Below are 143,046 nucleotides of genomic sequence, written 5' to 3'. Positions count from 1 at the left end.
TGGGCCATTCCCTGTCTGTGGACCCCACTAGCAGCTGCAGTGTAGAAATACTGCCTCTTGGCCCTGTCTCAGACAAGAAAGCCAGAATCTGAACTCTTCATCCTACGGAAACTGAACTCAGACACAGCAAAATTTGGGAGATGGGGCTCTGGCTCTGCTGTGTGAACCCCTACACTGGGTGTGGATGCCCAGCCAAGAGGTAAAGCTACTCAGGCTTTTCTGGAAGTTCCATGGTGCAGCTCCACCCTATTACTATATACTTCATCCTCAAGCACGGCATCTCACTTAACATCATAATACCTGGTACCCAGGGTGGCTTTCCTATGATAACTGCTCAGTGAATGTACTGTGAGCAAATAAGGCTACTCATGAGGATGCAAAGGTAAATCAGGAGTCAGTCTTTTTACTGAAATATCCCTATAAAAGGAATGTTTTTTTCTTCCGTCCTGAAAATCAGAAATACCAGGTTGTTTTGGAATGCCCCTATAATAACTCATACTTACATGCTCATAGGAACTCTCTTTCTAATAGACTCAAAGTGGAAATAACCCAGTGGTACTTCAGAGGGTGAGTGGTTAAACATGAAGGTCACATTTGTGCTTGGGAATACCTACCACTCAGCCTTACAGAGGAGTGAAGCAGAAGTGACATTGATCAAATTGCATTGTACTTACAGACGGATTTGTTTAATTGAAACTCAATTGTACAACTACTTAAAGATAATTAAATTCTTTTCAAAAAGAATGAACTACTGTGCCGACTTGCACAACTGCTTGGCAAGACCGCAAGACAACTATGCAGAGTGGATGAAGCCAGCCTTCACCGGATGCTGATCCCTCCCCAGGGAGAGCTGCACAGAATTGATGGATAGGTGGGCATGGCCGTGGGAGACCAGCTGATGGGGTCGCTCTGCATCTTGAACTGGTTTTCCCCACCCTTCCCCTCTCTTCATGTCCATGGGTCCACAGTTATACTTGGGTGAAATGTGTGTGTGTGTGTGTGTGTGTGTGTGTGTGTGTGTGTGTGTGTGTGTGGCTGGAGGAAATAAATGGGCATTCCATAAATAGCTCAAGCTATTCCAAAGGGCAGACCACAGAGGCCGGGCTGGGAGGCTGTGTCTCCAGGGGCTAGGCAGGAAAAAGAGCAGTAGGACTGTGGACTGCCAGACAGGAAGGAGCCCCACGCCCACCCCAGCAGCTCCTGTGGAATCCCAATGGCCAAAGGGTCCAGCTGCCCAAGGCAGACTGGAAACCTGGGGATTATGAAAAATAAGGCTGCTTTACTTGCGATAAAAATGCTTACCAACAAGACATAAGTACCGCCAACATCTGGTCCGGTCCTACCAGCCCTTCTCCTATCATCATGGACAGAGCTGGATGGGGACCACCAGCCAGAGGTCCCACAGGGCACAAGCCAGCTACTCTCCGGAATGAAGACAGCCTGTAATCCTAGCTGCTCAAGAGGCTGAGATCCTGGGATCACAGTTCAAAGCCAGTTGGGGCAGGAAATTCCAGGAGACACTTATCTCCAACTCACAAGCAAAAAAGCCAGAACTGAGATGTGGCTCAAGTGGTAGAACAACAGATTTGAGTTGAAGGGCCAAGTGATAGTACTCAGGTCTGAGGTTAAGTTTTAGTACCAGCACACACACATGTTCGTACACACACTCCAGAGACCTGGAGAGAGTGCATGTGTGTGCCACAGCAGGGAATGGGTTGTTAGGGATGAAGACTGGGCCATTATTATTATTATTATTATTATTATTATTATTATTATTACAGTTCTTCAAGATGCTCAGGGAAATTTTAAATTAATCTTTAACTTTTGCCCTTTGGGAAGCTCATGCACAAGCTGAAATAGTGCAAGCAGTACATCCTTATAAACTAGTTTTCGGCGCTCCCCCCCTCCAACCCCGGTCACTAGGTATGACGCAGACCCCAGACCTGACCAGAGTGGACATTTTGGGGTGCGAGCAATGATCCATCTCAGAGCCCTGCTGTATTGGGAAGGAGGAAGATGGTTTTCAGATGGAAGAAACTATCTAGTTCAGGTCAATCTTTTAAACTAGGAAGGAAGAAATCAGCTGCCAGGTCGTTTGGGGGCTTTAGCATTTCTCAAGAAAAAGAAAACAGGCAACTTTTAACATGTGTCCGTGTCCATTTAAATGGGAGAACACCATGGTTTTGTTTTATTTTGTGTGTTGGAGGGGTGAGGGGGTGTATTTGTGCATGTATAGTGAGGCTTTAACTCAGCCTCATATGTTTGCTTAGCTTTTCCACTCAAGACTGACACTCTACCACGTGAGCCACACCTCCACTTCTGGCTTTTGTTGATTAATTGGAGATAAGAGTCTCTGATATGTCTGCCCTGGGTGACTTTGAACCATGGTCCTCAGATCTCAGCCTCCTAAATGGCTAGGATTATAGATAGGAGCCACCAGCACCTGGCCACCTTGGTTTTGTTTCAATGATTAGCATTCTTGATGCTTAGACAGGAAGGGCTAGGGCCTGCAGAGGAGCGCTGCAGTGTACGACATGCTTCCCGAACTTAACTGCTTTTCCTGAGGAAAAAATAAACAGTGCATTCAAGTGGGAGACAATGGGGAAAGGCTGTGTGATAGCAGTCCACCCGGACCCTGCAGAGACCCAGGCAGCTGAAATTCATCTGTGTGCTGAGTAGAAATTCTTGGGGTTCTAGTCCAGAACACTAAGCCAGGCTGTCTCCCCCTGGCCCAAAGGTCTCTGGAGACGTCTGTAAGATTGCTTCTGTCACTGGGACTTGCCCATGGTTCCCAGGGGTGATTGTCTCGTGAATGACAACATCATTTGGGAGTTTGGGGGTCACATGAAAGGCAACAGCTGGTCTCCTGCACGTGACTCTAAGGTGAGAAGCCAGCGAGGGTTTCCGGCACCCAGCACTCCAACTTGCCATTAAGACAAGGGCAGACACCTCACACAGAGGGGGGCATTCAAGGGGGAAAGTCCCATTCATGTGAGACCCAGGGGCATGCTGGAAAACTGGTGTGATGGCCCAGCACAAGCCCATTCAGAAAAGAGATTGCCAGACATGTCTTTTGAGAGTAGATTGTTCCTTCAGATGGAAGAGAGCCAGGAAGGTAAAGGCAGTTCACACGAAGTGTTACTTATCAGAAGATGACAAAGTTTAGCCCATAGGACCAGGATCCAATCTTGGAGGATCTGCCCGAACTCCTAGGAAAAGAAGACTTGGAGCCAAGACAGAAAGCAGTGTCCTCATCCCAAAGCAGTCAAGCCATAAGGGGTCCAGCAGTGGCTGGCTGTCTGCATCTCCCTGGAGCAGTCCTCGGCTATGCTTGCCCTGGGACCTCCCCCACCCCATCACCCCAGGAAACATCCACAGGAGTCAGCAGACTGGACCGGCAGGGCATTCAGCCCTGGAGAAGCAGCCAGGTATGTGGAAGAGGAACAGACACACATGCGACACCTCCAGTCTCCCAGAAATACGGAGAGGGACAGGCAAAAGGCCATCAGAAAATGGAAAGGGACAAGAAAGGACACATTATGCGTGGAAATGGCACAAGTCCAAGTCTTGAAGGCCCAGGTAAACTCGGAACACAGAAACATCCAAATATTCCCCCTAAAGAAGATCATTTGTAGAGTGTTATGCCTTCATTCACTAAAATTGTAAGTTCTTTCATGCCAGGAATCTTTATTTATCTCCTTCGTTTAATGCTCTGCCTCAGTGACTAGGAAAGTATCTGGTATCCAGAAACGTCAATATGTTCTGTCTGAAGGAATTTCCCACACTGCATCCCTGCATAGATCTTCATGTCCACAGCTGTCTGCTTCCTGTAGCAGCCGATGGCTTCTTGGAATAGGACCACTTTTTTGTTGGGGGGGGCAGCTCAAACTCAAAAATGGATGGAGGAGGAGATAGGATGGGTTCTCTGAACAGCCCAACTCCCTGAGAATCCTGAAGGCAACAGATTGGGCTACCAAAGAAAAAACTTGAACCACAAATATGGTCATTTTGCAAAAGTGGGAGCTGATGAAAATATCCATGTAACCTTTTCCTTCAGGTAACAGGAGGAAAAATCTCAGTGACAAGAAGACAGTCCCCGTGGGAAAGGATTAATACAAGCATAGCTTATGGATCGATGGAGAAGTTAAGGCAGGGCATCCCTAGTTTATTATGCAGAGGTGGAAGGCAGGGCCACAAACACAGGAGCCCCAGGCTCCTCCAGCCAGCCCGTCAGCACCCAGCCAGCTCTGACATCTCATGAATATTCATGGACCTAGGCTCAGCAGATTCTGAATAATCCTACAGCTGAACTTGGCCCCCACACCTCCCAGGACAAAAAGCCAGGTTGAATTGAGGTGCAGCCCTTTGAGGTTTTCCAAAACGTTGACTCTGATTTCATTATTATTTTACCTTTCCCTCTCCAAACTCAAAGGTCTGGATTTATACTGAGCTATTCCTGACTGTACCCAGAGGCAAGGCCACAGTGTCCTTGTGGGGGACACATCCTAAGCCACCCAGGTGATCTTCTGCCTCACATCCATATAGATGTCAGTACCTTGCTAAACCCAATTCTCCAGAGTAAGAAAACAGCACTAGAGTTGGAGGGTCACAGGGCAGAGGCTCACTGTGGCCCAGGCTGGAGCTTTTGCCTGTGAATGTAACTGATTTGGGTCTCTCAGCAGGTTTCTCCAGCAGTTCAGCATCCCCGGTGAGGGGAGGTTAACACCACCTCAGCCTCTTATCCTTGTCCCCTTCACGGACCCACGGGAACTGCCCCCTGGTCTTCAAGTGGGGACAGACTGGGATAGAAGGGACTCCATCGAATCATTGAGCTACAGCCCACACCCATCATCCACGGCAGTTCTATTCTCTGCAACTGCCGTGAGCCCTGAATCAGCTAATCCTGTGCCGGGCTCCTCCTAGGGTTCAGAATTAGGCTCTCCCGAGCTCCAGGTCACAGTTTTTGTCCACAAGGACTACAGCTTTGATGTCTGTGTTGTCTAAAGACCCCTTGTGGAATGCATGTTTCTTAAAAAAGTAGTTATATGTGTGTCTTCTTTATAATGAAACAGCATTGAAGGTTGCATGGTTTTCTGACTCTGGGTAATATGACTCAACTTCTTTGGCTTTCATTCTCCTGTCATTTTTTTCGATGACTCTCTCATTAATCATTATTCTAATTATTAGTCACCATCCCACAAATCTACATGTCCAGCCATTTTCTGTCTTTTTCATAGCTCATCCCGATTTTAGGTGGTAGGTATATGAGCATGTTTCATGGCAGCTTTGTTTACAGCTTGGGAAATTTTCTTCTTTCTGTGTTTCATACTGTTAGTTCATTCACAGTGGACTCACAGATCCTGGTACCATGTCAGTCACATCTGAAGGAAATTTTCTCTGTGTCTTTCTCTGTGTGTCTCTCTCTGTCTCTGACTCTGTTTCTATCTCTGTCTGTCTGTCTGTCTGTCTGTCTCTCTCTCTTTCTCTCTCTCTGTCTCTCTCTCTCTCTTTCTCTCTCTCCCCCCTCGCTCTCTCTCTCTCTCTTTCTCTCTCTCTCTCTCTCACACACACACACACACACACACACACACACACACACACACACGGTCTCTCCTTAATGGACAACAGAGCTTCTATCACTTAAGACCATCAGGCAGATCTTCAACTCAGCACTCAGGAGCCACTTTAACTAGGGAAACAACTGACAAAAAAGCTCAGAAATTCCAGAAAACACATAGCACTCAAAAGACCACAAAAAGGACACTCACTCACTGAAAATTTGGGAAGTCATAAAAAGAAGGCAGAACATGACCTTGTTTGACCTGAGCCGGACACAAGCATGCTGGGAAATTAAATAGCTCGCTACTCTGCACACATTCATGGATAACCATGAAAGCCCAGGTTATAAGGAAATTTTAGTGAAGAGGCATATTTGTAAATGGAGAGTCCATGAACAAAGAGAGTCAAGTCTATCTGCTGGAGAGCTGAATTATCCAGGATTGCCAGCCATTGGAATTGTTTGTGTGTTGCCTCTTCAATGTGGCAGTCTCAGTGTAATTAGATCTATTATTTCTGATGTTCCTCTAATAAAACTGATACAGCTGTATGTGTGCTCACATCTGGAAGTCATCTCTGTAACTAAATAAACGGCATTTCTATGCATTCATTATCCAAATATTTGAAGAACTGGGAGAAATCTGAGCTTGATGTAGCAGGAAAAGCTTACCAAAAAGGAAAAACTTGTACAAGGTTTTCTCAGCATCTTTTAAGTTGTGTTCCTTCCAGCATGAGAAACATAACATAAAAATATAATTGGATCAGAATGCATGAAAGGTAAAAGGTTTTGAAAATTATTATTCTTTATTGGTCCCTTGAAAATTATCAAAAGAACATAGTAAGACAAAAAAATCACCCAATCGTTCTCCTTGGCTACCCAGATCCACAGTCTGTCCAATTAGCAATCCTCTGTCACCCCTATTCTATTAAGGGAAGTACCAAGTCATCTATTATCCAGTTAGGACACTTTTTAGAAGGAAATGGGATACTCTTAATTACGCTGGGACAACAAACCTAGACCAAGCCAGGGAAATGGGATGCCTAACTTACAGTGGCATTCTTGTAAATGCAAGCTACAGGACATCTGTAAGGCTGGTTTGGTCGTAATGAATTGTATCTTTCCAATTATGACACAAATTGCTTCCAACGGGGCAGGAGCTGACCTCTGTAAAGGGACATTGAGCAGCCCTTAATTGGTTCACAGATCCCTGCAAACTATCTAGGAGATCTGTCCACCAAAGCACCTCACTTTGTAAGAAATTAATGATGTGTTCACAGTGATGAAGGAATGCATAGGCCCAGGTGCCGGAGCCTTTTGGAAGGTACTCGTGCTGACGCTTATTTGAATTTATTGTACTTGATTCTTTTTCCTAACTTAACTTCATCTTACTTTTTTTTATAATTGTTAGTCTTGTGTGACAGGATTTCTAAAGAATAGCTTGAAATTTGTCTCCTCATTGAAGATGTAACTGCTCTTACCAAGGGTAGCGAGGCTCTGTTCCTGCTCTTTCTGACTTGCCTCCCGTAGAGCCAAGCCAAGGAAGCACTGACAAAGATGGAGACGGTCTTGCAGTGGAGGCTGCTCACTCATGGCTTTAGTGTATGTCAGAGATTGTTGATTGCTTCTCTTCAGGCAGACATAGCCCAAATCCTCTTGTCTCGACAGTCAAATGAAGATGCCACTATCATCTCAGTACTGCTTGACATCTTTATGGAGCCTTGGATTTGATCCAGAATCCCTTGAAGTTGTCTGAGACATGTTCTCTGTTAGTGTGTGGATGTGTGTGCGTGTGCAGGTGCATGTGTGTGTGTGTGTGTGTGTGTGTGTGTGTGTGTGTGTGTGTGTATCTCAGACAAATGGTTTGTGGTCATTCCTCAAATCCTCAGAGGGACCACCAGAGACTCAGAAAAGGTCAGGACAGACACATCTGGGTAAGGAAGACTGCTTTCTTCTGTACCATTGCCCAAAAGACAGAGGTGGGGGCTAGGAAGGTGGTTCAGTGGTAGAGTGCTTGCCTTGCATGCCTGAGGCCCTGGGTTTGATTCCTCAGCACCACATAAGCAAAAAGAAAAAAGCCGGAAGTGGCGCTGTGGCTCAAGTGGTAGAGCACTAGCCTTGAGCTGAAGAGCTGAGGGACAGAGCCCAGGACCAGAGTTCAGGCCCCATGACCGAATCCCCCCCCGCAAAAAAAGACAGAGGTGTCCTCTGGATGGAAACTTCTGCACTGGAGATCTACACATAAACAAGAGCTGATGGCTCTCGTCTGTGCGGCTGGGAGTGGAGTTTAGTCAGCATCCATCTTGATTTAGGCTGTTCAGCCACACCCCAAGGCATGCCTCTCCCTCTGCCTCCCAACTCAAATGGTGAGATTCAGGGAACGGGAACTTCCTCCAGGTGACCTTTCATTAGTTCGCTATATCTCTGATTCCAGAAAGGGCAGTTCTCTCTGTCCAAACGCTCCTGATGTATTGGTGATACATTAAATCAACTTAATCTCTTCCTTGTTCTAGTAAACAGGAGGCCAGGCCTTCAATCTCTGCTTGGGTAGAGAACCTTCGGTGGAGGGAGGACAAATTGGACGTTCTACAGAAGTGAGATCAAAATGGAAATGCCAGTCGGTATGCTGTGGCGTTCTGCTGTGGCTCTAAGTTTCCTATGGCCTTAGGCATAATCAATCTTTTCTTCTTTTCTTTTTTGGTGCCAATACTGGAATTTGAACTCAAGGTACCACATTCTTGCTCAGCTTTTTTACTCAAGCTTGCACTCCACTTGAGCCACACTGCCACTTCTAGCTTTTTTTTTTTTAATCCTGGTTCATTATTGATAAGAATCTCTGCCTTCAGACCTCAATCCTCAGATCTCCTGGGTAGTTAGCATTGCAGGCACGAGCACTAGTGCCTGACTATAGTCAGTCTTCATGGGAGAAGCTGAGTCTGTTCATTAGATCAGGTGATGAGCAAGTTTAGGAACTGTGCTCGTCTTGGAAGAACTATACTAGAGGTTGGCAGTGGTACTGTCTTCAGGCATTGAGTCCCATGAATGATTCCACACTCGGAGAACCTGCAAGCTTTCCTGCAATTCTCCTCACAGATCATTACACAAGTAAGTCACGAGTTTGAGGGAGGAATCAGCATCTTCCTGACTCTGTGTACGGAAGTGGCGTGAGATGTCAGCCCCAACTTGTCAGTCTAAGAGCCAGAGATAAGGCCGTGGTTGAATGCTGACCTATGATCTGCATCATAGCTCCTATTTCTAATGAATACAGCCTCTCTCATGACTTCCACCCCGGCCTGGGCCTTGGACTCTGTCAACAGCTCTGTGTCCTCTATCCAATCCAAAGAGTCTGTGCTAACACCACAGGACCTTCACCTCTGTAGGCGGCGTGTAAAGGAGAGGTTACAGCCTCCCTGAGTCCTGCCCTCGGAGTCCTTTCAGATCTGCAAGGGTTTGTCCCAATTTCCATCAATAACTTTGCCTTTGCAAAACTTACCTAGCTTTGTTTAAAAATGATAAATAATAATAATAATACAACCAAAGCAAAGTTTGTGAGTTGGGGGTGGGGGAGAGGAGACTGCTGTTCAAATCCCTTTGAAATTTTGTTTTGTTTTGTTTTTTGTCAGTCGTGGGACTTGAACTCTGGGCCTGGGTGCTGTCCCTCAGTTCTTCAGCTCAAGGCTAATGTTCTACCACTTGAGCCACAGCCCACTTCTGGTTTTCTGGTGGTTTATTGAAGCTAGAAGTCTCACAGTATTTCTTGCCTGAGCTGGCTTTCAACCGTGATCCTCAGATCTCAGCCTCTTGACTAGCTAGGATTACAGGCATGAGCCACTGATGCCTGGCCCTTTGAAACTTTTAAGTCCAGGCCAGCAATAGCAAGCTCTCTCTCTCTCTCTCTCTCTCTCTCTCTCTCTCTCTCTCTCTCTCTCTCTCTCTCTCTCTCTCTCTCTCTCTCTCTCCTCTCTCTCTCTCTCTCTCCCTCTCCCCCCCTTTTCTCCATCCCCCCTGCTTCAGGAGCACAGTTACTATCTGAAGGCATGACTGTGTTTGTAGGTTCTTTCTAATTGTAAGATGGGGTACAATGTATGGAAGAGTCTAGGTTACAGCTTCTCTTTATTTTCTCTTTACACCAACTGTCTTCTTGCTGTGCTGAGGGCAGACAGATATCCATCCCCATTGCCTGCTGTATCTTTTCTAGATGGCCACAGACTCCATCTCCACAGTCTCTCCAGGCTCCTCTAGTCCCCCTGTGGTTGCTCCTTTGTGGCAGCCATTCCTGTGTCCTTCAGTGAGGTAGAACCAACTCCTGCCTCTCTTTCAACTTCAAAATGTTTCACAATCAATTTCCCCATAAACTTCACAATGGCCAGTGCTAAAGTACAGAAGAGCCAGGCACTAGTGGCTCACACCTGTAATCCTTGCTACTTAGGAGACTGAGATCTGAAGATCAATGTTTGAAGTGAGCCAGGGCAGGAAAGTCCTTGAGACTCTTGAATCCAATTAGCCAACAAAAAAGCTGGAAGTGTAGCTGTAACTCCAGTGGTAGAGCAGAGCGCCAGTTGGGGGGGAAGGGTGTGGAGACACCTCCGTGGCCAGAGCAGAGCTTCCGCCTGGCTGCATACCATTCTTAGCCCTGTGATTTTTCTATTCTTGGTTGTCACATTAAAGGTACATCTCAGAAAGTACAAAAAACCCACCAGACTTATTATTTCTGCCTTATAAGTAATACTATTTTACAAATAAAAAACTTTCTCCTCCAAGTCAGAATCACCAGACAAAGTCAGGGAAGAGTGAAGAGGAAGATGCTCCATGCACCGCATCTCGCCTGACCCCATTTAATTCTTACAACAGGCCCAGGAGTCGATGTGATTAATTTGAACAAGGACACACCTTTCCCAAGACCATCCCAACTCGTGGAGTCAAGATGTGACACACGGATGGCTCCTGATAATGGGACCCTTGAGCGAGAGAGAGCACAGAGGCATCCCGTAGGGACAGGTCACCCCGAAGGGATAGGTCACCCCGAGCAGAAGCCCAGCTTCTGGCTGAATGAGGAAGAAACAGCCTTGATTAGAGCCTGGAGTCAGAGAAAGCATCTATGAAGCAATTGACAAAGGTTGTCTTTGGAAATAAATAATCCAACCTCGGACCTTAAGGCACAGGATGGCTGAGAGTCCATCCCTTAGGACAGCCTGATGAAGTCTGGGCAGCAGACATCAGGACTTCCAGATCCCAGGAGAGCAGGAGAGGCAACAGAGCGGTGTCTGGTCCAAGCTGGAGGAGAAGACCTGTGTCATCCTGGGAATGTCTTGAGCCTTGTCCTGGGTGTAGTGAGGGCATATGGGATCTGGGGATAGGACATGGCCAAAATTCTCCTTGGAAGGACCAGAGAAAGGGGACGGGGCTCAGAGCAGAGGCAAGACTCAAGGAGCAATTGTGGCATTCAGAAAATCAGAACACTAGCCCAGAGGTGGGCCGGCCCTGTGGGGGTAGTGGGTGCCCAGCTTCTGGGCTTGGAATAGCAGGCGGAGGAGAGGATGTGGCCAGGCGCCATCGCCCCAGATGCTTCCAGCCTGGGAATAGAGAGCCGAAGCCTTCAGGGGCTGTGCCTGGTCCAGCACAGCCAAAAGGCTCTGGGGAATTAGGGACCAACAAACATCTTCAGGACCCCTGCGGGAAGGCACCTTTTAGACACGTGCCAACCAGATGAGAAACGTCGAGTAGAAATCTCCTGTAAGCAGAAAATACCAGGAGTTTGAGAAGGTCCATTGGTGGTTTATGTTTAGGAACCTTGTGCCTCCCTGGCTGTCTTCTGACTAGAAGCCTAGCAAGTGGGCGGAGAAAGTGGCTGCTTCTGGTGGCCCCAGCCCCTAGCATGGCCTCAAATCCCAGCAGGCATTGCAAGCCAGAGTAGAGTCCTGATGCATCCAATAAAGGTGTTGAAGTTAAGTGGAGGGGGTGGTGGGTGTTGGGGTCAGCAAAGGTGCTGTGTCTGTGTATAGGCAGTCTGTCTAGAAAGGGTGGAGAGGAGAAAGGGCCAAAAGATGGGGAGAACAGGTAAGCCGGCTGCAGTAGCCCTGTTGAGCTTGTACCTTTTTGGGGAAAGAATCAGAAGCAAGGGGAGCCGAGCAGGATGCCCTCTCCGCTCCCCAATTAAGGATGGCATCTGCTGAATCATGAGGTCTTAGCCTCCCTCCAAGCAAAAGTACAGATGCGGCCCAGCAACTCCTGGGAGCTTAGGAGAGGCCCGGGGCCCTTCAGAGAGGACATCTGGACAGGATGCAGAAGCAGCTTGTCCACATCAGTCCTGGCACTAGCACTGGGGCCACCAGGCTTCTGGAATGCCAGGGAAGGAAAGACAAACCACTGCTGAGATGCTTTAAAGGAAAATGATGATGATCTCGTCACCCCCTTTCTCTCTGATGTCTGATCCTCAGATGTTATTTTCTCCACTACTACATTTTTTTCTTCCTGGTGTTGACCTTTCTTGTCCTTGCTCTAAAATTGTTATTTGTAAGAGATGCTTTGAAATCTGCATACACGAAGAAATAGAATTAAAGAGCCTTTTTCAGTGCCTCTGGTTTGCAGCAGCTTTCTTGCCCTACTTGTGTTCATGTTTGAAATCCCCTGACCTGCATCTTGTAGGCAAGTCTTCTGTTTTGCACTTGCATCCTCTCCAAATTCTGAGGTGGAGTCTCCTTTGTTTCTGGGTCTTGACTCTGCTGGAAAGTATGAAGTCAGGCTCAGCTATGGCTCCGAGGGGTTATCTGATTCGACTTGGTTTTTTATGTGGTTTGTGCTCTACACAATTTTAGAAGCTCCTTTCTTCTCTTTTTCCTGAAATATATATTGCAGTGCTATGTTTATGTTGAGCTCTTGCAACTTGTTTTAATGAACTTTTTCAGAACAATGATTCCAATTGTTTCTTCAGCTCAAGAATGGTTCTCTTTGGATCCATGCTGTTTCTTATATATTCTAAACTTTCTGACCTACGTGAGTCTCCTTGCATGGTCATTCCTGTCCCTTCTTTTCCTCGCGTCATTTTCGCTGTGTCTGTTTTTACTTACATTGAATTTCACTTGGAAGTGCAGGGGAATTTCTCACACCAAGACTCTCCATAACCACTACATTTTCTCACAGCTCCCCATCCCTTCCTTGGGGCTCCCCTTGCCATTTCCAAGCCCCATCCTGCTACCCAGTCCCCATCCCCACCCTCATCTGATCTCAGTGCTGTTGGGTTGTCTGTTCACAGGTGCAATGCCTTCCAGAATGTGAAAAAAAAAGCCATATAGAAGACTTGCCACTCATTCCTCAGCCCCTGTTGAGCTCAATTCCATTGGAACACATTTACTTTTGTTACTTTCAACGTTGGCTGGCTTGCTCACTAGTGATTTTCTCTAGAACACTCTTTACAAAGCTCTCCTTTGTCTCTGTTTGTTCCTGTGAATGGCACTTCCTGATGGTTTATTACCTAGAATAAAACTGGATTCTCATCCATATGATATGATCTCTCACAGGATCATTTGGGCTCGGTGAACTTTAGCCAGGTCAGGTACCTGGCCTCATGGAGTAGCCGGTGGGGAGCCTGACCCCACAGCTGGACCAACCAGAAACATGTCCTGTGTTTCTTCTCACACTAGCAACTAACACAAGAGCACGATGTCAAACAGATCTTGATTTATCAAAAAAAAATCATTCCTTTTACATGAAAAACATTGACAAGCCCGACGCCAGGCTCATGCCTGTAATTCTAGCTACTTGGGAGTCTGAGATCCGAGGATCATGGTTCAAAACCAGCCCAGACAGGGAAAGCCCATGAGACTTTTATCTCCAATTAACTATCTTTTTTTTTTTTTTTTAAAGCCAGAAGAGGAACTGTGGGCTCACATGGTAGAAGGCTAGCCTCGAGCACAAAGGCTCAAGGACAGCACCCAGGCCCTGAGTTCAAGCCCTGGGACTAGCACACACACCCAAAACTGACAGGTAAGTGCTTTCGGAATTTATTATGTATAACATGATGTTTAATGTCTATATACATTGTGAGGTGACTAAATTTAGCTATCATATGCACGATCTCACATAGCTAGCATTTTTGTGGTGAGACTTACATCGACTCTCATAGTATTTTTCAAGAATATAATATGTGATTAGCCAGGCATGATGGCACAGGTCTGTGATCCCAGTACTCAGGAGGTAAGAAGGTGTGGAGTTCCAGGCTAGCTTGGGCTGTAGAGTGAGACCCTCTTTCAAAAAGTACATATAAACTGAGCACTGTGGCTCACGCCTGTAATCCTAGCTACTCAGGAGACTGAGATCTGAGGATTGCAGTTCAAAGCCAGCCTGGGTAGGAAAGGCTATGAGACTCTTATCTCCAATAAACCACTCAGAAAAACAGAAGTGGGGGCTGGGAAGGTGGCTCCATGGTAGAGTGCTTGCCTTGCATGTGTAAGGCGCTGGGTTCAATTCCTCAGCACCACATAAGCAGAAACGGGCCAGAAGTGGTGCTGTGTGCAATGCATCTCTTGAACTCATTTCTGTTGTCTAACTGAAGTGGTGTATCCTCTATTATCTCCCTAATCCCCCCCCCAACCACCTGAATGAATACATAGTAACTACTAATTTACTGTCTGCTTCTGTGAGATCAATGTTTATAGATTTCACAAATAAATGAGATCAGGCGGTCCTTGTCTTTCTGTGCCCGGCGTATTTCATTTAATCTACTGTCCTGCAGCTTCATCTGTGCTGTCACGCATGATAAGATAATATTGCTTACAGCTGAGTATCACTCCATTGTGTATACATGCCGTATGTTCTTCATGGATGCATTCACTGGTGAATGAGACAATGGCTGAGGCAGGCAATAGCTGAATTCATACTTCGGCTATGTGACTAGCACTGCAATGAAGAAGGGGAGTTAGATCTCTTCTGCCTGCTTATTTCTTCTTTGTGGGTACATGACATCAGTAGTGGGATTGCTACATCACATGGTAGTTCCAACAACAATCCAAAAAAAATACTTGGACTTTCACAGGAACTGGGGGTTCACCTCTGTAATCCTAGCTACTCAGGAGGCTGAGATCAGAGAATCCATATTCAAAGCCAGTCCAGGCAGAAAATGCCCAAGAAAACTCCCAAGACTGCTATCTCTGATGAATCAGCAAAAAGCTAGGAGTAGAGCTATGGCTCAAGTGGTAGAACACCAGCCTTGAGCACAAAAGCTAAATGAGAGAAAGAGGTCCTGAGTTCTAGCCCTAGTACCAGAACACACACACACACACACACACACACACACACACACACACACACACACACACACACACACACACACACACACACCATGAGCTAATAAATAACCTACCATAAAGAGAAAATAACCACACACACTACTTGGTCACTGGTCCTTTTTACTTAATGATGCACTTGATGCGCCTTTTTTCTTCTCACTTCAGAGCAGGCCGTTCTTTGTCATAGACATGCATCAGTCCATGAGAAGGCTCTAGATCTCCCAGCCAGCCAATTATGTCTAAAAGCCATTTATATTATTTCAGGGATGGTTGTTGGGTGGCTGAGTTTAAGTTTGGCTTGTGGTATGATTTCATAGACTCAGTATTTCAATAGTCCCCTAAATCTTATCTAATGCTATTTTAGAAATGTCTCTGACACGCTTATTTATGTAAATAAGTGTTTTTTGGGGGGGAGGGAGGAATGTCGTTCACCAAAGTTACCACAGAAAGCTGGAGTCAAGAAGGGGGTTGTGTGGCAGCCACAAGCTAAAACAGTTCATGGGCTTCTGACTATCTGGTTTTACAATGAAATGCAATGTTTTCCTAATTTTGATTAAAATTTCCAAATAAGTATGATTGCAATAACATCTTCATAATGACAGTCTTTTTCTTCTCTAGGGCTACGTGTCCAAAGAATCTAGAAGTTAGATTTCAGGGATGCATAATATGTTCTCAGAAGTACTGTGCTAAAAAACAAACAAATAAGTAAAGCACAGAGCCTCCTGGCAGTCCTCTGGGCTGGGGAATTCCAGAGGCTGAATCTTCCCCAGGTAGTTCCAGCAGCAAATGAAGGTGAAGGACCATGTCTAGGCCAGGAAGTTCACTTGTGCTGCTGGCTGGCCTCAGCATCTGCTAGGAAAGACACAGGTGCTATCAGCGCTGGGCCCTGTGTGGTGCAGCAGCGTTCTTGCCCAGTTGCATTTCAAATCCAAAAGCCTAGAGATGAGCGCCTGCAGATGTTCAGAGGCATAGCTGGTAGAGGTGGCAGAACGGCCATATGACTAAGAAGTCCTGCTCAGACCTGGTGCTAACAGAGCTCCTGCCTGTTCTTTATGGAGCCTCTCTGTTCCACTGTCCCACAGTAATTCAGTTGCAAGATGCAGAGAAGCCACATTTGGAAGGTCGAATCAGTAGTCTTTGTTAGAAAGCCGGTGACTGCGCGTGGACACACGTCCCAAAAACACTTGCAGCTTCAAATACTGTTAGGAAACTGAGCCACGAGGATAGGAGAGTAAAGAAAGCAGAAAAACAGTGGCAACACACCAGACCACCTCGGCTGGAGAGCCATGGCGACGTGAGGAGAGGCAGGAATCACGAGGCATGGTGCAAAATGGCGGCCGAGGTGGTGGGGCCTAAATAGGGTCATGCTTAGGGAGCAGGGTCACAGGGAGCTAGAGAGTTTAGAGTCTCAGGACTTCACGGTCCAGGTCTGTCAGGTCAGGGACCTGTTGTTCAAGTCTCCAGCCCTGCCTCTAGGAATTCAGGCATGCCTATCACCTGGGGGTGCGGTTTCACCTCTAAGAGATATTTGTTTGGAAAGTCCCTCCTCCACCAGATGCCAAGAAGGTGGTGAGGATAAGATGATGTTCCTTAGATCCAGTGTCCATATTTCACCACCCTCTTCTGTTCCTGGTTTTGTCCTTCAACAGTCTTTGCTCAGCATCCCAACATGGTTTCTTTGACCTCTGTGACCTCATCCAGAGAAAAATTAATTGCAGAGCTCTGCATCACCTGGGTCACTCCTGAGCCAACCCCTCCACCATGTAGCTATCATCTCTGGATGGAGTATGACCAGCAGATGCCAGAACCAATCATTCTGGCAAGAGGAGGAACAGGATAATTGTAATTGGCTGAGACCAATCAAGACACACCCTTGAAAGCCAAAGACGAGCCAACGCCAACCAAGTGTAAGCTGCTGGACCAAGAGAGGTCTTCAGGAGGTGTACAGAGGGCAACAATTCTGTCCGCCATGTCAATATTTCCCACAAGCAGAAAGGGGAATAAAAGGCAATATGTACCGAGTATGTGTCAGACACAGAGTGAGGGACTTTTCTTATTTCATTTAATCCTCACAACAGTCCTTTGAGGTAGATGTTGCTGTTCTCATTTCACGATAAGAAAGCTTGAGCTCAGATAGTTTGAGACATTCACCTAAGGTCACAGAGCTTATCTGACGGACTGCATATGCTGCTTGGCACAGCTTGTCAATGTCCCTAACGTTCAGCATAAAAAAGTACACTTTGATCCCACTCCCCCTGCCTTTCTGTTGTTATTGAAGTAAGGAGGTCAGGTCTGGCTGGTGCCATATTGGTCACAGGGTGGATGGTAGGGTCTGACATCTTTTCTTCAAGCTGGGGGAAGGGACCTCTCCTCCCCTCCCCCCCCGTACCCCCACACACACATGGAATGCTGGGATCCCTGGAGGCAGGGGCAGGCACTTAGCTGATAGGTTACTGAATCTGTCAGCCCAGTGCCTGGGACTGGGAATTTCCTGTGGATCTGCTCCCTGCTCAGACCCTATTTGGGCCAGGGCCAGCACAGGCGCCATTACACAATGCCACCTGTGTCTCCGTGACGGTGTTCTGTGTCCTCTCTCCTGGCTCATCTCCAGTCATCATGATATCCCAATTCAGCATTGGTTCGTTGATATTGTTTTTGTTCCTTCTTTCCTCTCTGGCCTGTTTCTTAACCATGTTACGTGTATTATTGGGGGCTGCAGGCCTTTGTAACAACGGGCTACTTGCAGACTGATAACTGTGTAATAAAGACTCCACTATTCTATTTTCCAAAATGTGGCTTCTGAGATAATTTACCTTACAACATTATCATGTAGGAGTCATGTGTAATTTTTGGAATATCTACATGTATGATTCAGTCTAAAATCAAAAGGAAAACTAAAGACTTGTTTTTTCCCCCAGTTAATCGTTGCCTAACTGTTGGAGTATTTGGTTTGTGTTATCAGATTCTGGCCCCAAACCAGATCACAAGAATGACTCACAGCTGATGTAATGCTTCTTAGTGGAGCCATTATATGGTACCCAGGTGCACTGAGTTTCTTGATATGAAATCGCAGCTCTGCTCTTGTCCCAGATGAGCAATTATGATGCTATGAACTAGGCACTTAAATGCAGTTCAAAGAGCTGAGAACAGGTAATGAAAACCCAAGGAAAGCAATATTTGGGAGGTCAAAGAAGTCACTCAATCTCCTCCTGGCTGGCCATGTGGCAATGACCAGAGCCAATCTATGTGGAGTCTGATGAAAACAAAACAAAACAAAAAACCTAAGAGTGCAAGTGTTCTCTTTTTCCAAAAGAAAACAGTAGTTGGCCACGACAGTGTAGCCTCTGAGATGATAAGTCTTCTAGAACATCTGTCCTGTCCCAGGGGACTTTATGGCAGGGGAAACCCATACTCCCACATTCTCTGTTACTAGCATTTGGGAGTCAGCCAATGGTTCCTGATTGCAATTCGGGTTGGAGAGATAGTGAGGGCATGTGGGGGCAGGAGGGTGGAGGTAGGAGCCTGGGCTGAAGCAGAAACATTCACGCTAAGGGGGAGGCTCTGGCTGCCCAGCTAGAGGAGCGTTCAGTATGCCAGCCAGAGAGGGAAGCTCCCTCCCAGTTCTTTCTGCTCAGGTCAAGAAGTACTAAAATTAGAACCTGCTGCCTATGGAAAAGAAGGGGCATTCTCCCAGACACTTAAATATTTAAATAGCAAGTAAGCAAGGCTAGACAGAAAAAAGATGTCCTAAAACTGCATTAGGACCCAGTTTTCTTCCAAGAGATGGCAAATTCTATTGTAGAAATAATTCATTGCTCTGAACATCAGCTGAAAAGCTTAAAGGTCTTCAATTTTCTTTTGCCTTTACCCCAAAACAATTACTTTCTAATGAACACACAACCTAGGATGCGAAAAAGGGAAGATGTTCCAAATTTATTTTCTCAGCACTATTTGAAATCGACATTCTTGTAGATTGGGGTAGAAAGTTTGTTTCACATACATGATGGCTCCGTTCCATGCCCAGCATTACTAGAAAACAAAAAGACCTTCTGAAACTCAACAGGCTGATCTTGTTGAACATAACAAAGCAAAAAAAACAAAAAAAGAAAACAGCAATGTGCAAAAGAAATATGAAGGGGGCTGCCAAACAGTCTTGCTGTAATAATTTGTCTTTCCTTCTCATGAAGTTGACCAGGCTTGTGGAGAGACAGCCATATTTTCTATCATGTGCCCCAGGATCACAGGCTGATTAGAACAGAGATTAGAACTCTCCTAGACTTATCCAGGAATTTTGGGGTGCTACTCCCTGCAGGGGACCCCATAAAAATGAAAACACATGTCCTCTTGCTCAAAAAAGAATCTGTGCATGTAGCTCAGCATTAGAACATTTGTCAAGCATGCATAAGTCCCTGGGTTGGATCCCAATACACACACACACACACACACACACACACACACACACACACACACACACACACACAGGCTAGCACTGTAAAAAGGGAAAAAATACCTTTGGCTAGAATAATTTCATTTTTCTATATTTTAATGGCAAATATATGATTAGTAAAAAGTGAATAATAGTTTTAAAAAGTTAAACCTTCCTTTTATTAAAAATAATCCTAGGACTGGGACGATGGCTCAGTGGTAGAGTGTTTGCCTTGCATGCATGAGGCCCTGGGTTGGATTCCTTAGCACCACATAAGTGGAAAAAGCCAGAAGTGACACTGTGTCTCAAGTGGTAGAGTGCTAGCCTTGAGCTGAAGAGCTGTGGAACAGCACCAAGGCCCAGAGTTCAGGCCCCACGGCCAACAACAACAACAAAAAATAATCATCCTAATGTCATATGTGTTTTATCTCCAGGGTTAAGAGCTCATGTTTTGTCTGTAGACATTAATTGTGTTAAGGATCCAAGTTGACCTCGTAATAATTATTCAGTTTATCATTTAAATTAGATGTTTGCTTATTTAATATTCAATAAGTAGCAGGTGTACTTGAGCTCAAAATCTCAACTCATTTTAAATGAAATGAAGGTAAAAATTTCCCCTTCTCCCTTGGTGGTAAATTCTCCTGACTGAGCATCACATTCTCCAGGTGGAGAGTCATGGTTGTGAATCTGGAAGTGCATTCTTAAAGGCTTAAACTGAATCTGTAGTTTGTTAAATTGTAGCTCCCCAGATATATGTCCATGTCTAACATCTGGTACCTACTCACATGACCTCGTTGGGAAAGAGAGGTTTTTTTTTCTTTTTTGGCCAGTCCTGGGGCTTGAACTCAGGCCCAGGGCATTGTCCCTGAGCCTTTCTGTACTCAAAGTTATCACTCTACCACTTGAGCGACAGCGCCACTTCCAGCTTTTTCTGTTGATGTGGTACTAAGGAATGGAACCCAGGGCATCATGTATGCTAGGCAAGCACTCTACCACTGAGCCACATTTCCAGCCCTGGGAAAGAGACTTTTTATAGCTCTAACTGGGGGCCTCAAGATGAGATCATTAGGACAGGATCTATTTACCAAAACAGCTGTCTCTTTCAAAGAAAAGAGAAAGGCAGAGGGAGAGCAGAGTCACAGAAAGAGGGTCCTATGGAGACATGCAGCAAATAGAGATGCTGCCATAAGCCAAGGAAAGCCGGAAACAACTGCAGCCCACAAGACATGGAGGGTTCTTCAGGGAGCACGCTGCTCATACCTCAGGTCTGGACTCCTGACCTACAGGATTGCGAAGGAATCAAATCCAGGTTTGTGTGTGTGCTTGTGGGTTTTTAAGACATCATTCACTGTTCAGTCCTAGGAAACTAAGCATCTAAGTGATGTGAAGATGTTTTTGTGAGAAGGGTTCACCTCTTATTGAAGTTGTATCCTAAGAGAAGTGTTACAGTCCTCAAGAAGGTGACAGAATCTTGTGGGAGCAGTAAACTTGGTGACTGTCACAGTCCTTTCTAGTTTCTCGCCCACCATTGGGTGCCTGAAACCGCAGCTTCCTGAGCATGTCGCTGAAAAGATGCGCACCTGTCACAATTCTAAGTGTCACCTCAGACAAGATTACGACACCTGCCTCTGCACAGGAACTATGAGATCATCCTTACTGCCAGAGCGATAACCACACACTGCGACGTAAACTTAACCACTTCACAGAGTTTTTTTTATTACTAATAATTGCACATCTTTTTTGGCAGGAGGGGGGGCGGGGGGGCGGTGGTGGTCATGGGGCCTAAACTCTGGGCCTGGGCTCTGACCTTCAGCTCTTCAGCTCAAGGCTAGTGCTCTACCAGTTGAGCCAAAGTACCACTTCCAGCTGTTTCTGCTTATGTGGTGCTGAGGGATCCAATCCAGGGCCTCATGCTTGCAAGGCAAGCACTCTACCACTGAGCCACTTCCCAGCCCCTTGATTGTATATCTCTATGCATCATAGTATAATAATTTCATCCACATACAGAATGTGTGATAACCAAATCAGGATATTTAACATTTCCATCTCCTTATACATTTTCATTTTTTATGAACAGGTTATAATTGTACACATTTATGGGCCAACAGTTTTGATGTGTTACTCATCTTCCTAGTGCATGCGCGTGCACACACACACACACACACACACACACACACACACACACATACACACACATAAAAAACCTTGAATAGTTTTTAAACCATAGAAAAATTGGATGAAAAATATTTTCTACCCTTTGATAATGCTCAGGCTTAATTATATGTTTCTTAAATTACAGCTTCAGGGAACTTCAAAACACATAATTTAGCTGCTTCTAGCGGATGAAGTACGCTATTGGAACAAACAAGATCAGGGCTATTATACTCCGTTCATCTTACCCAGGAGGTAGTGATAGTAATTCATACTTTCAGGGAGAGGGAGTGAGAATTTGCCCGAAGTGTCCAATTTTAATTTCTGCGTTTTCCAATTTGTAACATTGAGGTTAAGCTCATTGAGTTAAGGCTGAAAATAAATGTGTGTTGCTTAGAGCCAAAAGCAGAAAGTCATGAGCGGCTAGAATAATCACAGGCATTAACCCTTTTGTCTCCTGATGGTGGGGTCAGGGGAGACGAGGAGCAAGGGTGGAGCCCTGGGAGTCATGAGAAGCCTGGAGAGTGGAAAGGGAAGGGTTTGGGGGAAGGCAGCCCTATGGAAACAGGAATAAAAGCCTTTCTCCATGTTAACAGTAAGAGATGTGCTCTGCTATACACAGGTCCAGTGTAATTCATGTAAACAATACATCTTGCCAAACACCTTCACCCACACATCCTATCTGGCTCTATGACAACAATCTGAACGAATGTCACCTGGTTACATTGAAGACACCCCACACACACCAGGGTGACCTAATAATAAATTGGCATGTGCACTCATGGAGCCTGTATTTCGAGATTTCAAATCAGCCCCCTTTTCACTGGATAATGGCCACTTTTAAAATGAGTTTCAACGGCCCCAGCCCGAGTTCCTGCTGTGAGAAATCCAAGGAAACCATTCCGGAGCAGAAGAACCAAACAGGAAAGCCAGGACTGCCAAAGCCATACAAGTTGTCCTAGGACAAGTTCTTAAACAGTTAAGACTCCATTGTGGAAGAAGACCTGAGAGAATCACACGCACCTGTTCACCTGCAAAGAATAGACTAGGAGACACAAAGTAGAGTGAAACTGGGACTTCAGTGGCCATCTTGCAAGATCAGGTCTGGTGGGCAAAGACACCTAGAGAGGTGTGCCAAACAGTTTATTCCCCAATTTGAAAGACCTCCTCTCACTTTTATTGAGTACTTTTAACAAAGGCATCCTGGGGTTGGTTGAATTTTGGAAGGGAGACTTGTCTCCCTCACCTCTGCCCTGTGCTTTCCTGTGTGAGGGGAAAGGCTCTTTCCATATGTGTTTTCCGACACATACTCATCTTACTGGGGTTCACTCATCCCCCTGCAAGTTGACTCCCTTCTGATGTCCCTTTTGCCTATTCTATCTAGATAACTTCCAAGTGCCGGGACTTTACAACTGTCACATTGCTCAGTAAGCAGCTAAGTCATTGTGGAAGCAGCTTGTCACTTAGGGTCAGATACCTTGTCTTGAAAATGGACCACCCTTGACTTTACGTTCCATAGATCTCAAATGATGCCTCGGTGGGCACAAGGCAAGTGTCTACCTCCCCTCTGAGTGACTTACCTGGTCACTAAAGCACTAAAGACAACATGCTACTCAATAAGTAGCAGAATGGGGTGACTCGAAATCTCAGCCAAGCCAGGCACCAGTGGCTCACGTCTGTCATTCCAGCTACTCAGGAGGCTGAGATCTGAGGATCATGGTTCAAAGCCAGCCCAGGCAGGAAAGTCTGTCAGACTCTTATCTCCAATAAACCACCAGAAAACTGGGAGTAGCACTGTGGCTCAAGCAGTAGAGTGCTTACCTTGAGCTGAAGCTCTCAGGGACATCACCCAGGCCCAGAGTTCAAGCCCCATGACCGCCAAAAAAAAATCTCAACCAAAAAGACTCAGAGAGCTAGGCACCACCATCTCACACCTGTAAGCCTGGCTACTGGAGCGGCTGAGAGGATTGAGGATCAAGTGGTATGGTCTAGGGGCAGGGCGGCTCCTTTTCTCTGCCCTTTAAGGAAGAAAAAGGCGGAGTGAGTGTATTTGAAGGTGAAAGGAGAGTTGTGAATGTAAGTAGGAAGGATGATCCTGCTCTGGAGGTGGGTGAGACCCTAATCACCCTAGGAGGGAAAGTCCCAGGCTGCTTTGTTCCCAGTGGATTTCTGGTCCTTAGTCTCCTCCCTCTTTTGATGTGTCTTGGTTTGGCTTGTTAGGCAGTGGTCAGTTGCTGACCGATTGGGTGTCAGTCTTTGTCTGGTCGGAACACTCCCATCCAGGGTGGAAGCCGGAGGACTTGTCTTCTGCTCTGGCATCTGGTCTAAGCACACTAACCAAGACCTGAGCCGGTCGCCCCAGGGCAGAAAGAAAGGTGATTTGTGTCTGCTCTAGTGTTCCCATCACCTGGGCTTTTGTTCAGCTGCCTCCCATCCCTAACTGCCTGCCTGGGGTCAAACACCTGTCCCTCACAAGGATCAGGCAGAGGAGCTCATGAGAATCCATCTCAAACAGCTAGCTGAGCACGGTGATGATGTGTGCCTGGCGTCCTAGCAATAGAAGGGAGCCCAAAACAGGAGGACCTTGGTCCAGGCATGCACCAACAAGACCTTATCTCAAAAAATAACCAGGGCAACAGAAAGGCCAGAGGTGTGGCTCCGTGGTAGAGCATCTCCCTAGCAAGTGCAAGCCCCTGCGTTCACACCTGTGATCAAACAAACATCCCTAATACACTGTTTTACAGGATAGAACTGAGAAATACACTTCCTTTCATTTGGAACAAACACCCACAAGCACTGTTTGCCTCTCTGGGGGAAGAGGGAGCAGCGTGGGCTGGGAGAATCGCTGCTCTGTCCCGGGCTGCCCCATGGTCTCCGCCGACATCTCCCAAAGCGAAGTCTAAGATAAACCACGGTTCTAGGGTTCTAGGATCAAAGGAGAAGCTCCCGGGCGATGGCTGAGATGTCTCTCCCTTTCTCAGACTCTCAGGCAGAGGAAATGAAAAGTGTCTTCCTCTGACGCTCCAACAGCCCCAGCCGCTGTCAGGACCCAGGCCAGTGAGGGCTGAGGATGCAATTCTGCAGTTCTTACTGCTGTATTAGCATAGTTTATTCCTGGCTTCGGGCTGAATAATGGCTTCTGCTTGTGAGCAATAGGAACTCAACGTAAGTTATTAGCCAGGCTGCGCTCAGTTTGGGACTCAGGTGAATCTTGCCCCAGCTTTTGCTCCAGTTGCTGATGGTTGAGGTGGGAAGTCTGGCCCTGGCTACAGGCACTTCCCAGTAGCAAGGAAGACTTTGTCTAGGGTGGGTTAAATGGCAGATAGAGAAGCTGACCCTGACTAAATCTATCAAAATACACCCAGGCTGCTGTGGACTGGAAGGAGCTTCCTAGCCATGTCTCCTGACCTCCATGCAGCAGGCCAAGAGATGTAATGGTGACCCGTAGCTAGGAATGCAGTGATTTTTTTGGGTACCAATCATATTTGATCACTGAAGATCTACCTTGTGTTACATAGCACGTGGCCCTGTCTGAAAAAGCTAGATGACTTATGTACATGCTTTTAAAACTTGCAAGAGCTGGGGATGTGGCCCAGTGGTAGAATGTTTGCCTACCATTCACAAGACTCTGGCTGAGTCACACACACACACACACACACACACACACACACACACACACACACACACACACACACACTCACCCCTAATGAGAAAGTTAAGGAAGTCATCAGTCTTCAAATTAGCCTGGAAGAGTCAATGATAGAAAGAAATGGAAGCCAGGATTTGCTTCAAAATAATTGGGCAGGGGTAGGGAGGAAGACTTAGGTGGGATGGGTATGATGGATTATTCTTGGTTTGAGGCACTTACAAGTTCCTTAAACCCTAAAGTTGTGTAGACTTTTAAGACCAACTTTGAATAAAAGGTGCTTTGCTGAAGCAGATTGAATCAACTAAGACAACGGATGTACTGTAAAAAATTTCAGAATCAACATGGAGTCACTTGTATTAAGCCCTCATGAAAATCAATAGATTGATAAATAAATAAGGCCAGAAGGCGCTGCAGTAGGAGATGGCTTCCATGTGAGACTGGCAAGACCTGTGACAAGCACACACGCACAACCTTGCACAAAAATACTTCTGAGAGGGCGTCTGCCCAGAGATTGACAGTCCAGTCTTGGTCTGAAGCCAAGGCTTATTGTTTCTAAACAATGAGGAGAACGCTTCTCCTGTTACCTTTTAAAACTCTTCTCCCTCTGCCTTCTAGAATACATCTATAATTCACTACAGCTCTCCTATCCACATGAGAGTGCTCATCCAGGAGCAAATCCATTATCTTCAGAGATCTGTTTGCTCTTGAGTGTGGCAGTAGTTTGTGTGTAGATGCTGAGCATGGAGACCCACAGAGGTGAGTGGGAGTTGGGGAATGCCTCACGGGCGAGAACCTCTCCCCCATGCAGTCAGGAGAGCCAGGGCTGCGTCCTGAGGGCTCCCAAGGTGGCAGGCGTGGAAGCTGAACTTGATGGCAGAAGAGGTCCGTGGCACGGGCAGACCCGCAGTGAGGGTAGAGTGAAGTGGCAGAGGCCAGTCGCGAATGTCAGCCTGTGAGCTCAGGGGACCAGCTGAGGACACAGAAAGGGGGGCTGGAAAGGATAAGGCCAGGTCTGGGTAAGTAGGCCTCCCTTATAGATTATGGGCACCAGAGGCAGACGCACAGATGCCAATTCAGCAGGACCGGAAGTGTGGTGAGAGGCCCAACCTACACCTGGAAGACAGAGAAGGTCAAGGTTCACAACCCAGAGTGTCCCAGTAAATAACCCTGGGCCAGGCAAACAGCAATGTCAGGCACTACTTTGTCGGTCAGCCATTCCTCAGCCGACTCCCCTAAGCAGCCCAGCGGACAGGGACCTCGTCTGAAGCCCTAATTTGGAGAGGCTGGTTTGGTGGGCTTGCGATACACAACGCCTGTGAAACATTTCCTAAGAGGGGCTTTGTTCACCCACAGGCTGGGCCACCAAGGTGAAGGGCTTCTGTCAAGGTAAGGTGACACCCGCTCCGTCTGGCGGAAGTGCCACGGACTGCAAGGCTCACGTGGCACGGGTCTGTGGTCTCATGGCTCCAGAGGCTGTGGGTCAGAAGCCACAGACCTGGCCACGTTTGTGCACTGGGCTCACGGGTGGCTGGCGTCTCCCTGGATCCTCGATGCCTTGCCTTTGGGGTCTCTTCTCAGAAGAACGCAGGTCATCTCAGCATAAGGCCCTCTCTGACCTCCTCACCTTAGCTTAGCCATCTGGGTCAGGACTCTGGCTCCAAACACATTTGAACTGCTTGGGGCTGAGATGTTGTTGTCTGCATCTGGTAGGATTCAGTCCACCTGTAGCTGCACCTCCATAGTCATGGACCGATGGGCCAGAAGTTAGCTTCATGCCTCTGCCCTGCACACCGGAGCCTCAGAGGGTCTATCCACCCCAGATCTCCTCTGCTCCCCACCAGCTCGGTGACACCCACGGGGGACACTCTGGTCCAGTGTGTAACATTTATTCTCCACTGTCCACCTCCACTAGACCACAATGGACAGGAGGAGGCTCTGAAACATGAGTCTCGTTGAGAGAATTTTGACATCCTTTAATTTCCTGAAAGCCAAATAACAATTTCATCTCACTTTGATCTAGGCACAGGATGGGATGAATTTGGCATTTCCTTCTCATAGCAGCCAACAGGAAGAGTGTGTGTGTGTGTGCGTGGGGGGGGGGGGTCTTCTATCCTCTCTGCATCTGAAGGTGACTTTCACATCTGGCTGGGGACCTGGCTGTTAAAGGTCAGTCAGCCGGGCAGCAGGGGTCAGCCAGTGACCTTGCCCTGCCTATCTCAGCGCTGTGACTTGGAGGCAAGTCCAGTGGCTCTGTTGCCCAGGGGCGTCTCTGGTTGTACTGGAACTGGGAATTCTTAGGGAAATGCCACGGCAGGTCGGACTTCTCCTGCCAACATCTTCAGGTCTTTTTCATCCATCTGGTTTCAAAAGCCCTGGCTAGAGTGACAAACAGGACTGTTGGGAACAGAGACACCTGGTGTGGACATTCCGGTGGTCTCCTTAGGATGAGAACACAGGTGGGCGCCACAGCAGCCCTGGGAAATGGGAGAGGGTACTGAAGCTCTAGAACCAGGGATGACCTTGGCCTGTGAAGGACCTGGTGACTCTGCCCTTCTGGTGGCATGTGCACATGCTTGAGAGAGAGAGAGAGAGAGAGAGAGAGAGAGACAGAGACAGAGACAGAGACAGAGACAGAGACAGAGACAGAGACAGAGAGACAGAAGAGACAGAGAGACAGAGAGAGAGAGGCAGAGCTGAGCTGGGTAAAATACACGATCTAGAGACTGTGCAAGTGACCTGTGCCCAGTGACCCCAGAATAGATGGAGAGGGAGAGCACAAAAGGGGCCTGGGCATCCCTGGGTGAGCCCCCACAAAGCAGATCACACAGGGAGCTGACACAAAGCCCCATATCTGTGCCCACCATGGTCAGCTTCAGCCACTGACCGCCAGTGTGGTGGGGGAGGGGAGGCCCTGAGCATCCTGTCAGGCACGGTCACTCTGTATCTTCCTCAGTAAGAGCCCTCTGCATGTTCCAGATACATTCAGCCCACTTTGGGAGAGAGGCGTACAAACATCATATTCCAAAGAGAGTAATTACCTAGGAATTTTTTTTTTTTTTAGAAACAACAAAAGTGACCAGGCATCAATAGCTGCTGACTATAATCTTAGCTTCTCAGGACATGGCAGTTCAAGGCCAGCTGGGAGAAAAAAAAACAGTTTGTGAGACAAGACCCCACCCCCACCCCATCTCAACAGAAAAAGCTGGGCAGGTGACATGTGTTTGCCTGTTATCCCAGCTATGAGGTGATGTTTAAATAAGACCACAGTCCAGGCTGCAGAGCAAAAAGGGGTAAGGATGTGGCTCAAATGGTAGCACCACCTACCTATCAAACATGAAACCCTGAGTTCAGTACCCCCAAAAAACAAACAAAAAATTATTCAAAATGGTGTCACAAAAACTGAGTTTTTCCACAGTAGTGACTCCATTAGGGGATTCTAATTTGGGTGGGGGTGGCAATCTCTTATTGCCAGTCTGTGGCCCACAGAAGTGGAGCTATGGTTCAAACATAGTTTGGTCCCCAGGATAGTGGCACCAAAGATGGTTGGATGAGTAAAGGTGGGGCGCGGGGGAGTCTAGGGGGGAGGGAAGGGTTTGGATCATGATTCGCTGGTGAAGGGGCTCTTGCTGGTCTCATGAAGTAGGTTGGTTCTCAAAAGCGTGGGTTGTTATAAAAAAGAAAAAGGAAAAGGAAAGCTTCCTTGCTCCGCTATTTCTCTCCTATTCTCCTTCTTTGTGGTACTATTTGCCAGGAGACTCTAGCCTGACCTGAGGCCAGTTCTCTGCTCCACATCTGAGTTAAATAGACCTCTTTCCTTTGCAAAATAATTTATCTCCTGTATTTTGTTGCAATAACACAAAACAGACTAAGACAAGTGGATGTGCAGACAGTCTACAAAACCATTTGCTGAGGAAATGTTGTTTTAAAGAGAATTATTTTTCAAGTAGCCCCTTCTCTTCTCCAGAGCACAATAAATAGAAATTACCAGCTTTCTCGTGGAAATCACCTTTGCATTGAATATATTTGGGTGCTGAGGGAAAATTTTCACCAGAGGGAAAATTACCTTATTTTTCATGTCTTTCCCAACCAGGACAAGAACGTTCAAAACAAATTTTCTTTTAGTAGCTGCCATAAGAATCCATAAAATATATTGGCATCATCCTAACAGAAATAAGTTTGTTTTGAAGGGTAAAAAATATGAGCCAGAAAGAATAATTCTTATTGCTTAAGAAATAAGCAGCTATGTGCCCCAGCCGACGGACGTCATGGGTGCATCCTCAGAGCTGTGTCTTAGGACTTGCGTTCTGAGCAAGCATGGTCCGGCAGGTGCAGTGTCCCGTGGGCAAGTGAACTGCAGGATTAAAGGCAGGCACAGCTGACTCCCATCCAGGCAGGGCATGAAAACAAGGAGAGGAGACATGATCTTCAGATCTTCATCAATCACTTGTGGATCTGTCTCTAGTGGATGACATTTCTTTCCAGAGAGTGTGGATGGCTACAGTGAGACCATCTTTGGTTAACGATGGCTTGGCTTACAATTTTTAGAGTTTATGATTACACAGGAGCGATGGGTATTCCATGGAAACCTGACTGTGAGTTTTGAGTTTTTGCTTTTCCCCTAGGGGAGCCACATTCAGTACATTCTCTCTGATGATGCTTGTCTTCATTATGAACCAAGGCCCTCTGGAGCCCCAAGACCTCAGTAGGAAGCCGCCATCTCCCTACTAAGTAGCGTGCTGCCAAGACCTGATGTGCCATAAGGCGGATTCGCCCATCAGCATAGGTTTTATTTATTTTTATTATTTTAAGTAGTTGTACCAAGGAGTTGCACTCAACATGAACATGGTGCATCTTGATCATTGGCATCCCTGTCAACATTCTTACTTATTCCTCCCAACCAATCCTTCCCTCACGTTTCTTAATTTTGTAGGCTATGCAATTAAATTCTTGACTGTATTCTTTCTCTGTTTCCCCTCTCCACTGTCTGCCCTCTCCTCTTGACTCTACTCCACCCCTTTCAAGTACTTGCTTCCTGATGTTTATTTTGCTGGACTTTGACTTTGCCTTTCCATGGAATTACACACATTTCTGTTAATACATTTGTAGATACTTGCATACCGCCAAATACAGAGACTTATAAGTTTATAAGCTACTTTTAGCTTCCACATATGAGGGAACCTGCAACCTTTGCCTCTCTGAGTCTGATTTCCTGTGTTTTGACCCCTTCCAAAGTCAGGGAAAAGTGTGTTTATGCATAATCATATGGATAAATACATCCAAATGGATGTATTTCCCTCATTGTTCCATCAAATCTATTCTAGTCCTCTAGTTTGATAATTAATTCCTTACTTGTTCCGTGCTGGCTCGTGCTACTTGTAGAATATTTCTCATTCTCCTTCCAAAAAGTCCAAGTGAGAGCCTGGATTGTAGCCAGTAGTGAGGAGAAGAGGTGGTAGAGAGAAAGCAGAGCCTAGAAAGAACACAAATCCTGCTGGGTCCTGTGGTCCAGGAATTCCAGACATTCTGCCTGTCCTCCCACCCTGCCTCCTCTTTTCTTTCTCCCACTTTCAAAATCACAGCTCCTTTTCCTTCTTTACTTGTGCTTTAAGTCGATGAATGTTAATCTGATCTCAAGTACAAAGCAAAGCCTTTGCTAAATGAAATTTCACTGTAACTTCTGGTTTCCCATGATGGGCAGAGGCCCAGGAACAGAGATGGCACACCAGGGTGCCCTGCACCCCAAAAGTCCTGCACCCCAAAAGTCATGCTCCCCAGCGGTCCTTGTGCCAGTGTGCCGTCCATGGTCAGTAAAGTCTCAGGGTTTGAGATCAGGAAGTGGCTAATCATTAACCAGGACTAGTATTTGGAGTTTCCCTAAGTCAAATCACTTGAGCAGAACCCAGAACAGTGATCACAGAGAGGAGAGCTGGCATTTGCACCCAGGAAACGCAGGCACTGACGGAGGGCTCTAAACACTGCCAAGAGGAAACCTGGGCATTGCACATCTTCCAATACTGACTAGCCCTTCTGCTTGACCGCCTCCGACATGCTGAGGAGATGCCCACTAGACAGTGATTATTTTTCATTGTTCTAGTAAGTGGTATTATCACAGCATTATAATTTTATGAGTTATCCCCATATGACAAATGTGGAAAGCCTAAAACCCTGCCGGAGTTCACTTCAGTATATGATTCTGTGATATAGTAAGAAATATATTTTTGGTCTTGTCCCCAGTACCTGACACTAAGCTCCTGAAATTCTTGGGATCTCCTGAGTGGTAGAGGTGACAGTGCTTTCTGCCATTCAAATGAGCTGATGAGTTGCCTCTTAGTGTCACCTAGGTAGTGTCCCTATACTTATTAGTCTGGTCTTCTCTCAGTCCTGAGAAGACAGCCCCTGGAAGTGGGGGTGGCTGGCACCTTTAGTCCCATACCTAACTTCAGGGAATGAGACAATGTCTGGACATGGCGCCAGTCACCTACCACCAGGGACTGAATCTTTTCTTCTATGTGAACAGAACATCTGCAAACCCTAAGTCCCAGGGTTCGGAGGTGTTTGGAGAGCCCAGACAATGCACTTGGAGGAAGGCAGGGAGCTCTCTCCCCTTCCCACATCTCATCTCCTGCATTGGGCCATTCTTGAGTTTCATCCTTTATTTTAAAAACAAACAAACTGTGTGCTGGAGACTCACACCTATAATCCTAGCTGCTCATCAGTTTGAAGTTGAGGATCAGGACTCAAAGCCAGCCTGAGAGGAAAGTCCATGAAACTATCTTCAACTAACTACCAAAAAGCCAGAAGTGGGGCTGTGGCTTAAGTAGTAGAGCACTAGCCTTGAACAAAAGCACTCAGAGACAGCGCCTAGGACCTGAGTACAAGCCCCGGGACTGGCACAAAAAAACAAACAAACAAGCCAAGTGCTAATGGTTCATGCCTGTAATCCTAGCTACTCAGGAGGCTGATACTTAGAAGACTGCATCTTGGAATCAGTCTGCATAGAAATGTCTGTGAGGCTCTATCTCTAAAATTCAATAAAGAAGTTAGGCTAGAGGCATGACTCAAATGGCAGAAAGCCAGCCTCGAAGCTCTGAATTCAAGCCTTATATACATACATACATACATACATACATACACACATACATAAAGCATTTTCCTGAGCTCTGTGGGCCAAACTAGCAAGTCCTCAGACCTAAGGAGGGCTCTTGGCCATTCCCAGTCTTTAACTGGTCAGTCAGAATTATTGAAGTCCCAGGATTTGTGACCCACTGATTCCGGAAAAGGTAGCAATCTAGGGAATGAACAGTTAACCTGCAAGTGATCTGCCTAACTGCAAGGAAACCTATCAGAACAGAATTAAACTGTAAGACACCATGCAGACATAAGAGACTTGGTTTGTGTGGGTAAATCAGCACCCATATTTGGTGTCAGAGGTGTTGTACATAACAAATGGTTCAGAGAGGGGAAGGAGCGAAGGAAGCTGGGTGGGGTGTGCTGGGGTGGGGCGTGCTGATGGCTTTTCTCCACGATGCACTTGGGTCATGTATATTTCTCCCAGAAAACACCCTCCTAGAGAAGGAGATGATGTCCATATCCACTCCATTCCACATCCATGCCCAGCCTTCCCTGCATCTCCTAGGAATCCAGCAAATAAGTGCTGCTGCTGCTGCTGCATGCACAGCCCCACACTTGGTACAGGTTGCGTGAGTGACCTGCAAGGAGAAGGTGAAAGGAATTCACATCTTTGCTTCAGTATCTCAAAGGTGCCACAAGGCCAGGCAGGTAACCGCAGCTCATGCTGATGAGGAGGCTGAGAACTGGAAGATCCAGATTTGTGGCCTGCTCAGGCAGACATCCACCAAACCACTAGAGCCAGAAGGGGCCAGCAACAGATCCTCCCTTGTGAACTTGCAAGGAGTGCCAACCCTTCAATCTTGGTTGTTTCTGTTTTTGCTTTGATAACTTCAGTGTCAGCTGCATCATTTCTCCTCTCATGACAGTTTGCATTAAGGTACAGGCTGAGGGGAATGTCACTGTGCATCCAGCATCCAGCAGATAGCATCTTCCTGCCCACTGTCTCCCTGTCTTCCATCTCCAGCAATGCTGACCTCCAAGGATCCCCAGCATGTTTGCTCTTGATATTTTCAGGCAAAAGGACGTCTCCTGAGACTGTTGAGATTATCTTGTGCAGAGAAAACATTCGGTTACTGGACAGTATTATTCCCGTGTGCCGTACACTGCAGAGTCATTCTTGGAATCACCACAAGCCTTGTCAGTCTGGACTGGGGTGGGTGCTCTGACTCAGGGTCTGCAGCTTATTCACACTGTCTCTGCTGGCCCTGCCTGTAATGTAGAGGTTCAGATCTTTTTGGAGAGGACATTCCCTAAAATCCATGCTCTTGTGTCTAAACCATCAAGTGCAGAGAACACTGTACCAACCAGTGTTGTGCTCTGTGACAGCAATGCCACCAAGGGAAGACCTGGGCAGGACTCACTGAGTTCCCCAGGAGGCTTGGCATGGAAGGAAGCCCAGGAGAGGCTCCCTGGTCAGACTCTGGGAAGTGTTTCTAAACAGTCTCCAAAGAAGTTTGCTGCCTGCAGGGCTGGGACTCATCAGTGTGTGGAAATCTATTTTCATCATCTCCAATGTCTGGGAGAGGAAGTTGGGCAGATTTCATAAGATTTTCATAGCAATGAGCTCCTTGTCTCTGACTCAAGACATATCCATTGGGTTGATGGATCTTGATAAACTTCAGACTTGGGATCCAGCATCTGCCACCACCTCCTGCAAACCTATCCTCCTCAGCTCCCACAGACACAGTGGGGCTCAGTCACTGCTGTGCAACGCCCTGGACCTTCCATCCTGCACTAACTCCCTCCTAGACAGAACCTCTCTGACCCTTGAGTTACAGGATGGATTCCCTCCCTAATGCTTTCCAGACACCTTCCTTCAGCACCCTGGTCCTAGCAGGACTATTTCCTGGCAACACAGTAACCTCCACCTTCTCAGGCGTGTTTTGCTCATAGAACTTCTGGTTACTCAGCCCGGCCCTAGTTTTCTTCTCATCTGAATTTCTCTCCCCTGGATCCTGCACCTTGGAAGCCCAGCCCGCTGTCGCCAGCCTTCCCAACATGGCGAGAGCCCAAAAGTTCTAACCCACAGAACTTCAGTCTTACTTGGAAACAGCCAGAGCTAATGTAATTTGTGAAGATGCAGCATACTGCTCTGGCATAGTATAGTGGTTTCTACCTGTAGTTCCAGTATTTGGGAGGCCAAGGCAGGAGAAGCAAGAGCTCAAAGCCTGGGCTACACAGCAACAATAGCCTGTCTCAGGAAAGTAGACATGAACACACTGCTGTTTCTTAGCACTGAGATAGCTCCCGTCCCAAAATGATTGGTGTCCTTATACAAAGGACAGCATGTAGGCTCAGGAACTCAAAGCTTGATCCTATCCATGGAACTCCAGTGTACCAGAGCAACTATAAAACAAGCAGGAAAGAATGATAATTATGCAAAACTGTATTTTCATAACCTCCAAAGTAAGAAAAATATTTATGGTTGTGGTGCTGTCCCTGAGCTTTTCTGCTCAAGACTAGAACTCTATCACTTTGAGTCATACCTCTACTTCCAGGTTTCTGATGGTTAATTGAAGATAAGAGTCTCATGAACTTTCCTGCCTGGCTGGTTTCAAACCACAATCCTCAGATCTCAGCCTCCTGAGTAGGTGGAATTACAGTCATGAGTCACCGATGGCCAGCAAAATAATAATGCAAAATAATACCATGGTAGGGAGAGGAACTATAACAAGACTTGCTCTCTTTCTCCCCAAATTCCCTAGCAGTTCTGTTCTTGTTTTCACAAAGAGAAGAACTATCTCTATCTATCTGGCTAACCATTCTAAAATATAATCTGGGAACTAGATTCTGAAAATTCTCAGGAATATGTAAATACGATTTTGGAAAAATAAGATAGTACAGTGATTTATCTACTCTAAAGAATATAAGAAAGCAAAATGAAACGATGTCTAGCAAACACACATATACGCACACAAATCTAGACAAAGAACCAAAAAGGGACAATGAGTGAGTGCTCAAAGAAACCAACAGAAAGAACGCACACATGTGTTGCAGCTCAATGCAGCACATGAGGGGGAATTTCAGATTAAGGCGGAAATGTGTTAGCACAGTCATATTTGGACATTGTGAATCATGTTTGTACAAGTGCTGAGAGTTTGGGAGACAGAACTATGTCTTCACTGATCATAGTTGAGTGGCAATGGATTCCAGATGGATCAAGAATTCCAATATATAGGACAAAGCCATAAAAGCAATAGGAAAAAAATGCAAGTGAGAGTTTACAATAATCATACCAAGCTGGAGCAGGCATTTCTTTTTTTTTTTTTTTTTTTTTTAAATTGTATTTTATTTTATTTGAGAACATACTGTACAGGGGGGCTACAATTACATGGGCAGGATAATGCATACATTTCTTACCAAGCATTGCAGCCTCCTCCTTTGTTTACCCTTCACTTCCCTTCCCAGCCTCCCCCCTTCCCCCACCCAATTTTACCCCCCTCCCCCCACCCTGGAGCAGGCATTTCTGATGGGACCTTGAAGACAGTCTGTCAGCCACATAGTTTGACGGAGAGTGGGGGAGGGGAGACCCCAGCAAAGCCAAAGCAGACACAAATGGTAGCCTATGCAGTGTAAGTATAAATGTCTAAAAGACATCAGGCACTGGTGTGGCTCTGTAATCTCAGCTACTCAAATACTGAAATCTAAGGATCATGGTTCAAAGCCACCTCAGGCAGACAAATCTGAGACTCTTATCTCCAACTCACCAGCAAAAAGTCAGAAGTGAAGGTATGGCTCAAGTGATAGAGTGCTAGCCTTGAGCACAAAAGCTAACAGACAGAGCCCATGACCAGCACACACACACACACACACACACACACACACACACACACACACACACACACACACACACACACACACACACACACACACACACACACACAATTTTTAACTCATTACTCAAGTTGGAAGATGTGAACTTAAACAGGTTGCATCCTTCTATATTGAGCAGGGGACTGCTGAGAAGACAATATTTGGGAAAGCCATAAAACAAATATGCACATAAGTAACGGAATATTTCTTATTATTGGTATTGTCATTAATTATTGTACTGGGGCTTGAACTTGGGGCCTCATACTTGCTTAGCTGCAGTCTTCCACTTGAGCTCTCCTTCTAGCCCTGCTTTTTGCTGGAGATGAAATCTCATAGCCCTTTCTGCCTGGGCTGAATTTGAACCAAGATCACCCACATTTCAACCTCCTGAGTGGTTAGGGTTACAGGCATGATCCACCAATGCCTGGCCACCATGTTTTATTTCACAAGTGAAATAAAAAGTTTCTTACCTTCACTTCAGCAAAAATTACTATTTGCCTTTTTCAATCTAATTATATTCCATTGATAATAACCTATAGGATCTAAAAGTATATTTGAATTGCATTCCAATTGTGTAAAATTTGGATTATTTTTTCAAAAATGCAAATTGAATAAGTTAAGAGAAAAATACCTAAAATAATTTTATGAGTTTTCCAAACATTTTTCCCTAAAATATCCAAGATGATTCATCAAAATTAAAAAGCAAAATTTTAATGAATTTTAAGGATGATGCAGTGGTAATATTGCCACTAACTGTGCCGTGACAGAGACTTCAAGGCCAGCCTACATGGCATAGCTAAACCTCACGAACAAATATACAGCCTGGTGCTAAGATCTGAGGATTGCAGGTTGAAGCCAGTCTTGGCAGGATAGTTCATGAAACTCTTATTTCCAATTAGCCACCAGAAACCCAGAAGTGGTGCTATGGCTCATAGCGGTAGAGCACTAACTTTGAGTGAAAAAGCTCAGGGACAGCACTCAGGCCCAGAGTTCAAGACCTATGACCAAATCCACTCCCCCCCACCAAAAAAACAAAACAAAACAAAACAAAAAAAAAAACAAGCCAAGTGCCAATGGCTAGCACCTGTAATCCTAGCGACTCAAGAGGCTGAGATCTGAGGGTCATGGTTTGAAACCAGCCTGGGCAGGAAAGTCCACAAGACTCTTTAGTCAATTAACCACAATAAAAGCTATAAGTGGAGCTGAAGTAGAGAGTTAGCCTTGAACAAAAAAGCTCAGGGATAACACTCAGGCCCTGAGTTCAAGCCCCAAGACTGGTACAAAAATGAATAAATAAAATAAAATAAAACAAGCATACAAATTTTTTTATTTCTTTCTTTCAAGGTGAAATTTAATCTTGTGCTCACTCATTAAACCATGATGAGCACTATTTACAAACCCTGCATTTAGTCTTTATTGGCAACACAGGAAATGTATCCCACAATGCTTGGATGGATATAAAACAGAATGTTAAAAGTGGTATCACTCCCTGTAGATGGCGTGTATATGCATGCACAAAGTACTGTATGCACAGAATAGTTTTCATCTGTATAGAGAGAATAATACTTACATAGGGAATACTATGTACATAGAGATCATTTTAATCTTTACAGAGAGATGTATAGGGTATACACATATAGAAAGATAGCAAGAAAACCCATGAATGATTCAGTGTTGTGACACATTCCATGTGTGATAGTGGATGTCATACTAATCTGGAAGGATCTCCAGATCCAAGAATCTGAACACTAATAGAAGGAGGAGGAAGATGGCTACTACACTCAGAGCTTCTAACCCCTCAGGGCTCCTCATTAAGGGCAGTGTCCTACACACTTCAGCAACAAACCACCTCGTGCTAACAGGACAAGCCACCACCCCTCCCCAGTCCCCTGTCCCTAGGCCTTCAAGAGCCTGAGCCAAGAGGGAGAGATTTGCTCTGGGAACCTGAATGGCCTTGGTCAAAACTGAGGTTATTTAGGGTGCAGGCTCCAGTGTACTGATGCTACACACACCCCAGTCCCAAAGAAGATGTTGACTTGTCTAACATTCAAAACCCACTTTTTTTGCCAGTCCTGGGGCTTGAACTCAGGGCCTGGGCACTGTTCCTGAGCTTCTTTTGTACTCAAGGCTAGCATTGTATCACTTGAACCACAATGACACTTCCAGCTTTTTTCTGCTTATGTGGTATTGAGGAATCGAACCCAGGGCTTTGTGCATGCTAGGCAAGCATTCTACCACCAAGCCATATTCCCAGCCCGTCAAAACCCACTTTTTAATAAAACAAATAACAAAACAAAAATGTTATCAAATAAAATGAAAAAGAGGACTGCAAATAGATGTGTGCAGTATGTATGACAAACTAAAAATGTAAACTATAGGATCATTACCATATTTTTTAAAACAAAATGAAGAACATTACTAATCTGGATGGTAGTTCACACCTGTAATCCCTGGACTCAGTATGGGAAGTCTAGAGCCCTGGGAACACTGTGGCTGGCTGCAGGAAATCTGACTGTTGTGCATCAAGTATGGATGATTTCAGTGGAAAGCCCTGTTTGTGGGGTTGTTTATCCTATGTCTAAGTAAAGACACAGGATTCTAATTGCCTGCTGCAGTAATCTTGTCAAAAGACAGGAGGAATCCCTGTATGTATTTATCTTCATGTTTCTTGAGTTTTTGTTATCTACATCTTGTAATGAGCCCCTTGTTTATTTTCCCATCACCCCCTTAAGATATCCTGGGATGATCTGAGCCAATAAAAGCAGAGGAAGAGGGAGATAGCTTCAATTAAATCACATCTGGGGGTTAAACCATTCCTTGCCCGGTGGTAATAACTGGAATAATAATTATCAAATACAAATATTCTGAAATATCATTGCATAGGCATCTTTTCTTCTGTCACCCAGAATCTGTTGGTTTAAACTGGCAACTTAGGAGGTGGTTGCTCTGAATTCAAGACCTGTTAGGCTACAGAGTAAGATCCTCTCTCAAAACAAAAGAAGGGAGGGAGGAAGCAAAGGAGGGAGGAAGGAAGGAAGGAAGGAAGGAAGGAAGGAAGGAAGGAAGGAAGGAAGGAAGGAAGGAAGGAAGGAAAGAGGGAGGGAGGGAGGGAGGGAGGGAGGAAGAGAAGTTCTCCTAAAGGAAAATCTGTAAAGATAATAACACCAAACAATTCAGAAAAGGTAAAACATACACATGCCCATTGAAAAAATACTAATTCAAACTTATTATTAGCCCTGGCCTTCCAGATAAAAGGAGCTGTGGTAGACAGCAGGAGCACTAAAGTCCAGCAGTATCAAGTTGAAAGGAGACACAGCTTCTGGAAGGTACAGGAAGGAAGCCTACAGGAGGGGCTGAGGAGAGGAGCTTCAGTGGAGAGCCACATGCACCAAGGTCACCTTCAGGAAGCAGGTGAGTGATCACTACCCATCTCCCTGACCAGAGACCCTAGCAAGAAGGGACACTCTTGTTCAACTTCAGGGCAGGAGTTGGAAGCAAAGAGAGGCTTCCCTTCCTCGGGGCGGGCAGGTGCATCACAGATCTGCCTACTGTATCTCTGAGGACTCAGGATGCACCAGCCTGCCTGGGAGACACCTGTGAAACCTGACAGTCTCCATCTCATTTCTGTCTCTGAATGGATCATCTCCTCTGCTTTGCCAAATGCAGATTCAATCATCAGTCATAAAGGTATCTTAACCACATCCACTCCTCGGCACAGAAATTAAAAGTGCCAGTGCTGGTTTAGATTGATTTAACACTACATTGCAGACATCATTTCTTCCTTTTGTTGCCCCTGTACCAGAGATTGAACTCACTCTCCCTTGGCTTTTTCACTCAAGGCTGGCAGTCTATCACTTGAGTCACACCTCTAACTCTAGCTTTCTGCTGGTTAATTGGATTTAAGAGTCTCTCAGATTTGTCTGCCTGAGTTGGCTTCAAGCCATAATCCTCAGATCTCAGCTCCCTGAGTAACTAGTACAGGTGCAAACCGGCAACACCTGGCTTGTTTTTCCTTTTGAAAAGTACGTGGCTGCAATTTTTCTCTTACCATTATTGTTTCATGAGCAATAAATGTGGAAGTAGAATCTCAGTACAAATAGTCAGTGAGCCTAAAAAGAATTTACTTTTTATTTGCCATTAACTGTGCCGAGCACCTTTGCATTTGAGAAAAGGCTTTATGAATCATCATTACAAGGAAATATTTCAAAACTCCAAGCTTTGGAAACTGCCTCATGTGTCATCCTGTCGCCAAAGTGCAGTCTTTCCCAGGTTCCAGGGCTCTCCTCAGATTCCAAAATCTGAGCATGCTCAAGTCCCTCATATTAAATGGCATCATATACGCACATCATTCGGAGTACTTAAATCATCCATGCTATGTGAATGGATGTTACACTGTGTTGTTTAGGAAATGATAGCAGGAATATAAAGTGTCTGAACATGCTCAGTAGAGACACAGGCTTTTTTTCCCTGAGTATCTTTGTTTGGTTTTGTGCCAGTTCTAGGGCTTGAACTCTAGGCCTGGGCTCTGACCTTTAGCTTATCTCAAAGGTAGCATTCTACCACTTGAGCTACAGCTCCACTTCCTGAGTCTTGCTGGCTAAATTGAGATGGGAGTCTCATGGACTTTCCTGCCTAGGATGGCTTTGAATCTCAATCCTCACATCTCAGCCTCCTGAGCAGCTAGGATTACAGGTGTGAGCTATCAGTGAGTTCCCAGCTTCCTGAGTCTCTTTGATCTGTAAGATAGTTTAGATCCCTGAGGATAGGGAATCTGTGGACTTGAAGAACCAACTGCACGCCTGAAATGAGAGACAGTCGGGTAAGATAGAATGCTTTGGAAGTCACTGTCATAACCACCATCTCACTGGTATATCAGGCTCAAGTAGGTGGCACTAATTTTATCTTAGATTTAACCAAGCCGAAATAATTACAATGTTTTTGTTTTGAAGACTATGTTCCATGTACCTAATGGATTATTGCCTCTGCTTTCCCACCCACAGATGACTGTCTTCTTCACCAAGATCTTTCCAAACGTGTTAGACTTTGCCACCATGAAGGGTGGTCTTGGAGCAGAATTCTGGAGGCAAGGTCTTTTTTTTTTTTTTTTTTTTGGTCGGTCGTGGGGCTTGAACTCTGGGCCTGGGCGCTGTCCCTCAGCTCTTCAGCTCAAGGCGAGCGCCCTACCACTTGAGCTACAGCGCCACTTCCTGGAGCAGAATTCTGGACTGCATCTGTAACTGGGATTGCACCTGACAATGCTAAGTCTCAAAGAGTGCAAATGTATTCCCTTAAGTCTGGTAGAACGGAACCCCAGGGGTCTTGTAGGTCACCCAGGAGCAAGGTTGTTTCCACATCTCTTTTGGCCACGGTAAGCCATACAGATACCAAGACTATAGGAAGGCCAGCTTTTACCTCTCTATTGTTCTTTCTTAATGATGCATCCCAAGACGTTATTACTAATATTGGGTTGTTGTTATTATCTATGTCCTGTTCTGGTCTGCTATGGATACAGACTAATGAAAAGTGTTGATACTGTCTCTCTAGCCAAATTATTAGAGTATACTAGACAAATCTATAAATTTGTATAACTGTATACTTGTAATAACTTCATACATTTTAGTTTTAAAAGAATCTAGAAATGCTGCTTCACCTCAGGTCACAGTGCTGGCATTTTGGGGGGGCTGTTCTCAAGGAAGCAGTGGTAATTCACACCACACCCAGGATTTTGGTGTTCTAAATGAGCCAAAGAGCGCTGACCCCTCCACAGTGGGTCTTAGTGATATGTGTGAGAAACCCCCAATGTGCTCTCGTGTTCACAGCCCTGCAGCGGGCTTGTGGCAGGAGAGGCTGGCTGTGTGGGGCAGAAGCACTAGGTCTTGACACTGCTCTCTGCACGGGGCCAAAGCAGATGCTGGGCAGACTCTCCGAGATGCTCAACCTGGTAGGAACCTCTGTGCTCCCGGGAGACACAGGGACATCCAGAAGATCCAAGACCAGACTGTGAGAGGGAGACTGGCCAGCACTCACAAAGAGGAGTGAGGGGAGCACAGAGATTAGTCACACTGGGGTCTCCAGGGTGAGACAGCAGCCAGGCAAGGCAGGGTGTGAATGATGTGATGGAGTGGGATGGATGCTGGACCCACGACCAAACAAGGACCAAGGCCACAGGCAGGACAGAGTTAGTCGAGTCTACATTGGGCATGACGATTAGAGGCTCAGACAGAAGGAAGGGTTCGTGTACAATGAACCACTGGTCAGAGTTTGCCTAGAGACAAAGAAGAAACCTTGGGATATCTCTCAGGGATGGTCTAGACAAATTTGAGTTTCTACCCAGAAAGGAAATGAAGGGAAGGAACGTTCATGACCCCAACTAAATGCAGAGGAAGGACAGGTCGCACTAACCGAAAAGTGAAAACGAACGCAATTACCATTGGTCTAAAGTCATTCCACCACTGGCCAGGACTCAGCACAACTGTTTGCCAGCGGTCAGTCAACTGGAAAGAGAAGCCATTGTAACCCTTGGTCTGTGTATCTCCAAAGCCATGTTGTATACCTAAAATCTTGCACAACAAAAGAACAATAAATAATGATAGCACTTTGTTCATTTTAAAGAGCTATTCAATGTAGTCATGAGCCTGTGGCTCACATCTGTAATCCTAGCTAATCAGAAGGCTGAGATCTGGAAGATCATGGTTCAAGGACAGCCAGGTTAGAAAAGTTTGTGAGACTCTACCTCTAATTATCTAGTGAAAAAATCTGGACTTGAGGTAGGATTCAGGTGATAGAGCAGCAGCTCTGAGTTCAAACCCCAGTACTATTATTTTTATTTTTTATTTTTTTTTATTTTTTTCTTTTTGTTATTTTTATTTTTTTAAAAAAATGAGGTAAAGAGTTCAGGTAAAGACTTCAGTGGAAGTAAAACCGAGCACAAGAATGCTCTTTCATAGAAATCTCGTTTCTCCTGTGGTCACCACCTGCTGTATCCGCTGGCAAGCCTTCCTCCCACATTTCTCCTCCAGTGTCTCCTCACTAAAACCACACACAGATTCTGTTCCCTACAGGGATCCTGAACTAATATCTGAACTCTGAGAAACAAAGCTCAGACTCCAGCTGAGACTGGGTTTCCCCCCTCCCCCGCCCCGCCTTCCCCAAGCTAAACTTTGCAGTCTTGGTCAACATCTCCTTCCTGAGCCTTCCTTTTGCATGAAAGGATGGGACCATGGGCAATCTCAGCAGTGGGGCCTCAGTAGCTGTCCTCCTGATCAAGGTCTGGGTGAGCAGGTGGAGAAAGATTCCTGGGTCACGTCAGTCCCAAAGGAAGCTGGCTCCTTGTCCCGGAGCTCAGCTCCTCCTTGCCATAAAGACCCTGAAGCTGGAACAGCCTGCATCCTGCCTGAGCACTCCGCAGGTCTCGGCCTCCCTGGGAGGGAGCTAAGGAGGACGAGGAGTTCAGATGCCAGCCTGTGCCTGCTCCTACAGTGACTAGCTCACCCTGACTTATCTGAGACAGTCCCAAGAAAACAACTGCGACAGAAAACAAACCAATCAAACCAAGATGTGGCTTATTCTACCATGTCCTGTTCCTTGGCATTCTTCCTCTGCCTTTGAGATCTCTGGGCAGATGGTGACAACCTTTTTTACCTCTTCTCTCAGACACATCCGTGCATTCTGAGAAGATGTTTCTTTCCTGGAACAGCCTCATTCCTCCATCCAGAATGTGTATTGGGGTTAAGGATATAGCTCTACGGTAGAGCATATTTTAGCATGTGTGAAATCCTAGGTTGATTTCCAGAACCCAGAATAAAAATCAGTACAGACGTCCCTAAATGTCATATCTATTCCCATACCTATGTCTAACAGGGCACCAAAGCTTCTCGCGGCTGGCGGCATCAGTAACCTCATTGTTTTATTTATTTTGTTTTGTTTTATGCTGATACTGAGGCTTGAATTTAGGGCCTGAACACTCTCCCTTAGCTTTTTTTGCTCAAGGATGGTGCTCTACCACTTGAGCCAGCACTTCAGTTCAGGCTCTTTGGTGGTTAATTGAAGATAAGAGTCTCATAGGCTTTCCTCTCTGGGCTGGCTTTGAACTTGGATCCTTAGCCTCCTGAGTAGCCAGGATTACAAGTGTGAGTCACTAGTGCCCGGTTCACAATAACCTAACTATAACTCCTCTTGGCTTGATGGCTTGTTGGGTGTAGCCAAAATGACTTACATTCCCAATGCCCAGCCTAAAACAAAGGTCTATGGAAAAGAGCAATTCCTTTGCAAACATGAGCCATTGAAAATTCAGATCTCTGCTTGAACAAGAAAACCTTAAGCCCTTTATTCAAGACATGCTTGTTCAGTTCTGCACTTCATCTGGATGTTGCAAAATATTACCTCCCTAGACAGGCCATCCACAATTTACTCCTTGAAGAGACACCTGCTCTTACTCTTCATTACATCCTCATCTTCATTTGTCCCACAGGTTCACTATTCTATATATCTATCTATTCTAATTTATATATCTGATATGTATCTGTTCCACTAATGTATAATCTATTAGGAAAGGACTGCAATGGTTAGTTTTATGTGTTAATTTGCCTGAGCTAAGGGTGCTCAGATAGTGGGTGGTTAAACCTTATTTCTGGATGTGTTTGTGAGGGTGTTTCTGGAAGAGACTGGAATTAGCAGACTGGGTAAAGACCTGTCCACACTCACGTGGGAGTAATCTACTTCGTGGTGGGCCTAACACAGACAAAAGATGGGGGAATGGGTTCCTTCTGTCTGTTCCTCTCTCTCTGTCTTTCTGTTGTATCTCTGTCTCTGTCTATCTGTCATTGTCCTGTGCGCTTCTTTAACATGAAGCAGACTCACAATCTTTTTGTCTTTTTGTATCGAACAGCTTTCAGATTTTAGGTTTTCATCAGATATTTTATCTGATATTTTCTTCAATTTAGACCCTCTTTTTAATATATTTTCCTCAATGCATATCTTCTTATTATAGGATACATACATTGATTTTGTACATACATACACACATACATACATGCATCTACATTTTTGAAGCACACAGCATTTTTCGGGATTCTAGGAGAAAACACTCCTGATTATTTTACTTTCTGTGACTCCTAAGCTTCCAGTTACTATGGAGATATGCCTCTGCCAGCCATGCCTGACTTGTTCTGAGATCCATTATAATTACACTGTGACATTTGATTTCAAATCCTTGATAAGCAGCTGAGTGAATGGCTTATCATTTTGACAATGTATTTTACGGTGAAACCCAAAGGCCTGGGCATTTGGATTGCACACCTCACGCATTTGGGAACATTAAGGGTTCAGAAAGTGGAGGGGGGAGGGGGCTCAGCGCTCTGCAGAGCTTGTCCGGAGCTGTCTCCAGCTCAGGGCCTCCAGGGGAGAAGCAGTGTTCTTCTTCGGTCTACTTTAAAGGGAAGATTCCTGGAAAGACCAGAGGGAGCCATACTTAAAACTTGCACCTAAAAATAATCTGGAATCTCAAAGCCTATTTCCAGAATAGCAAGTCTCCAGTGTACACGGTTGTATATTTGCCCTATTTTAGGAAACAGAATTTGAAGATTCACAAGCATTTTTGTCATTTGCTCCTGATTCACTTTCCTCATCTTTAGAAAATGTGCTGCTCTACAGCACTTTGTTCCTGCCTGAGGAATTGGAGAAAGGTAAATCCACAAGGGCCTGTGGGCCCCAGGCCCCATCAGGGGTCTCCCTCGATTTCAGGCTCATCTGCCAGGATGGAGCTGGGCTTACTGAGGGATGCGCTTAGCACATGGTCAGAGGCCACTGGCAGTCTGGAGAGACCATCCTGACACGAGGTCATCTGCTGTTCCCTGCAGATCCCAGGGGAAACTCGGAGTTTTCCATCTGTGCCCATGGCTGGCAGCTGCCTGGGATGCCTACTGAACGGCCTTCATTTCAACAACACACTTGACCATGGAATGCTACGACTCCCTGTGTTCAGAGACAACTACACAGTTTTGCCCTGTCTTGGGGTCAAAGCCATCAAGGAACCACATAAAGGAGGCCAGCACCCTGCTGGGCTCAGTCCTACTTGTCTGGGAGTCTTGGACCACTAATGAGTGCATCCAGGTTCTTCTACAACATCCCCAAAGTGATGCAAGCCAAAAGCAATGGTAGGAGCATCCACAGTAACTTCCACGGAGCAGGTGGAGTCCTGCAGCAGCGCTCCACATACAAGCCAAACCTTCTGGAATCCAGCGGCTATGTGGAGGGGGAGGGACGCCTAGATAAAGGGTAATGACAATATTTAATGTTGATCAAGCGTATTCCTTGCTCTGCCTCCATGGTGACATCTGTTCTAGGAAGGATTCTTGTCCCCCTCAAAATTACCCCGCACCTTAGAAAGTAGCTGTATTTGGGGACAAGGCCTTGAAAGAGATCACTAAATTCAAATGATGCTAAGACTGATAAGAAGTGGCTCTCTTCATAAGAGGTAGCCATCAGGAAAAGGGACTGAGAGACGGCCATGTGGAAATACGGTAAGAGAAGCCATCTAAACCAATGCCTAGAACTGCCAATACCTGGAAGTCAGACTCTTGACTCCCAAGCCATGGTAACTGCTGTTGGGCAGGCCACCCAGCAGGGACCTTTTCTTGGCAGCTGGAATGAATGAACTACAGTAATGGGTAATCACCCAATGAAGTGATTTAAACCTAAGGGGAATCCCCCAATGATTCCATTTTCCAGAAGAGATGGCTGATGCCGGACATCACACTGCTGGCAAAGCAGATGAGGAGGGACCCCTACTCAGCGTCCTGCCAGAACATTTAGGCACTGCACTGCACTACGTACAATCCGAGTGCCTGAAACTGACTCCAGGTGATTTGAACACTTATAGGAGAACACTGAGTAGCTTACAGATCCACTGAGAAATCTGGGGAGACAGAGCTGAGATGAGGGCCCCACTGACAAGGTGGCCTGCCACCACCACTGAGCCCGGAAGCCCAATTCCTTCACCACCCTTGCTGCCTGAAGAATGCCCTAGGGGTCCTTCCAGAGATCTCAGCTCAGAAGCCAGGGCTGGTGCATATGGTGGGACAGGCCTCCACCAAACCAGACCGCGGCTGCCAGGTGGATCAAGGAGCACCTGTTTAGAGGGCTGCCTACCTCCCCATCCACCTGCGGCCGGAGAGGTCTCATTCTCCCAGCTGGACTCAGAAGAGGGTGTGGCCCTCAAACATCAGGAGAAGATTCCAACACTCAAAGCCAAGAGGAAACTAGCCTTGGAAAGCCTCCTGTCCTGCAGCCTTGGACCAAGCTGACTCAAAATGGGTTCAAACCGGGTGTGCAAGAAAATGTAGTGTTTGGAGAGTCCAGGGCAGAGGTGCAAGGAAGGAATCAGGGCTTCCAGTGGACCTTAAAAGGGCTCTCACCAGAGAACAAAGGTGGACATTTTGCATATATTTAGGGGCCAGGCCCAGCACAAGCACCGAAAAACAGAGGGAGATAGATGGCTGATCACCCATGGCAACAGCTGCTTGTGATATGCACAGACTACCATGGAGGGTCCTTGTGCATCTGCAGGGGTGAAGCAGACGCTGGTGTCGGGGGGAGGAAGAGAGACTCAGCATCAGATGGCATTGGCCCAGTCCATCCTCAAGAGTTCCATGAACATGTGTCCTGAAAATTCCATCCTATGGCTGTTTTGGAGAGAAAAGCAGCAAATTGAACTCTCTCCCATGTACATTCTGTTCTTGGCACACGGAGAGTTCTAATAGTAAAAGATATGGTTCCCATCATTGAAAATAGACTTGCCAAAAGTTGAATAATTAAAATTCTCAGTAACAGTTAAAGGTAGCAATTGGGTGGGTACCATCTGGCAGTTGAAGAATAATTGCTAGGTGAACTTTTTAAAGATGCAAATCACTGTTCAAAGAGCACTGGATTTTAAACAAACTCCACAGATGACTTGAGAGCATTTTCACCAGTAGGATGAATTGTTAAGACCAATTTATTTGGAACAAGCTGGCGAAATCTTCATAGGCATCTCTCTGTATTTGTCTCCTGAAAAATTATGTCATCTCTATGGATCTGGATACAGCGTGGGATTTTGCTTGTCTTTAAGTAACACTCATCAACAAAAGACATGTAGCTTACCCAATTTGGAGATTACCCAACAATGGAGACTATCATTTATCTTAATCATGAATATTCAATGCGAGATTTTCTTCTCAGACATTTGGGAGAAATTTCTTGCAACGAGCAAGGACTCAATCACCACAGAAGGAGATGCACGCTCCCTGTGATTCTGTACAAAGAAAATACAATTGGGTAGGACGGGTGGGTGGAGACATAGATACACACTGAAGCTAAAAGTAAAGGTTAGGTTTTGTGCCCAGATTGTGTTATCTTCTCATTACGTATTCCATGATCACAAATTGTTTAGTTTTGCAAAGCACTCTGAAACCATTACACAAAATATAAGCCTTGTAATAAACCACTCCAGTTAGCTCGGCTGAAAGGCTGCTAGGCCCAGCCCAACAGCCAGGCCCTCTCAGGTCTGTGTCCTTCATCTCACCCAGGAGAGAAAGGTGGTCAAGTGTTTTGGAAAACAACGCACATGAGGCAGATCTGCACTGTGAGCCCCCGAGTCACCCCGGGACAGATGATGCTCACTGGTACGACAGTTCCTGGAGTTGCCCGGGCACCGAAGCCGGGCCTGCCTACTGGGGATCGCAGCTGCCTCTCGCCCACACTCAGCCCGATGATGCGAGCAAATAGGGATGTCATGGAGAAGGTAACACGTGTAATTTGATTTGAAGTAAACCATTCGCTAGCTCTCATACTTCACATATGGTCACAGGGCAATTACTTGAAGTCACAGAGAACACAAATGCATTGGGATAGTGTTGGAAACACACGCTCCTCCAGTATCAGAAAATGAGTGGATGCACAAGAGATAAAGGTTTCGTCAAGGTGATTTGCTTGCCCAGAAGGGTGCACTACCACTCTTCCTGGAGCTAGGCAGGCACCCTGGGCAGGGCGGTCTGTTTGGTTTTTATCCCAACCTAAGTCATCCCTTCTTCTCATCACCGCCAGGCTCCCATTCTATTTGTGATTGGCTACCAAGGTGATGGGTGACACAAGGAAGTTCGGAAGGTCCCTACGGGCTATGGGTGGGGGTGCGGTTCTTCTGGAGGCTGAGGCTCACATTCTCCTCATCACAGCTGCGTGGGAATGAGGCGGCTGATAGTTCCAGATGGGGGAGGTTGGTAAAGTCCGTGGAAAATTCTCACTCAAGCTGGGGTACCCTTGATGCATCTGACTGGTCACAGTTGGCAACACAGATGACAGTGACAGTTGAAATCAAGAAACAATTCTGGGGAATATCAGTAGAGAAGAGTAACTGGTACCAGATGGATAGAGACATAACAGGAGTATTGAGGAGATTGGACCTAATACGTGTGACAAAATAGCACACGTCGTGTTACATAATGCTTTTCCCCCTCCAAAACAAAAGAGGCCTTTGTTTTGCTTTATTTTAATGCAGAAGTTAAGTTTATCTAGTTGCCAACAGCTCCCACTGTAACCCTAGCTATTCAGAGGCTCACTATTTGAAGCCAGCCTGGACAGAAAAGCCCCTGAGACATCATTTTCATTATAACCAGCAAAAGGGGCAGGACTGGAAGCCTGGTTCAAGTAGTAGAGTGCCAGCCAAACATGCCAGCCAGCCAAGCAAAGATAAGGCCCTGAATTCAAATCCTGGTATTAGAAAAAGAAAGTTGTGTCCAAATTCTAGAAAAATTATGCATAAACTCACTTGAGAAAAACTTACTTTATCAAATAAAGTGCTGAAAGACACCAGATTCTGTTAGACCATAGTTTTTCAGCCAAAAAAAATAAAAAACAGGTCTGAAGTAGCTATATGCCATTAGAAAACCGCTTAAATATTTAAATTCAGGACCTGTAAAGTTAACAGATATGTGGGAATCATGGGGTGTTTGTCAGTATTGGGGTTTGAACTCAGGCCTCCGTGCAGGTGCTCTCCCAGCCCTTTTTCTTGTTTTAATTTCTTTTAGATTTGAGTCCTGAATTTTTGCACCAGTGCTGGCCTCTAATGGTGAACCTCCTGCCTACGCCTCTCTTGTAGCTGTTATCACAGGCACGCACCACCAGCTTTTTTGTTGAGATGAGCGTCTCACTAGTTGTTTTTTGCCCAGGTCTCAAACAGCTAACATTTCAATCTCTGCATCTTGAATGGTAGAGATTACAGGGGTGGGTCACCATGCCCAGCCAGAGAAAACCAGCTGGGTCTCATCACCACACTGGCCACCAGATCAAAGCCACACAAACCATGACAGAAGTGAGCCTTTCATTCTGCAGCCATGCCAATAACCAAACACCTTTCAGCACGGTTGATAAAATCACCCCATTGCTGTGAAGTCAGGTTGCCTTCTCTACCAGCAGTGTCACAAGCAAGGGATCCCTACGGAGTGAAAAGTTAGAAGGCATACTTCACAATGAAAATATTTCATTAATAAAAAGTATTTATTAATGAATACAAATTCACTAAAAAAAATTTCATCAATTTCTGTAAATGATCCGGTGAAGAACAAGGTCCAGGGGCTGGGAAGGTGGCTCAGTGGTAGAGCACTTGCCTTGCATGCCTGAGGCCCTGGGTTCGATTCCTCAGCACCACATAAGCAGAAAGAAAAAAGCCGGAAGTGGCACTGTGGCTCAAGTAGTAGAGCGCTAGCCTTGAGCTGAAGAGCTGAGGGACAGCGCCCAGGCCCAGAGTTCAGGCCCCAGGACCGGACCAAAAAAAAAAAAGAAGAAGAAGAACAAGGCCCAGATTGAGGAGAAGCAAGAGCTTCCAGTGGCATACGGGGCTCAGTGACAGAGAGCTTGCTGGCATCGGCCCTGTGACCCACACCAGCATTGAAACACATAATACTAAATAAGGTAAAATGTTCTCAGGGTTTTTTAAAAGTGAGCTATTTAAATTTGGTATTTGGGAAATACAAATGTATTTGACAAAGTTAAAAAATTAGAAAACTCAATGTATTGTCCCAACTAGGTCTTTGTGGGGAAAAAAAAAGCAAAGCAAAACGGAATGAAACAAACCTACTAAGTGGCTGCAGACCCCTGAATGGCTATAGAAAAGTAGGAGATGGAAACATTCTGCCCGAAGACTCACATCTGTAGAGAGAATGATCAAAGGAAACACACACACACACACACACACACAGCTGCAATAGCCATTTTATGTTTTCTTCAAATATATCTATATTGATATCTCTATATCTCTATTAAATATATATTTATAGAGATATAAAAATGTTTATATATACATTTATATATTTAATATATATGAATATAGATAACTATATATATATATATATCTGTAAACAAGTAAACAACTTGACAGCTGTTGAACATGCCAGGAAGAGTTCTGACTCCTTGTGATCATTCTTTCACTCTGCTGAAACTAGATGAGCAATGTTGTTTTGATTTGCATTTCTTTTTTTTTTTTAAATTTTGGGTCCGGTCGTGGGCCTGAACTCTGAGCCTGGGCACTGCCCCTCAGCTCTTCAGCTCAAGGCTAGCCCTCTACCACTTGAGCCACAGCACCACTTCCGGCTTTTTTTTGCTTATGGGTGCTGAGGAATCGAACCCAGGGCCTCAAGCATGCAAGGCAAGTGCTTTACCACTGAGCCACCTTCCCAGCCCCAGATTTGCATTTCTTTTAAGGCTAGAGAGGTTGAGAATTTCTTCATGTGTCTACTGGCCATCCTTCTTTCCTCTTCAGAGAAGTTTCTCTTTAAGTCTTTAGCCCACTTATTTATTGGGCAGTTGTTTCTTTGAAGATTTGTCGTTGGGGGATTTAATTTTTCGAGTTCAAGGTATATTTTAGATATGAAACCCTTGTCTGTTGTATGGCTAGTGAAGATCTTCTCCCAATCCGTGGGCTTTCTATTGTTCTTGCTAGCTATGTCCTTTGCCATGCAGAAGCTCTGCAATTTCATGCAATCCCATTTGTCCAACCTTTCTTTGATTTGTTGTGTTTCCGGGTCTCTATTAAAAAAATTTTGGCCTGTGCCAAGGAGACCTAGGGTTTCTCCTATTCCATCCTGTAATGTTTTCAGAGTGTCTGCTTTGACTCCAAGGTCTTTGATCCATTTGGAGTTGATTCTGGTGCAGGGTGATACATAAGGATCTAGCTTTTAGTTTTCTACAAGTAGTTAACCAATTTTGCCAGCACCATTTACTGAAGAGGCTGTCTTTCTTCCATTCTATTTTTTTAGCTCCCTTATCAAAGATTAGATGGCTATAGGTCTGTAGGTTCATTTCTGGGTTTTCAATTCTATTCCATTAGTCCTGAGGTCTGTTCATGTGCCAGTACCAAGCTGTTTTGATTACTAACATTGAGATACCATCTCACTCCAGTTAGAATGGCTAAAATCAAGAACTCTAATAACAACAGATGCTGGAGAGGATGTGGACAGAAGGGAACCCTACTGCATTGTTGGTGGGAGTGTAAACTTGTTCAACCACTTTGGAAAGCAGTATGGAGGTTCCTCAAAAGACTCCACATAGAGCTCCCCTATGACCCAGCAATCCCAGTTTTGGGCATTTACCCAAATGTTTACAAACAAGACCATACTAAAGCTACCAGCACGACTATATTTATTGCAGCATTATTAATTATAGCTAAGATATGGAACCAACCCAGATGCCCCTCAGTAGATGAATGGATCAGGAAAATGTGGTGTATATATACACAATGGAATTCTATGCCTCCATCAGAAAGAATGACATTGCCCCATTTGTTAGGAAATGGAAAGGCTTGGGAAAAATTATATTAAGTGAAGTAAGCCAGGCCCAAAGCAACATAAGTCCCATGGTTTCCCTTATTTACAATATCTAGTGTATGTCTGAGTCAAGCAGAAGAGGTCAGATAAGGTGATGTTAGGAAAATGAACCCTAAGATATGTATTCAAATGTTGTTTTTCTTTCATGCAATTGTTTCTAACACATTTATAAGATTATTTCTTTGTTGCTTTGTATGTCCCTCCCCCATGGTATAACCCCTGTTTTCACTGTATTTGATGTCGGTATAATTTGTGGAGGGGAAGGGGAAAAACAAATCATTTAAATAGGGATACAGGAGGACCCATTGCAACAATGAGATGTACAAGTCAGCTCTGTTGAAAACGAACTTTACAACTTTGGTGTGGGGAGGGGGGGATGGGAGGAGGGGGAGGATTGGATGGGGGGGCAGGGGGAGGATGGGAAGGGATGAGAAGGGGAAACAAAGGAGGAGGCAACAATGCTTGATAAGAAATGTACTCATTATCTTGCTCATGTAATTGTAACCCCTCTGTACAGTATTTTCACAATAAAAAAAAAAATAGCTGAGCATCAGCCACTCTGGGAGAAAGAGCAGACACAGAGGCCAACGGCCCCAGCAACAGTGTTTGTCTGTGTACATTGAGACAAAAGGAACAGAAATGAGCCTCTGCTGGGCATCTGGCAGCAAAGCAGCAGGTGGGCTGGCCACCTCCTGGGTCTCCTGTGACTGTGTCAGCTAGCAAGGAACACCCCTCACCCCCCCTCCCCCCTGCCAGCCCTGGAAGCTCCTCAGGCCTGGCCAACAGGGACAGCTGGTCACTCTTGGCTAGAACTTGAAGCAGGCAGGAATGACCTCATCAAGAAGAAGTGACCCTAGATAACTGGAACTGGGGTTGAAGCCCACTAGGGATATGGGTCTGCTTCTCCACCAGGTAAGGAATAAAATAGCAGACGAAAAGGAAAATACAGTAAAGCAAGACATTTACTGGAAGTGGGAGTACAGACTGTCCATGGAGATGGGCCCAGGGAGGGGAGTCCACTGCGTCTCCTGGAGGGACTCCTCCCCCATCTCCTCCCCTGGTGACCTTCCTTTCTCAGGCTTCGTGCTGATTGGCTGATGGCTTGTGCCCTGTCTGCTCTTCTTATTGGTTCCCCTGCCTCAGGCCACAGTATGGAAGTAAAATCCAATTGATATTGCCTGATCCTAAATGAGTATAGAGATGGATCTGATTGGTCATGCCTGTTCTTGTAGGAGACATGACTCCACTAGTGACAGAGGATTTTGAGTGGAAACCCAGGGTATTATGGGAAGAAGAAGCACCATTTTGAGCAGGAGCTCAAGGCATGATGGGAAAAAGAAGTGTCCGGATGGGCCACATGTTATTTGTCATATTCTATTCTTATCTACCTAACAGTTCCCCTTTCCCCTCAGGGTGCAGCGGTGACATACTATGGTCAAGACTGTGACAAACCGGATCTGGCTGGCCACAAATGGGGACCATTAGCACCTAGATGATAACTGAAACATGGGAGCAGGAAGAGATCCCCCAGAGAGAGGCGCGCAGTGGAGCCTCCACCTTCCAGGCCTGTGATTCAGTTTGAGACCTCACCTCCCTTCCTCGGGAGCTCTTACTTGGTACATGCTTCTCTTTAACAAACTCTCCCTTTGTTATCCTGTAGGAAGTCTGACTTGTTATCGGCTAACTCTGCTAATTCAGTTCCCCCACCCTTTTTTGGAGAAAGAATTCACTTGTACTCTCTATGCATAAATGTAGGCATTTGTACTTTTATACGGAGTCGGTCTCCCTTCTTTTCCTCTTGTTTTGAGCTCTGCCATTTGTTTTCTCCTTTCCTTCCGGTTCTACTTGTTTGTGCATGGATTCTATTTAGTATTTTGATCTCTTTTTTTTTTTTTCTTTCCTTGTGTGGACCTCAACAGCAATTGGCAAGGTAACTATTCTTTCAATATTAAAAATGGCTACATGAGAGATGTAAAAATGCCATCTTAATGGTAAAGCAATCTAACCATCAACATTTGCAAAGAAACATGTTTTTTGATACTTTCCCTGCTTGGAAAAGAGTGGATTTGGAGATTTGCCTATTGTTCTCCACCCCAACCCTCCCATATCTAGGGTAAATTCATCTGGACTTAGAACACCATCACTTTTATATTACCTTGTAAATCATTTCTTCAGGCAACAATAAAAGTATGTTTTAAAAACAACTAGCATAAAAAAAAAAACTATATGTGTTAACTGGGCTCAGTGGGAGGTACTGCACTCCAGCACTCAGCACCTGAGGCAGGAAGACCAAATGTTTGCAAGCTCCAGGTCATGAGACTCTTCCCCAAAATAACAACAGCAAACGAGTCAGATGGGTCTGTTTAATTCTTCCTCCTACCTGCTCGCTTTCCTTATTTGGACATTCTGTATTAGGACTGATTTGTATTTCATTCTACAGGTTTGTTTGGTTTTGAATGATTGGAATTGCTCCATCCTCATTCTAATGTTTAGAACTTTCCATAGTTGGCTCTCTCTCTCCTCTCTGTCTGTCTGTCTGTCTGTCTTTCTCTCTGCCTCCTTCTCTAGCTCACTGCCAGCCCCAGCCCTTCTGTGTCACCCTTCTCCGCCCGCACAGTACCTCAGCTATCTGTCCTGAAGACTGCATTCTGCTGTCATTTCTCTGGGCTGCTATGATTTTCCTCTTTCGAGCATCTACAGATGTCTTGGAAACTAAGAGAGGAAGGCTGCACCTGTTCCTCCCTTTGGTCATCTTGGCCGGAAGATCACAAATGGAAGCAGAGGGGCCTCCATCCTCCTCACCTCCATGTGAACTGTCAGACCAGACTTTCTGGGGTGTCCAGAAGGCCAGGCTTCAGGTGAGGAGCAGGGAGGGCTGCCTGTGTGCTTGAAGTCTTGATACACAGGGAACAGATGCACCTGCAGGTCCACAGGCCAGAGGGATAGGAAGGCCAGACTGTGAGATGCGACGTGAGCTCCCTGCACTTCGACTCCACACCTACTGACACTTACAGTGCCCAAATGTGGTCACCATGAGGGCTGGCTCTGTCAGAACATCACACCGGAGAACAGAGGGGCAGCAGAAGTGAGGCTGCGGTGAACCTAACCACTCTAGAGCTCAAAGAGGGGGCTGGTACTGAATAAGGTTTATGTTGACCCTCAGAGGGACCAGGCTTCATCCCACAGAATCATCATTCCACCGCCACCACCACCACCACCACCATCATCATCATCATCATCACCATCATCATCACCACCACCACCACCATCGTCGTCATCATCATCATCATCACCACCATCATCACCATCATCATCATCACCACCATCATCATCATCATCACCACCACCACCACCATCATCACCATCATCATCACCACCATCATCATCATCATCATCATCATCACCATCGTCATCATCATCATCATCATCACCACCATCACCATCCTCATCCACCATCACCCTGACCACACCTGGGCTCTTGCCATCGCCAGGCCCCCGTCTTTAAGGAACCCCCTCTACGCTCCCATTCACACAGCACTCACTTTTATTTTTACCCCCAGTTCAACAAATGATTCCAGAAAACATGTAGTGACTTGGCCACTCCTCTCTGTGGCCCTGTCTTCATCCCTCGGCGATTTCTTGGCCATCTGCAGGCCCCCACTCCTTTCTCAGTCTGCAACAGCCCACCCACAGCCTCTGTCAGGGCCCTGCTCAGAGGCCCGGGACCTTCCTGTCTGCGGTGCACTGGATGCTGCTTTCCTTATCCCTTCTGCCACGTGGCCCTCCCCTGCTCGGCCCAGCCTTCTCTCTGTGCTCCACTTGCCTCCACAGGCTCCGGTCTGCTCTGACCTCCTTCCCAATTCCTTGACAGAGCCTTGCTTGTCTCTCAGTTCCTCTGTGGATCTTCCACAATTGTTTCTGGAGTCCCAACTCTATACAGGGACTGCCATGTGTTATTCGTGGCAATGGCAGCAGTCTTACCCGTCAGATAACCTGCATCCCGATGCGGGGACAGAGGAGAGCAAGAGACGAGCTGTAGACAAGGAAGCATATAGGTTTGTACCTGAGGTCGGCTGGCGGTGCATGCCAGGCAACGGAATCAGGCAAGACTATGCTGATGTGGAGTGGCAGTTGGGAGGCTCTATACCCAGACTCAGATGACCAGACAAGTCCTCAGAGATGGGGAGGAGGGGAGACCACCTCTGGAGAGGCGAATCTGGCAAGCAGACAGCAAGTCCTGCAGTGCCAAGGCAGTGCTCAAGCTGCAGCTGGGGAAGAGTGGCAAGTAAAAGCCGAGGTGCCCATGTCCCCATGAAACCAAGTCCACAACTTCATGGATGGTGCTCCACGAGGAATCTGATGCCTGCGGGAACACATCTCCATTTGGGTATCCTGTACATACACAGTATGTCCAAGCCTGACTTGCTTACCCAGAACCCCTTTCCTCCAGGTTCCCCATCCCGCACAGATGCCAATGTCTGCTAAGTCGCCTGCCCCAGACTCACAATTCTTGACCTTCCTTCCCCACCGTGCTCCCCCCCGCCCCGTGCTGGCCACCAGATGGCCAGGTCCTATCTTGGTGACATGTAACAATCATGCCTACCTTCTATCTGATCCGTAGATATAGTTCCCACCCCTACTCTCAAAACCTATCCTGCCCCAGTGTCTGCAGCAAGCATTTAATCATCTCCGGGACCAAAGCTTCTCCCAATGTGGTCTGTCCCAAGACCTGGAGAAGGATAATATGACCACATTCCTTCACTGCCTTAAGTCCTGAGTTTTCGTTCAACATCCTGTGGAAAAGTTATCTGTCTTTTACGCTCAAGTCACAGACACACACACACACACACACACACACACACACACACACACACACACACACACACACACACACACACTCACTCACTCATATACTCTCTGCCCTGAGTCACCCATCCCTGACTTTGCAATATTCCGCAGCTCCTGTCTCCCCAGTCCTGGCCCTTCTGCTTGTCAGGCCCAGATTGTCTCGATTATTCTGCGCCAATCATCCTCCAGAATGCAATTCTAACTTGTTAATCGAATTCCAGCCCTGCACTGAACACTCTATCTCCGTTAAAGAGAAGGAAGCTACACACTGTCAGCCAATCTGGAAACTTCTCCAAGATATGCTGTGTATACAAAAAGCAGAACAGTGTGCAAAGGAGCAAAAGAATGTTAGAAATATAATGGCAGAAATAAAGAGATTCGTGGAAAATTGGGAAGTAAAATGAAGACAGTATCTGAAGATTAAAGGGTTAAAGAAATAAAACAAACAGGTAAGAAAAAATAAGGGAAATAGGATATCAACCAAGGGGCATGGACAGAGAGAGACAAAGTGAGGAAGAGAGAGAGAGAAAGAGGAGGAAGAACATGCATAAGAAGAAGGAGGAGAGAGGGACGAGAAAAAAGAGGAGGGGGGAGAAGATAAAGAAGAGGGGAAGATTCAACACCTGAAACAGAAAAAAGTCTCTCCCACTAATAGGCATAACAGTAAAACAGAAGAGAGAATTTCAATGTCTTTTCTAAGGACTCTGTGTCCACACCCCACTGACAACTTGAAAACAATTTTCTCTAGTTGTACATAATTATCATTCATATTACAATTGGAAAGTTTATATACATATATATATATATATATATGCATGCGTGTATTTCTGCTATACAAAGTGATGGTCTGATTTAAGAATACAAGGTGGAAAAATTGAATCAAGCTCACTTCTGCCCTGTGTACCATCTCAGATATGTGTTCTTTCTGTGGTAAATTTGAAACGTACAGTAGACTGTTTCTAGGCACATTAACCCACAGTGTGCAATAGATCTGCAAAAAGCCAACTCTTCCTGTCTGAGGCTCATTACCTTAACCACCATACCCCCATCTTCCAGCCTCTGCCTCCCAGTCTACTCTGCTTCCTTGAGCTCTACTGTTCCAGCTGCCACAGGTGAGGGAGCACATGCGGCACTTCCCTTTCTGTGCCTGCTCTGGGTCACTCAGCATCATTTTCACCAGCTTTATCCACGTTGCCCAAAACATCAGTCTTTCCTCCTCTTCCCGGACAGAAGGACAGAGCAGCAGCTGTGTCCCCAGCACATCCTTTGCGTCCCATCGCCTGACCACGGACGCTCCAGTAGACTCCACCGCTGGCCTTTGTGAACAGAGAGTGGCTATGCAGATGGCCCTTTGTATCTGATTTCAAATCTTTGGGGCAAACACCCAGAGGAGAAACTGCAGGATCACACAGCCATTTCTGTTTCTTAGGGTTTTTGAGAACTCTCCAATCTTTTTACCATGATGGCTATAGTAGCTTGACATTCTTACCAACGATATACAAAAGTTCCCTTGGATCCGTGTCTTTGACAACGCTTGTTGTTTTCTTTGACAATAGTCATTGGGACTCCTGTGAGTTCATGATGTCATGTTATGGTTTGCACTCTTCTTAACATTTTATGATCTTATGCATTCTTTATACATCTGTTGTCTGTCTCTATCTCCTCCTTTAAGAAATATTTACCCAAATTTCCATGCCCATTTTTTAAATTGCCTTGTTTCTTTTCTATAGAGTTGTTGGTGTTCCTTATATATCCGTTTATCCGACAGGATTGAGTGACCTCTTATCAGTTGTATGGCTTGCAAATATTTTCTCCCATTCTGTAGACTGTCTCTTCACTGTGTTGTTACCTATGCTATGCAGACCCTTTTTTTTTTTTTTTTTAGTTTGACGTAATCCCATTGGACTATTTTTGCTTTTGCTCCTTGTGCTTTAGATACAAAATTAAACAGTCACTGCCAAGACCAATGTTAGACCTGGCTTTTCTCCATGTTTTCTTGCAGTATATTTGCAGTTTCAGGTCTTATGTGTAAGTCTTCAATCCATTTTGACTTGCCTTCTGCACATGATGTGAGCTGAGGTTTAGATTTCATCCTTCTGCTGGTGTGCGTCTGTTTCCCCAGTCACTCATCAAAGAGACAGTCTTCTTCTCATTGTGTATTTTTTACACCATTGTTGAAAATCAATTGACTGAGGGTTTTGTGTTCCTTTTTGGGCTCTATACTCATAGGTCAGTTTGTGTATTTTTATATCAGGATCATAGTGTTTTAAATACTGTTGCTCTGTGGTATATTTTGAAATCAGATAATAAGAAGTGATATCTCTAACTTGGCTCTTTTTGTCATGATTACTACGGCTGTACAATGCTTTTAGTTGTTATTTTTATAGCACCACATAATTTTCATAGTTTTATTTCTATTAAAAGTGCCATTGGATTTGTGTGTGTGTATGTGTGTGTGTGTGTGCCAGTAACAGGGTCTGGACTAAAGATCTAGTGCTTTCATTCACTCTCTTGTTCATGACTTGGGCTGGCCTTAAACCAAGGTCCTTCAAGACTCAGCCTCAAGATTAGCTAGGATAACAGGGATGAGCCACTAGTATCTGGGCAAGATGGGAATTTTGACACAGATTACATAGATTTTTGTGGATTGCTTTGGGAAGTATGGATATTTTAACACTATTAATTCTTCTAATACATGAATACAGAGAGCATCTTTTAATGCATTTGTGTTTTTAAATTTTTTTCCATAAATGTTAGTGATTTTTTTTATTATTGTTGCTGCTTTTAGTTTTCAGTGTATTGGTCATTTCTTTGATTAAATGTATCCCTAAGTACTTTATTTTAATGAACTGACTGTGATATTTTTGTCTTGCTTTTTTCCCCCAGAAAGTTTGGTATTAGTGTAGAGGAAATACTACAGACATTTGGGTATTTATTTTGTGTCCTGAGAATTTGCTGTATTCTTTTATTAGTTCTAACAGATTTCTTACTTTTTCCCCTATTTATTATTCTGTTATTAGCAAACAATGACTATTTTCCTTCTTTTATACATATTTAGGTGATTTATTTACTTAGTTCTCTTGTCTACTTGCTGTGGAAAAAAGAAAAAAAACTCTAGTACTGTAGTCAGTAGAATCAGTGATAGCGGAATTCCTTATCCTGATCCTGAACTGAGAGGAAAAAAGCTTCACCTTTTAGCTGTGGAATAGAATGTTAGAAGTGTACTCATGATACATGGCCTTCACTGTACTAAGTTACTTAACAGGCTTGGGGGGGGGGGTTGTCATAGAAGATGTTGACTTTTGCCAAATACTTTTTCCATATCTAATGAGATTATCATATACTTTTTGTCCATTCTAGAAATCATGTGTCAATTGATTTGTATAGATTGAACTATCCTTATATTCCAAGGATAAAACCTACCTGATCATGGTGAATGCTGCTTTTGATGGACATTGACCCTGTGGTTTTATTTACTTGTGATAGCTTTTGATGGCTTTAGTAAATTGGTGACACTGACCTTGCAAAAAGAATTTAGAAGTATTTCTTTTTTGTCTATTATTTTGGAAGAGTTTGTGACAGATTAATACTCTTAACACTTGGTCTTATTTCTATCACACTTCATATTAGATTTTTATGTGTCTAGGAGTATATCAGTTTCTTCTAGATTATCCATTTTGCTGGTATATACTTGTTCATAATATTCCCTTGAGATATTTATATTTCTATGATCGGTGTACTATCTCCTCTTTCACTTTTCATTTCATTTATTTAAGTCTTCTCTCTTTTCTTTCTAAGACAATGTAGCCTAAGGCTTGTTGGTTTTATCTTTTCAAAGAATCAACTATTAAGTTTTGTTGATCTCTTATATTGTTTTTCTAGTTTCTATTTCATCTTTTTTCTTCTCTGGTCTGTATTATTTCTTTTGACTAACCTTGGGCTTAGTTTGTGCTTCTTTTTCTATTTCCTGGAGGTAAAATACTGTTTCTTATTTTTGATAGAGGTAGAAAACAATTTAAGTCCACTTTTAAACCCAGTTTGAAGCCATAGTGACACATCAGTAGCAACTGACTATTTTGAAAAAGAAAAAAACTTGACTCAGACCATGTTAAAAAAAAATCATGTGCAAACAGGAGGAGTCAGTCTGGGGGACCTGTCAGACCTCTGAGGAGAGCCTTCTGCCATTCAAGCCGTTTCCTCATCACAAACAGGCTCCTTAAATTCCTACACTGATCAAATGCTTGTATCAAATTCTTGTTGTATGACATTGACTTATTGTGAAGTGGCCCTGTCTTGCCAGTTGGGATGTTATGCTTCATGGAGACTTTTAGGATTCAGGCCAGCCAGCAAATCCATCCTCATCTTCTTCAGCATCTTCCTCACAGATATCTGTATCCTGTCATCCACATCAGACTCAACAGGCTGCTCACTCTTGTTCCCCAGAGCTGCCTTAAACCTCTTGGCTCTGCACTTGGAGATCCTACCTGTAATGCCTGATGGCCTCTGTTTCTCAGTCTATTTAGTGAATCATACTTGCCCTTCATCATGGCCCTGAGGATAATCCTGCCCATTTGGGTCTGGGCTGGATCTAGATGGCCTTCCTTGTATGCCTGAGACCTACCAAGTACTTGTTATTCTATAGAGTATTTTCTAGTTCCCACAGCTAGACTGTCCTTAAGTAGAAGGGCCTAAAACGCACTTATCATCCTGCTCCCAGCTCCTACCACAGTGCTTGGCACAAACTAAGCAAACCAGACACAGTTACTGGACATGTGAGTAAAAAAGAATGACGTAATGAATATTTGTTGAGAGGTCTTCCCAGAAATCTCCTTAAAGCCAACCATTTTGATTCTGTACCCCTCTGGATTCTGAGAGGTCTAGGGGCCTAATGCTCTGAAAATGCCCTAGTCACATCTCTGCGTATGGGAGCTAAATAAGGCCAACCGGCAGGATGGAAGGGCCCAACACCTCAGATGGAAGGTTAGAGGCTTCTCAGAATGGCAAACAGAACACAACACATTTTCTGACTGAAAGAGACTTGCTCATTAAATTCTTAGCAAAGCAAATAGCAATGGTGTTTCAACTACTGGGAAAGTGACCGAGGATGAAGCAGCAACCCCCATGGCTCTCCTTCCTACTCAGTACTCTGAGAAGCCCTCCATCTTTACCATACCCCACTCTCCATCTCACGAGGTCTCTCCTACTCCACTGGTTTCCCACTTGTTCTGCACTAGGCTACAAGGCCCTTTCAAGGCTGTACTGCTTTTCCTGTGAATCTGAAGTCACCTGCACCAGGGCCTTCCTCAGTCCTCTTCGCCTTCATTCCTCCCTGGGGTCCCTTAAAGGCACAGTTACCACCTGTAGGCTTGTTGACCCTCCTGCCATCTGTCTTCACACCAGCATCTCTGCAGCCTCAGGGCAGATCTGTGTGTCTTCCTGGCCTTCTCAGGACCACACTCAGGGCTGCACATATTAGCTGTTGCATAAATACTTCTTGAACAAACCCATGCCATTCTTTAGGCGGAGGCCAGCTTCTCTGTTAGCTTAAACCCATGAAGAATATTCCTCCTGGGTGGATGGATCTTTCTGGGTTTTGTGAGGTTTTATGGGGAGAATATTTTCTTTATTATTTTTGTTTTTTAATTTGTGATGATCCTGGGGCTTGAACTCACGGCCTCATGCTGTCTCTGGGCTTTTTTTTTTTTTTTTGCTCAAGGCTATTATTCTATCACTTGAACTATAGTTCCACTTCTGGTTTTGGTTTTGTTTTGGGGGGAGGAGTTCATAGGAGATAAAGAGTCTCAAAGGCTTGCTTTGTTGGGGCTGGGGCTGGCTTTGAACTGTGATCCTCAGATCTCAGCCTCCTCAGTAGCTAGGATTACAGGTGGTAAGCTGCAGCTCCAGGCTCAGCAATTTTTTAAATTCTTTACTATGCCAAAAATATTTATCTGTATCTAGGATCTCATTATATATGGTTAACTTTATTTACATAAGAAGTCAAAGCAAAGCTGTGCCCAGTGAGGTACGCCTGTAATCCCAGCACTTCAGAAAGCTAAAGCAGAAGGATTTCCAGTTCAAGGCTAGCCTGGGCTACCGAGTGAGATCTGTCTCAAAAACCAAACAAAAAAAAGTATTCAGAGTAAGAACTATGTGCATCAGTATCTTTTTTTTTTTTTGTCATGGGGCTTGGACTTTGGGCCTGAGCACTATTCCTCAGCTCTTCAGCTCAAGGCTAGCACTCTACCACTTGAGCCACAGTGCTACTTCTGGTTTTCTGGTGGTTTATTTGAGATAAGAGTTTCACAAGCTTTCCTGCCCAGGCTGGCTGATCCTCAGATCTCAGGCTCCTGAGTAGCTAGGATTACAGGTGTGAGCCACCAGCACCCGGCTGGCATCTTAATATTTAATTTAAAATACATTTTAAAAAGAAAGATTTGCTGGGCTGGTAGTTCAGTGGTAGAGCACTTACCTTGAATGCACAAGGCCCTGAGTTCAATCCCATGTTAGGATGCAGACAGAGATTTAAGAATATCTATATCATTATTTCAATATAAAAATTAACTTTCATCCATAAACCACATGTATGAGACTCTTCATCCTGTGACAATAAAACGCCTAACACCTAAGATTGAATTTTAAATTGATTTTATGCTTAAAATGAAGAAAATAATTTTAATTAAGAAAGGTTCAGGTGTGTGGGGTTGCACAATTTCATTTCTGAGCTTCTAAAATACAAGCCTGGGACTTGGATTCACATAAACAACTAAACTGCTACGCTTGCTTTTCTGTTTTTGTTGTTTTAAAAAAATCACAGCAGGTTTTTGACAGTAATTAGCAAATGATAAATGATGACTTCAAATAGGTTGCTGTAAGTATAACTTCACACTCAAAACATTTCTTCTATGAACAATGTAAATATGTTTTCAGATGAAAAGAAACAAACAAGACAGATGGGTTGTTCTGCACCTAGGCTCAATGGATGACTTCTTGACTCTTCCTTTTAGGGAGAAGGACATTTATTGCAGACACAAAGTCCATCAGTAGCAATGCAACCTATTTCTCTTCATTCTTCCTCCCTCCTGCTGGCTGGAGGATGGATAGGCAGCGGTAGGAGGTGATTTAAGACCAAGTTTTTACAGTAGCAGATCTGAAGTGGAAGACTGGAAATCTAAAGTTCCCTACACGCATACAGATCAATTTCTGATGTAGCTTCCATTAGAAAAATACCAAGTGCTGGATATTTGAGGCTCCCTTTTGCCTCTTTCACTGTTTTGCATATTTTCACTCTGTTTCTGGGTCTTTGGGGTCTTATTGATTTCACTTCCCTAAAGTCATGATTTTCTTATTTCATAATCTAGAGCTCCTTTATACATAGAGAGCTGTCCTCATAACAGTCCTCCAGGAGAAGTGGGTTTTGTAGGTGATAGACTGCCATGCTGTACTGGTGTTTGCAGGGTTCAAGATGGGATGAGTCACCTGCTCATGCGGTCTTGGCCAACAGCTCCCTGCTGTTTTAGAGAGTGTTTGACTTTACTTTGTGAAACCTTTAGAAAGGGTCTTTGTTTGCAGGGGCTCGATGGACAGAACTATTGCTGGATTTATTAACAAAAGCGCCATGCTGACAAACCTACCCATGCTCTTCTGCTACCTGAGAATCTGCAGAGCAGGGCTCACACCCCAGGGTCTGTGCCAAGGCCATCTCATCAGCAGCAGGAGGTTCCCGGTCTTGGGGCTGTCTCATCAGCTCTTTTTCCTGCTTGAGAAAAGATACTTATAATTTTAAGTTCATAAGAGGCTGAGTCCAGCCAGGCACCGGTGGCTCACGCCTGTCATCCCAGCTACTCAGGAGGCTTCCATCGAAGGCTCATGGTTCGAAACCAGCCCAGGCAGTAAAGTCCGTGAGAATTCTGATTTCGTATCAACCACCTAGAGCCGTGGCTCCAGCGGTAGAGCGCTAGCCTTGAGCAAAACAGCTCAGGGACAGCGTCCGGCGCACGCGCACACACGCACTACGTCGAGGCCACTGGCACGCACGCGCACACACACGCTCACACACTACGTCTGAGGCCAGAACAGCCCTGTCCCCAAGGCCTGGGTACTGTGCCCGAGCTTCTCCTTCTGCTCCCGTGGCTCCTCTCGGCCCTGGGTCTCTCTCTGGAAATCCCACAGGTTTCACGGCGGAGGCGCAGAGTCCTCAAGTCCAGTGCCGGCCCAAGGCGCCGGGCAGCAGGGCCCACGGGGGGGCCTGTCACCGTGGGGGACGGGACTCCCCGATCTGAGCTCGGACTCACACCCGCACGCAGGGGTCGGCGGTGACGGGGCGCTGGCGTCCCTGCCGCTGGTGAGCGCCGGCTCGACGTCCCGTGCGCCCAGCCCTCAAGGACCACGAGGGGGCTCAGTTCCGCTTCTGGGCCCGAGGCCACCTTCCGGTGACCGGGGCTCCCGTGAGCAGCCGGGCGGGCGGAGGGTCCGCCCCCCTCCCGCCCCCAGCTCCGGCCCGAGCCCGGCGGAGCGCGCGTCCCGGGAAGAGCACGAGGACCACGTGCGTCCCGCCCCGCCGCGGCGCGGGAAGTCCTCCTCCGGCTTCACGTCTCCTCCCCGCCAACTGAGGGAGAAAGGGGAGGAGGCGAGAGGCGAACCCCGCCAGGGATGGGGGCGCAGCGGCGCCAACCTATTGGCCCAGCCGCGGCTCCGCCCCGCCTCTCTGCTCAATAGGCCCGCCCCTGAGCCCGCCCCGCCCCCAGCACTAAGCCTCCGCCTTTATCTCCAGAGGCCACGCCCCCTCCGAAGGCCACGCCCTCGCCGGAGGCCCCGCCCCTCGAGGGAGCACCCCGCCCGCGCCCGCCGCTCCACCTCGCGGGCGGCAGCCACCCGGCCCGCCGCGCCCCGCCCCGCCCCGCCCCTCCCCGCCCGCCGTCCGCGCCCGGACCCCGCCCGTCGCCGGCGGCCCCGCCCCGGCAGAGACCACCTCTCGGCCCGCGGGGCGGGGGCCCAGCGCTCGGAGAGTCGCGGCGGTCCCAGCCCCGCGCCGTCTTCGCCGCCGCCGCCGCTGCCGCCGCCGCGGTTCCCGGAGCCGCGCGCGCCCCCGGCCGGGCGAGCCCCGGACGACGAGGAGCCGCGGAGCCCGCGGGCGCCATGCGAGCCAGGTAGGCGCGCGGCGGCGGGAGCCTTCGGGGGGGGGGCGCGTCGGGTCCGGTCCCGGCGGGCCTCGTTCCGCGGTCCCGGGCGCCCCCCAGTGCCCCCCGAGCCCGGGGCTCTGAGCCGCGGTGCGCCCCGCCGCCGCCCCCTCCCGGGAGCCCCGGAGCCCGCGGGGCGGGCGTCCTACCCCCCCCCCCCACCGGCGGCCCCGGGGCGGCGGGACGCGACCTCCGAGCGAGCGCCCCGCGGGCCGGGCGCGGGTCGGGGCGGCCCCGCCGGGGCCCCCGGATAAACTTGGTGACAGTGCACATTTCAACTTCTGGGCGAGCCTCGGGCGGCGGGAGCCCCGGCTCGGGTCCGGCCGGGCGATCGGGTGACCCGGCCGCCGCCGCGGACAGCGCCGGCGCCCGCGGGCGGAGGCCCGCGCCGGACAGAGGAGCGTTGTTCTCCGGTGTGTTTACCGGGAAGGCGCCGGGCGCGGCGGAGGGGCCCGGCCGTGCCGCCCGGCGGGGCTGCCCGCGGGATGCCGGGGAGGGCGGCGGGAGGCGGGCAGAGGCCGTGCGGCTCCTCGGCCCCGGTGAGATGGGGTTTCCCCCCTCTCTCCTTCCCGTGCGGGTGCAGCCGACCGCCTCAGCGTGGCCGATCAGCCCCGAGTTGGCCTAACTTGTGTTGGTGCGGCTGGTGCCCATGAGCAGAAAGCCCGGGCCGTCCCCAGCCCCGGAGCCGGCGACCCTTCCCCGCCTCCGGTACACCGCCCCGAGGTCCCAGCCGCGTCGCCCCAACTCACTTCTGGCTCCATCTGCCGAGAGCCTTCGGTGCCACCCGCTCTCCTTCCTCCTTGGAGAAACTTCACTGCCTCCCAGACCCAAAGTTTGTATTATTCATCTAGCTTTCCGTGCGGGCGTGTGCTCCTGGTGGACATCTCCGTGTCTGGGGGTGCTCTCAGACAAAAAGTGGGCTTCGGTGGGGGGGGGAGAGAGAAAGGGGGGGTCTGGTTCTTTGCCTTGTAAAACCGATGGTTCTGGTTCTCCATCTGCTCCTCGGGCCACCGTAAAAATTAATGGGTGGTTTGCAGAGCGTTTGGATGGCCCTGGGTGGACCGCAGCTGCCCCACTTCAGGTGCTGGTGGAGAGCGTTTTGCTGTTCTGTGCAGTCATCCCGGTGGAAAGGCTGCTGCAGAACAAGCAGACCCCAGGAGGAAAATATTCCCATTCTCCTGTTCACACAGGCTGAATCCCCCATGTGGGACCTGGAGGGGGTGGTGCGGGGGTTTTCGAGCCCCCACTCCCCTGCTTTCTGCACGAGGGTGGGTTTCCTAAAGTAGCCTCGATGTGGGATGGTGTCACCTATGTGGAAAGCCCACCCAGACCCCCTCTATCCACGAGGGGGTACCAGCAGCAAACGACCTGGTTTCCCCTTATTTGTTTTATGCTCACATGTTTACTCAATGAACAATGACCGGCTAGGAGGCTGCTGCCCAGAGGCCTCTGTGGGCTTTTGGTGTTTTCCTGTTGTCCTGAGGTTCAGACACCATGTTGCTAGTTCCTAAAAAACAATTAGTAGAGACCCCATAGGTTTGGCTAATTCCTGGTGCTTTGCGCCCATGCTGGGCTTCACAGCACAGCGAGCTGCTGTTTGTCCACCTCCCCACCCCCCCCCACCTCTCAGACCCAGGGTGGAAGATCCTCTTCCTTCACTAGTCAGTCACTCTTCCATAGTTTCCTGCCCCTTCCACCAACACTTGGATGTGGTTGGTGGTCAGGCCTGAGGTTTGTAAGGGCGCAGAAAGTGGGTTGGATGGATTGGTGATAAAGGTATCCTTGCCTGGGCTGTCTTCAGCTTGTGTCCTGCTCTTCAGTTTCTGGGTGGAGGGAGGAAGCCGGGGAACCATGCTGGAATTTCTCCTTTGCTGTTTACTAATCCAGCAGTCTGGAATGACTTCCCTGTGGACTGCTTGAATAGACTTTCTTCTTTTTCTCATGCTGGTTTCTAGTCTGATAATAAGATATGTAAATGAGTGAGGAATGGGTTTTCCGGGGTTTAAATCCTCTGATCCTGGCCAAGTAACAACCCCCCCCCAGGTTCCCCTGAAACTGAAACTGCCCTGTATGTGCTTTCCTTGGGTGGAAGCCAACATCTTCCCTGGAATCAGGTAAGGCACTACCTCAGGCAGCCCTTGCTGACCTGATCTGGGGCCCTGAGCTCACCAGTGTAATTCGCTGTTTGAGATACCAAACGCCAGCAGCCAGCCCTGCAGCTTCCCTTCGCTTTGTTAGTTTCAAAATCAACACCTGCTTGGGACTTTGCTGTTATTTTTTTTTTTCTTCTGAGAATCGGCATCCTACCCCTGGAACATGCCCCAAGGCCCTGAAGACGGACAACAGACCTTGGCTGCCCTGGGGGGAAGGTCACAGAACAGATGCCCAGATTTTACTGGGAGTGAGCTCAAAGCCTTGGGCCATCCAGTTTACACTGAGCTTGCAAAAGGGGGCGCAGTTGGGTCCTGGCTCCCCTGGCTACTTGAACAAGGCCCACCTCCACTACCGCCCTTTGCAGGGATGACTGAAAAGTAACTCACCGAGCCCCGCCTGAGCTCCCAGGAACAACAAAGCTACCACTCAGACTCCTCCTGGAAGTCTTGGCCAGCTACTCTTGGGCCCCTGGGGCAACCGTGGGTTACATAACTCTGTCCTGGAGGCCCTAGGACCCACTCCTGGGAGGAGGAGGCCAGAGCAGTCACTGTTAGAGACCAGGTAGCAGTGAAGAGTTGTGGCGGGATGGGTTTTGAGAATGGGGATTGTGAAATCCCTAATTCTCAAGAGCAGCCACAGTCTCCCACCCACCTGCCAGGTGAACCACACCTCCCACCCACTAAACCCGTACAGCTGTCAGGGACCGGGACTCATATCTGGATGCCTGAAGGAGTAGAAGTAGGCATCTCTGGCCGAGGGCTCCCACGACCCCAGGGCACCCCTATGGGCATACTTTCTGACCATGAAAGTTTCATTTTCCCAGGGAAGAATGTAGGCAAATTCTCCCTCCACCCCAATAGTGTAGTGCATGCTTGAGCTGGGGTTTGAACCTGGATCTGTCAAGTCCAGAGCCCTTGGTCACACGTCCCCAGATGCTGAAATTAAAGAAACAAATGCTCTCAAGTCATGCCTTCTGGGCAGCCTTAGAACGAGGATGTGGAAATAGCAGCGTGCTGTCTTGTCTCTTGCACAATTAGGAAATAGCTGGTACTGGGTGGGTGAGACATCTTCAAATGCCTGCAGAACCTTCTCAGCCTAATGGGTGGCCGTCAGTGTGTGCCTTCCTTTTCTGAGCAGGAGCCCAGGCCCTGTCTTTCCGCTGGGAGAAGCCTGGTGTATTTGGAAGACTGAGTCCAAAGTTGGGATAACCCGATATCTGGTCTGAAATCTGCCCATGTACTGTGTGGCAGGGGCTGGGTAGATGAGGTCACTAGAATAAGATTCTAGGAAGGCTGCTAAGTAAATGTAAGATAAGGCTTCCACCTTCTCCTTCAAAATCAAATAAGAAATGACATACTAATGTGATTACTCTTATCTGCTCAATAAAAGCCTGTCTCTGAGGCCTGCTAGCCCAACTCTGAACAGATAGATAGAAAAGAATCCTTTCTTTGAAAGGATTTTCTGATTGGAAATTCTTACCCTCTCTTCTCCCCATGGCCATCCTTCAGACTCTGGGACCTCCTGAAGTCTTGAAAGGTGCTTTTCCAGCCCTGTGTAGGAGGCCCCTAGCCAGGTGTGGGCTTGGGACTTGCTTTGGAGGAGAGAAACAAAGAGCCCAGATGGTGCCACCTGCCTGTGTCTGTGGTGTAAACACTCCCACCCAGGTGGGATTTAAACTAACCTTAGGGCTGGCAGCCTTCCTACATGTTTAACAATTGGGGGAAGCTGGGGGGGGAGGAGGGGGGCGTCTCTCACTTTCCACTGTGCTGAGACTCCAGCCAGCCCCCCATGTTGTGATAACAAAATAGCCGCCTAACTCCACTTGAGCTGGGTCTGCTGGGAGCAGCACTGAGCCAGGGGTCAGGTGTCACTGAGTAAACTGATTTGGCCAGCAGGAAGGCTTCAGAGCTCCAGCTTAAAACCTGACCTCCTGATATGGTTAAAGCAGAATCCCTCGGTATGGGTCTCGGCAGTTCTAGCTTTTCAAAGCTCCCCAGAGATGCTTAGGTGAGCCTGGGGCGGAGTGCCACTGCTGTGGTGATGTTTGTGTGAGGAGGGGCTTGGGGTGGTACAGGGTAGGGCGGCGCATGGCTTGGCATGCCAACCTTGACTTGGAGCTTGCGATGTTGAGGTCTCCCCTTCTGCACAAGGTGAGTGCCTGACGCAGGCTGGCGTCCTGGGAAAGGCCAGCATCCCAGCCGCAGTGGTTCGGGTCCTCCAGGGGTGGGGTTGACTTTTCCTCGCTTGGCTTTGGCTATTCCTGCTGGTGTAGAAGGAGTTGGGCAGATAGACGGAGGTGGAGATGGGGATGGGGATGAGCTGACCTTGGAGGGTGAACAAAGAGAGGCAGGGGAAGTCCAGGGGGCTTCCTGGTGTCAGAGTGAAGAAATTCCAGGACTCAAGGGCTGTGACTGAGGATATGGGCTGGGGACACACAGGAGCAGCTTATACTTCCCTTTGTCATACTTAGCAGTGTAAGTATTTAATAGCATGAGAACAAGGGGGAGTAAAGTGTCCATCAGCCGTCGGCCTGGGTCAGGAAAGGGCTTCGGGAAGGGCCATGTGTGCAGGTCAGGGAAGGACCGCCGGCGAGAGGGCTGGCCAGGCGTCTCCTCAGATTTGGAGCCTGTGAGGAGGAGCTCAGTACAAAAAATTTAGTGCCAAAAGCAGGAGCTGGCCAGGCCTCTGGTTCTGTCTTCCTCCCTGAAGTGGGGCAGGGTCCGAGGGCTGCCAGGCAGGAGCATCTGTGGATGAGGGAGCAGATACTGTGTGCCCAAAGCCAATGAGGAGATGTCTGGGGGTGGGAGGTGCTAAGTGCTGCATGGAAACAAGACAGGGCTGGGGAATGGAGGACTGACATGGCTTGTAAGAGGCATGTCACTGAGGTAGCAGGGAAGCTTCTAGAAGAAAGCACAGCACAGTGGAGGCCACTTGGGAGAGGCTATGTGGTGAAAGAAATACATTATCATTTGAGAATGTACAGATGGATGGTCCAGGCCACAGCTGGGTGAGAGGATCTGGCATTATGGGGGCCAGGAGTCCTGATGGGGGCCTACGGAGGTGATGAGGTAGTAGGAATGAGGGAGCAAGGGAGGTGGAGGAGAGAGGCAGCAGGGGAAGCTGGTGGAAGCCTACTCCAACTGTCTGCAGCCTTGGGTGGAGGCCTGCTGACAAGGGACTTGTTTGTTCCTGGGATGCCCAGCAGAGCCATGCTGCATCCCATCCCAAGGTCAGGGGCTGCCCTGCGCCCAGTGTCTGCCTCTGTCCAGCCTCCCATCCATCTGTTGTCCTTCTAGACAAGTGCTTCCTGAGATGATTGCATCTCTATGTACTCTCTATGCACACAGTAGGCCTTCAGCCACAGCATGTTTAGAGAGAGGGAAAGGGAGGGAGGGAGGGAGGGAGGGAGGGAGGGAGGGAGGGAGGGAGAGAGGGAGAGGATGGCCAGGAAAAAGCAGGGTGGTGACTTCATGTAACACCTAGTGACTACTCTAATATTCTCTTCTTAAGCATCTTGACAGCTTAAAACTTGCAATATATGACCAGAGTAATTTCTAGCATTAAGAATTCTGGCTTATGAATAATAATCAGCATACTTATAAAATGCTGTCAAGTGGCCATCCCAAATTTGTATGCGATTTAATTTTTAATGCAGACAGGCAGACTTCCCTTGCCTTTGTTTACCCATTTTATGTACGCTATTGCCCTTTGTAAAAGGGTTTGAATTTTTAATAGCTTTCCGATACAAAGAGGTGAATGGAATATCCTGAAACCGCATATTTGAAAATCCCCTAAGAAATGTGGCCTTGATCGACCGTGGTGTCAGATGTGTGTGTGTGTGTGTGTGTGTGTGTGTGTGTGTATCCCACACATAAGTGACAGATAAAGTATTGTGCTCAGATCTAACTGGAAATAATTGCTTGGAGCATGTGAACAATCCATGCAGTTGGGGAGTTGGTGTTGGGTCGGTGGTCACTGGCGTGCAGTGCTGATGGTCTTAGCGCTGCCGTGTGCTTGCTTTCCTCTGCTGCCTCCTACACATCCTCTCTCAAAGGTTTTTTTCTGCTTTTCCCTCCTGGTTCAGAAATCTGGATTCAAGGTGTTTGAAAGAGGAATGCTGTGTTCCTGGCTGGCACTAGAGCTGTTGGCCCGTTCGCTGGCATGGTCTGGGGTCAGGGAACCAACCTTCTCATCCGTTCATGGTGGGGACCAGCTGTGGTGACATCAGGAGAGCCAGCACCGAGCTAACCCTTCCCCAGCCGGTCTCTGTTGCGCCTGCCACAGGTTTGCTTATGTTTCATCAGAACCACCTGTGGCTGCATGACTCCAGTCAGGGGAAAGGCCGTGTCACCCTTCTGGAGACAGACATGACACTCAGGTGAAGAAGTTGCACCTTTTTTGGGGGGGGCATCCGGTCGTGTGGTCTGAACTCTGGGCCTGGGCGCTGTCCCTCAGCTCTTCAGCTCAAGGCTAGCGCTCTACCACTTGAGCCACAGCGCCATTTCTGGCTTTTTTCTTTTTGCTTATGTGGTGCTGAGGAATCGAACCCAGGGCCTCAGGCATGCAAGGCAAGCGCTCTACCACTGAGCCACCTTCCCAGCCCAGAAGTTGCACCTTTTAACGTAGGCGTTTTCCTGTGGTTTCAGAGTCTCCCTGTGTTTATTGGGTTTTCTCCGCTGGCAGGCTTCACGACTCTTCAGTGGTCATTCAAATAGGAAACGGGCCGGCTTGGCTAGCACAACCGAAAGTTGTCTTGTTCAGGAAACTTGTTACTGAGGGTGGGATGCGGCCGAGCGCCTCTCAGGTCTTCTGTCTGCCTGCTTGCGTGGACCAGGCCCTTGTCGGAACAATAGCTGGAATGTGAGACCTCCTTTTCCCAGTGGCCTCTCCAATGGCCCTTTTGTGAGGGCTGTTGCATTTTTCATTTGGGGGATGTCACAGCTCAGAAGAGTTTCCCAGCTCCACACCCCGCCCGCAGATGTGTGCCTTCTGTGTGGACAGTGAGCTCAGCTTCTGAGTCTGTAGCATGGTGATCATCAGCCTGATCTTCTGCAGTTGGGAGATCCCATTAATGTCCCCACAAGGCTCCCTGTGTGTCAGTGTGGGGTTAGTTCTTCAGGACTTGTAGCTCTTTTGAGTGTTGTGTATCCTCTAGTTTATTCTTGAAGGCTGAATAAATAAAGAGTGCTTTTGTGGTCAGGGAAATGACCTCTGGTCACGGCCTGACCTGGACAGGGAGGGTGGTCAGCCAGGGGGGTGTGCTGGCCATGGACAGGACATTCTGCTGACCTTCATAAAGCAGGCATGTTCACTTTGCCCTCTATCGGAATCTTGGAAGAGGAGGAAGGAGAGATGCCAGTGGTGGAGTGTGTCAGGAAAGGCCAGCAGCATGCTGCCCAGGTCACTGTGCTGTCCCGGGAAAGGGCCCTCCCCTCCCCCAGCTCCCCTCCCTGCTACTTTATAGATAGATGGATTCTAGAGGGAATAGTTCCTTGTGATTTTTTTTCTTTTCTTTTTTTTTCTTATAAGAAATACTTTTCACTAAAGATTTTTTTGTTATTCAAATAATTGCATGTGAATTTTATTTTTTCTAGCCAATGCCAAACTGTTATTTTCATAACTTCCTAATAAAAACTATATACGTTTTTAGAAACATTTGAAAACATTCAAGGAGGGCTGTAGGTTGGCTTAAGTGTGTGTCACCTTGCTGGACCCTGAGTTCAAACCCCAGTGCTTCCAAAAAGGAAATGAGAAAATGTGAAAGGGAAGAAAAGTTCACAGCAGTGGAGTTCCACCCAGGATAACTGAGCTGTGAGTGTTTTTGTGTGAGTTTTATTTCCTGATATTTCCACATGTAAACTTGCCAAGCAGAGGCCGCAACATAAAGAGAGGGCATCAGTAAATGTGTGTATGTGCGTGTGGGTGTGTGTGTGCACGCCCCTGCGCCTGGGTGCTGTGCCCAAGGCTAGCACCCTAGCACTCTAGCTTTCTGCTGGTTAATTGAAAATAAAAGTCTTCAGGGCTTTCTTGTTGGGTTGGCTTTGAACCATGATCATCAGATCTCAGCCTCCTGAGTAACTAGGATTACAGGTGTGAGCCACCAGTGCCTGGCTAGTAATTTTTTTTTTTTTTTAGCAAGCATTATATTTGTTCAGTGAATGCTTCAAAAATGGCTTTTATCTACGAGTAACATTCTCAGATTAATAAGTACAGATTTTCATCCTCACTTTTAAAATCAGACTTGCACAAGTATCTTCTCTGTTTATTTAGCAAGTCCCATGACTAGACAGCTCCCTGGTTCATTTGAAATGATAGAGGACACTGCAGTGAGCATCTTAGATGCATTTACATAACATCTTTCGATCTATGCTTCTCCTTGGAGTGAGTCTTACTTTTATTGTGCCCCAAATCTCTATAAAAAGTTGTATAATTGCTTCTCAGAAAAGCACCTTTGAGGTGCTTTGTGGGGAGTTTCTGCTCCATCACGTAAACGTGGCCAGCTGAGAGACCAGCCTTCTGGTGGCCCGCTTTGGGGGCTCATTCTGTTACTCGGTGCCTAATGCTCTACATGGTGAGGATGTGCTTATGTAGGGAGGCGTTTGATGCCTGCTCCCCTTACTTCTCCAGGGTCGCCTCATGGGGCCAGGGGCTTTTGTCAGCTGTCGCTTTGTCAGCTGTGAACAGATGGACTGCAGCCTGATAGGGGACTGGGAGTGGCCCAGACTTGGTGTCTAGGACCTCCAAGCTCATGAAGAGAAAGTTCTGACTGGCTCGGTGTCTCAGGACTTCTCCTCCTGGCAAGGGGAGGAGAACTAATTTGTGGGTGGACTATTTTCTGGGATGGCTTGGCACTCCATTTCAGTGAGTCGTCCTCAGCGTGTTGGGGGCCTTGTAAAACCCCAGTTAGGACAGGGACTGGCCCCTGCCAGAACCCCTCATTAGTGCTCACTAGTGCTCATTTGCGCTGTCCATTAGCCCAGGCACGCCCAGCACCAGGTTTGGGGTTCGGAGGCTCTGAGGATCTGCTGTCTTTTGTAACTGGCTGGGTTTAACTCATTCATTATTTGGCTTTGGGCGGAAGAGGTCACGAGACGCCAGAGACAAGCTCAGGGCTTTTGCCCAATGCAGAGAGGGTGTAAAAGCCCACGGGGAAGACAGGGTTCCCAGGAGTGTCCTGGGGACCCCAGGGCAGGCTCCCCATCGAAGAGACAGGCAGGTCAGGCAGGATGCTCAGGTTGGGTGTACAAGGTGGGGAGTTTGGGGGCAGCATGAGGTTGGGTTGCAGACGGGTGGCTAAAGAGCCCTGTCACCTTAGCAGGGTGGCACCAGCTCTCAGCCGGGAAGGACATGCAGGCCAGCAGCTGCACCAGACAGCCTCTCGTACCTTTGATCCGCTTTAAACTTTCACCCAAGGATATGGGGAATTTTTAGGAGTCTATGTATAACTGGAGAGCCAGAGGTGAGCTCCCCAGGGGGTGAGCTCCCCAGGAGGCCACCAGCCCAGGGGGTGACATGGCCAACCTTGCCAGAAGGTGACCTGCTCAGAGGGTGATGTGGCCTGTGGAGGGGTGGGGGCATGACCCAGTACACCACCCTCGCCCTGGCTCCCTTCCACACAGCCTGGGCTCCCCTCCCGGCCTCCCATGACCCCACAGAAGTGCCACCAGGTAGTACTTCCCCGCCAGGCTGTCATGAGACTCTCATGCAACCAGCCCCAGGTCAGATGACCACTCTGTACAGTTCTTCAGAGTTACTTTTAATTCCACAAAGGCATTTCCGGAACGAAGCCAACACTTGGACCGGTAGAGGAGCTGCCACATTTGTACATCCCAGAAAGAGACCGCTACCATCTGAGCCATGCCTCCCACCCCTGACTTTGGAGCTCATACCACATCTGCCATCATACACCTCTCCCACCTTTCTTTGCCCATCAGAGACCAGTTTCCCTGGGTACCTGGCTGTCTCCGCCCTGGCGGGGCAGTATCTCTGTGTCTAGGATGTTCTTGTTCACTTGCTGGTGTTTGGGGCTGACTAGTCAGGCGGTTGTCCCCTTTGGATCCACACCCACTAGGGTGAACGTGTGGCTTCCTACCCGCCAGAGAGACGTCTGTGTTGAAGCCATGTTAAACCAGCTAGTCTTATGACCTTAGCCTTCTCCAGGAAGAAACCCAGCCGTCCTCAGCATGCCCAGAGTACAGCCATTACATTTTCACAGGCCAGAGGAAACAAGAGCCGGAAAATGATGTCATAAGCACTGGTGGTTGTTTTTTTTTTTTTTTCTTCCTCTTTTACCATTAGTGAAATCGTCTGGAAATTGGCTGCTTGTTAAGTAGGCAATCTGTTTGGTACCCTGGGAGGAAGACAGGTTATTTGGCAGGAAAATGGGAAAGGCAGCGGTGATTCCCACAGTGACCACCATGCCAGGAGGCTGCCTAACAGGTGATAGCGCACATTCCGAACAAAACAGCAATTCACAGAAGGTTGTGAGTTGGACCTTCTGGGAAACACGTGTGCACCCGTGACTTTGAATATGTAACCGGGGGGTAGTGGTATTTTTTCCTTGACCCTGTACTGCTGGGAATTGCAAGTAGGTGACACTGCTGAACTTGTAGGTGTCCTTATGGAGGAATGCCCCCAAGTCACAGTTTTAGGTGGGTGAGATTGGGTTGGGAGAGGTGGTGCACACCCTCTTCTCTCCTCGTCTTTGAGGAAGCTAAGCAAATTGTACATCTTAAATGTTGGCAGGGAAGAGTGTGAGGGAGCCAAGGCAGTGTTTGCAGAGGCCCACAGGCTGTTCCTCTGGCCGGATCTGTGACGTGTCTCCCTCAGTCACACCCCCGAGGTAAATGGTATTGTTGACATTTTACTCAGGACGACGCTGCAGCCCAGGGGACCCTGGCCGTGCAGTGGACACAGTGTTGGTGTCTAACTACACTGGGCAGGGTGGTTAACCCAGGTTACAGCACAAGACACCTGGGCCTTGTGTTTAATTTTTTATGACGCTTTCACATCCTGTTTCTGAGGATCCCTGAGCATTGGATACAATTTCCATTTCCTTCTCTCCCTGTGAATTCTAAGAGTTCTGGGAAACTGGAGAAACAAAGCCATTTTCATGCATAGCAGGTAGTCCTGTGTGGGCAGAGAATGGAAATGTTGCTTAATTAAGGCAACATCACAGGTGGCAGTGGAAGTGTTAACACACATGTAACATGTTAACCCTGCACTCATGAGGTTCCCTCCCTCGTCCCTGATCTTGTTGGATGTTCACACAGGGCACACAGCCCTCGTGCTCATGAGGATGGTGATAATAATGCCCTCAGGAGCACTGGCTGATGAGTGTCCTTAGCATTTCGCCACACACCATTAGGGGACTCATCAGAGCTGCTCCCTGCAGTGGCGTGGGTTGGAGTCCTTCACCAATCTCCTGTTCTGCTCCACACGGGGCCTTAGTTCTTCAAAGTCCACAGCAACCCAGGTTCTGCTAGCCAGCCCAAGCAGTGCTGTGGGAGGTGGGAACCCAGGGTGAGACATGACAGTGGCTCAGTGATGGCCGGTGGGTAGAGTCTGGCAGGGATAGTCCAGTCGCACACAGGCAGTCCAATGGCAGCAGCCATTGGTGGCGATGACCTAGTCCAGACCCTTACTGCCCTGCCTGGTAAGTATTTCAGAGATGGATTTGTATTCTAAGCAGCCTGCTTTCAGACATCTCCAGGAGGTCCTTCTCTGATAGCCCCACGCAAGAAGCTCCGCACGCTGATGGGCCAGCGTGCCTGCGGGGCCCCTGTCATTTGGGCAGAAGCCCAGCCCTTCCCCGCCCAGGTGAAGAGGCTGTGCGCTGGCCTGCCCGCCCGGCTGGATCTTGAGCTGATGGAATGTTCACCAGATGGTCAGAGACTCCAGCTGGCGGAGTGATAAGGGCTGATGGAACATTCTAGATCTCTCTCCTTTGGAAGTTCAAGCCCCTTTCGGAGGGCCTATTGGGAAGGAGCCAGGTCAGTAGAACCATGCGATGAGGAGACTGGATTCTTCTGAGTTCCTAGGGCTAGGTGGTGGCGTTCCTTCCACTGGAGAAGGCCTTATTTCTTATTCTAATGTCCCTTCTAATCAAGAGACTTACTTTTCCAGTTTACCCTTGCTTGTTTTCCAGTTAATTCTTAGTGCTGTGTTGGGGCCAGGTGGGGTCCTGTATGGGTTTTTTAAATGGGGAATTCATTGACATTCTCTTCGGCTTAGGATACTCTGGTGTTTGTGGTTGTTTTTGGTACTCAGGAAGCAGTAATTTGATACTGATGGACTGAATTAAGACGTTAACTCTGCCATGTTTCAGGCCCCATATGCCTGGCGATTTGTCACTGGCCCCCAGGTCCAAGCAACTGGCCTCACAGCTCCCTTGTTTTCAGTGGGTGCACACTATACCAAGTTTCCTCCTCCTTACTGGTTTCCTTGCCATATAATTTCTTCAATACTAAAATCCTCCCGTGTGTTTGATGTCCCCATCTGTTTTTGCTCTTCCTGATCCTCCTTTATCATTGCTCTTGCTGCATTATTTTTGTTTTAGTTGAACTGTTTGTTCTCTCACTCCACACTTAAAACTCTCCTTGCTATATTTTTCACATTTGGGGTAATGATACACACTGCTCGCTTTATCACACTCCTTCTACATAGGATTTTTTTCTCTTTGAGCCAGTGTCTCCCTGTGTAACTCAGGCTGATGGTCCAAACGTTGAGACTACAGATGGAACCTTCTTGCTGTGTTTCCGGGCCACATGGATGTTGCCTTTAAGCCAGGAGAACATGCATACTTACCTAAGCCCAGGGGGGTCTCTTGTCTCTGCTCTTCCTGGTGGCCCTGGGAACAGTTGGCATTTTCATCTGGTATTGTCCTAGCTGCCAGTGTTGCTAGACCTTTGTTGTTACTGTTGGTGAAGCTACCTAATTTGCTGGGCTTTCGTGGTGTTTTGTGTATGGTTTTGATTTTGTGTGCGTATGGCTCTGTTTTGGGTAGTTTGGGGTATGACCAGAGTCTGTCTGTCTCTCTGCCTCAGTGTTCACAGCCCTCTCTCAAGGCGTGGAGGTGGTGTCACCATGGGTTGCCGGTGGGCCTCCTGGCACAAGACCTTCCCCGGGGGACCCCCAGGTGTGCCAGGACGGCCAGTGTGTGGCTTTGAGGCACACAAACCCCTCCTGCTTTGTCTCCTGCTTCCCATCCACCCATTTACCCCGCAAGCCTGCCCGCCCACACCCTGCTGGACAGCGCTCAGTCAGTGCCTTTGTCCTTTCCAAGAACTGCCGAGTACAGCTCTGATGGTCCCTCTTCCTGACTGGCGCGTGTCCGTGGCCCCTGGTGTCTCAGAACGAAGCCAACCTTTTTGGATGGTGTTCCTGAGTGTGCGAGCTGGGCTTCCGGCATTACTTCTCCACCTGCAGCCACTGGGTAGAACCTGTGTGGCCCCTCACACCGCACCAGTGCTCCCCGGGCCTTCCTCCTGCCCTCGGCGCTCCAGACAGGTGTCACTCACCCGCCTGCAAGCCCCCGCGCTCCCACTTCAGTCCTAAGTCCAGCTGACACTGCCCATACATGTTGACGCTGAGCATTACTGGCTCCTGAATTCAAAGGAGCCTTGTCTCTCTTTAAGACATCTTGGTCTCGGGCCTTTACACGGAAGGAACACTGCTTAGTTCCCTCCCCTTGTGGGTTGGTGGGCCCTCGGTTGGTCTGGAGCCCCAGCCCTGGCCTTGGTCCCCAGCTGAGGCTGAGCAGGACAGCGCAGAGGCCCCCGCCAGGGCACGGCATCTCAAACGGTATCATTTCCCAGATGATGGTTTTTCAGGAGCTTTTTATTATAGGAACAACGGATGTGTTTGTAACCTTCCAGAACCGTAGAAATAGAAAGCCAGCCGGCCATGCCCCTCTCCCCAGCGTCCCCTGGGAACCAGCCTGGCATTCCTGGGGCCTCCTCCGTCCCGTGTGGCCTACCACTTCCCTGTCCTGGCACCTCACTGGACACCCCCAAAGTGAGGCTGCTTATCCAAAGCTGTGAGATCGGGTCCCCTTTTTAACCACTCTCCATCTATTTCACGGGTCCTCAGGTCTGCGGGGCTCCCTGCACCGGGCAGAACTTTCCCAGCCCTTTTTCCTCTGAGGACACTCAGAGACTCTTGAAGGTCATGACCTCAGTCCCTTCTGCTGCCACTGAAAGTGTTACAGTGAGTGGCACAGAAGGGATGAACTGTTCTGTGGACAGGCTGCCCTGGGGCAGATAGAAATATCTGGGCACCACCCCTGGTTGTGTGGGGCCCGCTTGGAAGCCCATAGGAGCCCGTGGGATGTGAGCTCCCAACTCGGTACTTCTGCTTTTGGCTTGGGGGTCAGCAGCCTTGCGGGGGGGGGGGGGGGGTCCATCCCTCACTGTATTATATAGTGACAAGTGTGTTGCCACCCGCCCTTGCCAGCTGTCCTGGCTGGGCTGGGAGGAGGAAGGAACCCAGACTGGTCTCAGTGTTCACACATGGGGTAGACGTAGCTCCAGTTTCACTCCTGCAGGTTCTGCCCGTTTGGGACACGGGCGATTTGTAACAGGGATCATTGTGAACCGGAACAGTGTGGGAACTCCATCTGGCATCAGCCCCCGTCCCGTCCCCTCGAGCTTGCTGACCTCAGGCCGTGACCCATGCCTATTGCCGGGTTCCGTGAACTGGAAGAGAAGGGGGTGTGAAATGAGCTTCTCTGACTCAGTCTGGCTCAGGAATCGAATATTCCTAGGGGAGCCCCATGGAAGGCAGGTGTTTTTGTGGCCTGAATTGTTACCCTGAAACTGATCCGGTTTCCGTCTCTGTGACCTCAGTGGCAGCAGTGGGTAGTGCGGAAGATCAAGGGCTCTGCCTGGAGCTCCTGCGTGTGGACATGCCAGGCCCAGGCAACAGGCCTGGAGTCTGGAAATCGGGCTGCATCGAAGTGTGGTATCACTGATGGTGGTATCAGGTGGTGTCCACAACCTGAAAAACTTTATTTACTGTGCCTCAGGACTCCCTAATTCTATAGTCCCACCTTTGAAACAGGCAGACATTATTGGACCCTATAGGGAAACTGAGACACCAAGCAATTTGAGGGCAAAAAATTGCACAGAAGTAGTTTGTCCCAGAGCCATTCAACCTTATTCGCCTGCCCACTGGCTTCCCTGCTCCCTGATCCTTGGGTCTTCTTCATCCCACAGAAACCAGTCTCAGTGCTCTGAGCCTCAACCCCCCAGAGCCCAGGGGCCTGTGGCTGAGCTTAGGGCCTGGATGCTGTGTGGATGGCTGTATCTTCTAGGAACAGGGGCCTCAGTTTTTAACCAGTGACCCCTGCAGAAGATGGCCCAGAGGATGGCCCGAGACTCGAGAGAGGCCACTGTCAGTGAACTGTCCATCCCTGATAGTGTCCGTTACCAAGGATGATGTCAGCCAAAACCACCTACTTGGCCAGATGGCAGAAAGGGCTTGCTTGACCTTGGATACTTGGTTCTTTTCTAGAAATGGCTTTCTAGTAACTACAGGCCAGCTTGTTGCCTTTATCCCTTTATTGAGCCATTCAGAGTTTACGTTCCATCAAGCTTATAGCCCATCAGTAGTTTAGAGTGGCCGAGTGCTTACGGTCTCAGGGTGCGGGGGTGTCAGTGCAGGTGTGCTAGGGCTGAAGGTCTCTCTCACAGTTTCCTGTGTCTCTTGGGCCTGTGCTTGTTTTGTAATAAATACAGTGGCTTGCATTTGCTCATCTGTGGCTGACAGTGGGCACAGGAGACAAGAGGACTGAAGAAGGTGGGCAGGTGAGCAGGGTCACCACCAACAGTGAGGTCATGTTGGTCACGACAGGGTAACAGCAGTGTGTTGTCCCTTCCCCTCTGTGGTGTCTACCCAGTGGCACTGTGAGAAACACCAGACATCTCCCAGATCTCCCAGCCAATGGGGGGCTTGGGAAATACCGAGCCAGTCCCCCGGACACCACCAAGGTCTCCTAGGCTGGTCACCCTGGACACTGTCAAGGCCATTTAGCACAGCAACATCTGGAGGAATGCCTAGAGGAGCCTAGTCAGACAAGACCACAAAATGTCGCGTGGTGTTCTGGATGATTTCTGGGTGGAGAGAGGACCCGGGACAGTTGGTTGCCCAGGTTTGCAAAGCCCGCCTTGGCTGGCCCGGTGCTCTGTGGGCCTCGGCCTCTCTTCCCATCAGCGGATCTTTGTTCTCTCCTGGCGCAGACGTTCAGTGGGGAGCGCTCCCAGCCGGGCGGAACTTCTAAGCACACACCAGATGATCTTTTTGCAGAGAGAACTTGAGAAAGGCAGTGGAGTGGTGGGGACAATGGGCGCCTTAATAAACAGAAGAAACTCTGAAATGCAGACCCACCAGGGTGGGTGGATGAGAAACAGGATGGGATTATCTGTCCTTCAAAGATGAAACTTCAAAGCTACACTGAGCTTCTGCTCCATGAGCTGGAGTTGGGGCACCGAGTGTGAGCCAGCCCCAGGACCGAAAGCAAGTGTGCATGCATGCGTGAGCCAGCCCTGGGACCGGAAGGTGCGCGTGCGCACACGACCTTGCACGGGTGTCTAATCTTCTTAGACAAAGGCTCTCTGAGAGGAGCCGGCTCCTGCAGACCTAGTGCTCAGGTGCTGAAGTCTTCCAGCCCAGCTGTTCTCCCATCGAGCTTACGGGCACAGGAATCGTCCAGAGACAGCCATTACAATGCAGATTCCGACTCAACAAGCTGGTGTGGCGTGTGTCTGACCAGCTCTCCAATGACTTAGGGTGTACTTACATGACATCAGCTATGGGTAGCATACGGCTAAATGCCTTGCAGGGGTCCACTGCCCACAGAGGTAGCCTTTCAAGGTGGATGTCATATTTTGCCCTTTTTAGAGCTGAAGAGGAGCTGGTGGGCAATTCTGTGGCTTGTCCAAGGCTCTGTTGGGGCGGGGTCCAGCAGGGCTCCAGAGCGCCAGGCAGTCCAGGGCCTGTCCTGCCCTGCACCTGCAGCCTCTCGGGTGGGACGGTGACACTTTAAAGCTGCCATGTTCACCTAGACACACCCTAAGCGGAGTGAGTGTGAATGGCCCATTTAGACGCAGGTGGTCAGCCCATGGCTAGACTGTGAGGACGCCGAGCAGCAGGGCAGCTGGCAGGCAGCTGAGGAGCTGTCCTCCGACCATCGGTGCCCCTCCGCTTCCCTGGTGACGTCAGAACTAGAGGAGCTGTGGGAAGAATGCCGCAGGAAGCAGGCTCCTAGTCATCTCTGAGGTCACAGTTCCCACAATCACATCTGTGGAGTACCTGGTGATCATTGTAATGCCCAAAGGGGTTTGTCAACCTCTGATTGTCAACCTCCCAGGTGTGACCCACCGATCTGGCCACATCACGAGCCACATGCCAGCCCCAGCTCCACCACAAGGCTTTCCTAAGTTCCCTCGTTGTTCACTCTCGACGCTGGGCATGCAGAGGTGTGTTAAAGAGACACATTCCAGCCAGTCGCAGCGTTGCAGCAGCTGACGAGGTGGAGATCAGCTTCCTGCTAACAGTTTGAGGCAAGAAGTTAAGTTGAACATTGTGACACAGCGCAGAATGAAAGTTGGGAGGCTGGGGTGTGGCTCAAGGTCTAAGCACCTACTAATAAGCTTGAGGCCCTGAGTTCAAATCCAGGTACTGGGGGCGGGGGAGGGGTGGGGAGGGGAGCTGGGAAACTCACATTCTCTACTCTAGCCAGTAGCTCTTGAGGGACAAGATGGTGGGTTTGTAGCTTGCTTTTCTAGAAATGCCTGGACTTCCAGGGACCCTGACTCCTCGTGGTCCAGCTTCCAGGAATCAAGGGTTCTGTCTATCACGTGATGAGGTTTTTCCTTCTTGCTACCCACAACCATGTCATCTCACTCAGGATCAGTTTTATCCTCCTGAAAGGCTTTGTTATTCGTTCATAAATACTGACAGTGCTGGGTGCCAGAACAGGCAAACCACAGGGCCCAGACGCTGCCCTCCAACCACACTCAGCACTCAGTGGTCACTTGCTCTGCTCTCTATGCTCACTGACCGGTAGTGAGGCCTAGGCCCCAGATCTGCCCCTCTGCGGCTGAGGTCTGTCCTCCAAGTCTGCTTTCCACAGCCCTTGTGGGGGTGAGTGGCACTGGTTTGGTTGACTCCATGTGCAGCCAAACAGGATGTGGTTCTGGGCAACTCCCAGTTTCTGGCAATCAGATGCTTTCAGTTGCTGTGGGGGTACAGACTCCCCGACAATAGAGTGACCCAGGTCCTCACCAAGAGCCCTGGCTAAAGGAAGAGGTTGGGTTCTGCAACTCACAACCCTCAGTTTCCAGAAACGGGGGCAACTGTCTGTAGGATGAGCTCCAAGCTGAGCCTAGCGCAGGGGAAGGGCCTTACCTGGAGACCTTTGCGTTCAGTTTGGCATTCGGCCTGGCAAGGAAGGAGAAGGGGATGTGCAGGTGAACTGTTCTTCTGGGTCCAAACTGTCTATCTCCACCCCCCTTCCCCCCCCTTCTTTTTTTTTTTTGGCCAGGCAAACAGGACTCACAATGATTGACAGTTGCTGGCTGAGTTTTCCAATACCCAGCAGCGGGCAGAGCAGCTGTTCTCATGTCCAGGGAGGGCTTGGGGCTCAGGTGTGTGGCCCCCTAAACTTCGAGCAGATGCAGATGATATTTGAAAATATTGGGGATGATGAAAGCAATCACAGCCACCAAGCTTGTACAGACCAGTGTGGTCACTATTTAGCCAAGAACTTGAGCCCTAGTACCTGCCCGAATATTCCTCCCCACCCCAGCAATGTTTTGTCTAAGATACCTGTTAAGTGCCTGTCCTGAGTAGGACACTTGTCATTTACCTGCTGGTTTGTAGTTTTACCACACAGCAACTCTGTTTCAAATGATGTTTGTGTGTTCTTATTTCAATGGAGTTGCTCAGTATCTGTGGGTGTAATCCTCTGCCTGGATCTGGGATAGCCTGGCAACCTGCCTCCAGCCAGCAGAGCTCATTCTGTGACCGTGATGGCCCTTCGACAGTGAGGTTACATCAGAGGAGAGCTTGCTGGATAGCGTGCTTGGCTTTGTCCATGCTGGCTGCCATGTGGTGAGGGAAGAAGGTGGCCTCACATGACAGCCAGCAAGGAGCTAAGCCCCATGACCCCCCCCCTCCTCCCTCACCAACCAGGTGAGCCAGGAAGCAGCCCCTCCCCAGCCCAGCCTGGAGCTGAGACCTCAGCCCCCACGGGGACCCCAAGGAGCAGGGGCTTTCCACCAGGCAAGCCACACCTAATTTCTTGTGCTGCAGAAACAGAAACGATCGATTTCCACTATCGGTAGTCATTTGCTGGTGGTTTTCTAGGAGTTCTGCGACCTTGGGTTCACCATGCTGCTTCACATGGAGTTCGTCCATCTTCCCAGTATCGTTTTCCCAGCTCCTGGAGAGCGTGGGGACGTCCAGTGCACATGGTCAGGAGCGCGCGCACGCGCATACACACACCTCTCTCTCTCTCTCTCTCTCTCTCTCTCTCTCTCTCTCTCTCTCTCTCTCTCTCTCTCTCTCTCTCTCTCTCTCTCTCTCTCTCTCTCTCTCAAGCGCCTTGCTTGCTGGGAGGGGCTTTGTACAAACTCAGTGAGGATTGCTTTCCTGGGCAGCATCTCTTCACCCTCCTCCACTCCGGCGCCACACCCCACACTGCCCTTTTTAATGCAGTAGTAGGGATGGAGCCCTCACCCATGCGAGGTAGGTGCTGAACCACATAATCCACATTCCCTCCGGATGCTGCTAGTTCTGTGAGGGTTCTGAGTTTTTGCTCTTGCTGGCCTGAGCCACTCGCTCTCCCTACCAGAACCTCCTGTGTAGCTCCCGGGCCAGGCCCTGTCTGCCTTGTTAAATTGGGGGCTGCTATTGTGGTTGCGACTTGGATCTGGTTTGTTGTTTATTGGCTCTTCTGATCCCTTGCAATAGGAAGCGTCTTTTCACGGATTTGGCCTGTTTTTCTTAGCCTTCTTGAGTAAGACTCTCTTAGCCTTGAGCATTCAAATGTCATGTCCCTTGTCTTGCTGGACCTTTAAAATCAGGTGAGGCTCATTTGGAATCTTCCCATCCCAAGGGAGTACTGGGCAAAGTTCTGTGTCCCAGGTGTCTCAGCGGTGGCTCTGGAGCTGCTGCCTGTGGAGCCCGGCTTCTGTCCCTACTCAGTGGGCTGAGTGCACCTTGCCTGGGCCACTTTACTGTTACAGAAGCTCACTCAGTTCTGGTCAGGAAGGGTCCTGCAACCCAGGACCCTCAGAGGCACATTTTGCTCTGGGTTCGGGGGGGGGGGTGGGGGGGTGTGTGGCTTGGCTGCAAAGGAATGTGGGCTGGGCCGTCCTGGGGAGCATGTATTTTCCCTGTGTGGTCAGAACACAGGCATTCCTGGAGGAAGTTAAAATTAGAAAATGCCGCCACATTTCCTGCCTTTCAGTCCAGGCCGGGTGTTTGTTTGCACAGGGATTCTTTGGTGACAATCTGGAGTGGATTTCTGGAGGAATGGGAGGTGAAGTCATGGTTTTCAGGAGGGAGGTGAGTGGTTTCCAGGGCAGGCTTTGTGGTGCGCAGCACTGCTGTGTTTCTGAGTCTTTCCAGAGTGACACCGGAATGGAAAAAATGTTGAAACAACTCCTTTCCATGGAAAAGATGTTTTGATTTTGTTCATTCTTTTCTAGAAAGCAGCTCCTTTGTGGGAGATAAATATCGTGGAGCCCATCTCTTCTCTGAAACTTGCCTCTTCTTCTGGGGCCCTCCCCCACTGCTCCCATGCAGCCAGACTTCTGGGGTCACCTTGCTCTAGACTCAGAATCTTTGGGTTGTACTGAAAGGAATCCTTCACATCCATCCCAGGGGACTACCCGGAGGCAGGCAGACAGGAGAAAGATTACTACAAGGTTTATTAGAGGAGCCATATTTCCCCCAGGAGGGAGCACGTGGCCCCTGTGTCTATCCAGGTAGCAGGAGGGTCTGGGGGCAGGAAGTGTGGTAGGTGGGTGCTCAGGTGGGTCTGGGCGGGGAGAGGGAATGGCCAGCTGTAGGTTTGGGGAACTCCAGGGTAGGGAGGCTCAGGTCTGGGTGGAGCTGAGGACTATAGGTGAGCATAATGCTAACCTGTATTGTCTTTCACCTTGCTGGGGACTGAGCCTCAGCACCTGAACCTCTTGAAGACCCTCAACCATGCCCTGACCACAGCCCTTCTATCCCTTAAGCCACACCTCTGCCCCTTTGCTTTGCTTATTTTGGGGACAGGATCTCACTTTCACCCAGGCTGGACTATCCTACTTAGTCTCCCCACAGTAGCTGGCATAGGAAGCATGTACTACCACACCTAGCTTTTGGTTTCTGGTTTTTTTCTTCCTCCTATGGAGATGGGATTTTAACTTTTTGCTCAGACTGGCCTGGAGTCTCCACAGTTCTCCGGATCTCATACTCCAGAGTTGTTAGGAAGTGTGAGCCACTGGCACCCAGCCTGCATTGGCTTCTCTCTAATCTGCATTTCCAGTTCTCCTGAATGCTACATTTTAAAAAAGGTATTGTCGGAAGTGAAGCTACAGCTCAAGCGGTAGAGCACTCGCCTTGAGCTGAAGAGCTGAGGGACAGTGCTCAGGCCCAGAGTTCAAGCCCCATGACCAACAATAAAAAAAATGAAAAATGTATTGTGTCAATGAAAGGTATTTCCTGAACGGGGCTGCCTTGTGTTTCTGAGTGCTTTACTGTGGTTACCTTAGTGAGAGTGAGACACTGGAGATCCATTTGAGAAGGAACTATTTTAAAATTAAAAAAATTAGCTTGTAACGTTATTCAGGTTGGGGCTTCGGCAGATGTCTTCTCTAGTATTTTCCCTTTCTGACTCAGTTTCTGTTGTCCGCTTTGAGCGTGTGGCCTGTTATATAAAAGGAGATACCTGAGATATTCACAGATTAATGAATTACAAATCATCTTAGAAAGACACACACACGCACGCACGCACGCACGCACCCTTGTTCCACTGTTCTTGTGGACTTTCCAAACTGATTGCTAGCAGAAGTCCAGCCTCTTGCATAGCTGGAGAGAGCAGGGAGCTCTTAGTTCGAATATTCACAGATTAATGAATTACAAATCATCTTAGAAAGACACACACACACACACACACACACACACACACACACACACACACACACACACACACACACACACACACACACACACACACACACACACACACACACACACACACACACACACACACACACACACACACACACACACACACACACACACACACACACACACACACACACACACACACACACCCCCTCTTGTTCCACTGTTCTTGTGGACTTTCCAAACTGATTGTTAGCAGAAGCCCAGCCTCTTGCATAGCTGGAGAGAGCAGGGAGCTCTTAGTACCTGATGAGTCAGGCATGGAAGGAATTTGGGTCCCATTGCAAGGCTTCCCTGGGAGGCTCTGGGCTGCCCTTTCTCCCCCTGTTGCCTCTTTCACAGTTGCTAAGGTGCAAGTTACTAGGCAAAGAAGATTTGACCCTTGGGAAGGAGGATCTACAGGTCAGAAGGCCCCTGGGAGGAACAGGCAAGGATGCTGGAGGGAACCAGCTCTTGAACAATAGTGGGGAGAAGGGACCTTTGTGTGCCATTATCTTTCTACTCACCCCTTCCCCCCACACACCCCGCTAGCATCAAGGAAGAAGAGAGCTCGCTGTGGTCACAGAGCGGGGACTGAGTCCACACTCACATAAATCCCATCTCTGAATCTTTCAACCCACTCAACGTTTGTTGGAGACAGAAGCCCTCCCAAGACCCAGTGGTAATCTCTCTTCATCTGCTTAAGCAGGATATTTAACTTCGCCCAGCCTGTTGACTGGAGGTTTCATAACCTGCCAGGAACACAGGAACAAAGGAAGGACGCATGGCCCTGGGACCCAGGCTAGCACTTTATGCCCTGCTTGAAGCCATTGGGGCACCACAGCCTGCGTGGCTCTGTTGCTTTCTTTGTGTTTGACCACCTCTGCTTAGCAAGCTTGTGGATGCTGGCTTTGTGGTATGCTAATCTTGATCTTGGATACGCCTTGGAAGTACTGGTCAGCCTCAGTTCTGCATTGGGTCTGTGAACAGGTGACTGACTTCCAGAGGTCCCAAAGAAATGCATGTTCCCAGACCCAGCCTAGTCCTGGAGTCATCTCTAAAGGGGGTGCCCAGCAATCTGTGACAGTCACATCCCCATGTCTCTGAAGAGAGGTGCTAATGAAGTCAGGAGGCCAGGTCTGGCTGGCACTATATTGGCCACATGGTGGATGGTAGGGTTTGGCACCTTGTCTTCATGCTGGGGGAAGGGAACAGCTCCCCCCCCCACTTCGCCCATCACCTGCCTCCCAGGTGATAGGTGTGCCAGGATCCCTGGAGGCTGGAGGCTGGGGCAGGCACTTAGCTGATAGGTTACTGAATCTGTCAGTCCAGTGCTTGGGACTGGGAATTTCTTGTGGACCTGCCCCCTGTGCCAACCCTATTTAGGCCCAGACCAGACCAGCTACCGGGAGGCCTTGCTGCATGTGTCTCTGTGATCATCTTCTGTGTCCTGTCTCCTGGCTGTCTCCAGTCATCATGGCGTCACAATTCAGTTCTCCATTGGAGCTGAATTGGCTTGTTGGTGTTGTTTTTGTTCTTTCCTCTTTAGCCTGTTTCCTAGCTGTGTTGTGTGTATTTGGGGGCTGCAGGCCTTTGTAACAACTGGCCACCTGCAACCTGTTAACTGTATAATAAAGACTCAAATATTCCATAATCCAAAATGTGGCTTCTGGGATGATTCACCTTGCAATACTAATACAAAATGACATTTTTCACCTTGGTTTCATCAGCATTTTGGAAATTTTCTCTTGTGCAGTTGGTACAAAGTAGCATTTTGTTTCAAAGAAAAGGCTGGCCCCTTCCCCCATTGTGGTCTATGGACTGGCAGAAAAGCCAGAAGAAGGAAAACCACATGGATGTATTTCCACCTTGACAGCTAAGGAAAGTGAGGCCTTAGGAAAGGCCGTTGATGTCCACTTGTTTCTCTGGTGGCTCTCAGGATCTCTAGGCCTCCCTTGACTAGCTGCCTCCCGTGGACAGGCCTGTCACTGGCTCGGTTCGAGATGTCACACGATTCCCAACGAAGACCACAGGATTAGAATCAGCCCAGGCTGACTGGGCAGAAAAGTAAGTGAGACTCTTTATCTCCAATTAGTCAGCAAAAAGCCAGAAGTAGAACTGTCTCAAGTGGTAGAATGTCAACCTTGAGCAAAAATGCTAATAAGCAAGAGTGTGAGGCCCTGAGTTCAAGCCCCAGAACCAACATGCAAACAAGCACGAGGAGTTGCAGTTCTTGAAATAGAACATGACTGTCTCGTCTTCCCGGCTGGGTAACGGGTGTACAGATCTTTCCCAAGGGTGAGCTTGACAACTGGACCCAAGCTTGACACAGCATCTTGATTTTCCAGTTGCATGTGGAATAAGGACCTAGCACACTAGCCCCAGCACTCAAGAGTCCTTCTAGAATTTCTGTTTCTCCTTTAGTATTTCCTGTTGTCTAGTTTGATAGCACACTTTTCAGTGATTCATTTTTACTGAGTCTTTTTTTTTCTTTTTTTTTTTGTCAGTCTTGGGGCTTGAACTCTGGGCCTTGGCACTACCCCTCAGCTCTTCAGCTCAAGGCAAACGCTCTACCGCTTGAGCCACAGCACCACTTCTGGTTTTCTAGTGGTTTATTGGAGATAAGAGTCTCATGGACTTTTCCTGCCCAGGCTGGCTTTGAACCATGATCCTCAGCTATCAGCTTCCTGAGTAGCTAGGATTACAGGCGTGACCTACTGGCGCCCAGCTTACTGAGTTTTTTCAAAGAGCTACACTTGAATGGTCATGGGAGTCCCGGGGTTCATGGTCAACCATCTCCAGCCTGGTGGCCAGGGGGCGAAGGGAAAGGTGGCAGCAGCCTTCTACCTTCTAGCCCCAGGACCCCCGCTGCACAGGCACACTGCTGGGAAAGAAGGGCGTTCCCAGAAGGTCACCCACAGACAGCTGGCTCCTACGCTTGACCTTGTACAGGTTCTAGACAGGAACTTGGCCCCCTCCCTGTGAGGAGAGAGTGGGTGGAGATGCATGGGGGGGCGGGGCCCTGGCTGTTTCCTGTTACCTCCTCCCCTCTTGTGTACTCAGTATTGGTTTAGTATGGGGAAGTGGGAGATTGGATTGTGTTCTTAGGGCCTTTCAGGAGAGGTAAGTGGCACACTTCTGTCTTCTGCCTAAGCAAACCCCCTATATCAGGTGAGATTCCGCTCACCTGTACTTGGCCACATGACCCCACACTTGCCTCCACCTTCTGGGTGACTGCTAGCTGCTACACTAGGGTTGATGTAGGCCGCACTAGATCGAAGGGCCATCACCAGTCTGCCAGTGTAGTTCTGTGGACTAATCTTCTCCCACAGTGAAAAGCCCATAGCCAGCCAATTGGATAAATCCATAGCCAGGCCATGGAGCACCAGTATGGTATTGAGTGTCTTGCACAAGGCCTTGCCCTGGGAGACACACAGCTCGTATGGAGCTAGCTCCCCAGGTCTGAGGTTAGAACCAGCCCAGGGCAGAACTGGGCCCGTCTGTCCCCCTTTCTGGCCATGCCGTTCGCTGCTTGCTTTCCTCCCTCTGCCTTGCCTGGCCACCAGCCCCATGCCCTGTGCCCCCTGCCTCTGGTGTGAGCCTGCTGTCACCTGGCACTGTGCCTGCTGGGAGGTAAAACTGGCATCTGACAGCAGCCTACAGATTTCTCTGGAAAAGGCCACAGAGCCAACGTTTCTAGCCTTGTGGGCCTTGGGGTCTCTGAAGCTGCTGATGGGAGCCTGGATCGTTCAGCAAAATGTTGGTTATGGACGCTGCCCTTTGAACTTTGTATAGTTCTCACATCATGAAATATTCTTTTGATTCCCTTCCACCCTCAGCTATCTGCAAACATTCACATGTTCTGTGTTTATGGGCCAAACAGGTGGCAGGTTGGATTTGGCCCACAGGCCATAGTTTGCTTCTGGTGTAGAACAAAATTTCCTTAGCTCTACCTCATGCTCGCTCTGTTCTTTCTTTCTTTCTTTCTTTCTTTCTTTCTTTCTTTCTTTCTTTCTTTCTTCTTTCCTTCCTTTCTTCCTTTCTTTCTTTTTTTTTTTTTTGTTGGTCGTGGGGCTTGAACTCTGAGCCTAGGCACTGTCTCTCAGCTTTTCAGCTTAAGGTGAATGCTCTACCACTTGAGCCACAGTGCCACTTCCAGTTTTCTGGTGTTTCATTGGAGATAAAAGTCTCACGGACTTTCCTGCCCAGGATGGCTTTGATCTCATCCTCCTGAGTAGCTAGGATTACAGGCATGAGCCACCGACACCCGGCTGCCTCTTGCTATTTTGTGCTATTTCTCTGACACTGTGTGGGAAGGAAGGGATCAGGGAGGGGGCCAGGTTTCTGCCACAGGAAAAACTTCAGACTGGATAACGGCAGATATGGGTTATCCATGTGTTGATGGATGAACAGATGTCCACTGCAGTGGCTTCGTGACCTGCAGGGCAGGCTTATGAGCTCCAGTGTCTCCAACACTACCATAAAATAGCTTCCTTTCAACCCTTGAGAAACTGCTGGGTAACTAGTGGATCTGGCATGGAGTTCATTCTGAGGGTGTTGGGGAAAGATGTAAGTTAGGCGTCAGTTGAGATCCACAAAGGACACAGGCCCTGTTCTGAAGACTTGCCCTGCAGAGAGGATCCGCCCTTGGTGCCATGCCCACTGGCCACCCTACACGTTGGGACGGGCAAAGACCCCGCAGGCCTCCCCACCCCCCAGCTCTATTCTCACTCTGTCTGCAGCCTCTGGGATGGGCCAGGCGCTGAGAATTCCTTTACTCATTTTGCAGATGGAGAATGTAAGGTGTGCATGATCAGGGCGTGGACAGGCCCTGCTCCTGAGGCTGGGAGGGAGGATTCCCCCGGCCCTCTCTCCAGCTTCAAGTGGCTACCAGGCCTGAAGTGCCAAGTGGCTGGTTGTTTTCCTGGGTGTTCCTGTATTGTCATTCTGGAGAACTCCATGACCTCATCAGCCCCAGGAATCATGGCTCCTTGCCCTCTCGAAGTTCAGAGAACGAGGGCTGCTTCGGGGAGCACAGCCTTCTTTGAGGGGCACTTGACATCTGCTGTGACTGGCCCCATGGGGTTGTCCTGCGGGGCGTGGGTGTGGGTGAGGGGAGGCCCCTGCCAGCTGCTGGCGGTGAGATCCACCTCGGACGATACCTGGGCCACTTGGGAGAGAAAACTGTCCTTGGAGTGGTCATGCCTCTCCATGCATCCACTATGCCTGATGTCCCGGCCGGCTCCATGGAGGGCTCCCATGGGACTTCCTCTGGGACTGGCAGAGGCCCTGGGCCACGTGGCACAAGTTAGCTTGTGGGGTGGGGGTCCCATTGTCCAACCTGGCCCAGGGAAGTCGGGGAACGGGGGGGTAGAACTTGAGCTTAGATGTGCCAGTCTGGTTGGTTTTTGAAGATAACTTTTTTGGTTTGGTTTGGTTTGTTTGTTTTAAATGCATACTTACTGGTAGAAGGAATTGGACAAGTTGGGAAGATGTAAAATATCAGAGAGCAAACCACAAGCCAGGCTTTAGGGGTCACCTCCGTTAATATTGTCACTTCCTCTCACCTTGTTAGGTGACTTTTCCTCTTTGAGCATGATTTTCTCACCATTCTATCTGGGCGGACATCTTTGGAGAGAGCTCACACTCTGGCAGAGACATAGGTACCCAGATCTCCCCTGCACTGTGAGCTGTGCCATCCGCATACCTGATGGCAGCCAGTTCCTGGCAGGAACGTTGGCCTCTGGGATGGGCATCTGTCATCGTGTTTGTGAATATAACCTCCCACACTGTCAAAGCCCCTGTTCCTGGTGCCCATTGATTTTAGTGGTCCTTGGCCCTGTGCCTGTGATCTGAAACACTGCCTGTGCATTGAGAAGGCCTGTGTTCATCTAGAGATGTCTGTTTCCTAGGCAATGGTTCCCTGTATCCCGATGGGCCACTTCCCTGTCTTTCTGTACACCTGGAATTCACATCCCTGTTGGACTATGGGGTGAAGTCTTAAGAGGTCACATGCCCTGATTACCCCCAGGGATTCTCACTTTCTTGGGGTCATGATGCTCTTTGAACTACACATCAGGTATCTACATAGATACAGTGTGTGGGGGTTGGGGAATCTTTGCAGGAAGAGTAGCTTTGGGATTAGGAGGTATCCAGAGTGAAACCTCCTGTCTGTTCCTCAGTTTTGGAGACACCTGAATTCCAGCAAAGGAACAGAACAGCTCATTCCCCTTTCTAGAAAGTCAGCCTAGGGCGATGTCACCAGGCAATCGTGGCCTCCTGTATCCTGCTGCACGTCACTGTTGGTGATCGAGTCAGCTCTCACAGAAGTCAGCCCACTAGCTGTGTCACCGGTGGTCTCAAGCCCCCTCCTGGGTACCTGGGGAGACCACACTACTCCATCCTACCTACAGTCTGCTTGGGGTCCAGCCGAGACCAGGCCATTACATTAAGGTGGCCAGTCATTGCAGCCTCTACAGGGCTCAGCATTGGGGAAGGTTAGGCAAAATACTGTTGTAGAGCGTGCTGATGGGGGCTTAGGCCGGCGGAGCGGCTGCTGGAGGCCCAGAGCTCAGGAGTGCCAGGTTGTGATGTGCAGTCTCCAGGAAGCCCCTGCTGACTACGCAAGAGCCCTGGCCCAGCGTGGCCCTTTCCAGTTATCTAGACCTGGGTGTGGGTGAGGGGTAGGCCACTGGGCTGGTCATCCCATGCAGGCTGGCATGGATGGGGGTGGCCCTGACCTTGCCCAGGACCCCTGCTCTGGAAGGCCCATGGTGAAGGCCGTGGGGCCCCAGAGATGTGGTGCTGCGCTCTGCATGTGCCTCCAAACCTCCCCATGCCCTGCAGGCACATAAAGCAGAGTCCGCGCTGGGCTGAATCTCGCAGCAGCTCTCATCTCTCTTAGGTAAAAGGCCGGGCCCTGGGGCGCCTCCTCTGACCTCAGGGAGCAGTGTCCCCCACCAGGTAGGCTGTGGTGCTTGAGTGAGCTGCTGCGGTTGCCCGCTCCCTGTGTGTTGTGGAAAATGGCTACACCAGGGAGACATAGCTTCTAGAAGCTTCTGGTGGCAGTCTGGCCTTCTACAGATAGGGCAGGCATCTCCTTCATGGTCTTTCTTCATGTCCTCCACAGCCCACCGTGCGCCCTGCATGGGCTCGCTGTCACCCGTCAACCCTGTGGCCACCCCAAAGCTGGCACCTGTGCCCGCCCAGTTTACTTCCTCCACCGAGGAACCAGCCCGGCAGCTTGCTCTCCCCTGACAGCCCAGGTTGCCTGACCTTTGTGTTCACACAAAGCAGCTCTTATTCTCATAACCAGAGAGGTTAGGAGCGTCCCTAACAATGGCACTCAGTGATGGGTTCCCTTGACCGTACAGGTCACCCCACTCCCTGTAAGAAGGGGGACCTGGGGAGGACACTGGTCCTTGAAATACGATCGCGGGGCGGACAGTTTGAACAGGAAGCATTAGCCGGTGAGCCGGGGAAGCATTGGACCGCAGGGTATCCTGCTACAGCGTGGATATTTCCTCTGGCTGCTTTGACCTTTTTTCACTCTCGTTTGGCAGTGAGGAACTCTGCCCCTTGGGGAATCACCACCCACATGCCATCATTTGTGTAGAGCATCCAAGGCAAGGGCTGGCGACAGCTGAACTGAGCACACCATTCAGATACTGAGACTTCAAGCTGATGCTGGGGAGATCTGTGGGGGTTTGCTTCTTTCTCAGGGTACATTGAGGTTTTCAAAGTGCTTCCAGAACAGTTTCAATGTCTCATCTTTCCTGTCTTATCACGTGTGTACGCTAGGGTATCAGCAGGTCCAGAGGTGTTGTGGACGGCAAGTGAAGAACGCAGCAAGTGTCTGGTCCCAGGGTCCGTCCTTCACCCACTGAGCAGGTCTTGGATTGGGAAGGCTTCTGCCCAGGGAGTAGCCAACAGCAGCTTTTGCCTTATAAGTGCAGCCCTCCCTGGAGTGGGTCCGCAGGGGTTGCTGGAAGTCTACTGAGAGGCATTGCATTCCTAGCATTCTTTTGCCCTGGCATTAGCCAGAGAGCCAGCAAGGGTTCTTAAAGGGTTCCTGAAGTCCACCGACTTTGCCTCGGCCGCTGGTTCTGTCTGATTCCACTCTGAAGGTCCCAGTGGCTCCTTCACCGGGACTTCCTGCCTGCTCACTTCTGGGCTGTGGACTGGGGCGTAGCATGGACAAGCAGGCCCCATCCTGAGCCATGCGGGAGGAAGCTAAAAGTGAGGACTTCCCTTTCTCCAGTTCCCAGGTGGCATTTGTGTGGCTTGCTCTGTCTGGCACCATTCCAGGGTTACTGGGCCAGTAAGATGGCTAAGGAAGCCCAGGGGAGGGGAGAAAGGCCCCCATCCGGGAGCCGGGTGGGGGAAGCAGATTTTGTGACTGTCCTAGAAGGATAAATGCTTGTGCTTTTTTGAATGGCTGGGTCATCATAAGGTGGAACTTTCTAGGGTCAGTTTCTAGGCCCAGACTTGTGCTGGTTCCTGGTTTTGAGATTGGCATGTAATTTCTGCAGCGTACATTGGAGCACTTGCCCTGTTGGTCTTACTGTTCCTGACTTTGTGGTTACAAAGCAGAGAAAGGGAGCCGCTGGCTGTGCAGCTGCTGACCTGGAGGCTGTCCATGCCAAATCTGCACTGCTGACCTTTACTCACGTCCATAAAGGTCAGCAGCTGGAGGTGGGCCAGGTCACCAATAGTAAAGGGGAGGTGGGAGAATGAGAAAGAAAGAATCTCTCGCTAAGTAAGCTCCAGCGACAGTGCTGGCCTGAACTGTGCACCCAGCTCGGCCTCCATCTCAAGGGGCTGCCTCTGCCTCCCGCGTCAGGCAGGCTGGGCAGGAGGACAGGTGGACATTTTCCACATATTTGAGGCTTTGGGGATAAAAGGTATAAGCCAAAGAAGGATTCCACCATTGTTTATCTCTAGAGTGATTGAATGTCATGCGGAAGCCTGCTTGGTCTTTGAAGACCTTTCCAGTCTAATCAGGAAAGCTCTTCTGTGCTCATCTCTGCATGGAGCCCCCCACTCTGCTCACTGTCGGTTCATGGAGTCGCCCCTCTGCTCATTGTCAGTTCATGACAAAGTTGACTGAGCAGACAACCTCCAGGAAAAGCACAGGCTGCAGGGGTCCCCTCGCACGGCCCTCTTTTGTAGTCACAGGGTTGGATCCCCTCAGACACCGAATCCCATGATGCTCCAGACCCATCTATAAATTTGCATAAAGCCTGTACACACTCACCGCATTAATCATCTCTAGATGACTTCAGACCCCTCACTCAGTGTAAATGCTATGGATGTAGTCTCTGTGCTGTATTGTTTCAGAGATAACGACGGGAAATCTCGGTCCGCCTTCGCTGTCAGTGGTACTACTTTTTCTCTTTTTGACCCGAGTTTGGTTGAATCTGTGGATGTAGAACCTCAGATATGGAGAGCCAACTGGATTTTATTCTTGAGATGGGGGAAAAAATGGATGCCAGGAGCTTATTCCTGACTTTCTCTTAAGAATACACACCTTGTGTAAGTGGTTCTTTTGGCCTCTGTTTCCCCAGCAGTGAACATGGGGCTAGGGTTTCCAAGACAGTTCTCAAGACCAGCACAGTGGAATGTGTGCTCAGAGCTGCTCAAGCAGAAGCTGCAGATGGCTCAGCTGACCCTGGCACCTGACTCATCGGGGAGGTGAACAGACTGCAGGCACGGACCGCATAGATACATTCTGGAAAGTGGTTTGTGTTCACCCTCAGCCGGGAATGTATGCAAGCTTGCTCTTCCCCTTCCCCTTCCATCCCTTTTCCTGTCTCTGCCACCATCCCATTCCTGGGAGTGAGTCACTTAGCCTCACTCCTGCGTCTGAGGGCCTGGCATCCACCGGGCTTGTTCTGTGCGGTATCACTCGGGGCCTGGCCCTGGCCCTGAACCCACACTCGGCTCTCTCCCAGCTTGCCTTAAGTGGGAGGAGAGATTAGCCTGGTGGGGTCAGTACCGCATGGCTTCTCCCCAAGAGGTGAGTGGACCTGAGGGTCACGTCCGGTGATCTGTTGTCTCTGAACCACTGGTGTGCGGCCCCCAGCTGCCATGCCCATGTGTGGGGAGCCCCCGTGCGTTGTGCCAAAGGGACTCTGAGCCACACTGTGCGTTTGGCAGAGGAGGAAGCAGAGACTTGAAGATGGTGGCATGGCCAAGGTCCCCCTGTGCCTTTCCTGTGTTCCACCATCAGCCACTGGGCGGATGGGAGTCAGCTCAGTGCAGACATCCGTAAGAGTTCTGCCTGGTTCTGTGTGTGAGCAAATGTCAATGTCTTGAATGTGTGTGGGGGGGTGTGTGTGAGTGTATGTGTGTACATGTGTGAGTATGTGTGTGAAAGGGTATTGTGTGTGCATGATTGTGCGTCTTGAACATGTGTGTGTGTGTGTGCGCGTGTGCAACGCCCTGGCTGCTGGCAGGCTGGGGTCACCTCATTCTGTCCCCTTCCACTGCTCTGCCAGGACCCCCAGCAGCCTTAGGCTTCCCTAGCTGTTGCCCCCTCCCCCCCATCCCATTCATGCCGCACTGCCTCTCCGTGTGAGCCACGCGGGCTCACCAAGTGGCCACGAAACAGCACAGTTGATAGACAAAGGGCGCTGCCTGGGGTTTGGTCTGCCGGACTTGCTTCGTGAACCCCCAGCACAGTCCTTTCCGAGGGTCCCGAACTTACATGCAAACAGTCTCTATCAGATCCCTAAAGGGTTTGATTTTTAAGATAGTTGCACTCTAGAGGCAGTGGCAGGAGTGGGGCGTGAATTTGAAGCCAGTCCGGACTGCCTAGTAAGACCCTGTCTCGAAACACAAGCACACAAGTTAGCAGCACTGATTTGGAAGAAGGCTCTAGAAGCCCATGGTACTTGGAAGAGAGCTAGACGGGGCGAGGCCTCCCTGAGGAACTGAAAGTCCTCCTTTAGCCATGGTGCTCAGCTGATAGCAGATGACACAGAAACTTGGTAACCACAGGCCAGCCCTGACCTCAGAGGGCTCGGCACAGATGGGTTCTGTCTTTCATCTCTGATTCTGTGTCTACAGAATCCGAGCTCACAGATCACCCGACTGTAGACAATCCAAGCCTGACTGGGCGCCGTCCAAGCTGGCCTGGCTGCCCTGCTGCTGAGCTGCTGCATTAGGTGCTGTGTCCCTAGGACATCCGACAGCAAAGGCCTCGACCTGAGCCCAAGCCAAAGCTCAAAAGGAAACCGAGGACAGCTGCCAGGGTCTGGGGAGGGGCAGTGGGCGTGACTGCTTAGAGGACCTGGGGAGCACCCGCGTATGAAAGCTACCTGTGGATCACATTGAACTTGGGCTTACTCTAGAAAAACACCTGGAAGCTAAGGTGCTTCCCAAATGGCTATCAGAAAACCAGGGACAGGTGCAGATAGTAAGTCAGGTGAGTGGACAGAACAGTCAGCACGAGGCACGTGGACTCTGTATCCAGACCCGACCAGCGTCAAAGAGGAACCGGTGCTCCCAGAGGAGGGGATGAAGTGTTAAGTGATATGTGTGTAGCGCTTCCACCAGATTCGGCAAAGAAAGCTGTCCAGTGCTCAGTACCTCTTCTGCATGTTTGCTTTATATTTAAATCTACAAAGCTCAGGTTGGTTTATTTCCATCTTCCCAGGGAAGGGGAGTAGAGCCACGTCTTTTTTTCATTTCACAGGTGAAGAAACTTGTGCCTCTGAGAAAAACCAAACCAAGGCCAGGTGCTGGTAGGGATGGGTCCCAAAGGAATTGTCTGGTGCCTGGTCCTGAGTAATGTGGGTTCTCTGCTGGGCAGTACCGAAACCCAGGGAGGGCCACCCAAGCCCCTGGAGGAATGCTGACCACCTCTGCTGTCTTGACTCGGGGAGTTAGTGTAACTTGAGCCCGGCCTCCCTCTGTGGGGTGTAGTGAGTGTCCAGGCGGTGGTCTGCATACAGGCCGCTGAGCGATAACCTGGATGTGAGGTTTCTGCAGAGATGGCTGAAGTTCATCTGGCTAACTTCAAACTGGCACTGCCGGGCTCCCAGTGAACTTCCCTGTTCCTGGTGTATGTCTGCCCTGGCGAGGTCTGCCTGGCTTTCAGTCCTTCCATGAAGAGGATCCAGGAAGCACCTCAGGGGCCACTGCCAGCCTGCCCAGGGCCCTGTCCTCTGGCTGAGCCCACACCCTGAGTCTGGGAGGAGTCCAGACAGCCCCGGCCACTGAGGCCAAGGCGCTGCGGCACTGACTGGACGGAGGGGCCGGGGGTCGTCAGCTGCGATGCAGCGCTGCTCACTCACTGTCTTACCTGCCACGCAGACACCCCATCTTCCCTAGAAGCCATTTCCTTGCTTCTCCTGTGTGATCTGGGGGTGATGCCGAGACTCTGAAGCCAAACATCTGGCTCTGAATTCCCATCTTGGCTGCTGGAAGCTGGTGACCTGCTAACAAGCTCTACTGCAGCTTAGTAAGTTGCGGGTGAGAAGCTGCAGCTCCTGAGTGCTGAATCCCAAGAGTGAGTGCTGAGCTCCGCGCCCCAGGGTCAGACTCCCCTTAGCCAGGTGTTGGGTGCCCAGGCTGTCCTGTGTTTGCTCAGCCGGTGCGAGTTGGTTTGTAGAATACTGAGAAATACCACAGGTTCACACTGGCCCTTATTCGGGTTCATGGCATGCTCGCACACATGCCCACCAGCGATTCTGCCTTCCAGTCCCCACCCAGGGTATTTGCCAGACGTTTGCCTCAGCTTCCTCGTGTGCAGCTCCTTCCTGAACTCCTCTCCTGGCAGACAGACGCAGGGCTTCTGTCTGTCCACTTGAGGTTTGCTCCTAGTGCTAGCAAATAATATAGACAGATTTTTTCTTCCATTTTTATTGTTATTATAAAGGTGATGTACGGAGGGATTACAGTTACATAAATCAAGTAATGAGGACATTTCCTCTTGGACAGTGTCACCCCTTCCCTCGCTCTCTCCCAGTTTTTTCTCTCTAGTCCCCACCAAAAAGTTGTAGAGTTCATTTTCCATATAGTGTCCAGTGAGTACCACTGTGACATTTGTTCACCCTTTGCACCTCCATTTCTGTGCCCCCACTTAACCTCCCAAAAACAAGACCCCCCCCAAAAAAAAAAGTCAACAAAGAAAAAAACCTTATTTCCATTTTGTGGAGTTGATTTCAGTAAATACTATTTAGTGTGATCGGAAGCCTTGTGTTCCTCCCCGAATCGTGCTCTCCTTTGGGTGGACAGCTTCTTAAACAAGGTGACAGCTGCTCTGCACACATGTACGCCATGTGTTAGTACCAAATGGCTTCAGACCCGCACGTTCTTGGTTAGGGGTGCCACTGCCGGTCATAGCCCCACTGGCCCTGTGCCTCTAGAAGGTGGCTTTCCTTACAGGGCTCAAGGCTTAACCCTATTGAAGTGTAGTTCACCTCTAGTTTACTGTTTTGCGTTCACAGTTCCATGGTGTTCAGTGTGTCCTCAAAGCTGTGGCAGTTTCTATCAAGTTCCACAACAGTTTGCCAGTTCTAAAGGAGGTGGCTCCCTTAGCAGTCACCCTCCTCCCCTCCCCCCTCCTTTCCCCCTCTTCTCCCTTTCCTCCCCTTCTCCTCACTTTTTCCTTTTCCCTCTTCCCCTCCCCAGCTTCTGACAATCATTGATCTGCTTCTGTGTCCATGGATTTGGCTGTTCTCAATCATTCTAACCCAGTGGCTCTCAAGTTAGGATGGGCTTATTGGGATACACTTTGTCATAAAGTGCCCATCACGTAGTAGGATGTTTTCAAGTTTGAGTGGATCCGTGGGCATATCCTGAGTCCAGAAGCAGTGTGAATTGGGCCACACAACCTGCAGTGTGACCTGGTGTGGACCGCTGCATGTGTTTGCAGGTTCCCATGATGCTGAGCGCCCGTTCCTCTCTGTAGCTATGCAGTGTTCACTGGTGTGGACAGGTCAGGTGTGTGTTTGCAGGTCCCATGATGCTGAGCGCCCGTTCCTCTGTGTGGCTGTGCAGTGTTCCCTGGTGTGGACCGCTGCATGTGTTTGCAGGTTCCCATGATGCTGAGCGCCCATTCCTCTCTGGCTATGTTACGTTCCCTGGTGTGGAACGCTGCATGTGTTTGCAAGTTCCATGATGCTGAGCGCCCATTCCTCTCTGGATGTGCAATGTTCCCTGGTGTGGACAAGTCAGGTGTGTGTTTGCAGGGTTCCATGATGCTGAGCGCCCGTTCCTCTCCGTGGCTGTGCAGTGTTCCCTGGTGTGGACCGTCCCACGTGTTGATCTGTTCTTCTGTGGATGGTCACTAGGTTGTTTCTACCTTTTGGCCTTTGTCAATTGTGTTCTTGGTGTGGCTTGTGTTTGGTGTAGCTCACACCTTCTCGTTTCCAAGTTCTCTAGATGCCCATTCCCTCCATGCGTCTGTCCACAGAAGGTCAGGATTCTCCGAGAGCCAGGGCTGGTGCCATCAACCTTTCCCCTGCCATCACTAGGTCAGGGTCACGCAGATAGTGTTGGTGCTGTCCCCCAGGCTGACACTGGCTATCATGTTAGAGGATGCCAGATAGCTCACTGAGGAAGCCCCGTCCCAGCCCTGCCGGTCCTAAAGACATCTGCCCACAGCCTTGCCACATGCAACTGCTGTGATGATGAGCCCTGGGCAGGGAGGGGGAGAGAGAGATTGGGTTTGTCCCCTGGGAGGCTGTGGAGATAGAGCAAGGAGTCAGGATAACCCCCAACCCTGCAGGCATGCCTAGGGCAGCTTGGGGTTCCCCCCAAGAGTCCAGTAGTCATTCTCCCTTCCTCATTGCCACCCCTGGGGTATCCCTACAGTCGCCCCCACCCTGCCCCTTCCCTGCTGGACCCCGCCTCTGAGAACACCTGCGCTTGGGCAGCCAGGCTGACCTCTGTGCTGCCCAGCTGTGCCGGTGAGCACACACCTTACAAGGAAAGGGAGGAGGAGAGGTACCCGTCCGAGGCCTGCCATCCCTGGGCATCCCGCCCTGCCTGTCAGGTCCCCTGCAGCCAGGACGCCCCTGCCCTGGCCCTTCAAGGCGCCTCCGTGGAAGCTTTGACTAAAGGCCAGGCAAGGCCAGACTGCACCCCTCCGCAGCTGCTCCGCCCCAGCCCTCAGGCACCGCTGCTAATCCTGGCCACTTGTCCTGGGCCTTGGGCCGGGCTGGTGGGCGTGGAGGAAACTCACAGGTGGGGCCCCTGTGAACTCAGAGCGCAGGCTGACCACCAGCCTTCCAGTTCATGGAGTGAGACAGAATGGACAGCACGGGGGAGATGGGGAGCTAACCTGCTGTCCCTCCTCCTCCTCCTCCTCCTCCTCCTCTGCCCAGACCCTCCTTCCCCATTTCCTCGCTGTTCCTTGGCGGTGGAAAGTGACTGTTCAGGAAGTCTCGGGGCTGCTTGCTTCTGGGGTGGCAGCGCCTGTGACTGCACTGCCAGGAGAATGTCCTGATGAGGACAGGCAGGCGGGCTGCACGCCACAGGCAGAGGGAAGAGGGAAGGCCAGAGGCCCGGCTGGGCTGCAGGAAGACACCTGCAACATGCAGCCCCAAAAGCCAGGGAGAGGGAGAAGATGGCGGAGGGAAGCTGCCTGCCCCCTCCCTCAGCCTCTGCACCCCAAGGTGGTGGTTCCAGGAGGCAGGCAGGACTGGACAAGCTGGAAGACGGAGGCCTCCCTGTTAGCCAGCCTGACCCGGAGGAGGAGGCCTGGGGCGGTGCAGGGTCCCTCGGGCCAGAAGGTGCTGGAGAAGCCTGCGGGAGCCAGAGGAGGGTCGGGGCTGTCTCTCCTGGGTGGCGGGTCCCTGCTCCAGTGCTCACCCTGTGTAAAACAAGGCTTCTTAGGTGCTGAGAAGCTGCCCTGAGCTGCCCTGGCTATCTGGGCCCCGGCTCCCCTCCCAGGCATCTCTCCTTCCCCTCCATATTTAGTGGCGGAAAACAAGTTGAGGTGACCACCAGGCCATAGGCCACACGAGCCCATTCTCCCCGGGGAGCTGTCTGCAAGGCCGCCTTCCGTGTTGCCTCTCAGGGTCTGACTTAGAGCAGATCCCCCGAAACACAGCTGCTGGTTCCTGCGTTGATCCTGAGGAGGAGATGGGGCGGATGCCTGCCTGCTGTCTGACTCCCCACCCCAGCACCACCCTGGGGTCCAGCAGCCATGGTCACACCTTTGGGCTGACCTTCACCCAGGGGGACAGGTGGAGGGCCTGGACTGTTTTCTGGGATTGCCTAGAAACAATTGATTTGCATGAGAGTGTTTCCTCATAGCTGAGGGTTTTGTGTTAAATAGAAAAGTTCCATTCAGTGTACTGCACACCTGCTTCCTGCAGTGGTGTCTGGTCCCTGGGGTCCCTTCTGGGCCCAGGCCAGCCTCTCACACCCCTCAGCACCCTTGGAATCAACAGTGGACCACCAGCCTCCTCTGGGTAGTGCTAGGGATGCCTGGCAGGGCTGCTCTTTCCCCTTCCCTGGGCCCTCTGGCCTTGACCTCCTTGTGCTGGGCCTGGTCTGCCTGGGCCGAGTGGGAGGGGCAGGCAGAGGCCCTGGAGGAATTTAAAACCCTACTGTGCAGAGGCTGGGAAGCCTTGGACAAGTAGCTTGGCTTCTGTGCCTCAGTTTCCTTCTCTGTAAATGGAGGTGATGGTCTGTTACCACATAGCCTTGCTGTGGTGTTTAAATGACTCAGCACATGGAGCCCTGAGGATAGTACAGTTTCCTAGGACTATCACAAATGACAGTGGGGCTGCGGTGTGGCTTGGTGGCCGAGAGTCTGTGTTAACATTCATGAGGCCCTAAAAATTAAGTGGCCTCCCTCCCACCGCCCCTTATCTTCAAGCAACCCCAGCCCTATGGAAAAAACTGGGAAAATGGTTTATGGTTTATATCACACTGCGGACTGTTTCCTTGTCCATACAATCCATACAACAACTTTTAAAGTAGACAGAAGGGTAGGTCCTGAGTACAGGACACCGCTGAGCACTGATCTGAGGACCTGTGGAGGTCCTGGAGCCCCTCAGCTACCCAGTCACAGCTCAACCTCTGCACAAGTTTGTTCTCTCCCAGCAGTTGAAACTGGAGCGGTCAGAGCAGCCTGCTCCCCCAGGGCGTCCGGGGCAGCCCTTGCACCACTGCCTCTCCCTGGCTTTTGACAGTGGCTGAGAAACTCTGGGTTCTGTCTCTCACACAGCCATCCTCTCCCTGTGTCTCTGTATCTAAGCGTCCCTTTTCTTAAAAGGACACCAGCAAGCAGAGATAGGGCCCGTCCTAATTAAATACGATCTTTCCGAACTTGGTCACATCCAAAAAGACCCTATTTCCAGACAGGGGAGGTCACAGTCACCAGGGCCAGGAATGAGGACCTGGGCACACCTTTTGCGGGGCACCGTTGAGCTCACAGAGTGGCTTGCGGTGTCCATCACTGTGTATGGCTTTCATCACAGCTCATGTCTGCCGCTGGCATTGCGTCGAGCTCTGGTCTTATTTTCTGCCTGCTCCTCACAGCACTTGGGACCTACCTGTGTAACCCAAGGAAGTCCCACTTGTGACCGTCCTTCATTGTTAGGACAGGGGCCTGGCCTGGGACAGAGCAGAGAGGGCTGTGTACAGAAGCAGTCTCTCTCCGTTCATCCACAGGAAGCCATGAGGGCTTCCTGAGAGACTGAGAGCGTGGTCCAGGCCCCATGGTGGGCTCCGGGGAGCTGCAGGGCCGACACAGACCCTGCTGGCCCAGAGCTCCTGATGCAGTTGGAAAAGCCAGCAGTTAAACAGTAAGGAGACCAAGTCCAGTTAGAGCGAAGCAGGGCCAGAGCCCACAGTCTCCGTGTCTGCTTGGAGCAGCTTGCTGGCTTAAGACATATCCGTGGACTTCAGCAGCTTCTCTCGGCCGACACACAGGAGTCCCCGGGTGCTGACTGCTCAGAGCACCAGCTGAGGCGAGACGGGAGGGCCTGGACACCCTGAACGGGTCCATGGGACACCTGCACCCGGCCCAGGTCAGCAATCAGCAGCCACAGCCCATAACCCCAAGTAGCCACCAAATGACCAATCCTGCCATCAGCTCCACGCACAAGGGCGGTTATGACCCCATTCCATGGTGTCCATTAAATTGAGACAGAGTTGCCGCACTTCCCCATGTTCCACTAAAATGCCTGTCAACCTAAAAAAGCCATTGCATGCGCCCACTTGGTGTGTGAGCGAGGCCTGGAGTCGTGATCCCTGCATCCTACTGGAGCCCAGCCATACACAGCTTCCCTCGTCACCTGCCCAGCCGGCCCTCTGCCTGGGCACTGTCACCTGGTGTCCACGTCCACCCAGCACCCTCTGAGTGCGTGCACACACACTCCAGTCCCCAGCTGTGCCAGCCGCTCATCCGCACCCCACTGAAGTCCAAGGAGGAAGATGGTCTTGGTGATGGAGTGCTTCACCGAGGCTCAGCATGGAAGACGAGGACTGTGCAGAACAAAGCTGACCCATTGTTGGCCCTGGGGCTGGAGGCGGCGCAGTGCACGGACACGTTACATCCTCGTCAGTGCACCAAGCCTGCTTATCACAGGCTGCACGGGTGATCAGCCTGTCAGAGAAGACAGCAAAATGAATGTTTCCAAACAGCTTTTCTGTTCCCTGATTGTTACTGTCTCTGCATGCATCAGTAGAAGTGAGATTTGGTGTGTGCCAGAAGGCACAAAACGGCCGTGGACGGGTTGGGAAGAGGTGATATTTGTAGGCCTTACCGTCCATGTGGTTTTCTCCCTGGCATGCATCTCCCTCCGTTCCTGGCTGTGCCCTGCAGTTTCAGCATGGTGGCGGTCAGATGTCCGCTTACCTTGCTGTCATTCCCTGGGCTGGTGTCTATCCTGCGGGATATCCTGTTAGGCCCACCAGGAGTTTGGTTTTGCCTAAACTTATGGGAGAAAAGCTTCCCTTGGCTGTGCGCACAGTGCTCAGGGAACGCTGTCTCGTCCTGCGGTCTTGCTGTCTCCAGCCCGCCTCCACTCCTGGTTTGTTGTGAACCAGCACACAGATAGTGTGAGCGTCTTGTGTAGTGAGCTGCAAGGCTCGCTGCGCCGCGCCATTCAGTGCCTCCACCTGGCTCCTAAGCGACCTAGCAAGGTGTTGTGCAATCACGCCAGGGCATAGAGCTGTAATTACCCACAGCCAGCCAGCGTCAGACTCATTCCTCAGGTATGTGCAGAGCAAGATCAGACGAAGGCCCAGCAGTTTGAATCTTAGAGAAGAATGTTCTGGAAGTGTGCGAAGCTTGGCTTGTGTGTGTGTGTGTGTGTGTATGTGTTGGAATCTCAGTAGTATTGGATGTAACAGACAGGGAGGGGTACATGGTAGAGCACCCTAAAAAGCTACAGCATGGTTTAGGAGCACTGCCCATCTGAGGTGCTGCTGCAGACGATGTGCCTGTGTAGAGACCCCGCTCTGCACCTCGCTGATGCTCTAAGCACAAGGGAGGTGCGGGGGGGGAGGTGAACACACTGGACCCAAGGGAGGTGTGCAGCACCCCTGGTTTGGGGCACCACGGGGATGAAGCAGCCCAGACTCCACTGGCAGGTTGCATTTGGCCGTATAGGAGAGAAAGAGGGGCTCCAGGGACAGGGGTCTAGGGCTGCTGGTATGTAGTGAGTTGGAGATCAGAGCTGGCTGTGAACCAGCCCACAATTGCCTGGCCCCAACTGTCAGGAGACCTGATCTGAGAGGATGAGAGGCAGCCGGGCCACTGGCAGTGTAGAGAGGGTGGACACACACGTGGTACCCACAGGGAGAGTGTGGAGAGGGTGGACACGCACGTGGTACCCACAGAGAGAGTGTGGAGAGGGTGGACACACACGTGGTACCCACAGGGAGAGTGTGGAGAGGGTGGACACACACGTGGTACCCACAGGGAGAGTGTGGAGAGGGTGGACACACACGTGGTACCCACAGGGAGAGGGTGGACACGCACATGGTACCACAGGGAGAGTGTAGAAAGGGTGGACACACACGTGGTACCCACAGGGAGAGTGTGGAGAGGGTGGATACACACGTGGTACCCACAGGGAGAGGGTGGAGAGGGTGGACACACACGTGGTACCCACAGGGAGAGTGTGGAGAGGGTGGACACGCACGTGGTACCACAGGGAGAGTGTGGAGAGGGTGGACACACACATGGTACCACAGGGAGAGTGTGGAGAGGGTGGACACGCACGTGGTACCACAGGGTGGGAGGCAAGAAGCCCTGGTTGAGGAGTCTACCCAGGAGGCATTGCCCGGGTGTGTGTCCTGTGATGGACAGAGGCAGGGAGCAGACCCCAGCCCGTGAGTCAGGGCAGCGAGAGGAGCCCCTGATGAGGGTAGGGTTTGGGGAGGTGAGGTCTTTTCCTGTAGGTATTTGTGTGAAGTGTTTGCTGTGCTGGGCGGGGGGCGGCCTGAGATCCCAGGGCGTCTCAGGCAGAGCAGGACCAGACGGGATGGACCGTCCTAAGCACCCACACCAGCCAGCCCGCCCTTCAGAGCCTCCGTAAATGCACAGCGCATGGTCAGGGGAAGCCGGGGTCAGCCTGAGTGAGATCAGGCTGGAGCAGGTCTCGTCATCCAGCAGCTCATCTTTCCAGATGAGGGGTCTGAGGTGCAGCATTCCCAGGCTGCATGAATCCTAAAGATTTGTCTCTTACTTTTTTAAAGGACATTATTTTTTTCTTTATGATTTTACTATTGTACAAAGAGGTCACGATCCACAATCCCGTAAGTCAGGTTATGAATGAACACCATACTTCCCAATCAGCGTTGCCCCTTCCATCCTTCTCCCCCATCCCCCCCCCCACATTTGTTTGTTTGTTTGTTTGTTTGTGAGTCGTGGGACCTGAACTCTGGGCCTGGGCACTGTCCCTCAGCTCTTCAGCTCAAGGCAAGCTTTCTACCACTTGAGCCACAGCACCATTTCCGGCTTTTTTCTGCTTATGTGGTGCTGAGGACTCGAACTCAGGGCCTCATGCATGCAAGGCAAGTGCTCTATCACTGAGCCACCTTCCCAGCCCCCCATTTGTTGTTTTTTTTTTTAAGAACAGCTAAAAAGAAGGGAAAGCAAGGGACGTGTTCTGTTTGGAAGAAATGTTGCACATGATCTTTGGGGTCGGCTGCTGACCAGGTGACGGCAGGGGGAGCAGGGGTGCAGGCCGTGCTGCTGAGGAGGTGCAGCGCGGGCGGACCGGGGTTGTGACTCTGGGAAGAAGGAGAGGAGGCCCCACAGTGGCTGTGACACCCAGGACAGCTGGCATGCTCAAAGATGGCGGGCGGGCGGCATGCCAGGAAGCAGAGGGAGAACAGGTCTGCACAGAAGGTACCACCGCTCAGGGGCTGCTCTAAACACAAGTTTTTCTATCAGTAACTCCCTGAAAATGGAAGAGGAAGATGAGACAGCATGCCCAGTGGCAATATCTAATCTCACACTTAGAATTTAGCGTCCTGGAAGACTTCTGGCTAGAAAGTGCCGCCAATGCCGTGGATACCGGGCTGTGAGCTTGTCAGCCAGACTCAGGACAGCTGCACACACCCTTCACCTTGATCTAGTGAGTGGCAGACTATAGCCCACTGCTTCAGTTTTATAAATGAAGTTTTATTGGAACATGATGACAGATATTTGCTCACTGCTATTTATGGCTCACTTTGAACCATAAGAGCAGAATTGAGTCTTTACAACAGAGTATTTGGCCTCCAAAGTTTACTTTCTGTCCCTTTACAGAAAATTAAATAAAGGCTTGCCTGCAATCCTAGCTACTCGGGAGGCTGAGATGTGAGGTTCAAAGTTCAAAACAAGCCAGGGTAGAAAAGTCTGTGGGACTCTTAAATTAATTATATAATTGATTTCCAGCAAAAAAGGCTGGAAGTGAATGTGTGGCTTAAGTGAACAGGGCACCAGCATTGAGCCAAAAAGCCAAGCAAAAGCACAAAGGCCCGAATTTGAGCTCCAGTGCTGGCGCACGCGTGCGCGCGCGCGCACACACACACACACACACACACACACACACATACACACGAACGAGAGGAAGGGAGGGAGGGAAAAAAATTAAATAGTATAGAGATGTCAGTTCTTATTGATGCAACATACACAACAGAAACAGACTCCAGTGGTAGAAAGTGCACACCCGTCCTTCCCCAAGGCACTGCTGTCCAGGTTGGCGAAGGGAGGATATTAAAATGTGTGAAGCTGCCACATTGGTCAGAAGGAGATAAGATGTTCAGGAACTCTGTGCAGGAGTAATCTTAGTTTTGTGCTCATTGTGTGAAGCTCCTCACCAAGATGCAAAATAAATCCTTTGTACATTAATGTCAGTGTACAAACCCATTTTTCAAATCAGAAGAAACAGATGTGTGTTCATCAGATTTTTCATTAAGGGAAGCCTTTCTGTGCTTCAAGAAGAAAGCCCAGGAAAGACTGATGTGTGTGCTTGGCCGAGACGTTATCATGCCAGCAAGCGGGTTAGCGTGGGCAGCCGAACAGGGGAGATGCAGTGTCACTCAGCCGAGGGCGCAGAATGGCTGTCCAGGGGTAGGAAGTAACATGTTGTCGGTTCCATCCCACGTGGCTGTGTGACAGGACCCATTCTAAGAAATGTGTCACGAGGTAAATGTCATCGTTGATGGTGCATCAAAGCATGAAACCAAGACACCTCAGGGTCACTGGGGGATGTGACCTTTGTGTGTTACATTACCAGGTGACACGGTCTCCTGGGACCACTGTTGTGGATGAGTTCAGCCAAGTCTGAGTAATGATCCAAGCCAGGTGAGGTGACTGGTAATCTCTTCCCCAATGGCCAAGGCTTTTCTCCAACTTCCAGCTAAAGGTGGGAAGTGGACACTCACTACTGTCCAGTGAGCTGCCAAGCCTCTCTGCCAAGGCTTTGGAATCTGCTGGAAAGCCATCCCAAGAAAACAGCCCCCAGTGCGAACATAGGTATCAGGACGGCCACTCTGAGGTTGTTGATAGCAGCATGGAAATCCGCGAGAAGCTGGGCCAAGGAGGGCCTGCCTCTGCTGACCACGAAGCCAGGTTGGCCAGCCTGGCTCCTGCCTACGGTTCTTCTTGAGCTGGGTTCCCTGGGTCCCTTTCTGTCAGCTGGCACTGTCCCCTCGAGAGTGGAATCGGAGGAGCAGGTGTGGACAGATGGCCGAATGATTTGCCCTAAGTCACAGAGCTGGCCTGGGATCCAGGTCTCCTTCGCCAGGGTCACTCCCTGGTTACAGGGCTCACAGGAGCATGAGATGCAGCATCAACTCCTTAGACAGCAACGCTGCTGGCATCTCAGAAAATGGCCTTGCAAAGGTAAAAACAACCTGCTGTTTAGGAACGAGGATATAAAATACATATTTAAATGTTTGTAATGAACGTAGCTCAAAGAAAGTTAGAACAGTCTAAAGAAGGAAAACCAAACCTTCCCTTTGCCACCTGGTCTTCTGTGTAGAACTTTCTTTCTCTGTCAGATATACATTTTAAACATTTAAAACGTTTAAAAAACAGTTGTAGACTTAGTCTTAATAGGATACTGTGTGGACTTCTCATTCTGTTCAGTTCTGTGAAGAAGTGAGCTGTAGGCGCTCGAGCGTTGCCCCTGCTGTGCTGGAGAGTAGGTGTGTCTGGCTTTGTATCTCTGCAAACAGCTTATCTACATCCCTGATTCTTAAAGACAGGCGTATCTGGGGAGGACCGGAGTGGGAAGACAGCCAATAGTTCTGTCTCATTCCCCTAATGAGCAGGAGTGACGTGTGCGTTTATTTGTAATTGGTTTATTGCTCTCTAGATAACCTTGGACAGTAATTCAGGAGCGTAGCTGTCTAGTGAAACCCATTCCATCCTCCCCGAATGCTGTTGGTTGGTAGATAACATGGAGAAGGTTCCGGTCCACGGTGGCTGCGGTTCGGTCAGGTGGGAGGCAGACACTTAACCAGCGAGCTAAGGCAGCACCGCTGTGTCACCCCGCCTAAGCAGTGTGTGGTTGTGATGTCAGCCAGCCCACTGCGTGTGTGCGCACACGTGTGTGTGCCCACGTGCACGTGTGCGTGCATGTTCCACCCCATTTGGTGGCTGACTCTGCTCTCTGCAAAGGGCAAACTTGGACTTGGGGATCCTGTGTTTGTGATGTGAGATTCCTGCCCAGAACATGGACCTCACCCATGGGGTGTGAGTACGGAGACTCCCAGAAGGACCTAGTATGGCATTAAACCTGAGAAGCTGCCCCTCCCCTCTAGCTGGCCTGAACACCCCCCCATTTGAATTTGAGTCCCACAGAAGAACTTCAGGGATCCTCCCCCCGCCCGCATGCAGTTCAAGCCTCAGGCCAGTGTGCCTTCCAGACCCGTGCTTCCCACCGTGGAGGCCAAGCCCAGCTCAAAACAGTCATGTGTGTTCATCTGCAGGAAGGCTACTTCAGGCCTGTCTTGGGTAGCACTACAAAACTCCATTTTAAAGGCAGTTACCAAGTGAGTTTATTTTAAAAACAAAACATATATGCGCATGCTTCTGTATTAGAGATAGGGCACGATGTAGCGCAGGCTACCTCTGCCTCCTGAGTGTTAGGACTACAGGACTGTGTCACTACGCTCAGCCTTCACTTATTTGGTTATTTAGGACTGTGGCACATTCGTGGCAAGTGTTCGGACATCACAGACCCTTCCTCTGTCGAGTGAGCGAGGAATCTGCCTCCAGGCCTGACCAGCCTCGGTCACCACTGTTACACTTCAGAGATAATTGGGTCCCTGGCTGGTGACCGGCGCTTGGGAGTGTGTCCACCATCACATGATTCTCCTCGTAGGCCACGTGCCTCAGCCGTGTCACACGCTCAGCCCGGCGTCCACATGGCTCGGCGTGGGCAGACCGCAGACATGCGTCAGGCGGGCAGCTGAGTTACTCTGAGCCACTCAGTGGACCCTGACAGGGCAGGTCTGGGTGGGCTCATCTCCGAACTCGCCCCGGGTTTTGGCATCGGGGTGGTGGAACAGAGGAGGTGGGGGTGAACAGCAACTACCTTGGAACGTGTGGCGCTGAGCAAACGTGCGGTCTCCGGGCAGCCGCGGTCCCACAGAGGACCGTGCCTGTCCCTGGCACGTCTCCCTCTTTGTGTTGTCTTCCCGGCTGGTTAGGACCTGGAAGGCAGGGGCTGAGTGAGTCCTTTCTCCCCTTGTGGTTTGGGTGGTTGCAGTGCATGAGGTGTATGCAGAGACGGAGGTGTGTCCAAGGAAGAGGGAGCACGCACAGAGGTGCGCACATCAGTGAAAGCCGAGAGTGGGAGGGTGTGGGATAGGAGCTGAGAACCGGGGTCGCTTTCAGACTACAGGCGAGGCCAGGCAGGAAGTGACGGGCTCAGTGCGGTGTGTGGGAACCCCCCCTCCCCCCGCCCACAGCTGCGAGCCATGTGGACAGGGGAGGCCAGGCAGGAGGCCCAGGCCAGGGTATGGACTAAGATCCATCCCCCTCCCCCCCCCCCTTGATCCTCCTGGTGCCTCCCTGGCTCTCCAACTCAGATTCTCTTCCTTCCACACTGCATATCCCATAGCCCCCACTGCATTGTCCTAGAGTCCCGGCTTCACCGGCGTGGACAGACCTGGAGCCTGCGTGAGTCCCTCGCCGGCCCCCAGGGCACACGCAGCTGCTCCTTCTTCTGGAACCTTGTGTTCTTGGAAGGCACTATTCCTTTCTGTCCCCTCTGTTCTGTTGAGCCCCAGCACTGTGTTCCTAGAAGCTCAGGTGGCCACCTGCCCTGCTTCAGGAGGATGGGACGCCTGGGAGACACCCCCCCCCTCGGTCCCAGGTGCTGGGGGCGTGGCTCTGCCTGCACACCTACCTGGGGGCCAGACCTCGCGGGGGGGGGGGGGGCAGACCTCACGGGGGGGCCAGGCCTCTGGGGCGGGAGCCCGTGCTGCGCCCAGCTGTGTTATGAAAACGCTCTCCACGTGGGCACTGACATGGGAGAATGGTGCCTCTCAGCGCCCCGTGGACCCCAGGCCCTGTCCTCACGGAAGGGGGCAGCCGCCTCGGGGGCCACAGGGGTGGTGCGTGGAGCGTGCGTGGAGAGACAGGCTCCGGCGAGCAGGTTTCCAGGCGGGAAGCGGTGTCCTCCCAGACGGGACAGGGCTGGCCCTCCTGGGGGCCAGAGCCCCCGAACTCCCTGCTGTGCCACGCCTGGGAGACCAGCCCAGGGCGCCACCACACGGGACTCCCCACTAGGTCAGTACCCAGGCCAGTTGGGTCTAGTCTTGAAGACAGACTCCTGGGGCTTCCCAGTTAGGGTCTTCAGGCCATGGTGGCCAGCATGATGTGTGTGGCCCCCTAAGGGGTGCCCTGGAAACCGGATGACTTTCTGGAGCACACTCCCCCCAATTCTCACAGAGTGAGTGGAAACTCACCCAGAGAAAAAGCCGTGAATGCGTCAGGATGCTCCACAGGTACGATCCCACATGGAGAGAGAGAGAGAGAGAGAGAGAGAGAGAGAGAGAGAGAGAGAGAGAGGTGTTGGGGGGGTGCCCACAAGCAGCCTGCGTGCCCCGCCCCCCCGGGGGTGGGGGCTCTTGCTGGTGCCCTGGCTCACGGTGTGCACACGTGCACCCCACGTAGTGCCTGTGGAGGGAGGGTGGCGGGATGTGGGGCCTTTCTGGGAGAGGGGCACGGGGCCTGGAGAAGGTGGGGTCTGAGGAGTGGAGGGCTCCCACACGCGTGGGCCGGGGCTGATCCGGTCATGCAGAGTGCCTGCCCAGGTGGCTGCCAGCGTTCCAGGAACGCATGCCTGAATTTCAAGAAGAGAATGGAGTTGCGAAGCTCACCCCGCCATGTGTAATTACACCATAGCAGCCATAAAAGATTTCTCACCAAAATCCCTCTGCACTGTCCTTTAGGTCATTCATTCATTCATTCATTCATTCATCGTTCACTATCTAAGAGCCAACAGCATGCCAGTTCAGCACAGCAGGCAGGAAGAGACCAAGTCTTCATAAATCTTACATGGGAGTAAGAAAAATAGGGGAGGGCTGGGAAGGTGGCTCAGTGGTAGAGCACTTGCCTTGCATGCCTGAGGCCCTGGGTTCGATTCCTCAGCACCACATAAGCAAAAAGAAAAAAGCCAGAAGTGGCGCTGTGGCTCAAGTGGTAGGGTAGAGTGCTAGTCTTGAGCTGAAGAGCTGAGGGACAGCGCCCAGGCCCAGAGTTCAAGCCCTACTACTGGACCCCAAAAAAAAGAAAAAAAGGGGAAAAGGGAAAGATTTTTCCGTTGTAATGCTTTTGAGCAGAGACTGTTCTAAGGAACATGGAGACAGGGCCTTCCATTGCTGTAACAGCATGTGCCAAGGCCCTGTGGTGGGAAGGGCATGTTATCTCCAGACTACAAGGAGACTGAGGAGGCAGAGAAGGAGGGAGAGATGGCAGGAGCAGGGGCCTGGAGGTGTAAAAGCAAGTCCTAAAAGCTCGGAAGTGGTGGAGCACGGAGGCGTCTGCCTGCTGACGGGGGGTGGACTGCAGGAACCCAGAGCTCGCCAGGACGCAGGCGGGTGAGCAGGGCTGACCACTGTGACTGAGCTGCGATGACAGTGGTGTACAAGCTGAGAAGGGCTGGCGGGGCTGCTCAGGCTCTGAAGGCAGAGCTGTGTGTGAGAGAGAGAGCCTGAGACAGACACACATACACACCCGGAGAGGACGGGGTCTGGCCTGGGCTGGCTGAATGGAGCTGCCTGGGACAGGTGGAGGGGGGCCTGGGAGGGAGGACCAGCCCTAGGTTGGGTCCGCACCCGGGAAGTAGCCACCCCAGAGGCGCTGGAGGATAGCCCGCAGGGCAAGGGGACTCAAGGCCACCGGTCAGCCTCGCAGGCGCCAGCTCAGTCCACCCAAGCTTTGAGGGCCCAGCGCCCCGGCCCTGGAGGTCCTGTCTCTTCAGGGGGTTTTCTGAGTTGCTTACCCACTCGGTTCTGACACATGTCCTGAGTTTCTTACGTGCTTTCTGTGGGATATTTCCTAACATATGCCTAAATAGGCAGAACAGTGCGGTGGGCTTTGTGAACTCAGGACGCACCCGGAGCATCCCGGATTGGTCCCAGGACGTGGCCAGGAGAACCGGACCTGAGGCCCTGGAATGTGGCCAGAGTCAGTCTAGAACCTGAGGAGCCTGGAGGGGCCGGCCCAGCTGGGAGAAGGGGGAGGCGGGGGGATCAGGCTAGGCTTTCCCAGGGCCGTGGCAGACAGGTCCAGCACTGCAGGGGCCAGGCCCTCGCTCCACAGCTGCTGGTGGGTGGCTGTGCGGGGCAGGAAGTCAGGCAGCAGACCTGGAGGCGCAGGTGAGACGCAGTAGACTGAAGCTGACTTGGCTGCAGGGGGCGGGGAGCAGGGCAGGTCCTGGGGCTTGAACTCAGACCCTGCCCTTGGCCCTGTGCAAAAAGACTTAAGGTTAGCCTTCTACCACCGGAGCCACAGTTCTGCTTCCAGCTCTTTTTGGTGTTTACTTGGAGATGAGAATCTCACGGGATTTTCACCAGAATTCTCAGATCTCAGCCTCCTGAGTAGCTAGGATGGCAGAGGTGAGCCGCCGGCGCCTACTGACCTGTAAGAGCAGCTTGGGAAGGACTTTCGGGAGTGGCGGGACTTGGCAGGACTTTGAGAACCCGGGAAAAACTGGGAATGCTCAGTGGTGGGATCTCTTGAGTTGGGGGAAGAAGGGATCTGCAGGGCAGAGGGCAGGGGGACAGGAGTTCCAGGTGGCTGCCCCCAGCCTGCGTGCCGGGCTCTCATTGGGCCGTGATGAGGCCTCATGGGATTGGTCAGTCAGTCCCCGAGTACAGTCCACTCACAGTCAGTAAGGAGGCAGAAGAAGGGTGGTATGGCCAGGGTATGGGCTTCCTGGGTGCCAGTGGGGCGTGAGCCAGGCCTGGCAAGCCGCAGGCAACACCCGAGAGCAGAGGATTCCACTGTGGGACAGAGGCACAGGGGCGGATCTACAGGATGCATGGGTGTGCAGGGCCTTGCTCCTCGCTCTCAGCCTGACCGCATCCAGGCTGGGAGGGCCTCAGCAGGAGGGAGGCCTCCAGCCAGGGGCTGCCTACCGCCTCCCTTTGCTGTGTGACACAATCCTGGCGGGGGGGGGGGGGGGGGAGTCACCATGGGCCTGTGGACACTCACTGTGAAGGCGAAGGCGTGGCTCACTCCATGGATCGTGTCAGCAGCCTGTCCACAGCAGGCTGCGCCCCGGGACTTCCCCAGACACTGACTGGGGACAAAGGTCCCCGCCCCCGCGTGTGAGCGCATTGATTCGTGGCACAGATTCTGGGCCCAGGGGGGCTGACCCAGCACTTGACCTCTCTGCACCTGGTGACTGTTCTATTGCTCGGATGTGGAAGTTGCTTCTGTAGGTGTCATGGTGTTTGTCAGGGACTGCAGGTCTCGGTAAATGCCCCCCCCCACACACACACACACCAAGCTTCACTCCCCGCAGGCCCAGGGCTATGACAGGCTGAGCCCCTTCTCCTCTCCTGAAAACACTGCGCAAAACACCAGGTTGCTCAGGCCCGTCTGCCTACCCCGAAGGCCTGGCCCTCACTCCGGGCCCTGTCATGGTACTGAGAGAATCTGATCACACTGCCGTGCTGACCGCCAGTGCTTTCTGCTGACCATCACTTCCTCCCCCGTGATGATAGGAAAGCTGAGCAGCACCTTGGCCTAGCTTGCTGCCACCACTACCTATCCAGGGGATAAAGTTGCCATCCCGACACGTGCCAGCTTCTCCGGGCCGTCCCTCACCAAACCATCAAGGCCCTCTCAGGCTCTCCTAACCTGTGACAAAGAGAACTGCCACCTGTAGCTTCTGAGAGTCTGTAGGAAAAGAGCTGCCCCACCCAGCCTTCCATCTTGCCCAGCTGGCCAGGCTCCCCAGGGCCTGCCCTGTGTTAGCTCTAGTGTGCACAGTGCCACCCGAAGCTGCAGTCCTCTGTGGTCCAGCAGGTGCCTAGCACCCAGTGCCATATACATGAGAACTAGGGAGGGCAGGGCCCGCTGGTGGCTTTCCAGGGCCACAAAGGGCCTTGGAGCTTGGCATTAGCACCTCTTTAGTGTTTCCATTTGGACTTTTGTTGGTGGTGGTGGTGGTTGTGGGGCTTGAACTCTGGGCCTGGGCACTGTCCCTCAGCTCTTCCGCTCAAGGTGAGCACTCTACCACTTGAGCCACAGCGCCACTTGCAGTTTTCTGAGTGGCGTATTGGAGATGAGAGTCTCATGGACTTTCCTGCCCCGGGCTGGCTTTGAACCACCATCCTCAGATCTCAGCCTCCTTAGTAGCTAGGATTATAGGCATGAACCACCAGCACCCAGCTAGACTTTTTTTTTTAACTTTGCACAAAATGGTTTCTCTTGGCCAGACATGGGACATTCATGCAGCACATTCCTTGGGAGGTAGGACAGCAGACGTGGTCAGCTCTGTTTCACCAGCCCCAGCAGGACGAGCTAGCATCTGCCTGTTTCTGCTGAGAGTGTGCAGAAATCTCATGTTTAAATTAGTTCTCATCCATTCCTGTGCCCTGATTATGGGCCCTGGCACAGGGTCTGCTCCAAACCAATCATTTTATTGGTGTCCAGAATTCCTGACTCCCAAAATAATGCTTATGTCCTGAGCACCTGACACTTCCCACTGGCTTTTGTGTTCAAGCACACATCAGAAGCCTTGTGGCCCTTGTAGATCATGTCTGTGCTGGTTGCTTGCTTGGAGTCCATGAGCGAGTACAGTGGAGAGTGAGAGGGAGCTCCTGCTGGCCTTTGCGGCCAGACCTCCAGAGCAAATTGTGTGGTGGGGTATTGATGGATGCTGTGGGGTGCTGAGTCACCCACAGCTGCTCCACACATGAGACTGGCCACTTCCTAACAGTCCTGGGCGTGGGGGAGAGGGGGGCGGGCAGTGCAGGCCGCACAGTCGCTGGTATCCTCCTGAATGTGCCAAGTGCCTGGCCAGGTGCTGGGACACCTTTCACGAACTCCATCGTGCCCCTGGAAACGTAGCTGTGTGTCCGAACCTGCTGAACCAAGGGGACCACAGAGGCTGGGGACCGTGCCCCTCCACTCCCAGGCCCGGAGACATGAAACAGCTCTCTCTTCATTGTGATGGCTCAAAAGAAAGAAATTCCCGCCTCCTTTCACCTTTCTCCTGTCCTTTCAGATATAAGCGCACTGCCACGTGGACGCCACTGCGCCACATGGCTGCTTGAGACCGAAGCCTCGGCTGCTGGGATTGTGGAGGAAAAGACATGAAACCCTAGCACCTCACGGCGCGGAGTGTCAGGATGGCAGCCCAGCGGATCCGAGCGGCCAACTCCAACATCCTCCCCCGGTGCAAGTCAGAGGGGACCCTGATTGACCTGAGCGAGGGCTTCTCAGAAACGAGCTTTAGTGAAGTCAAAGGTGAGCTCCTGACCACACCACTGGCTCAGGGCATGGGACAGCGTGGGCTCTCTGCGTCCCAGGCCGAAGCATCAAGGTTGACTAAATTTCAGTCCTCGACACCTTGTCCTCCCTGGAACAAGAGCCACATAGCTTGATGGTTGGTGTGCTGGAGGAGCATGTGAGTGGCCCCCTTGGTAGGAATCACCTTCTTTCTGTAGCTTAAATAAGGAGCCTGGTGGTGGAGACATCTAGGCTAGGGAAAGACAGTGAAGAAGAGAGGAAGGAGGCTGGGAGCCACCAGAGCAGAAAATATTCCAAGCCTTTTCCTGGTTTCAGATCTGTCGCCGCTGCTCAGTGCTGCCCTTAAAGCTCGAAAGCAGCCACAGACGTGGGTGAATGAGGAGAGTGGGTGAATGAGTAGACATGGCTGGACTCCAGTGCCGTTTCACCAACACAGCCGTGGCTCTAACACCCCGGCTCCATGGCTTTCTCCAGCACCCTCGCCATGCTGCGTTGGTGAGAAAGCCATCTTTCAGACTCTTGGGTGGGCCCAGGCCTCGCGAGGCCTTGTCATCTCGCGTGCTCTCCCGGTGGCGTGGGCAGCCAGGACAGCAGCAGCCACGTTACCAACACACTGAACTTCCTAACACCCCCCGGCGGTTCTTGTATTAAAATCAAAGCCACTGCTGGGTACCGGTGGCTCACATCCGAAAACCTAACTACTTAAGAGGTATCCGAGGATTGTGGTTCGAAGCCAGCCTAGGCAGTAAACGACTCAGAAAAAGCCGGAAGTGGCACTGTGGCTCAAGTGGTAGAGTGCCAGTCTTGAATAAAAAGGTCAGAGACAGAAGCTCAGGGACAGCACCCCAACCTTGAGTTCAAGCCCCAGGATTCTATGCCTCTGGGTGTGGTAGTGGTTGGTGATACGCATGGTCCAGGACAGAATTCACACCTCCATCCCCTTCTTGGGGGGGGGGGGGGGGGCTGCAGGAGGGAGGGACAAGGAGGGGGAGGGACGGAGGGAAGAAGGGAGGGCCTTCTCCCCTGGGTGAATCTGAACCCTGTTTGAGCTGTGTCACCACTTCCATTCGGAGACAAGTGCTTGGAATTTTAAGTAAAACCTCCTCATTCTTCTGTCGTGTAAAACTAAAATGATAATGGGCACTGATACATTTTAGGCGATACACAAAGCATGCTTAATTGCTTTGTTTTTCTTTTAATTTTAAAATATTACTGAAAGAAAAGTAATTATTCTGGGGAGCAGAACAAGATGTCACTGTGGAGGAATTCTAACAGGCCTTTTCACTAATTCTCAGTTGGTTTTAATTTGCTCTCCAGTAAATGTGTCAGGAAGCAAAGTGGTTTCCATTACTGGACCTCAGCCTGACCCAGATCCTCTTTCCATAATTTTTCCTGAAGCCCATTCTTAGGGCTCAGCAAGCGACACCCCATAAAGGCCTCCAAAGCACAGTCTCTCTCCTTTCTTTGCCTTCCTGCCTCTCTCCCCTCTTTTTGAGGCAAGTGATGTAAACCAGAATTCCGCTTACCCAGGCAGCTGAGAGTCTAGGGTCCCTTCCCCGCAAGGTGGTCCTTAAGACCTCAAAATGCCACTCCTGACTTCGTCTGCCTGGGTAACAGCTGGCCATAAATAAATCGAGGCCTTGTTCCCGTGCAGCCGTGCCTCACACCGGGTTTTGTGCCGTGACCAGGAAGTCTGGAGAGAGTCTGCGCTGGGTCCCCGACCAGATGGTTCCATCTTTGTTGGAATTCAGGGGTAGAGAGGACAGCTCCCTTTGCCCCCCGAACTGGGTGCTGAGCAAAAAATGGAATTAGCAGGGGACGGACGTGTTTGTCTTCAGGTGACGTTTTGGCATCATTACACCAAGCACTTGATCCCTCGTTAAACCTCACCCCTACTGTAGTCTGCTGAAGAAAGATGCTTTTCTCCATCAGGAAGAAAACTGGACTGTCATGTTCACGTGGTGTGGAGGGCCTGGACCCAAGCTCAGGTCTAGTGATCTCAGATGCAGGGGCCAACAATGCAGCCAGGGCTCAGCCTGATTCTTCAGGAGTCAGGACCCAGAATCTCCCCTTCCTCCCCGCCCCTCCCCCCGCCACGATGTTCTCTGCATCACCTAGTGAGTTGCACTGAATAGAAACTCTTCCTAAGATGCTACCAAAGAAATAGATTTTATTATTTTTTCCCCGGGGTTCACCTGCTTACTTTGCTGGCACTCTACCACCTGAGCCATACCACCAGCCTGGTTTTGTTGGTTCTTTTTTGGAGACGAAATCTTGTGGACTTTTCTGCTTAGTCTAACTTCAAACTTCAGTCCTCCAGGGCTCAGCCTCCTGAGTAACTAAAATTATAGGGGCCACCCATGCCCACTTCGATTCTAATATTCCACAATCAAATAAAAAGCTCATCAGCGAATCAGGTTTTTTTGGATGGCCAGCTGGATAGCATCAGCTGATTGTGAACTTAATCGCCTATTAGACTGGACGTAGATGTGGTGGTTCAGCCAAAAATTCCATCCACTTGTTTGCAAGAACAACGTGAAAAATAAAAAGAGCTTGCTTGCTTGCTTCCAGATGTGAGCAAGGCTGTGGAGGCAGGGGTCTTCCCCCGGCCAGGCCGAGGCTGCTCCCCAGGAGCTTTCCATCCTCAGAGCCTCCACACGTGGGCGGGAACCAGAATATTCCACAAATTCTCAAATTCCACATATTCTCAAAACTTACTCTTCTTGGGTTATATTGGTAACATCCATGGTTTAATAGTAAGCAGTATAAATGAACCTGACCCATTTTTTGAAAGTGGTAGAATTTTCAGACTGCTTCCATAGTGGTTCAGATGTGACCCATCACCAGACATAAACCTCTGGCTACCAAACTGCGTGGACAGTCCCGCCATCACTGTGAGTGATCTTGTCAGAAAAGTAGAGACTACCCTCAAAAATTACCACTCACCTAAAGAGACGCTTTGCTGAGAACAGGTTGAATGGGGAAATTTAATGTAGGGACCTGCCCCTACATCCCTCCATTCCCCGCTGAAAGAGCCTGGAACTGGCCTGGGCTCAGGACTCACTGCCAGTCCCTAGCTACATGCAGAGTGTAGCCTAAGAATCCGGCTTCCAGCCTCTCTCTCCACAGACTAATAAATCTGAACTTGATAACACTAGTACTAGCAATACTAGAAATCGATCATGAAAAGCTCGGTTGAAACAAGATGTTCAGAACCAAGGGAGATGTGAACTGTCCTATAATGCCAATTTGCCTTTCTTCAGTGGTCTGAGGACTCTGGTCCTTCTGCCCCGTGGTTAAATTGGAAAGTGACAAGGTAACCACAGAGCCAGGTGAAGTTCATAAAGAAGTTCGTCTTGGTTTTTGTTTAGCGGCCCCTTCCCTGGCCCGTGGCCCCATCTCAGTGCTATCTGCTTCTTGTTTCCCCGTCTTCCCCTCTTCCTCCTTGGAAGTCCTCCATGGTCCTCATGAGCTAGGCCTCACACGTCTCTTTCTGTTTTCCACAGTGCCTTCTCCCAGTGCCTTGCTAGTCGATAACCCCACGCCTTTTGGAAATGCAAAGGAAGTGATTGCGATCAAGGACTATTGCCCAACCAACTTCACCACCCTGAAGTTCTCCAAGGGTGACCATCTCTACGTCTTGGATACATCAGGCGGGGAATGGTGGTACGCGCACAACACCACCGAAATGGGCTATATCCCTTCCTCCTACGTGCAGCCCTTAAACTATCGGAACTCAACACTGAGTGACAGCGGTATGATCGACAATCTTCCAGACAGCCCAGACGAAGTTGCCAAGGAGCTAGATCTTCTTGGGGCATGGACAGACGACCAGAAAGGATCAGGTAAAGCCTACAGTAATAACCCTTTCTGGAACGGGGTCCAAACAAACCCATTTCTCAATGGGAACGTGCCGCCCAGCTTTGAGGAATCCAATGCTAAAACCACTGTGGATTTGCTGCTATTCGATACTGGCACACCGTCGTTTACTGCGTCCAGCTCAGTCACCACCAACAGCACCGGCAATATCTTCGACGAGCTCCCAGCCACAAATGGGTTCCAGGCGGAGCAGCCGGTGAACCGGGACAACCCGTTCTTCAGAAGCAAACGTTCCTACAGTCTGTCGGAGCTGTCTGTCCTGCAAGCCAAGTCGGACGTTCCCACCGCATCCAGTTTCTTTACAGGCTTGAAGTCTCCTGCTCCCGAGCAATTCCAGAGCCGGGAGGACTTTCGAACTGCCTGGTTGAACCACCGCAAGCTAGCCCGGTCATGCCACGACTTGGACCTGCTGGGCCAAAGCCCTGGATGGGGCCAGACCCAAGCAGTGGAGACCAACATCGTGTGCAAGCTGGACAGCTCGGGAGGCGCCGTGCAGCTCCCCGACACCAACATCACCATCCGCGTGCCCGAGGGCCACGTGGCCCCTGGGGAGACCCAGCAGATCTCCATGAGGGCGCTGCTGGACCCCCCGCTGGAGCTGAACAGTGACCGCTCCAGCAGCATCAGCCCCGTCGTGGAGGTGAAGCTGAGCAACCTGGAAGTGCACACCTTCATCATCCTGGAGATGAAGGTCTCGGCCGAGGTGAAAGGCGACATTTTCAGCAAAAGCACGGTGGGCCTGCAGTGCCTGAGGAGCGACACGAAGGAAGGGCCGTACGCGTCCATACCCCTGGCCTACAGCTACGGGGACACCATCCAGGTGCACCTGCACAACCTCGAGCCCTGCATGTACCTGGCTATCGTCGCCCACGGCCCGAACATCCTCTACCCGTCCTCTGTGTGGGACTTCATCAACAAGAGGGTCACTGTGGGGCTTTACGGGCCCAAACACATCCACCCGTCGTTCAAGACGGTGGTGACCATTTTCGGGCATGACTGTGCCCCCAAGACCCTCTTGGTCAGCGAGGTCACCCGGCAGGCTCCCGGCCCGGCGCCCGTAGCACTGCAGCTGTGGGGCAAGCACCAGTTCATCTTGTCCAGGCCCCAGGACCTCAAAGTCTGCATGTTCTCCAACATGACCAACTACGAGGTCAAGGCCGGCGAGCAGGCCAAGATGGTGAGAGGCTTCCAGATGAAGCTGGGCAAGGTGAGCCGCCTCATCTTCCCCATCACGTCCCAGAACCCCAACGAGCTGTCCGACTTCACCCTGAGGGTGCAGGTGAAGGACGACCAGGAGGCCATCCTCACTCAGTTCTGCGTCCAGACGCCTCAGCCCCCGCCCAAGAGTGCCATCAAGCCGTCTGGGCAGAGGAGGTTTCTCAAGAAGAATGAGGTGGGGAAGATCATCCTGTCCCCGTTTGCCGCCACCACCAAGTACCCGACGTTCCAGGACCGCCCCGTGTCCAGCCTCAAGTTCGGCAAGCTGCTCAAGACGGTGGTCCGGCAGAACAAGAACCACTACCTGCTGGAGTACAAGAAGGGCGACGTGGTCGCGCTGCTCAGCGAGGAGCGCATCAGGCTGAAGGGGCAGCTGTGGACCAAGGAGTGGTACATCGGCTACTACCAGGGCAAGGTGGGCCTGGTGCACACCAAGAACGTGCTGGTGGTGGGCAAGGCCAGGCCCTGCCTGCTGTCGGGGCCCGAGCTGAGCACGTCGGTGCTGCTGGAGCAGATCCTCCGGCCGTGCAAGTTTCTCACCTACATCTACGCCTCCGTGCGCACCTTGCTCATGGAGAACATCAGCAGCTGGCGCGCCTTTGCGGATGCCCTGGGCTACGTCAGCCAGCCGCTCACCTTCTTCTGCCGGGCAGATCTGGACAGCGAGCCGGAGCGGGTGGCCTCTGTCCTGGAAAAGCTGAAGGAGGATTGTAACAACCCCGACAACAGAGACCGCAAGTCCTTCCAGAAAGAGCTCGTGATGGTGAGTGCCCCAGCAGGCGTGCAACACCAGGCCCGGGCTCCTCGAAGCTTCCCGGCTTACGGGATCAGGGCTGGGCCGGCTCCTGGGGCCAGAGTCTTGGTGGAGGTCCTTGGGCTCATGCTGACCTCTTCCCTGTGCATCTCTGAGCTCCACGGTGGCCTGAGGATGGGCGCAGGGACATGGGCACAGCAGGGCCTGCACTCGGGCCACTTCTGATTTGGGTGCAGATTTTAGAACATCCAATTTTAGAACCATCTGTGAAGAAGAGGTGAGAACCTCTTGCCCAACTCTTGGTCTTACTTGATGTGAGTTCTTATCTAGTCCTGCCTGGTGCTTCCAACAGAAGCGTGGATCTGCCGCGGTGCCTCCTCCCCTTGCCAGGCGATGACAGCCATCGCTCCGGCTGTACAACACGAGCTAGAGGTCTAAGAGCTGAGCTGGACGGGGTGTCCGCCGCAGGACACGCGCTGGCCGCACACGCGCGTGCTCCCAGCAGCCTGGTGGCCTGGGTCCTGCCTCCCGCGAGCCACGGCCACTGTGGTGCTCTGCAGGTACTCGGGGTCAGACGGAGTAGATGCGGCCCATCCCATGGTGGGGACCCCTCCGGCTCCCGTGGACACCTGGGTGACCTTGTGGCATGCCTCCTGGCTCATTCTGGTGGGATGCAGCTCTCAGAGCCTCAGCCGCCTGCCGCTCCCTCCTCACCTTCCCATCTGGATGAGTGAAAGTAACTGGGGTGAAAGAGCCAGGGTGTTGGGGTGTCTGTGAGGCAACGCAGATGAACCCCTGAGGCTCACACTCTGTGCACGCGCATGCGCACACACACATCTCAGCTGTGCCTGGGCACCTGGGAGTGTGTATGTACAAAGAGCCACCTTGCAGCCAGGTAGGGAGCAGGATGTGAAAACATGGCAGAGCAGGGGGTAGACAGACTTGAAATTACCCAATGGGGAGGAGACAGAGCCAGAAGGGGCTATTAGAAGTGTAATCTTGACAACCCGGAGGTCCCCCGGGGAGGCCTTGGTGGCTTGGTTTCCGCGGGGTGAGGCTGCAAATGAAAAAGGGCCACAGGGGATTTTCACGGGCCCTGCAGGATGGCCCTTCCCTGAGCCAGCACCTGCATCCAGCTCAGGGTTCACTTCCTGGCTCTCCTGTAAAGAAAATTCCAGAACTGTGGCTGGAGCCAGCTCCATAGGCAGGGGTAGTGTTCCTGGGAGATCCTTGGTCTGTCATTCTTCATTGATTGTGAATTAAGTGCTTTCATAGAACATAAACGATATCGACTGTATCAACTCTTTCCTCCCGCAGCTGAAAAAGAACGCTCACCTGAGTGGGAGAGCTGCGCGATGAAGCAGCCCCTCCCAGCCGTGACGTTCATGCTCACGCCCTTGAAACGCTTCTAGGAACAGATTCTTCTTACCCAAATTGAAGATGGGGGATTTTTTGGTTAGCAGTGGGGGGTCCTGTGTCCCTCTGAGCCCCTCCATCTCCCTCTGCGAGAGGAAGAAATGAAACCTGTCTTGGCTGGAACTCACCTGGGACAGTGTGACTTTCGGGGTCCTAGGAGTAGCTGACCATGGCAGGTGTATTTTAATGGTCAGCAAATGCCCAAAACCGCAGCTGATTTACCCTATCACTAGAAATGCCAGCATGGCGTCTTCTCAGGTGTTGGGTCCAGTGTCAGGCCCTGGTGAAACAAGCTAGTGCCCCTGGCTGGCTCTGCACCTCATTCTTGGCCCGGGCTGGGGGCGGGGGGCGGGGGCGGCAGGAAGTCCTCACCAGGCTTGCTTGGATCAGGACTGGTCTTGTGTGCTTGATTCTTGTTCTTGCCCCACTGAAGACATTCTCCATGGAGAAGAACTGTGGGAAGTGGTGAATGAAAGAGCCCATCTCAGCTCAGAAGCTGGGCGTACGTTACGGCTCGTGGGGGGTGTGTACAGGAGGATCAAGGTTCACAACCCAAGCAAAAGTGCAAGATACTATCCTAAATATAACCAAAGCCTAAAGGCCTGGGAGCAGGGTTCAAGTGGTAGAGTGCCTACCTAGGAAGAAAGCAGGGCCCCGAGTTCAAGCCCCAGTACTGCCAGAAACAACCAAGAATCTGTTCCTGATTTTCAAGTCACATGGTTTCTGTTCTCATAGTAGAAACGGAGAGAGAGGTAACTGGAGACGGGTGGAGCAGGGAGAGTTGGAGGCAGAACAGAAGCAGCCCCCGTGGCCCTCAAAGGGAGAAATTGTCCGAGCCAGGAGTCACATGACAGTTCTTCAAAGTAAGGGAAGAGTAGAAACTCAGAGACGTTTCTTGAGCAAGGAGAGAACAGGTTGCTGTGGGGGAGGATGTTGCCTTCAGAGGGGAACAGGCAGGGCTGCCCCAGAAGCCTGACAGCTGATGGGCTTGAGCAGCCAGCGAGGGAGAGCTGGGGCTGGGGGGGCTGGGGAACCGTGGGGGTTCCCAGTGGATTGGGAGAAACACACCTATCCTTCACACCAGCGGGGGCTGAGGTTGCTGGGGTCCCTGCTAGGCAGGTGCAGAGCTGATGACATAGCTGGCTCTGTTAATGAGCAGTGCGGCCAGGCCACTGCCGTGGCGTGACCTGGAGTACAGGCGTGCTCGTCTCCTGGTCCCTGAGCTTCCTGAGAATGGAAGCAGAGAGGACAAACCACAACAAAACCAGAAGTACAGCTGGCTGTGAGCTCCTGAGACCGAACCACAACAGAGCATCGGTGAGCCTGAGGGCCGCCCCTTCTTACATGGCATCTTTCAGGGACCCAGCCCTGGCCTGGTCTACCTGTCTCATCTGTGGCTGCTCAGAGGCCATGTCTGCACAACTGAGAATGGGCCACACACCGTGGGTCACATAAAGCCCCAGCACTTACAGCCCGCCCCTTCCGATAGGACGTCTGATCATAGCTCAGTCTGGTTAACAAAATCCCTGCTGAAATCAGCCTGAGGTATTTGCTGATAACCTGTGGGTACAAAATAAAAGGAAACCCACAGGACCCGTGCCCAGAGCTGAAGTTTCCTGCTGTGTAGTTTTCTATTGTTCAGACTTGGTGCCTGGAAAACTGCATAAATGACTGCTTGGTGGTAGTGGGGTGGGCAGCTTTGTGAAGAACGAAGCTGGTGTTGGGTCCTAGAGAGGTTGTGTAAATGGAGCCGTAGTGAGTAAAAGGAAGACACCTTCGTTCCCAGTGTTGGCAGTCCCTCTTCATTCACAGGGGATCCGCGGAAACGGAATCCTGCTCCTCCTTCCAGCTGTGGCCATTCAGGGACCAGAAAACAGCCGCAGGACCTTTGTGTCCTGTGCCCAGAGCCCCTGGGGGAGAGTGCTTTTAATCACTCCTGCCAGGAATGACTCAGGTCACAAGCAGGTGACGTGTGACATAGTCCGTTACCTAGGGAATGAGGCAGGTGCCAGAGCTGCAGGAGCCAGGCAGCCAAGTGTGCACGCTCCACCCCGTGTCCGTGTGGCGTGCTGAAGTGGCGTGGTGTCACGCCCTGTGGCCATTCGCATGGCTGGATAAAGTGATGTTCCCTAGAGAGGAGACTTCGTAGAGCACCACCCCATGCTCAACACACACAGGGCCCTTTTTACCTCTGAAATTCAAATCTAGTAAACATTGCACTTTTTAAAGCCATTTCTTTTGAATATACCAAAATCCAAATGACAGTCAACCACTTTTGAAATATGTAAGTAGCTACCACAAAGCACAACCCATCCAGACCCGCGCTGTCTGCGGCTCAGGTCCTGAAGTCACATGGTACCCACCCCATGGGAAAGCCAGCGGCTTCCACCTCTGTCCCTTCTGGCCGGGGGAGCCCGGACACGCTGCCTGGCCTCTGCAGGCGTCATCTTCGGTTATGTGAAACGAGCAAGCCTGGCACACTGAGGGGAGGCGGGGCTGGCCGCACGGAAGCCAGTCTGGCTCCGACCCTGCCAGCTCTGCAGCCCACTCACTTCCCCTGCACCTGATCTGTAGAAACTGTGGTCAACACAGTACCTGCTTCATAGAGTGGCTCCAGTCATTGGTCCATTCCCCGCCACCACCAACTCAGGATGACCTTACCAATGTCTGTGTAGGTCCTGTTTCCAGGTAAGGTCATGTGCTGGAATGCGAAGGGGGGAATCTCCAGCCTATTTGTTGGGACATTCAAAGGTCCCAGAACTCTCAGGACAAAAGCCAGAGCCTGGCTCCATCCCTGACTCAGCTGGTGCTCTTTCCTCCCCAGGCCCTACTGAAAATGGACTGCCAAGGTCTCGTGGTCAGACTCATCCAGGACTTTGTGCTCCTGACCACAGCTGTCGAGGTGGCCCAGCGCTGGAGGGAGCTGGCTGAGAAACTGGCCAAGGTCTCCAAGCAACAGATGGATGCATATGAGTCTCCCCACCGGGACAGGAATGGGGTGGTGGACAGTGAGGTGAGCGGGGGCACGGGTTGGGGGCAGTGAGGTCAGCAGTGCCCAGCTACTTGGTTACTTCATTCTCTGGTCTTGCGGTTCTCTGGGGTGCAAGGAGACATAGTGGATCTGCTTCATAGCGTTCTGGGAGGGCTAAGTGAGGAAATGGACATGCGCCCGCCCACGGGGAACCCTGGCTAGGTGGGATCCATCAAGTTGTTCTTGGCAGCTTTTGTTGGGACTGCTGGTAAGGAAGAGGGCAAGGCCACGCCACTACAAGCTGGGAAGGTAGACCGGCTATCTCTTGCCCATTCTGCTCCTAAATGACCTTCAGTGAGGTTGCACCTGCATACACAGAGCCGTGAGTGATAGCTCAGGACTGCCTCCCAGGCACTGCTGAGTCACTACCTGGTGGGTACCAAACTCTGGCAAAAAGTGGCTGCGGTAAAATCTCACTCAGAGACTCTGCTGTGCCCTTTTGTGCTGGTCATTACTGTCCAATACCTGGAAAGTGGCTCAGGGTGAATTTCTCATGAATGGATGGTTGCAGATGAGGATATAGTGAGGAAAGAGAAAGCCTATGTGCTCACCCAAACATACCTGCTCTGTACCTGTTCTCCCCAGCACTGCCCTCCTCTGCTGTGGGCCCAGCCCGCTGCTACCCTAAAGAGTGTTGTAGACTGTGCGAGCAGAGCTAGCGAATCTCACCACCCCTCACCTTCATGCTTTCCCTCTTCTCTGTTTTGTTTGCCGTGGCTCCATCAGGCCATGTGGAAACCTGCGTATGACTTCTTACTCACCTGGAGCCATCAGATTGGGGACAGCTACCGGGATGTCATCCAAGAGCTGCACATCGGCCTGGACAAGATGAAGAACCCCATCACCAAGCGCTGGAGACATCTCACCGGGACTCTCATTCTGGTGAACTCTCTGGACATCCTGCGGGCAGCCGCCTTCAGCCCTGCAGACCGTGACGACTTTGTGATCTGAGTGGGTCCTCTGTCCTCCTGCATTCTGGAACCCTCTGGAGGCCATTCCTTCCCTTCACCCATCCTGGGCACCCCCACCCCCACCCCCATCAGCAGTGGGGGAAGGACAGGGGCAAGGCTGGCAGCCTGGTCCACAGGAAACCAAAGGGACGGAGGACGGAGGACCGGCAGTGACCGAGGACTGCCCAGTGGGGGGGGGGGGGGACTCGTTGCCAATCAAATAGCTTTCTATTTGTTGACATGTAAATTTCAATTTAAAAATCTTTTTTTTTTTTTAAAGAAAAAAGACTGAGAAGGGGAACATGAGAAAAATGGTATCTAATTTTGTAACGGCCTATAAACTTGATAGGAGCAGAGGCTTTTGAGGTTTTTCTGTTGTTCAGAGACTTTTTTTAAATTATGTCACAGATGTATATAGATATTTAAAGGCCATGGGGCATTTCTGATTCCAAGTCATCCTTCTCAGTTCAGCACTCGGCACAGAGCGCTGTTGGGTGTTGGCCCCTTTGTGCTATCTGTCTTCAGGAGGGGAAGCCGGTGGGCAGGGTGCAGCAGGTGGACGCAGTCAGGCGTCCTGAGAGCCTCCTGGGCCGCCCCTTCCTCGTACGGTTCTTCCCTTCCTCCCTTTGGCTCCTGTTGTGGTGGTGACTGTCCATAGAGCACATGAGACACTGAGTGCACAGTTAGGTCCCACAGTAGCTGGTGGGCACCAGGTGTTTCATAGGTCAGAAAGCAGCTGCACTTGGCATTCTTTCTGGCCTGGCCGCCTCTGTGTGCCATTTGTCATTCAGAAGAGTGGTATGACTACATAGGACCCTGCCCCTCCCCCTTCCAGCTCCAGGCCAGTGCGGTGTTTCCCCTGGGGACAGGGGCACTTCCTGCCAAGCTAGCCTCCCCTATGGGCAGGAAGAAAGCCTCTGTTCCCAGCCATGGCCCGCCTGCCCTCATTCTCATGCCTGCCCCAGAGGCTCCCAAGCACCACCAGGGGCTGGTGTGCAGAAGAACCAGCTGCTATTTGCCAAACTCCACATTCCATTTCATCTCAGATTGAACCCTTCCTCCTTCCTGGTGCTCCCAGGTCGCCTTGGGAATAAATGGTAGAGGGAAGACTAGCTAGGTTTTGGTACAATAGAAAGATCAGGTTGAACGTTTTCCGAAAATGAAATCATTGTCTGTGAAGTCAGGGCAGGGGGTGGTGTCGGCCGCCACTCGGGCTGCAGCTCAGAGCACGCCAGTCGACATCCATGATTGCCAGGGAAGCTGCAGCAACTCAGGAGGGACAAGAGGCGGGACTGGCACCGGCAGATCCCAGCAAGGCGACCACAGTCTCGGCCCGAGACGTAGGCTGTTCCTCTGAAGGGGCCCTTCAGGACCCCTGCATCCCATGCTCTTAAACCACTTTCACTTGACAGTAATTGCTTAGTTGAATCAATGTGTAATCCCTTACTGGGCTGTTATATACCTACTGATTCCAACACTGAGGCCAACAGACTAAAAAGCAAACACTAGATCACTTATGCTGCAGGAACTGAATCACACAATTTCCCCATGACCCCGTGAAATCACCGTTAGTTCTGGTTCTCCACCCTTTGTCTTCATTTTGCCCAGAGATCACCTCTCACCCTTTCCCCAAAGAAGAAACAGAACCAGTTGCACCTTAAACCATGGATGTTTTTCCTCAGGGCTTAACATCATTTCCTATGCAACATGTCTTGTAGCACAAATTAAATTCTACAAAAGTTGCAGTAAATTTTGTTTGGATATTTTAACCTCTTCAGTGCCTGTGTGTGCGTGCATGTCTTTGTGTGTGTGTAAAAGCGCACGTGTGTGTGTGTATGTATGTGTGTTTCCTATGCCCAGCCAGACTCGTAAATAAAACCTGTGGAAGGATCCATATGTAGTCCAATGTCTCCTGTCCTCGGTCATCGCTGGGTGGCAGTGCAGCTGTGTACTGAGCGTGTTTTCTTGCTCTGGATTTCATTGCTCTTGAAACATGAATAACTCAGTCTTCACTAACAGAATGGAAGTCGTGTTGTGCAGAGCACCCAGAGGGAAGCAAACCGGGGTCTCCTCCTCAGGCCCTAACAGGGAATTCGAGCCATTCCTGTGTGCTGACATGGCCTGAGCTGCCGGGGAGCACTGTGGGAGGGTGGAAGAATGGGGCACCAAGCTGCTCGTGGAGCTCAACCGCACGCGCTTGTAGATGGTGGTGAGGAATGGGGCTTCTAGAAAGTCTGCTTGAGGGAAAATATCTTCAATCCAGATGCCAAGGCTGGATGGGAGCTGGCTGGACCAAAGACGGGCCAGACCCGGGAGTGGTGTGTCAGTCAGCCTGGGCCCCGGGAACGAAAGGAGCGTGCCCAGTCGGAACCCTTCCCAGGGCTGGGCTAGGGATCGAGCAAGGGCCTTTTTGCCTTCTTGGGAGCTCCACGCTGCCTTGTACATACATGAACTCCAGCTTCTGTAATTTGTGGTTGGGTTTTTTGTTGTTGTTGTTTTGGTTTTTGGTTTTTTGTTTGAACTCTGGGCTTGGGCTCTGCCCCTGAGCTTTTGCTCAAGGCTAGCGCTCTACCACTTGAGCCACAGCACCATTTCTGGCTTTTTCTGTGTATGTGATACTGAGGAATCGAATCCAGGGCTTCATGCGTGCTAGGTAAGCACTCGACCCCTGAGCCACCTTCCCAGCCCCAGCTTCTGTAATTTGGAGTGTCCCTCAGAGCCCATGCGTGAAAGGCCTAAAGGGGTGTGGCCTGTGGGAGACAGCCCGGTCACTAGGGGCGTGGCTTCAGAGGAGCCTGGGGTACCTGCACCAGGCCACCAGGGGGCCGGCCTCCTTCGCCATGCACGCCACACCACGGGGCAGCAGAGCCAGTCAGCCATGGGCAGAACCTAAACTGAGGAGAAGCCTTTCTTCTAAGTAGGTTATTTCAGGTACTTATTACAGTTAACAACAAGCTGACGAACGCACCTTGGTAAGTCTTGGCCCATTTTGTAGTTGAGGACTGAGTCCAGTTGGTTCTATAACTTATGGGGGGGTTTCTAGGGATCATGAAGTGTCCAACAAATGGGGAAGCTTAAAAGAAAAATCAGAAAAGTATTTTCTCCAAGTTCTGCAGTCCAAAACATGACCTGTGGTGCCTAGATCTTTCTGCAGACAGTGATTGAATTTAGTATGGTGTCATCTTGATCCCAAGTCCCAAGATGGCCAAAAAAACAAAGGAGGAAGAGGAGCAGAGAGAGAGGAATGAAGTAAAGAAGAAGGAGAGGAGGGAGGAGGAGGAAGAAGGAAGAAGAATGAGGAAGAAGAAGAGGAGGAAGGGGAGGAGGAGGAAGTGGTAAAAGCCTGTCCACAAGTAAGTGCTGCCAAAGCAGCCCAGGCCCAAGAGGTCAAGGATGGGCAGCACAGGGATAGTGCTGGGTAGAGGGTGTCATCGCTGTATTACTAACGATTCATTGGCTGCCAGGACAGGGTTAAAGGGCATCATCGCTGTATTACTAACGATTCATTCCTGGCTGCCAGGACAGGGTTCACTTTAACCTAGGACTTCTGTGGCAATAAAATTTGTTTAAAGTAAATGGAAATAAACTCACTTAACTCTTCTTGATTCCATGGACCCATTTGGTAATTTGATGGAGGCTCTAGACTTCTCAGAATTAGGTAAATGTATAACGTAAAGCCTGGGAGGATAAAGGCAGACAGTCAAGGGTCTAGATGATAGTGATGTTGTGAGAGGTGGGCCTCTGAGTTAACACCCCCCTCTATCTGTAGGTGCCACCCTAAGGGAGCCAGACCCCAGATTCGCTACCCTTACTGTTGTTGCATTAGGTTTTGGTTTGGTTTGGTTTTTGCTCCAAGGTAGAGAATGGTATTGGTAAAGCTTGGTGTCTAATTTAATATTCTTTCTAATGAAGGAGAGGAGAAACCTGAAGAGATTGGTCTCATGGATGGCTTTTTAAGTTAAAAAAAAAATCTTCCTTAATTTCCTGCTTCAATTCATTTCCTGTCTTTAAAAAAAAAATGAGGAGCTGGGAAGGTGGCTCAGTGGTAGAGCGCTTGCCTTGCATACATGAGGCCCTGGGTTCAATACCCTAGCACCACATAAGCAGAAAAAGCCGGAAGTGGTGCTGTAGCTCAAGTGGTAGAGTGCTAGCCTGGAGCTGAAGAGCTGAGGGACAGCGCTCAGGCCCAGAGTTCAGGCCCCATGACCGGACCCAAAAAAAAAATGAGCTGGGCCCCGGTGGCTCATGCCTGTAATCCTAGCTACTCAGAAGGCTGAGATCTGAGGATCACGGTTCAAAGCCAGCCTAGGCAGGAAAGTCCATGAGACCCTTACCTCCAATGAACCACCAGAAAACCGGAAGTGGCGCTGTGGCTCAAGAGTTAGAGCACTCGCCTTGAGCTGGAGAGCCCAGGGACAGCGCCCAGGCCCAGAGTTCAAACCCCACAACTGACCAAAAACAAAAACTAGTTAATTGAGGGGCACTAAGGTAGAGCGGCAGCCTTGCATGAAGATGACACACAAGGCTACATGCCCTGTCTATCACGGACCCCTGCTCTGCCTTCCTGGCCTGGGAGCCATTCTGGGTCAACTTCTGTGAGGCCAGTGTTGCCACATTCCACATTGGAGACCAGTGGCACTTCCATATCATTATTCTCTCAAAAGTAGAATGTAGCCAGGCACCAATGGCTCACACCTGTAATCTTCTCAGAAGGCTGAGATCTGAGAATCCTGATTCGAAGCCAGCCCAGGCAGGAAAGTCTAGCCACCAATTAACCAGCAAAGAGCCAAAAGTGGAGGTGTGGCTCAAGTGGTAGAGCACTAGCCTTGAGTGAAAAAGCTAAGGGAGAGCACAAGGCTCTGCGTACAAGCCCCAGAACTAGCACAAAAAGTAGAATATAGCATTTGCATTGTCTTAAAAGAGGAAGTATCAGAAAGTATAAACATAAATTATATGCAAAAATTATGACGTTCTCTGTTTTTTCTTCCATCGCTGGGGATAGAACCTAGGGCTCCCTGCATGCTAGGCAAGCACTTTACCAAACACTGTGAGTAATTTTGGAGTCCTTACTGTCCTAGAATTATTTCTTCAGGGATAGCAGGGGATAACTATATAAACATATCTGGAAAATCTCCTGAATACTGAGAAATTACACAGCCTACTTTCTATCTTTGGATCAGAAAGCAAGTTTCAAGATAAATTAGAATGATTTTAGTAGGCATGATTGTACAGGTCTATAATCCCAGCGCTCAGAAAGCTGAGGCAAGAGAAACACTAGTTCAAGACCAGCCTGGATTCCATGGTAAGACCCTGTGTCAAAAACAGTAACAACAGAACGGAAAATAAAAATCAACACACAAAAACGTACGAGATGCAGTGAATGTGGCCTCCAGTGAAGTTTACAGCACTGAGTTCTGTAAGTGCATAGGTGTGAGAGGCTGTGGGCCAACCAACACTGCAGTTCCCCTGCAGCTCAGAGGAGCTAGGAGGGGGCAGGGTGGGGGAGGATAGCCAGGCACGGTGTGTCACACCTGTAATTCCAGCACTTGGAAGGGTGAAGCAGGATCTTACATTTCAGGTTAACCTGAGCTACAAAGCAAGTTCGAGGCCAGCCTGGGCTATCAAGATTATCTTAGAAAAGCTAGACACAAAAATCAAGCTGTGAGCCAGGCACCAGTGATTCACTTCTGTAAAGCTAACTACTCAGGAGGCTGAGATCTGAGGGTTGAGGTTTGAAACCAGCTTGGGTAGGAAAGTCTGTGCCAAAAAGCCAGAAATGGGGCTGTGACTCAGCTGGCAGAGTGCTAGCCTTGGTCAAAATAAAAGATCAGGGACAGTGCCCAGGCCTTGATTTTAAGTCCCAGGACCAGTGCGCGCGTGTGCGCGCGCGCACACACACACACACACACACACACACAGCCAATGTGATGGTGTTTGCTGCCTTTAAGAAGTGATTAGGATGGGGCTGGGAAGGTGGTTCAGTGGTAGAGCGCTTGCCTTGCACGGATGAGGCCCTGGGTTCGATTCCTCAGCACCACATAAGCAAAAAGAAAAAAGCCGGAAGTGGCGCTGTGGCTCAAGTGGTAGAGCGCTAGCCTTGAGCTAAAGAGCTGAGGGACAGTGCCCAGGCCCAGAGTTCAGGCCCCACGACCGGACCCCAAAAAAAAAAAAAAAGTGATTAGATGATGAGTGTGCTCATCGATGGGATCAACGTCCTCAGAAAAGAGACTTCCCTGGCCTTCTGCCACAACAGGACCCTCTCAGCCCCTCTAGGACACAGTGTTCAAAGCGCCATCTTGGAAGCAGAGACCAGGTTCTCACCACACTGAACCTACTGATGGATTGACCTTGGACTTCCAACCTTCAGAACTGTGGGCAACACATGTCTGTTCTTATAAATGGTCTTGAGAGTTGTGTCATAGCAACAGGCAAAGACTGCTGAGACAGATTGCTGGTCAGCTCAGAGGAAGAAGAGGCACTGGTGGAGAGCAGCGTCCACTGCTCAGGGAGGCCCAGGCATGCATGGGAAGAGCCGGCAGGATGTGGGAGACGGGCAGACTCAGCTCCAACTGCATTGGATCGGTCAGGTGGCCGATGGCCTTGGAAGATGGCAGCACCTGGAAACTAGGGGTCCAAAGGGATCAGCAAATGGCATCCTGGAAAGTGGGGAGGAGTAAGAGGCCAAGAGAGATGGAGAGTGAGGGAAGAGGAACCAGATTTAGGACGCTAGCTCTAAGCAGAGGGATTTGAGGCGGAGCTGAGAGAGTGTAGACCTAAGTGTAACGACTGCAGGAAGATTCCTGGGAAGAAGAGGGGAAGGCCGTAGGATGCTGAGTGGCGAGGCCAAGGCCTCTCTCGTTAGCCCCTCAGCTTCTGACTTGCCCACCTTCCTTTCCTTTCTTTCTGCTGCTTCTGAAGCCCCGTCTCTCCCCTCACCCTGAGAGGCCACAACAGCCTCGTCCCTTGGGCTCGTCTTCCACAGCCACGGAACCACTTCCTCGTGGAGCGCATCCCCCCTCCTCTGCTCACCTCACAGCCCCTATCTGGAGCAGATGAGGGAACAGCTGCATGGCAGCTGACGGAACATGGGTGACCCACAAAGCTTCCACTGGGGCGGGAAAAATGGGTCGGTCATGGGGCTTGAACTCTGGATCCTCAGATCTCAGCCTCCTAAGTAGCTAGGATGACAGGCGTGAGCCACAGCACCTTGCAATTTCATTAAGCCACATTTATGCAAAAGAAAGAACTGTTCCTGAGAGGAGGCGCTTTGTTCTATTTTCGTGAGGAAGCCTTTCTTTGGGGACTGATATGAACAGCACGTGGCACTTGGTGGCAGGGCACCTGGTTTGGCAACATGGATGCATGCATTGTTCAAGATAAGCCAGGGTGGACGGTGCGGGAGATCCTCCCTGCAGCTTCTGCTTCCATTGATTCTCTGCTTTGTCTACACGGTGCCATTTCTGCCTACACCACCCGCCTCCCCGTGAAGGTGATCCAGATCTCGCCTTCTGCTAGCCTGTTCGTGGGAACACTTGCTATGTTCAGAAGCCTAAAACAAACTCACGGCTTCCTTGGCAGCTAAATATAAACGTGCAACCGGCCTCCACAGGTGGATCTCTGACTCAGAGACCAGAAACTTACAGAAAGAGGCAAGGAAGTTAGTTGGTACAAGGGTCTGGCTTTCCAACAGGGACCAGCTCTGCCAGCTGTGGTGTGACTATAGCAGTTCACCAGGAGCTTGGTGGGCCGGGAAAATGTGTCCTTTACCAGGATCATTTTGGACCCTGACCAGTGACTTTGCCCCCAGCTCTCTAGTGGTTTAGTCAGTTACTCCAATGAAGAGCCAACCCTCAGAAGTGGAGCTGTGGCTCCAGTGGTAGAGCAGCAAGAGGCCCTGAGTTCAAGCCCCAGTCCCCAGTGTCGGCCTTTGCCACTTGGCGCTGCACCTTGGCTTTGGACTTGTTCCCTTCTTCAGACTTCTGCTGTCAAACTCAGGCTCCCCTGGGTATCTCAGAGATCATCCCTCTGGGCTAGCGTCCCTTCCCTTGACTTCCCACAGCCCTCTGCTATTGCCACAGTGCAGCCCCACTCTATGAATCACACCAGGCTGCCAACTTGGGTGAGTAGATATCCCTGTGAGTTAATCCCACCTGCCCTTCAGTCTTAGATGACTGTCAGAATGACTGTGGAGTCCAGGTGCCAAAATGGCTTTTTGTGTATCCCTAGTGGTGCTCTCTCTCTCTCTCTTTTATTTAAATACAAGCTTTGTGGGGGGAAAAATTAGACAGTTTTCTAGAAAGTTCTGTGTCTATTCATTTCAGTTCACTGGTCTTCCCACTATAATATTACATATGTTTAGCTCAGCTGAAATTCACACTTTGGGATAGCAAGCGCTTGCTCTGTTTTTCACACACCCACGTATTTTTCTGCACTCCAAGTGCAGAAGCAGCTCATACCCGAGGTGCCGATCAGCCCACTGAGGTGTGAAGAGCAGATGTGGGCAAAGCGGTGAGCACCCGCAGCCTCCGCTGAGTGGTCAGGTGTCCACGGCCTCCTGGACAGTTGCCCTGACACCCAACCAGGGGGCTGGGGGGCAGGCGGGACAGGGAGAGCAGATGGTTGCTTGGCAACCCCAGAATGGCTGCCAGCCTTCCTGTCTGGGAGAAGAGAGATTTGGAGGATGCATGCCGCTTTCACGTTTGCCTCGGAGCCTACTTGGCACCAAGGAACACAGAATGAGGAATGTAGAGTCCAATCTACAGCAACACGTCAGCACAACAGCATGTAAAATGAAACCGACAAGGAAGCGGGGCATGGAGGTGGGCTCCTCCAGCCAGTGAGTGCTGAAGAATAGAATTACCCGCTGGGAAAAGAAAAAACCTCTTAGGAAAATCAGATTGCAGGCCTCCAAGGCACTTGCACAACACCTTCCTGTATTCCTAATTATCGCATCCTCCATGTGACAGATGAGTTGAGAAGTTAAAGGCAGAAAGGGTGAAGAATGTGTACGCAGAGGCCCAGGCACCTGACCTAGTTAAAAATAATTCACACCGGCCTTGGGGGCCTTGGGGGTTTGCGTTAGGTTCCCCGGGTCCAGGGAGATAGTAGCCAGTTTTCCAATACTGGAGTTATCCAAAATACATCCTTGATGGCCGATGTTTCTGTGCCACACACAGGCTCTTTGGAGTTATCTAAATGAGCGAATGTGCCATACAGAGATGCAGCTCCACGTCTTGACATCCGTGTAATGTACCCCGCCCCTACTCTGCTTAGCGTATTCCTAGAAAAGGGTCCTAGTGTGCTCATATCTCACTTCAAACAAGAAATGTCATTTAGTAATGTCATTATGTTCAAAGTGTCTTTGGAATGTAATAGTTTCCTTTGCATTATTCAAAGGTTTTTAAATATTTAAATATTATTTTTTAAATAATAGTGTCTTACTTGGGTAGGGTGTAACTCAAGCAGATTGCAACAGAGCTCTGGCTAAGATAGAATTATTTTGGATTCCCATATATATATATATTTTGACCCACATCTCTATGGCGGGCAGGCGGGGGGGTGGGGGGGGAGGGAGGAGCGGATTTAGGTGCTAGTGATCTGAGAAAATGAAAAAGAAAAGAAAAAATGCAATTGCTGTGACAGCTCATCTACGTAATCTGTGGGTCCCTTGAGTAAGTTCCACCAGCAGACACATTAAAGATGCAAATTTCAAAGCCGTAGTTGGATATCGTATGGGTCCAGAACCCTGCATTTTAGCAAGATTCCTATGACTTTCATAGAAGCCCTAACATGTAAGCACAGCTCAGTTTTACTGTTACGCTAAGACTCCAGACAGAAGAGGAGCCACGTGCATGCGTGGGTGGGAGGCCTGGGCCAGGGCTGGGGCAGGGCCCTGCAGACCTCCATCTTTCCCTGTATCACCCGCTGCTGGCAGACATCTCCTGCTGAGCTTTTTTTGTTTTCAGAAGTCTTCTTCATACACCGAGTATGGCTGGGCCTGTGAGTGGCCCCCCATCCCCCACAGGGCGGGGCACATAAATGGGCTCTCAGTGCTTAGCAACGGGCCCCTCCCTCTGGCCTTGCCCTTGGTGGAGAGATTTATCTCCTTGGCTGGAAACTCCCTAGAGGACAGTGTGCCTGGCCCGGCAGAGTTGCAGGGCCTCCCCTGGGTGAACTCAGGACTAAGGGCCGTACAGAGCTGGGGGACGGTGGCCTCCTGTCTCCAGGGCAGCATTCTTACCACATATAGCACTTACACCTCCTCCCCTTCCCCGTTCAACTAGGCAGTAGGTTTGGATTTGGTCCAGCGAGGAACTGGTGGTCTGTGTATGCATATGGGTACGCATGTGTGTGTGCACGGGTGTGCATGTGTCTGCGTGTGTGCGCATGCACATCTGCACCAGGGCCAAGATGGGTCTGAGAAAGGTCTGAGTTCTTATCTTGGACGAAGCCTTACCTGCAGAAGCAACCAGGCTTTATGCCTAGGCACCTTGGCTAGTGATAACCTGGGCCACTTAGCACATACTCTATGCTCAACACAGACCTGAAACTTCAGTCATGTTAGCTCAGCTGCTCCTAGTGACCTCCTGCAATAGGAGCAATTGTTATCCACAGGTGAGAAAGGAGACAGAGGGCTTCTGGGACCCCAAGGTCCTCCCAGGCCCCTCTCCCATCATGCCCTGGTGGTGGTTTGCGGGAAATCAAAACCTCTGACATGCAAAAGAAAACGTGACTTGTCTCATTCCCAGTGGTACATAGCAAAAACTAGGGTCAGAATCAGAGATGGTTTGAGTGTAGGTGGAGAAGAGTTTGCTGGGGTGAGGTGGGGTTGGCGTTTTCGTTTCCTTTGCTGGAATATTAATTTGTATCTTTTTCTCCACCCTGAAGCTGGCATGGGGTGGTACAGAGCTCCTCTGAACCAGGAGCAATTTTAAGATTTGTCAACGACATGGAACTGGAGGCATAGGTTCAATATTAGAGCACCAATCATGAGTGAAAAAGCTCATCAGGAGCGTCAAGCCCCAGGTTCAAGCCCCAGTATCAGCACAAAAAAAGAGAACACAAAGATTTTCCACAAACATAATGTCTGTGGATAACAAAGCAGTGAGTGAAGTACAATGTAGTGAGTGAATGTACAATGGAATACTGTTAAAACACAAAAAGGCAGATCTGCAATCCCTGGGGTAAAAGGTTC

At 50.1% G+C, this 143,046-nt stretch overlaps 1 protein-coding gene across 1 annotated transcript; it reads left to right on the top strand.

Annotated features, from left to right (window-relative positions):
• Window positions 1-66,720: 66,720 nt before the first annotated feature.
• Sh3bp4 (SH3 domain binding protein 4) lies at window positions 66,721-133,746 on the top strand. Its single transcript, XM_070011685.1, has 5 exons — window positions 66,721-66,855; window positions 120,360-120,601; window positions 124,111-126,464; window positions 130,696-130,884; window positions 131,629-133,746. The coding sequence occupies exons 2-5, from the start codon at window positions 120,484-120,486 to the stop codon at window positions 131,851-131,853; spliced, it is 2,886 nt and encodes a 961-aa protein (XP_069867786.1). The 5' UTR covers window positions 66,721-66,855; window positions 120,360-120,483; the 3' UTR covers window positions 131,854-133,746.
• The last annotated feature ends 9,300 nt before the right edge of the window (window positions 133,747-143,046 follow it).

The sequence above is a fragment of the Dipodomys merriami genome, unplaced genomic scaffold, assembly GCF_024711535.1.
Source record: "Dipodomys merriami isolate MVZ:Mamm:240054 unplaced genomic scaffold, mDipMer1.0.p SCAF_1, whole genome shotgun sequence".
In the NCBI taxonomy this organism is placed as follows: domain Eukaryota; kingdom Metazoa; phylum Chordata; class Mammalia; order Rodentia; family Heteromyidae; genus Dipodomys; species Dipodomys merriami.
The sequence above is the reverse complement of the archived record's forward strand: the minus strand, read 5'-3'. Positions and strand labels throughout refer to the sequence as shown.

Excerpts from the sequence above, each read along its gene's own strand:
- Sh3bp4 (XM_070011685.1), top strand. The coding sequence starts at position 120,484 with ATGGCAGCCCAGCGGATCCGAGCGGCCAACTCCAACATCCTCCCCCGG. Across the intron at positions 120,602-124,110 it reads GAGCTTTAGTGAAGTCAAAG|TGCCTTCTCCCAGTGCCTTG; the intron begins GTGAGCTCCTGA and ends TGTTTTCCACAG. Across the intron at positions 130,885-131,628 it reads ATGGGGTGGTGGACAGTGAG|GCCATGTGGAAACCTGCGTA; the intron begins GTGAGCGGGGGC and ends TGGCTCCATCAG.